Here is a 144,179-nt window from a genome sequence, read left to right on the forward strand (position 1 = left end):
CTGGACACTCTGATCCTCAGTCAGATGTCAGAATCACAAAAGCAAAGGGAGCTGTTCAGAAGTGATTCTAGGCTATGGATCAGTAGTCAGGAGGCAGGAAGGTGGGAGGTCCCTGCAAAGTTGAGGTCTGAGTCAGGCCATGAATTGAACAAAGTACATGAAAACAGAGGCCATGGTCTATATAGAAGCTGAAGGACCAGGAGAGCAGCAGAGAGAGCCCTGGCCTTAGAATCCGGCTGTTACATATATGACCTTGGGGATATCACTAGATTTCTTTGGAGTATGCTTGAATTCCTCATAGGCAAAATAAATAGCATAGTCTCTTCTTAAAATAGTTGATGTGCAGATCAACCAAACAAGCTTGTATGAACTATCTGTCAATGTCTCATAAATAGCTTTAATGAATGTTTACTGAATCTGACTCTGAGCCATTAGGAAGTCAGGCAGAAGACCAAAGATGTTTTCTCTTTAAGAACACACAAGAGACACACACACAAGCGCACCTAAAACTATTGAAAACTGAATAAAATAAAGTTCAATCACTCAGTTCTGTCCAACTCTTTCTTTGCAACCCCATGGCTTCCTTGTCCATCACCAACTCCCAGAGCTTGCACAAACTCATGTCCAAGGAGTCGTGATGCTATCCAACCATCTCATCCTCTGTCATCACCTTCTCCTCCTGCCTTCAATCTTTCCCAGCATCAGGGTCTTTTCCAATGAGCCAGTTCTTCACATCAGGTGGCCAAAGTATTGGAGTTTCAGATTCAGCATCAGTCTTTCCAATGAATATTCAGGACTGATTTCCTTTAGGATTGACTCATTTGTTCTCCTTATAGACAAAGGGACTCTCAAGAGTCTTCTCCAACACCACAGTTCAACAGCATCAATTCTTTGGCACTCAGCTTTCTTTATAGTCTAACTCTCACATCCATACATGACTACTGGAAAAACCATAGCTTTGACTAGATGGACCTTTGTCAGCAAAAGTAATGTCCCTGCTTTTTAATAAGCTGTCTAGATTGGTCATAACTTTTCTTCCAAGCAGAAAGTGACTTTTAATTTCATGGCTGCAGTCACCATCTGCAGTGATTTTGGAGCCTAAGAAAATAAATCTATCACTGTTTCCATTGTTTCCCCATCTATTTGCCATTAAGTAATGGGACCAAATGCTATGATCTTCGTTTTTTGAATGTTGAGTTTTAAGCCAGCTTTTTCACTCTCCTCTTTCAATTTCATCAAGAGGCTTTTTAGTTTTTCTTCACTTTCTGCCATAAGGGTGGTGTCATCTGCATATCTGAGGTTATTGATATTTCTCCCAGCAATCTTGATTCCAGTTTGTGTTTCATCCCGCCTGGCATTTTGCATGGTGTACTCTGCATATAAGTTAAATAAGCACGGTGACGATATACAGCCTTGATGTACTCCTTTCCCAATTTGAAACCAGTTTGTTGTTCCATGTCAAGTTCTAACCGTTGCTTCTCGACCTGCACACAGATTTCTCAGGAGGCAGGTAACGTGGTCGGGTATTCCCACCTCTTGAAGAATTTTCCACAGTTTTTTGTGTACGACACAGTCAAAGGCTTTGGTGTAATCAATAAAGCAGAAATAGATGTTTTTCTGGAACTCTCTTGCTTTTTCTATAATCCAACAAATATTGGCAATTTGATCTCTGGTTGCTCTGCCTTTTCTAAACCCAGGTAGAATATCTGGAACTTAACATCAGTCACCTAGAGTCAGACATCCTTGAATGTGAAGTCAAGCAGGCCTTAGGAAGCATCACTACAAGCAAAGCTAGTGGAGGTCATGGAATTCCAGTTGAGCTATTTCAAATCCTAAAGGATGATGCTGTGAAAGTGCTGCACTCAATATGCCAGCAAATTTGGAAAACTCAGCAGTGGCCACAGGACTGGAAAATGTGAGTTTTCATTCCAATCCCAAAGAAAAGCAATGCCAAAAAATGTTCAAACTACTGCACAATTGCACTCATCTCACATGCTAGTAAAGTAATGCTCAAAATTCTCCAAGCCAGGCTTTAAGAGTATGTGAACCATGAAACCTGAATACACTCTGTGGATTGTACAATGTCAATTTTCTGGTTTTAATGTTGTAAGTAATATAGTTATGGGAGATGTAACCATTAGGGAAAAGTAATTAAGAGGTGTACATGGGATCTCTGCGCATTTTGTTTGTTTGTTGTTACCTCCTATGAATCTGTAATTGTTCCAAAGTAAAAAGTTTTTTACAAAGCCAGGAGAAACAGTAGAATAGAAACCAAAGAGACAGCAAGAGAGAAATTAGTAAGACACTCATCACAGAAGTCAAGGCATAGACCAGGAAGGTGGGGAAGGTGGGAGCGGTGGCAAGAAACCTCCAGGTATTGAAAAAGGCTGAATGAAGCCTGGTAGGAAACAAACACCTGTGAAATGCTGATGCTAACGCCTCGAATCTCAGGCCATTTTCTCTCACAGCCTAGAAATTTCGTGCCCAGTTATTATTCTATTCAGAAGACTGTCTCAAGACCCAGCCAGATCAATGGCTGCACATGAAATAGGTAAATAGGAACACAGGGTCAGAACCAGAAGGTGCACTGTGGAATGGAGAAGAAGCAGAGGAAAAAATAGTGGCCACCAGAAAACAGCCCCAAAGTGAATTATTCATCATGCTGCATGCGGTTTTACATGTGTCCCAGAGCTTGCTCTGAGGCAAATCTTGATGCATTTGGCTTTCAGGCAGATTGGTGATCGTTTTCTTGTTTATTCAATCCACAGAAAGGTTAATTATGCTAGTGACTGTGGCTGGGAAACAATTCTTAGAAAATGCTTTGGTAACAACAGGTTGGCAGTGTATGAAAACCATCTGCTTCCCACAAATGTTAAGGTAAACTTTCAAACTTGTGGGGTTAGCAATTACAGATTGTATAGTAGTTTAGCACAGGGAAAATACATGCTGTGTTGATGTAGACTTTCTGGATCTTCTTGACACCCAGCCGAAAAGGAACACCCTGTTATAAGAAGGATGGTCTTTGAGCATATAAAAACTTTGAGTAAGCCATCTTTGTTTGCACGTATTAAGGCTAACAGAACAAGAACATCACACAGGGGAATATAGTATTTATACTGAATGTCTCCTAAGTAAATTAAGCCTCTCTGGTTTGCTCTCGCCTTGACCCACTAATGGGAACAGGATCATAGATGGAAGATTTGCTTCTTATAAAAATATTCAGTTTATTCTACAAAGGAGCATAAAATGCTGCTCCTCTGACCCCATGGCAGGAGCTGCTCTCAAGGGCGGCAGTTGTGGTTGTTTCAGCTGCTTTGTCATGAAGAGGTCCACTCTCCAACTCTTCCAATGGAAGGGTGGAGGAAGCTTCCACCTCCACTCTGAAGGAGAGAAACGGAAAGGGCTAATGGGCTCCCAACTTAGCAAATGTTGTCAAGGCTTCTAATCCATCATTCTAAGGGTACTTCTCAAAGAGACATATTCTTGCAAAAATCATTCAGCTGAAGCTGAGAGGGAATATTTTAAGTAGAGTGGAGTTCAGAATTATGAATGGCAGTAGAGACTGGACACAAATCATATTTGCTAATGGAAGTGGAAAATCCAATTGGTCCCTTGTGGTTTCATCTTGAATAGCAACACCTTATAATGCTTTAGGCCCTAGGTGGTTTGTGTCCATTACTTATTGAGGAATGGCCACATAAATATATGAATTAAAGCTTTAGGCACGAGTCAGACATGACTGAGCAACTTCCCTTTCACTTTTCACTTTCATGCATCGGAGAAGAAAATGGAAACCCACTCCAGTGTTCTTGCCTGGAGAATCCCAGGGACAGGGGAGCCTAGTGGGCTTCCGTCTATGTGGTCGCACAGAGTCGGACATGACTGAAGCAACTTAGCAGCAGCAGCAGCAGCAGACCTATAGGTGATTAACACTCTGCCCACAGCACTCTTGTCCTAATTGTACATTTGTGATGTTTCTGCTAAGATCTGAAAAGGCAGGGTGAAGAAAATGATGATATCTCCCTCAATCTGTATATGTGAACATCTTATAAGGGTGGTTATAAAAAAAAGAAACTTCAATCTTTGTCAGAAGACTGGAGGGCATTAAATAGAGCAAAGATTTAATGCTCTTTCCAGATTGCTCTTACCTGGAATGAGAAGGTATTTATTTTAATAGACTCTACCACTAAATAATTGACCTGGTGCTAGGTAGTTGAACTCTGTAAATCACATAATTTTCATAATTAAAACTAGATCAATATCAAAAATATGCTTCTCATGTATGCATACTAAGTCACATTAGTCGTGTCCGACTCTGCGACGCTATGGGCTGTAGCCCACCAGCCTCCTCTGTCCATGGGACTCTCCAGGCAAGAATGCTAGAGTGGGTTGCCATGCCCTCCTCCATGGGATCTTCCCAAACCAAGGATCAAATCTGTGTCTCTTAAGTCTCCTGCATTGGCAGGCAGGTTCTTTACCACTAGCGCCACCTGGGAATCCCACGCTTCCCATAGAACTGCTATATGAGACACAGCTGTCGCTCCAAGTGATCTATTATTTCCTTCTTCTTTGTTAATCAGGTCACAGTTTTGCTTAGGTGTTCACTCTCCCTGTCTCTAGGCTCAGAGAAAGGACCCCTCCCCAGGCCTAAGTGGGGCTTGACTAATCTTAAATCAAACATGGTCATCCTGTTGCCCCTAACAAAATCTGGTTTAGGCATAGGCAGGTGACAAAGTTCTTGCCAAAGAGACATGAAGGCAAGGCTTTGGGAGAAGGAGGCCTCTCCCAAATAATAGAAATGGATTATTTACCTTTACACAGAGCCCTATAAAGACAACTTCACTTTCCTATCTCAAGATAGTGTCAGCTACATATGATACTCATAACCACTTCTGCTGCTAAGGTGTTTCAGTCATGTCCAACTCTGTGTGACCCCATAAACAGCAGCCCACCAGGCTCCCCCGTCTCTGGGATTCTCCAGGCAAGAACACTGGAGTGGGTTGCCATTTCCTTCTCCAATGCATGAAAAGTGAAAGTGAAGTCACTCAGTCGTGTCCGACTCTATGCGACCCCATAAACAGCAGCCTAGCAGGCTCCTCTGTCCGTGGGATTTTCCAGGCAAGAGTAGCCATATAAATCATGAGAATAAAGCTAAGAGAATTTTAAACATCTAAGCTAGATCCAGGATACATTTATGAGTTAGCAAAGAGCCATCCTATCTCTGAACTTCTCATTATGTAAAATGCTAAATTTATTCTGTTTAACCTACTTTTTGTTTTATTTGCAGCATCCCAGGGAATCCTATCTGATAGAATTTAAGAATCAAATAAATAATGTCTATGGAGGGCTATAGGCTTCCCAGGTGGAGCTAGTGGTAAAGAACCCACCTGTCAATGCAGGAGATGCAGGTTTGATCCCTGGGTCCAGAAGACCCCTGGAGGAGGGCAAGGCAACCCACTCCAGTATTCTTGCCTTGAGAATCCCATGGACAGAGGAGCCTGGCGGGCAACAGCCCATAGGGTCACAAAGAGTCCAACAGGACTGAGCACACATGCATGGAGGGCTACCCTCCAGATATGGGATGCATCATGCGTGCTTACTTGCTCAGTCATGTCGAGCTCTTTGTGAGCCACTGAACTGTAACCACCAGGCTCCTCTGTCCATGGGAGTCTCCAAGTAAGAATACTGAAGTGGGTAGCCATTCCCTTCCCCAGAGGATCTTCCCAATCCATGGATCGAAACTACGTCTCCTGCATGGCAGGTGGATTCTTTATGGCCTGAGCCATCAGGGAAGCCCAGATATACACAAACCCAGCTTCAATGCAACCCAGTCTCAGACTGTATTCATGTGATCTGTCCTCTATTGACCACATGGAGAAATCACTCCAGAGGGAAACGACATCACCAAGAGCTTCCATAAACTCCCATAAGCAATGTCTTACATTCAAATTAAACATTCTGAACGTATCAACAAGCAACACTAAGAGGTAAAACACAGACAGTAGAAAAAGACCTGGTTTGGGAACCCATCAAATATGAACTTTAAAATAACTGTCAGTAAAATATTTTTTAAATAGATTAACTGGCACTTACAAAATAAATAAATTTTAGAACTAAAAAATATAATCATCTAAATTAAGAATTCAATATGGACATAACAGTGACCCAGGAGTTAAGTTGATAGAAACTATTCAAGCTAACACAAGGAGAGCAAGAAAAGACAAAAATTTTAGAAAGTATCATGAAAGATACATAAGACAGGATACAAAGGTCTACCCTGTATACAGTGGAATTGTGAAGAGAAAGGGTCAAAGGAAATACTTGAAAGTCAATAGCTGAAAATTATCAAAAATTGACAGTAGACATTAAGTCACAGATTAAAGCAGGACATATAAAAAGAAAACCATACCTAGATATATCATCGTAAGACTGCTGCTGCTGCTGCTAAGTCGCTTCAGTTGTGTCCAACTCTGTGCAACCCCATAGACAGCAGCCCACCAAGAACCAAAAACAAAATCATTTTAAAAGTAGCCAGAGGGAAAAACACATTTACCTTCAAAGGAGCAATAGTAAGATTTAATTCCCGACTTTTCAATAGAAACTTTAGAGGCTATAAAACTATAAAAATGCTTTTTAAAGTGCATAAAGGAAATAACCATTAACTCCTCAGACTGAAACCAATTAAAAATGGTATTACACCCTATAAAAATAAGTGCTTATGTCCTACAAAGAGAAAACCTGTACAATAGTGTTCATCATAGCCTTATTACTAATAGCCCAAAATGAAAAGCAACCCAACTGCTCATGGATAATAGAACACATAAATGAATTGTGATATAGTCAATGAGATACTACATGACAATTAAAAAACAAAACTACTGTTACACATAAAAGATGATTCCACAGACCTAACACTGAGTGAAAGAAGCCAGAAACAAAAGTACATATTGTATGATCCCAAAACTAACTCATGGTTAGAGAACATAGAATTGTAATCACTTCTATAGGAAAGGTGATGTCTGTGAGGGAGAGGGCTCTGTATGTTCAAAACCTTAATTCGGTGGCACATTTAAAAATTCATCAAGCTGAACACAGAAGTTTTGTGCTTTTGTATGTATGTAAGTTATTCTTCAATAAAAAATGTTACTTATATAAGGAAAAAAGCAAAGAGGAAATACAAATATTTCTATATAAGCAAACAAAAAAACCCTGAGAAAAAAATTTGTCAACAAAATCACACTAAAAAAAAAACACTAAAAAGAGTTATTTAGACAGTAGGAAAATGATTCTAAAGCATAAAATCAAAATTCAAGAAAGAATTAAGGGCAATTGGTATAGGTACATTAAGTACATAAACCTAAATGAATATTGTCTATGCAAACAATGATAATAATGTGAACTTTAAAATGTATATGTAACTTTGCTTAATATTAATAACAAAAAAATCAGGAAAAGAATAAATAGAGCATAGATGTTCTAAATCAGCAATATCTAAGAAGTAGTAAAAGATCTGCTTTATATTAGACCTAATTAGTTAAGGGTATTTGTAATTTCTAGGATCCTCACTAAAAGTACAGTAAAAGAATATATAATTAACAGGTAAACAGAGGAGAAATAATAAAAATAGACATGAGAGAAAACAGAACACACAAATACCAGCATACACATTAAATATAAATGAACTAAATATTTCAATTAAAAACAAAAATTAGCAGACCGAATAAAACAAAACACAACAACATGCTCCTTGTAGAAAGCATATTTAAATGTATAAACAAATTGTAAGTAAAGATAGCTTCCTAGGCTGGCTTTCCTTCGAAGAATTTGAGTGTAAACAGTTTACTACTATTATGTGATGGCAAGATCATATGTAAAGAAATGATAAAATAACACAGGCAAAGGAAGGATACTGGATGCATTAATGAACAGTTTAATTCTTGTGGCAACTATAACTGAATTCTATTATGGACTGCTGTAAGATGGTACAAAACATATATCACGGTTGTCTCAAGTGAGGTGTGAGAAAACTGAAGTGTTCATCTTTAAACTCCCACACTTTATTGCTAAAGGACTGTGCCTGGAAAACTATTAACTCCCCCCTGCTTCCTGCCTGTCACAGGAGTCATTAAGATAAGAATGTCAGGCAGAGAGTTGAAGGTGCTTTCAGAAGAACTCAGCAGAATGCTTTGGCATTTCCGGGAAGAGTAAGTGCTGAAAGAGATACAAGCAAATCCACTTGCTCCAGAGAGACTCAAAGGCTTCAGGACATTTGATATAGAAGAGAAAAACAGGAGTAACATTTGTTCCTATGTAGATTTGATGTTGGTACATAGTAGAAAACCTCAACAGACGATTGATATTTGGTCTGGGTTGCAGAGTGCTCATTTAAAATGTGGAATTATGTGCAAACTATATTTTACATAGAAATGTGTCTCAAATAGTTCCCATTTGTGTTCTCTTCCATTAAAGGTCATTTCTTTGTAAAACCATCAAAATCGCCTTTATAGGTCATGTCCATTTGACGGCCTCTAAACCCTTCAGTTCAGATGGTAAAGCGTCTGCCTGCAATGCGGGAGACCTGGGTTCAATCCCTGGGTCAGGAAGATCCCCTGGAGAAGGAAATGGCAACCACTCCAGTATTCTTGCCTGGAGAATCCCATTGACAGAGGAGCCTGGGGGGCTACAGTCCACGGGGTCTCAAAGAGTTGGACACGACTGAGTGACTTCACTCACTCTTCACTCAGCCATAAATGAAATGGGTTTCATAGCATGAAAACACTAATTTTTTGAAAGTTAGTACAGCTATATCTGACAATGTAGGCAAGACATTTTTAGAAATTAAAAAATTTTTCATAGGATAAAAAGATGATTTAGCGCTTATTAATTAATATGAACTCAATTGCATAACTTCACAATATATGTGAAATATAAACTGGCATAAGAAAAAAGAAAAAAAAATCTATAAACATAGCCAGAAATATTAGTATGTCTCTCTCAATAATCAATATACTCACTGACAAAAATATCAGTAAAAACAAACAAAAAAAGATCTGAATAGCACCAATAATACTCTGGAACTAATTGACAGCTATGTGTACGAGTTGCTAAGTCATGTCTGACTCTTGGGACTCCATGGACTGTAGCCCTAGATCACTGCAGCTGAAAGCATTAATAATAGTATACACATTATCTTCAACTGTATATAAATATATGTCAAAACTGACTACATGCTAGACTATAAAGCAAGTCTAAATGACTTGAAAATAATATAATTTATACATAATATGTTCTCTGAACACAGCGGTTTATAGCTAGAAAACAATAACAAAAATCTAAGTAGAAAATTTCTGAAACTGATGATTATGCAAAATAATTCCAAATGAATCTTGGGTTTAAGAATAAATCACAATGAAAATTAAAAAATATTTTATACTAGATTATTAAAAAACATATCAAGACTTGCAGAATGCTGCTGAAATATAGGCTTAAAGGAAAATGTATAGCCTTAAAGGCATATATTTCAGAAAAAAAATTTTTAAAAGCCCAAACCCAATGTTTTAAGTAGTTAATTGAAAGAGTAGAAAGAGGGAAATAAAGAGAAGAAATAATAAAATGGAAAAAATACAATAGAGGAAATAAGCAAAGTGACAATTAAAATAACAAAAGGAATAAATCCTTGACAAAACTGATCAAGAAGAGAGAGACAGAGACAGGAGGAGAGGGGAGGGGAGTGTAGAGAGAGATTTGATAACTGGGTATGAAAAAGAACATATCACAACATACCTTGCAAAAAAATTTTTTAAAAAGAATGAGGATATTATAAATAACTTCATGCTAGGAAATTTTAAAAGTTAAGTGAAATTGCCAAATTCCTAAAAGAAGAAAACTTGCCTAAGCTGACACAAGAATAGAAAACTTGAATGATCTATAGCTATTTAAAAAGTTATATTTCCAGTTAAAACATTCCACCCAGTGGAGAAGTCCCTAGACTCAGACAGCCTCATTAGTTAATTCTTCCATATATTTAAGGAGAAAATATCAATCTTGCACAAATTTTCCCTCATAAGAGAAAAGAGTAGCTAAGTTTATGAGATCAGCATAACTTTTAGTCAACAACCTGGCAAGGCTATTGGAAAAAAGGAAAATGTCAGAGAAATCTCTCTCAAGAACATGTAAAAAATTCTAAATAAAATATCAACAAGTCCAGTTCAACACTATATAAAAACGATAGCACCCAGAGCAACTAAGGTTTACTCCAGAAACAAAAATTCCTGGTTGGTTTAGCAAAGTTCAATCTATGTAATTTCGCACATTAAAAGAAAAAGAATAAAAAATATGATAACTTAAATACATGAAGGCATTTGGTAAAATCCAATACATTTCCTTCTAAAAATCCCTAGCAAACTTGGAATGGACTGAACTTTCTTAATTGGATAAATGCTATCATTATCATTCAAAACCTCACATCAAATATTCTTTGCAGCCCCATAAACTGTGGCCCACCAGGCTTCTCTGCCCATGGAATTTTCAAAGCAAGAACACTAGAGGGGGGGCCATGCCCTCCTCCAGGAGATCTTCCAGATCCACAGACAGAACCCACATCTCTTGCATCTCCTACCACCAGCACCACCTGGGAAGCCATATCAAATATCATACTTAGTGAAATATTGAAAACTTTTCCCCTAAAATTGAGAATGTGAAAAGAATGCTTGACTCTACCATTTCTATTCAACATTGTACTGAGCACTGGGCTAGAACAATAAGAGAAAACAATTAAAACCATAAGAACTGGTATGGAAGAAATTAAAAATTCCTTATTTATAGATGACATGATTATATGCAATAGACAATCAGAAAGAATATACAGTTAGAATAAGTGAAAGTAGCAACATTAATATTAAAGTGTTTACATATAGCCATAACCAATAGAAAATGTTTTTTTTAATTTAAATTTTTTTATTTTAATTAGAGGCTAATTACTTTACAATATTGTATTGGTTTTATACTAGCAAAGACATGAAATACTTCAAAAATTAAAAAAAAAAGATGTGTAAGACTTCAGATCTCACAACTATGAGACATTACTGAGAAAAAGGAGACCAAATTAAATGAAGTGATATACCATGCTTATTTATTGGAAAACTCATACTATTGGTTCAATAATACCCCATTCAACATCTGCAGCAGGACTAGTTATTATTGTAAACAAAAATGACCAATCAATTCTAAACTTTATAAAGAATTACAAAAGGCTAAGAATATTCAAGAAAATCTTGAAAAAGACAATGCTGTAAGATTTACCTACCAAATATCAAAACTTGTTTAAATGTATATTGATTAAGACATTGTAGCATTGGTGTACAGAGAGACAAATATACCAATAGAAAAAAGGGAGTATTAAAACCTAAGCTTATATGTATATGGTCACTTGGTTTGGATAGTCTCAGCACTCAGGAAATAATGGACTTTGCAATAAATGCTTCCGGGTCAACTGGAAATTATTATGGAAAAAGTGAACCCTGATTCGTTCTTAGCAACCAACAAAAACTAATTCCCAATGAAATGTAGATCTAAATGTGAGAAATAAAACAGATTCACTGAACTAATTTATACAAAAATCTGTGCAACTGCAGCAGTCACTTAACTGCTAAGTACCAAACCCTGTGTTATTCTTCAATCACACCAAGTAGGTATTTTATACCCATTTTATGGGTGAGTATAATGAGTCTTCAAGAGATTAGATACCTATGAAAAGTTACAAAACTAGGAAAGACAGAAGCAAGGATATGAATCCCTATCGATGTGATTTTCAGACTATATTCTCAACTGACACCCTCTCCTGCTAACCCAGCGGTCAATAGTTATCTATTGTGGAATGGGGGAAAGGGAGAGAAGCCCAAGAGGGAGGGGATATATATAATAATAACCGATTTACACTGTTGTATGGCAGAAAGCAACCCAACATTGGAAAGCAATTTTCCTCCAATTAAATAATTTTTAATAGTTATCTAGAGACAGATTTTGAAAGGCTAATAGCAAGGTCTAAAGATCTCCCACATCCCAAACTGTGTTCCTAAGTATTTATCTTCCTTTATCTTTGATGAACAGAAAAGATGTTGCTCAGGAAAGGAAAAATGATGACGCAGCAACCACTGACGTCCTCCAAAGCTCTTTGGAGATGGATCTCTGGATGTGTTTGTGGTTTGCACACGCAGGTGAAGGCAACAGGACTCTCAAACAATGTGACTCAAGTACACTGACTTCATCACTCACTAAAGAAAAGCAGTCCTGTGCTCTGGAAACAAATATGTTCCTTCCATCACTCAGAAAGGCCTCCTTGCTTGCAAGCTAACGTTGGTCTCAGGCTGATGTGGCACCTGCAATGTCAAGACCACACTGAAAACCCTCAGAATGATGTCATCATTCCCCTGTGCACTTCTTCCATCCTGACAGCACTTTCCCTTGACTTGTTTTAATACCTTGGCATTCAGTGTCCTACTCTTCTGGAAATCTAATTAAAACATGTTTGTGGCTCACCTAAGTGGTGATCTGATGGCCTCATCACAATTAATCCTTATTACACATCTTTGGGGTAGCTTATTAGATTCCCATTTCAAATTGGAGGAGAGTGAAGGTCAGAAGATGTAAAGGGGTGTGTTCAAGACCACTCAAATATTAAGGGACATAGCTAGGATCTATCATATACTAGAGACAAGACTTTTTTTTCTACATGTGCCTATGCAATGCCTGCAGTTGGAGACCCGTATGAATAGCAAAATGTCTTGAAAAAGAGGGAGGAGTATGAGAAACAAAAAATCAGACAAACACAAAAACCTTAGTGACCTAGGGCTAAATGAAGGGCCAATCTTGCCTATTTCAGTAGCCTCTAAAACATTCATAATTGAATTGCACTAGAATTAGTCAGCTTCAATTTACAGTGAATCAGGTCCACTTATACATGCATTCATTAGTCAGGCCTTTAGTTAACAGTAGATACCAGGTACTAGGCTAAGAAATGGAATGATGATGATGGTGACAATGAGAGAAAACTACCTACCCTCGATGACCTTACCATCTAACTAGAAAGTTAAACAATTACATTAGCAACATGATAAAGTGTGTTGTCTGTTATGACGGTGGAAATTATGATCCAGGTCAAGTAAAAAGTGCAATCATGATTAGAGTTTTGTTGTCAAGAAGGCACAAAGGTGTAAATGAATATAAAACAAAATATTATTAAAATAAGTCTGGAGCATTTATATGTACTTGCCTTAATAACTAGAAAAATGTTAACTTTGGGGAGATAATCAGAATAAATAAGTGATTTTTCTAATAAGATGGATAATTGGCCCTTGTTTTACAGTAAAATCCAAGCTCATTAACATGTCCAGTTCTACCTTCTGTGTCTAGAGAAGGTCTTTGGAGGCACAAACACTGAGCATAAATATCAAGCGTGTCATTAATTTTTTCTGGTCCTTTTTATTCCTATTTAAAAAGTCATTTCATTGATAAGAATATTGGGCCCAGAGTTATAAGAATCAAGGAAAATAATGTATATAAACAAAATGTGTTACTCAAAAATTTTTCAGTTGAAAATGCCAAAAGTCTAATTCTACTAGCTTTAAAATTACATTTGTTAAAAACTTTGATCTACACACAAAGCTGCACACATATGCTTATAGGAACTTTAGTCATAAATGTCAAGACCTTGTAGCAACCAAGGTGCCCTTCAGTAGGTGAATGGTTAAATAAACTGTGGTACATCCAGACAGTGGAGTGTTATTATTCAGCTTTAAAAAGAAATGAGGTATCAAAGCTATGAATAAACATGGAGGAAACTTAAAAATGTATTACCACATGTAAGAAGCCAACCTGAAAGGGCTACATACTATATGATTCCAACTATATGACATCTGAAAAAGGCAAACCTATGGAGACAGTGAAAGAATCAGTTGTTGCCAGGGAGGAGGAGAGAGGATGTGGGTAAATGGAGCGCAGAGGACTTTTAGGGCAATGAAACTACTCTGCATGATACTATTGGATTGGCCAAAAATCTGTTCCACTTTTTCCATTACAGCTTATGGGGAAAACCTTACTGGCCAACCCATTACAATGGTGGAAGCATATTATAAATTTGTCCAAATCCACAGAATGTACACCACCAAGAGTGAACCATAGTGCGAATTATGGACTTTGGGTGATTATAATGGGTCAGCGTAGGTTCATCAGTTGTCACAAATGTTCAGCCCTGGTGGGGATGATGGGGTGAGGCTAACCACGTGTCAGGGCAGGAGGATATGGGTAATCTCTGTACCTTCCTCTCAACCTTGTGATGAACCTAAACCTGTTCTAAAAAAACAGCCTTTTTTTTAGTGGTACTTACTGACTCTGAGGACTGGAAAGCGGATCTACTGTGGTGGATCTCCCCTCCAGCAGTGCTGGGTCTAGGGGCTTAACGGATGCAACCAGAATGCTCTCCATCTCTTGCCTTTGTTATTCCATTAACTTCATTCTTTCCTATTGTAAGCAGTCTTCTTATGTCTGTTTACCATCCTGGTTGGCAATCCTGCAGGAGAGACAATCTCTCCTTCCACTCTTACATAAATCTTAGGGATCCTGGCTGGCCAAACTTTTCTCTTGTAGCCATCCCTTAAGTTAGTAAATACAGGGATCCCCAACCTCCAGGACCTAACGCCTGATGATCTGAGGTGGAGCTGATGTAATAATCATTATAGAAATAAAGTACACAATAAATGTAATGTGCTTGAATCATCCCCAAACCACACCTCATCCCACTTCCATCCATGGTAAAATTGTCTTCCAGGAATCTGGGCCCTAGTGCCCAAAACACTGGGGATTGCTGAGTTAATAGGACTGCTACTGCTAAGTCACTTCGACTTAGTCATGTCCGACTCTGTGCGACCCCATAGACGGCAGCCCACCAGGCTCCCCCATCCCTGGGATTCTCCAGGCAAGAACATAGGAGTGGGTTGCCATTTCCTTCTCCAATTCATGAAAGGGAAAAGTGAAAGTGAAGTCGTTCAGTCGTGTCCGACTCTTTGGGACCCCATGGACTGCAGCCTACCAGGCTCCTCTGTCCATGGGATTTTCCAGGCAAGAGTACTGGAGTGGGGTGCCATTGTTAATAGGACTAGAGTGAGAGTATTATTGTGACTGGGTAGGCCTGGTCACACTCTTACCCTGTGGTGACACAGAAGGGCACATGGGATTAGCAGTTCTATCAGAATACTGTGTACTTTGTTCTGAAGGAGGGGTGACTCCCCAAGGAAGAAGAGGGGATACAGAAAAGCATGTTGGAGAGTCAGATCTGCACAATCCAGTATACATAATGTACTTAAGATCTGTGGATTTCTACATATACTTCACGATACCTTAGCTATGTGATCTAGGCCTACATATTTCTCTGCTCTGTGCTTCATTTTCCTCATCTAAAAAATAAGGCATTTCCTTTGTAAGCATTAAATGGAATAATAAACCCCAGATGCTTGGGACCTTGCACATAGAATTGCTCTATAGAAGGCAGCCATTACTAACAAGATTAATTCCCATCTCAAAGACCTGGGAACAAAGGCTCAGAGAGGTTCTAATTTGCCCTTGGCCATGTCCATTGAACACCCCCATGGAGAAACAGAAAAATAAGCACAAGAGCCTGGAGCCTTGCAGACATCCTCTGCACTCTGGGAATTATACAAATGATTTCTCAATGATGACATCTGGTCCTGAGGGAGATAAGGCTCACTTTTAGCTGTGCTTAAGGACAATCGTATGATCCTCGTAATGTCTTGCGCTGCATGGTGCTTTTATTTTTCAAAGTGTTTCCCATCAATTACATCATTTTACTCTTAAATATCCCTATGAGTCAAGGAAGACATTATCACCATTAGTTGTTGTTCTTATTATTGATTTTTTTTAATGCTCTGCTTGTTATAGAGCAAATATAGTCTTACCCATTTTTAAACTGTTTCTAATATATTGTTTCATGAATTCTGGTGCTTGGCTTTCTCTGGCTTGAATTGTTGTCTCCAAATTGAAAATGGCAAATTTCCTTGACAAATGCACTGCAAGATAGTTTAGGATGAGACTAAGGAGTAGGAGAGCTAGAAAATGAATTTTTACATATAAACAAATGACAAAAACTGTGTTTTCCAATCCTGAATTTCTGTAGAAGCTGGAGTCAGGAGGACCAAGGAATCTGTGAACTAGCTACCACCACAAGTTAGCAGCTGTTCACATGGGGCCCTGACAATTGCCAAATGAATGCATTTCTCAATGTAAACAGAGCCGATGGAAAGTCTGGGTCTTGTGAAATCTTGAAATCTGTCAGATTACTCCAGCTGCATGAAAATGAGTTCTTACCTTCTTTTCTTTTTTTTTTTATTTCTTTTTATTTTTAAACTTTACAAAATTGTATTAGTTTTGCCAAATATCAAAATGAATCGTAGAAAGTCTGGTGCAGAAAAGAGGTTTATCCAGGAAAAGGTCGGGAGTCCCAGATCCTAACACTCAACTCTGCCACTGACTGCCTTTTAGGAAAGGGACACAAGCCCCATTTGCTTCTGAAGAGTGAAAATATCATGAACTTCTGAGGAAGGTAGGTCTGAATGTAAATCTAGCTTTCCTACATTCTGAGTGCATAACATGCTATATCATTATCTGAGCTCTAATTTCATCACATGAACTGCTTCTATTTGAAGATTAAACGCCATCAATATGTACAAAGACCTAATACAGTGTTTGCTGCATAGTAGGGATAAATAATTATTAGTTTCTTTTTCCCTAGAGCAAAACAAACAATTAAGTCTATGCATATATATGATAAATAGCTATATATGCATAGGTAGATAGATACTCTAATTGCATTCATATATAATTATTGTGATAAAATTAAAACTTTCAGTTATTTTAAATCATTACCAATACAATTGATATGCAATATATACTAAACATTTTATACTCTGTATTATTTCAAATTCTCAAATATTCCATCTTCAAAAAGAATATAATTGTGTACAAGCCAGGATTAGGATCACTATTTTCTCTCATATAGTAATTATTTAAGGACCCCTTATGCTCCATGCATCATTGGAGAAGGAAATGGCAACCCACTCCAGTGTTCTTGCCTGGAGAATCCCAGAGACGGGGGAGCCTGGTGGGCAGCAGTCTATGGGGTAGCACCGAGTCGGACACGACTGAAGCGACTTAGCAGCAGCAGCAGCATGCTCCACGCATATGCACGTATGCGTGATAAGTCGGTTTCCACTCTTTGTGACCTTATGGACTATAAGTAGCCTGCCAGACTACTCTGTCCATGAAATTCTCCAGACAAGAATACTGGAGTGGGTTGCCATGCCCTCCTGCAGGAGATCTTCATGACCCAGGGATCGAACCCACGTCTCTTGTGTCTCGTGCATTTTCAGGCGGGTTCTTTACCACTAGCGCCACCTGGGAAGCTCTCCATGCATATAATGACTAGCAAAACAGATGAGTTCTCCACCCTGCACCTAAAAGTTTAGGCAATGAGGACAAAGAATTGTTCCTCCCTGGAGAAAGTACTTAGGAAGGATATCTGGCGAACACATTAAAGGGCCATCAAATTCATCCTCAACAGCATTTAACCAGGTGAAAGCATAAGCAGAGGATTCTAGATAGAGCAAAGGGCACGTTCGCCTTAGCTCTGTGGAGGAAGCCAAGAGATGTTCCCTAAGGCAGAATCCATGGTAAATGGATTGGCCAGAGACAAGATCCTTATCTGAGAATATAAAATAAGCAGTCAACATATGATGAAGGTCTACCTTCTCAAGAAATTTTATCTTTTTCTCTAAAATTATCTGTGCACACATCTGCAAAGACAGAAAGAAGCTGAGCTGCTCAGCTTGCTTTTTGGTTTCCAAAAATTCTTGAACAGGTCTCAGCCCATCCAATGCCTTATGGGAAATCTAGTTTCACAGCCTGATTAAATCACTCACCGGTCACATGTCTTTGGGCAAGTCATTTAACACTGAGGCCTCAGTTTCCCCATTATCCAAAGTTGACAGTCCTCAATCAATTCATTCTTCTTTCAAACACTCACAAGAAACCAGCACTTTAATGAGAAAGTGTATTTTGATGTCACCCCTGCCCTATGATTTTATGCATTTATCATAAAGCCTGATTTTATCATCAGCTGGTTACTGCTTATTAAAAAAAATGGAAACATCCCTATATAATAAGACTCTTGTGGGAATGGAATGGAATTGGAACTCACTTATAAAAATCACGTAGCAAAATGTTTTAGCTGTTGGTTCATTCCAGCCTAGTCTGTGCTTTGCATGAAAAATGAGCTCATCTTCGAATGTAGCAAATTCTGCTTGTTTGGGTAGTGCTTCTGATCGAGACATATATATTTTCTCTCAATCACAGGAAAACAAATTGTCAGTGGCATATTGCTTTGATATTTCAACCATTTGCTGGATTTCCAACCTCCAAAATATCTTAAACAGAAGCATGAAGCATGAACAGGCCAAACTAGAGAACCCAGTATTTGTGAGCCTATTCGAACCTTGTAAAGATCTTATCAGCAAATATGCCAATTGATACACCATAATGTTTTACAACTGCAGTTGTCTTGGTCTATAAAACTTGTAATTCTGAAGGGATTTCTGCTTTCTTTGCAGACATTTCTGTTTTACTGCCACCTCGTGATGTGTATTAGATCCAGCAGTATTCCTGCTAGAATTTCAGAAGGCAGGCCATTGAAAAAAAAAGACACAAATGATCCTAACAGGCATCTTTCTTTCCTGTCTCACTCATCCCACCTTCTCCATCCAATAACCCCTCCACTTACATACGTAACCACAATATTCCAGGCAATATCTGTTAGGCTTTAGTATGGATTATGACCTAGGAGGTAGAAAAAGCCCCAAATCTGTCTGAACCCTGACCAAAGAGCCCTGACCTTTCTGATCTTTAATGTCTACCAAACCATAAACAAAGCTGATATTTTTACTCCCACTTGGCTCCTCTTTCAAATATGCCTGCCGACTTCTGACAACAGGCACGGAGAAGGTGGTGGTGTGGAAGGGCCAGAATTGGTTTCTCAGGTGGATACCAGGCTGGCCATGGCAGACTCATTGCTCAGGACCAGAACATCCCGATGAGGATGTCAAGCAGAGTTCTTTCCTAAGAGATTCCTAGGGCAGCCAAAGGAAGCAAAAGAACCCCAATCACATGTACACTAAGCATACAGAGAAAAGGCAGGTCCTACATTACAGAAGCTATAAGGCTTCCCACAGAAATATTGGATCTATGCCTGCATAGCAATGTTGAGCCCCATCAGACCAATGATTTTCAGCCTGAGGAAGTAGAACCCCCACAATAAGCATTTGAAGTAGGGTTGGCCTATATTTTGATTGCCACAATGAATGGAGTGTGTCCCTGGGAACTAGTGCTCATGAGTTGCGCAAATGCAGGCTGTTTCTTCAGTCATATCTGACTCTTTGTGACCCCATGGCCTGTAGCCCACCAGTCTTCTCTGTCCATGGGATTCTCCAGGCAAGAATACCGGAGTGGGTTGCCATGTCCTCCTCCAGGGGGTCTTCTCAATCCAGGGATGGAACCTTTGTCTCCTGCCTCATTATCAGGCAGATTCTTTACCACTGAGCCACTTGGGGGGACGGCGGGGGTGGTTCTAAATATCCTTCAATGGTCTAGACAGTCCTGCACAAAGAAGAATGTTCTGTCCAGAACGCCAATACTATCTCCCACAGAGAAACAGCATTCACTCAAGGATGGGGTTGATTCTTCACTTGTTTTATTCTTTAATAAAGACTTTTCTGAGCTCCTTCATGTCAGGCCTTGGGTTAGAATCTGTGGATCTGATACTAAAGACACAACCTCCCATAAATTTCAAAGGACCCCAGTGAGTATTCCATTCATTCTCACCCACACTGTACTTCTGTTGAGTTTCATTTTCTCCCTTGGGGATATGGTAACTAGCCAGGAAGCCACATGAAGACAGTGCAGACTTGTCACACTCACAGATGAGGAGGCTTACCAGGAAGATGTTGATTATGTTTCAAGCATGCTATGGTCCAGCCTCAAGCACACTCTAAATATCACAACCCTTAAGAGACTCTAGCAGTGCTGCATTCTGATTCTCATTGAGTTCATACTAAAGTGGAAGGGAATACTCTTCTTTTCTCTCCTGTATTACTATTTGTCACTTGCTTACCAAACAAGTGCTGCTTCTGTCTCTGTGTCTCAGAGTCTCCCCATGTCGTCTCCTTTACCATCTACTTCTAGCTATGTATAGACTTGAGTACGTGGATGGGGCACCTAATTTTCAAACAGCATAATGTCCATCCTCTTTCAGGCTAATTCCTAGACATCCACATGTAAGCACTTTATTATTTTCCTTCAGCAACCTCTGGAAAAAATCCCTCGCACAAACCCACCTGAGGCCATATTCACCAGGTCAGTTAATCAGATACATTAAATCCCAGTTTAGACTCAATCTGGAACACCCACTCGCATTGCATAAGAGCTGAATCAATGTCCTTATGTTGATGAGAAAGAGAGAAAGGGAAAGACGGATAGAGGATAGATACGATGTGATAAAATACCACATGTAAAACGCTTGAGACAGACTAGGCTCTTAATTAAATGTAGCTGTTATCCTTAAACCATTTTTGCACAATTTTGCTATTATCAATGCCATTTTAAAGATGAGAAACTGAGGCTCAAAGAGCAATTAGTTCATAAAGTCAGGATTCTGGCGTATTGCTCTCTGACTCAGGCACTTTTGACAAAACCATATTAGCTCTACATTCCGTTCTACATAAGAGAAAGATATTTTAAGAGCATGTAACATGTTAATATCACATTCAGGCAACTGCATATATACACATTATGTTAGTGTTCTTCTTCCCTTAAATGTGGCTTTCTTTCTCATCACATTCTGATGAGGAGACGTCCTGTGGAAGCTGTGGTCTATACTGGTTACATTGAAACTTGCAGCTGAAGCCAACCGATGTCCCACACAATGTACACCAATTTGTGCTGCTCTAGAGATAATAAAAGTTATGGAAATAAGTATATATCTTTCTTTCATTATGTGTGGTGGGTGGATAAACCATAAACAACATTTCCTTCATTTAAAAGTGATAAATGCAACAGATGGGGAAATTTCTGTTAATAGTACATTAGAAACCTTACATCTCTCTATTTTGTTTGTAAATACAATCTTGCTCTGAATCACAGTGATTTTCTGCAAGTGTGGGTGTGGTAGACATTACTTGGGCTCCTCAGTATCCATGTCCTCCTCATTTCCAGACACACAGAGACCATACTTCCCAGGCCCTGTTTGCATTAGGAAGAGCCATGGTACTCATCTGGCCAATGGGTTGTAAGCAGAAGCAGTGTACATGTGGTTTCCAGAACAGAGTGCCTTAGCTCCAGGTGGGTAACCTTTCAGAACTTTCTTCTTGCAACAGCCATCACGGAAACATGTGTTGAAATGGAGGTGCCATAGGGTTCACAGAGACCAGATTACTGAGCCAACAAACACACAGGATAATTTTCCTGGAGAGTTGCCCAAGTCCACAGCAGAATTTAAATAAATAAAAATAAACTTTTGACTTTTGTTTTCTTAAGCCTCTGAGACTTAAGCGTTGTCCCTTAACAACATAAGAGACATGACTTAGACTTGCTTGACTAACCCTGTGGGTGAGGTCAATTTCATACCATAAAATAGCATACACATCCTTCTGGCCTAAACCAGAAAAATAGATGTATTTAATCTCATACTCAAGGTCTTCTACAAACTGGCCCAAACCTACCTTCCAAAATTATCTTCTACCACCTCCAAATGAAACTAGACACCATTTTTTTTTTTTTTTTTTTTACCATATCTCACAATTTCTTACAGCTTCCCAGGTGATGCTAGTGATAAAGAACATTCCTGCCAATGCAGGAGACATAAGAGATGCAGGTTCAGTTCCTGGGTTGGTAAGATCCCCTTAAGGAGAGCATGGCAACCCACTCCAGTATTCTTGCCTGGACAATCCTATGGACAGAGGAGCCTGGCGGGCTATAGTCCATAGGTTCACACAGAGTCAGACACCACTGAAGCGACTTGGCACACAAACACACAATTTATTGCTCTTTTAAAAAATCTGTTATTCCCTTGCATAGCATATTCTTTTTCTTTCACACATACCAAATTAATACCTATCTTTAAAAAGGCCCAACTCATATGCCAACTCTTTCAATGAAATCTCCCCTAATCCTACTATTCTGAAGTAATATCTCTTTCCTTTTCTAACTGTGTATATTGTAGTATGATTACTTTGCATATAACTATGTGAGTTTCAGGTGTACAACATGAAGATTTGAAATATGGATGTATAGTGAAATGATTACCCCAGTTTACTCAATATCCATCACCACACACAGTGAAATTTTTTTCTTGTGATGAGAACTTTTAAGATCTACTCTCTTAGCAACTTTCAAATATACAACACAGTATTATTAACTACAGTCACCATTCTGTATATCGTATCCCCATGACTTAATTTATAACTGGAAGTTTGTACCCTTTGACCCTCTACCAATTTTACCACCCCCTACCCCCTAACCTCTGGCAACCACCAACCTGTTTTCCATATCTATGAGTTCAGGGTTTGGGTTTTTAAAATTTTTATTTGTATTTTTAGATTCCACAAATAAGTGAGATCAGACAGTACTTGTCATTCTTTGCACTTAACATCCTCAAGGTCCCACCATGCTATAGTGAATGATAAGATTTTCTTCCTTTTTATGGCTGAGTAATATTCATATATATGTCAAAACCTTTGCCTATTTTTTAACTGAATTAATTATATTTTTATTGTTGAGTTATATACCATAAAGTTTTAATTTGTCTTGCCATAACTTTTTTCTATTACTAGAGTATGTTATTTTTACTGTATGTTTTTAAGTGAGATCTATGACATCCAATTTTAACTTGCTTTTTAAATTTAATATATTGTGATTATCTTTTCATGTGTATATCTAACTACACCACTTCTAATGGCATAGAAGTGGTTTGTGGTTCGTTAGATGAATCTTCTATAATCTGAAATCTAACACTTTAAATACAGGATTTATTTAAAATTAAAAAATCGCCATACTACATCTTTGAACACTTGTACAGTCATTTTTTAATCAGGGTATAACTGACACATAACATTAGTTTCAAGTATACAATATAATGATTTGATGTTTGTATGCATTGATAAATGATCATCGCAAGTCTAGTTAACATCTATCACCACACATCGTACAATTTTTTTTCCCTTGGTATGAGAACTTTCAAAATACTTTCTGAGTAACTTTCAAATATGCAATATGGTGTTAGAAACTATAGTCACCATACCATATGTATCCATGACTTGTTTATAACTGTAAGTTTGTAACTTTTGACCCCCTTATTTTACCCGCTACACACCCCCTACTTCTGGCAGCCACTAATCTGTTTTCTCTACTTATGAGTTTAGTTTTCTTTTGCTTTTTGTTTGTTTGCTTATTTCTTGTTTAGATTTCACATATGATATAATACACTATTTTTCTCTATCTAACTTTTTCCACTTAGCATAATGCCTCATCCATTTTGCCACAAACGACCAGATATCCTTTTATATGATTGAATAATATTCCTATATCTATAGAGAGATACATTAATTACATTTTCTTTAACCATCCATCAATGGACACTTCGTTTGTTTCCATGTCTTGGCTATTGCAATAATGCTGCAATGAACACGGGGTTCAGATATCTTTTCAAGTTAGAGTTTTCACTTTTTTCAGATAAATATCCAGAAGTGGAATTGCTGGAAACATACATGAGTTCTGTTTTTAAGTTTTTGAAGAATCTCCATAATATTTTCCCTAGCGACTGCACCAACCCCTTACCAATATATAATTTTCAAATATTTCCTCTCACTTAATAGGTGTCCTTTTCATTTTTTTGGTTTTCTTTGCTCTTCAGAGCTTTTTAGTTAAATGTAGTTCCAATTATTTATCTTTGCTTTTGTTGCCTTTACTTTCAGCGTCAAGTTCAAAAAAATTATCACAACACCATTTACTGAAGAATCTATTTTTCCTCATTGTATATTTTGGCTCCTCTGTTATAAATTAATTGACCACCTATGCATGATTTTGTATCTGGGTTCTGTATACTATTCCATTGATCTAGACATCAATGTGTCTGTTCAAAACAGCTGAGACCATACTGGTTTTATTACTACAGCTTTATAACACAGTTTAAAATCAGGAAACACGAAGCTTTCAGCTTTGTTCTTAGGATTGCTTTGGTTACTCAGATTTTTGCGATGGTTGTTCCATACAAATTTTAGAATCATTTGTTCTATTTTTGTGGAAGATACCATTGGGTTTTGATAGGGATTTCATTGGATCTGTATATTGCTTTATGCTGTAGGGACCTCTTAACAACATTAATCTTTCTAGTCTTGTATTATCATTATTTATGCCCAATATTTAAAAGATACAGATATCAGTGATACTAATACAGTAAGTTTTATCATAAATTCAACTTGCTCTATCAAGAAGGGTTCTTTCTCTCAATCACTTTCTTACTTCCCACCAAAAAGAGGGAGTCTTATCCCAATCAAGTCACTTTAGTAGTGTGGGGGGTGCGGGTGGGATGTTGGGCACTAAAAAGTCCTGCGTGTGTACAGGGTCCCTCTTCTAGACCATGAAGCAGGATTAGGAAGTGGAGCAGGCTTCCCTCTTTTCTCCCAGCATTCATAAATTGAGGAGTTTATGGCTCTTGAGCTTCATGGCTACTAGTAAGAAGACTGGAAGTGGGAGGAGAGTCATGGCAGCAGCACTAATATTTACTAAGAATTAGGGTGTGCCAGGACCTGTGATAACTGCTTTATGTATACTTTATCATTTGCTCTTCCCAAGGCAGCTGGTAAAGAATCTGCCTGCAATGTGGGAGACCTGGGTTCGATCCCTGGGTTGGGAAGATCCCCTGGAGAAGGGAAAGACTACCCACTCTAGTATTCTGGCCTGGAGAATTCCATGGACAGTCCATAGGATCGCAAAGAGTTGGACATGACTGAGCGACTTTCACACACACACAAGAGCAGCAAGGAGGTGTAGAACATGGTGGATGGTGTATAAACTCTAAAGTCAGACTGTAAGAGTTTGAATCCCAGCCCTATCACTATGTAATTATATAATCTAGGACAAGGTACTGAATTTTCCTCTGCCTCAGTTTCCTTAATTGAAAACAATACTCCCTACCTCACAGAATTATTAATAGACTAAATGTGTTGGTAAATAGAAAAAAATTTAGAAGAGGGCCTGCACATAAATGCAAAACAAATATTGTTTTGAAAAAAAATAACATTATTACGATCCTTTTACAGATTAGAACAATGCATAAATGCTAAGCCCATTGCCTAAGAATAAGCAACAGTAGTGTTGGAGTTGATATTTAACTCAATCTTCCGGTCTCAGAGACAGTGTTCTCAATTCTACCATATAGCCTCTTTGAGGCCTTCAGAATAATTGGGCAAGAATGTTTCAAAGAATATCAATGCATGGGTGGAGGGATAATTACATGAGACAACGTCTGAGACCGCCTTTCAACCTTGAGATTCTGCTATTTACAGTTGTGAAAACTTGAAAATCAGGTAAGGCTCCTAACAATCCAGGGCGGAGGTGACCAGAATGGTCTTTCTGTGATTTAGAATTCATAGTCAGAAGTCATTCTACAGATAGATGTGAATATGAATCATTGTACTTCCACTAATTTGTTGCAAGACCTTGGGGAAATTATTCAACCTCCTATGAGACTAATGTCTACCAGGTTCCTGAACTTTGTAACTTTCTGGATACTGTTTCTTCCTCACAGCTAAGGACTCCTCCAACAATTTCGTTCATGTTTCTGCTTTTATTTTTCCCCAGTGAAATAATTCATTGGTTCAGATGAATTGACATAATCCAAACTAGTAAATAGAAGTAGGAAATTCTAGGTATACCTATCTCTTAAATGGAAATAATATAAACTCATGAATTTTGTGGTGAGTGACTTTTTTCCAGAAGGCATGACTTTTCCCAGAAGGCAAGGGTTTGGGATATTTATGGGATACGAATCATGAAATGGCAGGTCTGAGGCATGGGGAGCAAGGAGAGGTTATTGGAATAAGGTGCAGTACTGGTCATTCTGCACAGGGGTTAGGTCATTTTGCCAGTTCAAAAGGTCACTAAGTGGACGCTCACGTATGCCCAATTGAAAGGCCAGTGGTCCTACCCAGTCTTGACTGGCTAGGCTCAAACTAGACACAGCTGACTCCAAGTTTCTAGAAAATAACTCAGGCAAACATCTTATTTATCTACCTGAAGGACAAGCAAGTCTTAAAACGACCTTGATTAGTGAAATCAAGTGAACGAGATTTAACCCCCATGGGTTCATTAATACTATTAGCTTACTGAAGATAGCAGACCTACCTGCCTAAAGACATTGGGAATAGATAGCTTCACAGAATTGGTAACAATTGTTCTTACCTTGAAAGTTAGAAACAGGGTCATGAGGAAAACATCTCAAGCAAAAACAACAACTTCTGCAAAGGCATGAGGGATAAAACTCCATGGGAGGTTTTTAAGGAACTGCGGACAATTTGGTGCAGCTTCAGTTAGGTGGGATGGAGAAGAAGAGGGAGATGAGATTGGAGAAGTGAGTAACAGCCAAATCTGAGAATGCATAATAAAGTACGTGTATATCATCCTGAGAAGGAAGGCTAATGACAAAACCTCACCGTACACCAAACACTGTCCTAAGCATTTGTTAATTCCTTTCAGCCTTACATGATTGTAGGCATTGGTACTATCCACAAGGAAATTAAGTTTAAAAAAAAAAAAAAAAAAGCACAAAGCAGCTTGTCTAAAGTAACACTATACTGAATACAGAGTCAAAGTTTGGATCCAAGCAGTTAGGACTTCTTATGGATTGAATTATGGCTAAGTTAGGTGAAGTTACAATAACAAAAATACCATAGATTTTAAACAATAACCATTTATTTCTCAAAGTTTTAAAGACAGAGAAATCCAAAATCAAGGTGCCAGCCAACTCAGTTTCCAGAAAGAACCCTCATCCTGGTTTGCAGAGGTACACTCTCTTGCTGTATCCTCACAGGATGGAGAGAAAGAGCTCTGGTCCTTTCCTTATAAGAGTGCCAATCCCATGACCTCATCTAAACCTAATTACTTCCCAAAGTATCAACTCAAATATCATCATATGAGGGTTAAGGATTCAACAGAAGAATGGGAGAGGAACACAGACATTCAGCCAACAGCAAATTTTAAGTCCCACAAATTCACACGCTGAAATCCTAACCCCCAGTATCTCAGAATATGACCTTATATGGAAATAGAATGACTGCAGAGGTAATTAGTTAAGATGAGGTTATACCGGAGTAGACTGGGCACAAATGTGCACACGGTCAAATATCATGTGAACGTGAAGTCAGACATTACAAGCCAAGGGAACACCAAATATTGTCCATAAACCAGTAGAAGTAAGGACGCAGGCATGGAAGAGATTTTGCCTCGTCACCCTCAGAAGCCACCAACCCTGCTGACACACCCTCTTGGACTTCTGGCCTCTAAAATTGTGCAACAATCAATTTCTGTTTTTAATTCACCCACTGTGTAGTACTTGTTATGGCAACCTAAGTAAACTAATATGGGGCCCAAAGTCAACCCATCTAAGCAGTATGATACATGACCTTATTTTTCCAGAGCATGAGAGCATTTTAAAGAGAAAAGAAACTTGGCCATATTTGCGTTGTGTTCTAAAATCAGCCTGCCCTCACTCATCTTTTTACCTGACATCCCCCATTAGTCATAAAAGATCATTGGCTTGGGTCCTCTATGTTTCTTTGGCCAAAAAAAATGTATTATATAATGCCCATATTCTTTGCAACGCAGGTCGGTTTACATCAGTATTCGTCCCTTCTCTTTTTGGACAGGGACTTTGATGCAAAATGCCTAGTTTTATAAATCTTTGATTAAACTGTTCAAAAGAACAGTGCTTTTTTGCTTCCTATTTATAAATTCATTCTATTCTGACTTCTACGGGCAAAAACAAAACATTGGAGACAATTTTTTCCTCAAATTACTCCACCACCAACTCCCATCCTTACTCATCCTTACAGAGTAAGGTAAAAATCATGAAGTTTTAGGAGGGGGCATTTTTTGGTCCACTTATTACAGCTATTCATCTTTTTTGGTTGGAGTGGGGAGCTGACTCTCTTGGATGGAGATGTTTCTCTGGAATCTTTCTCTGGTGACTCATAATCTAAAGCTGTTGAATTCAAGGAAGGCAGTTTCAACTGAACTATTTAATCTTATGGAGACATTTATTGCACAGTTTTTTGTTTTGTCTTGTTTAATATAAACCACTGGAGAGATGTTTCCTGGTTATGTCATTTCATAAAGCAGGGTGTAAAGTAAAAAATTCCCAGATAAGAAAAGGCCACTGCTTCTTAAGTATTCTGTCATAGAATCTGCTTCTCTAAGGGACTTAGAGCCTTAAAGCAATGCCAATAAGAATATTAGCACTAATGGTAACAATAACATGGCTAACTAACATCCACAGAGGAGATATAGACTTGTGGTTATAAGGCTACTTCTAGAGTCAGACACACCTAGATTTTCACTGAAGCTCTGACTCTTCCTAGTTATGTTCCCTAAGTTTTTAAATCTTTTTTCTTCTTCAGGTTCCTCATCTCTAAAATGGGGATAATAATGTCCTTATTTCACAAAGTTTGCGGGAAGACTGAATGGATATTGAATGAAAAGCTCTTACCACAATGACTACCATATAATAAATATTCATTAAACATTAGCCACTATTGTTATAAACAAGAATACCATTTATTGGAAGCCTATTGCATATTAAAGGATAGGTATGCCTGGCAAGCTGTAGTCCATGGGGTTGCAAAGAGCTGTACATGACTGAGCAACCAAACAACAGCAACAAATTGCATATTAAGTCTCTTAGGATGTTATCTCTAATCCTGATAGCAATCTTCAGATTAAACATTGTTTGTCTCTACTTTAAAGATAAAAGAGTTACATTGCTTGTTCCAGGTCACTTGGCTAGGAAATGGCAAATCAAAGGCTTCCTGGGATCTGAAAAAAAAATATCAAATTTCATCTTAATACCTCCAAAATGATAAAAGAGCTGCATTATCGAAAGCCTCTTTCCAGTGTTATATGTTTCTAGTTAGCATATATAAAACCTCTAAGCCAAGATAAGGTCAAAGGATGCTCTTTGGTAGAATATTGGATTTGATCAGGATCAATTTATTCCATCAAGCTTTATCACAGAATTCATAGTGAAACTTTAAATACCATTCAATTTTTTTAACTGCACCCCACATATAAATCTTAGCAACATAAAGTTTAAGCCTTTACATTAGTCAGAACTCTCTGGATAAAGATTAATGAGGTCCATCTCAAAAAGTCCTAAGTAAAAGGGAAATTTATCACTCCTCTGTTTGGGAAGTCTAGACTCTAGCTTCAGGTATAGCTGGATCGAGGCTCTTTGTCTTGTCACCTTTCAGACACTGACTCCATTGTAAGTTCTGATCCAGTTTCCTCCTCTTCTACTGAAAAAACAGTATTTATTGATATAGATCTCTGCCAGCAGCCTCAACACCCTATCCTCAGTTAAGTTCAGTTCAGTCGCTCAGGCATGTCCAACTCCTTGTGACTCCATAGACTACAGCACGCTAGGCCTCCTTGTCCACCACCAACTCCCAGACTTTACTCAAACTCACGTCCATTGGGTTGGTGATGCCATCCAGACATCTCATCCTCTGTCGTCCCCTTCTCCTACTGCCCTTAATCTTTCCCAGCATCAGGGTCTTTTCAAATGAGTCAGATCTTGGCATCAGGTGGCCAAAGTATTGGAGTTTCAGCTTCAACATCAGTCCTTTCAATGAACACCCAGGACCGATCTCCTTTAGGAAGGGCTGATTGGATCTCCTTGCAGTCCAAGGGACTCTCAAGAGTCTTCTCCAACACCACAGTTCAAAAGCATCAATTCTTCGGTGCTCAGCTTTCTTCACAGTTCAACTCTCACATCCATACATAACCACTGGAAAAACCATAGCCTTGACTAGACGGACCTTTGTTGGCAAAGTAATGTCTCTGCTTTTTAATATGCTAGCTAGGTTGGTCATAACTTTCCTTCCAAGGAGCAAGCGTCTTTTAATTTCATGGCTGCAATCATGATCTGCAGTGATTTTGGAGCCCCAAAAAATAAAGTCTGACACTGTTTCCACTGTTTCCCCATCTATTTCCCACGAAGCTCTGGGACCAGATGCCATGATCTTAGTTTTCTGAATGTTGAGTTTTAAGCCAAGTTTTTCACTCTCCTCTTTCACTTTCAACAAGAGGCTCTTTAGTTCTTCTTCACTTTCTGCCAGAAGGGTGGTGTCATCTGCATATCTGAGGTTATTGATATTTCTCCCAGCAATCTTGATTCCAGCTTTGCTTCATCCAGCCCAGCATTTTTCATGATGCATTCTGCATATAAGTTAAATAAGCATGGTGACAATATACAGCCTTGATGTACTCCTCCACCTATTTGGAACCAGTCTGTTGTTCCATGTCCAGTTACTGTTGCTTCCTGACCTGCATACAGATTTCTCAAGAGGCAGGTCAGGTGGTTTGGTATTCCCATCTCTTTCAGAATTTTCCACAGTTTATTATGATCCACACAGTCTAAGGCTTTGGCATAGTCAATAAAGTAGAAATAGATGTTTTTCTGGAACTCTTGCTTTTTTGATGATCCAGCAGACGTTGGCAATTTGATCTCTGGTTCCTCTGCCTTTTCTAAAACCAGCTTGAACATCTGGAAGTTCACAGTTCACGTATTGTTGAAGCCTGGCTTGAAGAATATTGAACATTACTTTGCTAGTGTGTGAGATGAGTACAATTGTGTGGTAGTTTGAACATTCTTTGGCATTGCCTTTCTTTGGGATTGCAATGAAAACTGACTTTTTCCAGTCCTGTGGCCACTGCTGAGTTTTCCAAATTTGCTGGCATATTGAGTGCAGCACTTTCACAGCATCATCTTTTAGGATTTCAAATAGTTCAACTGAAATTCCATCACCTCCACTAGCTTTGTTTGTAGTGATACTTCCTAAGGCCCTCAGATCATGAATTCAGTTCAGTCAGTTCAGTCGCTCAGTCGTGTCCGACTCTTTGCGACCCCATGAATCACAGCACGCCAGGCCTCCCTGTCCATCACCAAATCCCGGAGTTCACCCAGACTCACGTCCATCAAGTCAGTGACGCCATCCAGCCATCTCATCCTCTATCGTCCCCTTCTCCTCCTGCCCCCAATCCCTCCCAGCATCAGAGTCTTTTCCAATGAGTCAACTCTTCACATGAGGTGGCCAAAGTACTGGAGTTTCAGCTTTAGCATCATTCCTTCCAAAGAAATCCCAGGGCTGATCTCCTTCAGAATGGACTGGTTGGATCTCCTTGCAGTCCAAGGGACTCTCAAGAGTCTTCTCCAACACCACAGTTCAAAAGCATCAATTCTTCGGTGCTCAGCTTTCTTCACAGTCCAACTCTCACATCCATACATGACCACAGGAAAAACCATAGCCTTGACTAGATGAATCTTTGTTGGCAAAGTAATGTCTCTGCTTTTGAATATGCTATCTAGGTTGGTCATAACTTTCCTTCCAAGGAGTAAGCATCTTAATTCCTTATTGCCAAATTCAGACTTAAACTGAAGAAAGTAGGGAAAATCACTAGACCATTCAGGTATGACCTAAATCAAATTCTTAACGATTATGAAGTGGAAATGACAAATGGATTTGAGGGACTAGATCTGATAGATAAAGTGCCTGATGAACTACAGACAGGGGTTCGCAACACTGTACAGGAGACAGGGATCAAGACCCTCCCCAAGAATAAGAAATGCAAAGAAGCAAAATGGCTGTCTGAGGAGGACTTACAAATAGCTGTGAAAAGAAGAGAAGCCAAAATTAAAGGAGAAAAGAAAAGATATACCCATTTGAATGCAGAGTTCCAAAGAATAGCAAGGAGAGATAAGAAAGCCTTCCTCAGTGATCAGTGCAAAGAAATAGAGGAAAACAATAGAATGGGAAAGACTAGAGTTCTCTTCAAGAAAATTAGAGATACCAAGGGAACATTTAATGCACAGATGGGCTCAATAAGGGACAGAAATGGTATGGACCTAACAGAAGCAGAAGATATTAAGAAGAGATGGCAAGAATACACAGAAGAACTATACAAAAAAGATCATAACCCAGATAATCACGATGGTATGATCACTCACCTAGAGCCAGACATCCTGGAATGTGAAGTCAAGTGGGCCTTAGGAAGCATCACTACAAACCTTATCCTCACAGGTTACTAAACTGTGAGCAGTTAGAAAACTTGTTTATCTTCTGATATCTGTGTACTGGTCATTGATAAGAACTGTTCGGCCTACTGAAGCCACAGAGTGTGATCAGATCTATAAAGGCACAGAGTTGTGCCTTGGAGGACTGATCGGGCATTGCATTAATTTCTTATGGCTGATATAATACATTATCACAAACTTGATGGTTTATAGCAGCACAAATTGGAGCCCAGATACCCAAAAGCATTTTTACTGGTCTAAAGTCAAAGGATCAGCAGGGTATGGTTCCTTCTGGAGTCCCTAAGTGAGTGAAGTCACTCAGTCATGTCCGACTCTTTGAGACCCCATGGACTGTAGCCTACCAGGCTCCTCCATCCATGGGATTTTCCAGGCAAGAGTACTGGAATGGGTTGCCATTTTCTTCAAGGGATCTTCCTGACCCAGGGAGATTGAACCTGGGTCTCCCGCATTGTAGGCAGACGCTTTACTGACTGAGACACCAAGGAAGTCCTCTTTGAGGAGTCCCTAAAGCAGAATCCAATTCCTTGCCTATCCTAGTTTCTGGAGGCCACCTGGATTCTTTGGCTCAAGACATCTTCTTAAAATGATTCTAATCTCTTGCTTTCATGGTCATATCTCATACTTCCTCTTCTACAGTAAAAATCTCCTACTGCCTCCCTCTTTAAAGGACATTTGTGATTATATTTGAACCCACTTGGCTAATCCAGGATAATCTCTCCATCTCAAGATCCTTAACTTAATCACATCTGCAAAGTCCCTTTTGCCTGAGAAGGCAACACTAATAGGTTCCAGAGATTAGAATGTGAACATCTGGGGGCCATTATTCAGCCACCAGCATAGACCAGGAAGGTATGATAACTACCCAAACAGGCAAAGAAAGACACATTTTATAAGAGAGAAATCAAATTATTCAGAGAATGGAGAAATCCTTTTCAGCTTCTGGGATTTGGTTTGGCTTCTTGACAGATAATTATAATAATGATGCAAGCCAACATTTATATTGCTCCTTATGTGTCAGGCATTGTTCTAAATGCCTTATTTATACTACTCAATTAATCTTTATAAAACACTGTACTCATTTTATAGAAGATGAAACCAAAGTACAAAGACATTAAATGACTCACCCCAAATCACACTGAAGTATCAGAGCCAGAATTTGAACCCAAGGTATCTGATTCCAGGTACATACTTTTGACAATTTGAGATGGAAGGAGAGCAGGCTGACACAATGGGAAACATGAGTACTGTAGACAGCTCAGATCATGAACTCATTATTGCAAAATTCAGACTTAAATCGAAAAAAATAGGGAAAACCACTAGACCATTCAGGTATGGCCTATCAAATCCCTTACACAGTAGAAGTAACAAACAGATTCAAGGGATTAGATGTGATAGACAAGTGCCTGAAGAACTATGGTCGGAGGTTCATGACATTGTACAAGAGGCAGTACAAAGCCAGACCCAAGGGAAAAAAAAAATTCAAAAGGCAAAATGGTTGTCTCAGGAGGCCTTACAAATAGCTGAGAAAAGAAGAGAAGCTAAAGCACAGGAGAAAAGGAAAGATATACCCATTTGAATGCAGAGTTCCCAAGAATAGCAAGGAGAGCTAAGAAAGCTTTCCTCAGTGACCAATGCAAAGAAAAGAGGAAAACAATAGAATGGGAAAGGCCAGAGATCTCTTCAAGAAAATTAGAGATACCAAGAGAACATTTCATGCAAAGATGGGCTCGATAAAGGACCAAAATGGTATGGACCTGACAGAAGCAGAAGATATTAAGAAGAGGTGGCAAGAATACACAGAAGAACTATACAAAAAAGATCTTCATGACCCAGATAACCATGATGGTGTGATCACTCACCTAGAACCTGACACCCTGGAATGCAAAGTCAAATGGGCCTTAGGAAGTATCACTATGAACAAAGCTAGTGGAGGTGCTGGAATTCCAGTTGAGCTATTTCAAATCCTCAAAGATGATGCTGTGAAAGTATTGCACTCAATATGCCAGCACATTTGGAAAACTCAGCAGTGGCCACAGGACTGGAAAATGTCAGTTTTCTTTCCAGTCCCAAAGAAAGGCAATGCCAAAGAAAGCTCAAACTACCGCACAATTGCACTCATCTCACACGTTAGCAAAGTAACGCTCAAAACTCTTCAAGCCAGGCTTCCACAGTATGTGGAATGAGAACTTCCAGATGTTCAAGATGGATTTAGAAAAAGCAGAGGAACCACATATCAAATGTCCAACATCTGCTGGATCATAGAAAAAGCAAAAGAGTTCCAGAAAAACATCTATTTCTGCTTTACTGATTACGTCAAAGCCTTTGACTATGTGGGTCACAAAAAACTGTGGAAAATTCTTAAAGAGACAGGAATACCAGACCACCTGACCTGCCTCTTGGTAAATCTGTATGCAGGTCAAGTAGTAACAGTTAGAACTGGACATGGAAAAATGGACTGGTTCCAAATTGGGAAAGGAGTACATGAAGGTTGTATATTGTCACCCTGCTTATTTAACTTATATGCAGAGTACATCATGCAAAATGCCGGGTTGGCTGAAGCACAATCTGGACTCAAGATTGCCGGGAGAAATATCAATAACCTCAGAAATGCAGATGATACCACCCTTACGGCAGAAATGGAAGAGGAACTAAGGAGCCTCTTGACAAAAGTGAAAGAGGAGAGTAAAAAAGGTGGCTTAAAATTCAACATTCAAAAAAATGAAGATCATAGCATCTGTTCCCATTACTTCACGGCAAATAGATGGGGAAACAATGGAAACAGGGACAGACATTATTTTCTTGGGGTCCAAAATCACTTCAGATGGTGACTGAAGCCAAGAAATTAAAATATGCTCTTTGGAAGAAAATCTATGACCAACCTAGACAGCATATTGAAAATCAGAGACATTACTTTGCTGACAAAGGTCTGTCTAGTCAAAGCTATGGTTTTTCCATTAATCATGTATGGATGTGAGAGTTAGACCATAGAGAAAGCTAAGTGCCAAACAATTGATGCCTTTTAACTGTGATGTTGGAGAAGACTCTTGAGAGTCCCTTGGACTGCAAGGAGACCCAACCAGTCAATCCTAAAGGAAATCAGTCCTGAATATTCATTGGAAGGACTGTGCTGAAGCTGAAGCTCCAACACTTTGGTCCTGGTGCAAAGAACTGACTCGTTGAAAAAGACCCTGATGCTGGGAAAGATTGAAGGCAGGAGGAGCAGGGGATGACAGAGGATGAGATGGTTGGATGGCATCACCAACTTGATGGACATGAGTTTGAGCAAGCTCTGGGAGTTGGTGATGGACAGGGAGGCCTGGTGTGCTGCAGTCCATGGGGTTGCAAAGAGTTGGACACAACTGAGCAACTGAACTGAGCTGAACTGAACTGACCTGAGACAGAGGGAAGAGAATGAACAAAGTCCCAGAGGCAGAGAAATGAAAGGCAGATTCAGGCCAGTGAGTACACAAGGTCTGATGGAGGTTAGAGAATCTGAGAGAAGTCGTGGGACAGCAAGCTACAACTAGAAGACTTCCAGGGCTTAGAAGACTCTGAAACCATGGGCCGTCTCCATGGCTGATGGGAGCCCTTTGAGACACTGGACTAGAGTTGTGCCTTGGGAAGACTGATCTGGTGACCATGTGAAGGCTGGATTGGACAAGTGGGAAGGGAGCTTCCCCTTCTCCTCTACTCGCCTGGCACTTTGTACATAATAGAACATGCCTATATGTCTTGCCCACTAGAGAGTGAGCCCTAAAAGGGAGACCAGTGTATCATCCATCTCTGGCAGCATGTGCCAATAGCTGATACAGTCAAGCACAAAACACAATATAGCCAGAGGGGAGGGGGCAGGGGGTGTGCATGCTGGGGCTGCTGCTGCTTCTGATGAAAATAACATCATTCTGTAGTCAATTTGAAGAGCCTTTATCCACATTTGTTGAAGGCTTTTAACATAATTAAAAATGCCTAGAAATCTTGGAATATGTAGGTTTATATTCAAATCTTGCCTCCATCAATTGCCTCTGTGGGGTCTTGGGTAATTTCTAGATATCTCAAGCCTTGTAGTCTTAATCTTTAAGACAGAAAAAAAAAAAAACTTTATTGGTAATTGCTAAATTATAATGTTACTAAAAGGAACTAAAGCACCTCTTGATGAGGGTGAAGGAGAGTGAAAAAGCTGGCTTGAAACTAATATATATATATATATATATATATATATATATATATAAAACTAATATCATGGCATCTGATCCCATCACTTCATGGCATGTAGAAGGGGAAAAGGTGGAAGCAGTGATAGATTTCCTCTTCTTGTGCTTTAAAATCACTTCGGATGATAACTGCAACCATGAAATTAGAAGACGATTGTTTCTTGGCAGGAAAGCTATGACAAACCAAGACAGTGTGTTAAAAAAACAAAGACATCACTTTGCCAACAAAGATCCATATAGTCAAGGCTATTGGACTTCTCAGGTGGCTCAGACAGTAAAGAATCTGCCTGCAACACAGGAGACCTGGGTTCTATCCTTGGGTTGAGAAGATCCCCTGGAGGAGGGCATGGCAACCCACTCCAGTATTCCTGCCTGGAGATCCCCATGGACAGAGGAACCTGGTGGGCTGCAGTTGGAGTCGCAAAGAGTCGGACACGACTGAGCAACTAACCACAGCACTTGGTCTTTCCAGTGGTCATGTACTGTTGTGAGAGCTGGACCATAAAGAAGGCAGAGCACCAGAAGAATTGACACTTTTAAATTGTGGTGCTGGAGAAGATTCTTGAGAAGAGTCCCTTGGACAGCAAGGAGATCAAACCAGTCAGTCTTAAAGGAAATCAACCCTGACTACTCATTAAAAGTATTGATGCTGAAGCTGAATCCAAGAATTTCATCACTTGATGTGAACAGCTTACTCACTGGAAAAGAGCTTGATTCAAGGCAGATTCAAGGCAGAAGAAGAGGGCGATCAAGGATGAGACAGTGGGACAGCATCACCGATGCAATGAACATGAACTTGGGCAAACTCTGGGAGATGGTGAGGGACAGAGGCCTGGTGTACTGCAGTCCATCGGGTCTCGAAGAGTTGGACACGATGAGGCAGCTGAACAAAAACCGTATAAGGTAATAGTCATCTGTCTCAAATGAGGAATGTGGCAAATTATGACTACAAATTAGTTTTTAAAAATATTCTTATTTAATTGAATCACCAACTTACATTTATGTCCCTTTTAGTACTTTCCCCCCATTTTGCAGTTATTTGACACTGAACCTCAGGAAAAAGAAGGGATTTAGCCAGACAATGAAGGAGCTTGGACTTAAAGAGACAAGAGGAAGATTTTTGGCTGTATGCACACCTCATAAAGGGAAATGAAGCTTAAGGGAAAGAGCAGGATAGACGCGACCGCACAGGTGAAAGAGATGGACTTCAAGAAGGAAGCTCAGATTTGAAAAGAATATCCAAACTGTTCGCCAGTCAACAGCCACACCCTGGGAACACACAGCCTCAGGCAGGTAGAAGCTCTGGTCCCCGCCCAGCAACAGCCCTCTGCGTCCTTAACTACCTGGGGCGGGAGCTGCCTCCGCCCGGCAGCGGGGCCTGTGATTGGCCAGACTCCTGAGGGGGCGCCCCCGCCCCACCTTGGTCCCCACAGGCCTCCGCAGGTCTTAATCCTGGGGACAAGCACTGAAGGCGCACCCCTGAGCCTCCGGAGCGGTAAGGCAGCCGGGTCTCAGCGCCCCGGGGAAAGGACTCATGAGTGACACGCAGCTCCTGGGTGGAGGGGACTCCACAATCACTTCTGGTCCTTGAAGCTTCCAGACAGATTCAAAGAATCTATCTGGGGGGCTAACCTCGCAAAGCAGATCCAATTGCTGACCACACACTAAGTGAAACTGGGGTCTTGGGAAGAACCCTGCTTTAGCTATCAGACCGAAGTACTGGAGCCAGGCCTGCCGTCAATCACCGTGTGACCTTGGTCAATTAACACCCTCTCTGGGCCTTGGTTTCCCAATCTGTAAAGAGAGCCTTTGGAGGCTATTCTCTGTTGCGTGGCAGCCTGGATGGGAGGGGAATTGTGGGGAGAATGGATACATGTGTATGTATGGTTGAGTCCCTCAGCTGTTCACCCGAAACTATCACACTGTTAATTATCTATACCCCAAATTAAATACAAAATTTAATGTTTAAAAACCTTCATTTAAAAAAAAGAAATTATTTCTAAAGATCTTTCCATTTCTAAGAGGCTCTAACAGGGAATGGTTAGTCTGGGACCAGGTTTATAGAACTTCTGTTTGCCCTGGCAGCAGACCTGATTAAACTCCCAGTGAATATTAGTGGAGGGTCTCAATTTTAGATTCACTGCATTGTAGAAAAATCAGATCAGCAAAAAATCCCTCTTTTCTATGCACATTGCTCCTTCAGATGCATGATGTCATTGGATTGTTACTAAATCCAGAGAGCAGCACTGGAATTCTTCTGGTTTCATAAATGGAGATACTGAGCATCAGAACTGAATTTGAGTTCCTCACATGTCCTTGTAAAGCCCTACTTTCCTCTCTGACCTCATTAGAACCCATCTGGTGACTTGTAGAATAGGAAGACAATCACCGAATGGCTCAGTCAACCAGTTTTGCAAACCTCTTAGATGGGATTTCCAATTCTGCTAATTACTGTTATGTGATATTGGAAAAGTTACTTAGCTACATTATGCCTGTTCCCTCAACTGTGAGACAAGAATGATAATAGTAATTAAGAATATCTTTCTCATGCTTTTTTTGGAACGATTAAGTGAGATTATAATATAGGTAATAGACTTGGCCTCGCTATTATTATTGTTGTTATTATTGACAAGGATGTTACAGTTGCCTAGTGGAAAACCCAGAGGAATAGTTTTATTTATTTTCCACCCCCAAGGACTTGAAGAGGTTTGGAGAATTATGTCTTCAGTTTGGAAGACTCCCCGTGGATCAAATGCGATGCCTGAGATGATGGTAAAAATCATTGGAAGTAAACACTTTCGATACCTTGTGGAGAAGCCAAAAATGTAAGTTTACTCTTTGAAAAATATGTTTTGCTTGGGTGATAATGAAGTTTAGGCTTTTCTTAATCTAGAAATTTACATTTTAAAAATGCTCTCTGTGGAAAATTAAGTCATTAAGATGCAACCGTAAAAGTAAAATAGTGTTGATAACTTCTATGCACAGTGTTTACCTGAATTTTTCATCTTACAAAGATGCTCTTTCCCCATGCTCTTTAATTACTTGAGCTGATTTTCCAGATAGATGGGAAATATAAGCATTGAGCCATTTATACATATTAATGGGCCATTGCTGCTTCTCCTTATCAAGTTTGTAATCTACCACATGTAGTAATTTTTTGGGGGTGGGGAGAGGGAGGGAGGAAGGTTGTTAGTCAATTTGTTATGAATTAAAGGAGTGGGATTAGTAATTAATCATAAATTTAAGAGTTTCACTTACTTTTGCTTGAATTCCATACTCCTGTAAGCAGGGGCTTCTAAGAACATAACTAAGAGGGCTTTCTTCCTCCAAACTCATCACAGTCACATTTGAAGGGGGACACTCACATATCTCTAAAATTCACTCATTTTTTGACCAATTCTTCCTTGTGGAGTTTTGATAGTTCACATAAGAAAAAGACGATACTAGACCTGCCTTTCTTCTAGTAGACATTCCATAAATAGTAGTCAATAAGTGCCTTTCCCTCCTAAAATCATTTCCTTAGCTCTTTCTTCTCTTTCAGAAACCCACAGACCAAACAAATAGACAAACTGTAAGATCTAGCCTCAATGAACATAGGTTCAGAAAGCAGTGGACACCAAACCTGGCTATCATCAGGTGGAGAATCCTTATCATCACCTGGAGAATCCTTAAAAATAAAGATGTGGGGTTCAAGACCTATTAAGTCAGAATCCCTGAAGATGAGACTATTAGGACTACCGTTATGGAGTATGGGCTTTAGAGAGGAAATGGGCTTTACCTCCCTACCATCAGTACTAAGAGATTGTAAAGTGAGGGCCCCAAGAGATTCCAAAGTGACTACTGTGCTGCTGCTGCTGCTGCTAAGTTGCTTCAGTCGTGTCAAAGTCAGTACTGTAGTCAACTAGTAATGTCTGCCATGGCACAGGAAGTGAGCTTTGCAGCAGGAGTCATGTATTTGGAATCCTTACAGACTTAAGAGATGTGAGTTTGAATCCTGCCTCAGTGCCTTTCTAGCCTTTTGACATTGAAAAAGTGAGTTAACATCTCAAGCCTCAGATTCTACAGCTATCAACTGAAGATAAAGCTCATCTACCTAGTAGGGTTGTTATGAGAAAAAAAAATGAGAAAAGTATGCAAAACATCTTTCCAGTGCCTAGAAGTATATATAGTGTGTGTGTCAGTTGCTCAGTTGTGTCCAACTATTTGTGACCCCATGGACTGTAGCCCATCAGGCTCCTCTGTCCATGGAATTCTCCAGGCAAGAATACTGGAGTGGATTGCCATTCCCTTCTCCAGAGGAATTTCCCAACCCAGGGATAGAACCCAGGTCTCCTGTATCACAGGCAGATTCTTTACTGTTTGAGCTACAGGGAAATCATATTCCACATGCTTAATAAATGGATCTGCTATTATTATTGAAGCAAATGTTTCCATAGATATGACATTAATTAAAAAATCAAATATCTTTCTATGAAACACTTGCCATCCCTTTTATATTCTATGCCAGTTTATCTCCATTTTGTAGATGAAGAAACTGAGACACTGATGAGTAAGTAATTACTTCAAGATCTTGACAAATTCGTCATTATCCAGAAAAGTAAATAAGATCACTAGGAATGCTTTGCTCAATTCTCCTTCTACCTGGAAGACATTGTTAATCTACTAATTCCATTCCTCTTTGAGGTTGTTTGTTTAACCCCAACATGCCCAACTCCTTCCTTTTTCCAATGGTATCAGAGTCTAATGTGTTCCTAATCGGGTGGTGAGGAGAGGAAGGGTCCTTTTCCTTTTAAATTAGAGAAAAATTCCATCTTTCTTATAAGAAGGTGCCCTTATTTCTCTTTATTCTTTAAATTTTAGATTCTGGAAATAAGAGTACAGTACATCAGTTACATTAATTGGGAAATAAAAAACACAGTTCTGTTTCTTCTGTGACAGACAATAAGATAATTGTTATTTTTTAATATTAAGATAAGTTTTGTTGTTTGTTTCTATGGATTTGATGTTACTGTTGCTGGAATGACATAGGCCAGTTAACAAGCTTTCCTAAAATATTCTTGTATGGTTCAAAAGTAAATAACTCTCAAGAGGCTTCTCGTTGCCGAGGTAAGGACAGACCCACCACAAGCATGCTTTGCACATTCCAGAGTCTGTCTCTAAAAAACATTTAAATCATGCTACATCTACACCCTTCAGCCCGGGTCTCAAGATGGTATTTTCTTTGAGTTGAATCAACTGACCCTATTAGTAAAAAAAATCTACATAGAAAAATAAATAAAAGCCAAAAGAGAAAGAAATCTCTAAAAGAAAAGTCTGGATTAAAAAGAAAAATTACAAATTAATATTGGATGGAAAAACAGAAATCTTCTTGTGTAATGACATTTATTAATTTATTTGAATTAATTTTATTGGAGTATAGTTGCTTTACAAATGTGTAACCACATTTAGTTCAGATGTCTTACAGGTTGTGTGGAAAGATGGATAGCATGTCAGACATAAATGTGATCTTCAAAGTACAAACCAAAATCAGTCTGTTAGTTTTCTAGGACCGCTGTATGACCACACCAAAAACGGGTGGCTTAGACTAACAGAAATGTATTGCCTCTCACTTCTGGGGACTAGACAGCTGAAGCCAAGGTGTCTGCAGAGCCTTGCTCATTCTGACACTCCCAGGAAGAATCCTGCTGTTCCAAGTCTCTCTCCTTATTGGAGAAATAATATGTGTCTGTGTACAGGTTTCCTCCTTTCATAAGGACACCAGTCAGTTGGCTGACAGCTCTACTATTCTAGCATGGCCTCATCTAAACTAATTACTTCTGCAGTTACCCTATTTCCAAATAAGATCACATTCTGAGATGCTGGAAATTAGGACTTAAAAATATGAACTGGGGTAAGGGGATAGAACTTAAACCATAACAACCAATGTCCCATTTTACAGATGAGGTGAGACAACTGAGGTCTCAGTGAACTTAAAGTGAGGCCACTTATTAAGAACTAAGCCTGGAATTTACTCCTCTCATTTTTTAGTTTAGCCTGTACAGTGATTAACAGGAGATAAACAGAAAATGATCAGTGCCTACTTAGAACACATATTTTTCATCAAGGAGATCAATATATAGGTTTAAGTGTCCCTCAGTTTGTGGCATCATTATTTTCCTCATAGACCCCTACACCAGCCTTCCAATCCTGATCCCCACCTTTCATCTCATTCTCTGATTCATTCTCTGGATCCATGCTCTTCAAAGTGTAGTCTATGGACCATCAGCATCAACCTCACCTGAGAGCTTGCTAGAAATGCAGACTCTCAGGCCCCTTTCCAGACATATTGAGTCAGAATCTGCTTTGTTGTCAATTCCCAGGTGAGGCCTTTGCATCATTACAGATTGAATTACAGATCGAGAAGACTAGTTCTTAAGTATGGCTAGCAACCACATAGAGTCCCTTGGATTGAAAGGAGATCAAACCAAGGAAATCAAGCCTGAATATTCATCAGAAGGACTGATGCTGAAGCTGAAGCACCAAAACTTTAGCCACGTGATGCGAAGAGCCAACTCATTGAAAAGATCCTGATGCTGCAAAAGACTGAGGGCAGGAGGAAAAGGGGGTGACAGAGGATGAGATGGTTGGATGGCATCACCGACTCAATGGACATGAGTTTGAGTAAATTCCGGGAGATAGTGAAGGACAGGGAAATCTGGCATGCTGTAGTCCATGGAGTTCCAAAGAGTTGGACACGATTTAGCAACTGAACAACAATCTTTTTTAAAATGCAAATCTAATCAGGTGTCACCACCACCAGCCCTGGATTTGCCTGCTTCCCTCTCCCGTGACCCCCATAGCATCCTTAGGGATCGCCGTGCTCAATGACAATTTTCTATGCATTTATGTGTCCCCCATTTAACTGTAAATTCTGTGTGCACAACCTTACCCTCAGTACTGAGTGTAAAGTCTTGTACATATTGAAAGCTTAATGAGTTAGAATACAATGGTGGTTTAGTCGCTAAGTCATGTCCAACTCTTGCGACCCCATGTACTGTAGCCTGCCAGGCTCCTCTGTCCGTGGGATTCTCCAGGCAAGAATACTGGAGTGGGTTGCCATTTCCTACTACAGGATATCTTCCCAACCCAGGGACCTAACCCGAGTCTCTTGTAGCTCCTGCAATGCAGGAGGATTCTTTACCACTAGCACCAACTGGGGAGCCCAGAAAGACAATACTGAGTGCTTTAAATCTATATCTAAAGGCACATGTTGCTAAAATAGCATGAAGTTGTTACTATGGAACCCTGATGATTAATGGGACAGCTGATCCAGGAGAAAATACGCCAGATGATAGGAGACAAATATTCTCATTTTCTTAAAAGAGATAAACATTGGTAGTGAAATCATGGAACTTGAAGCTTATAGACAATCCCTGGCAAAATCACAGGCCAAAGAATTAAATATATTAGATGTGACTACAAAACACAAAGGCCTTCACCACTGAGAGTTAGTCCATTTTGACCAAGAACAGAACATGCCAAACTGGCCCCATTCTCTTTATTGATGAAGTTACTGTGGTGCAAATGAAGGGAGTCATAAAGCATAGTCTTTGTTGATTTCAGTGAGTTACTAGGAACACGTTTCTCACAAAGTTTTGAAATAGGTAGAGAGTTCTAGACTGGATAGTATTAAGATAGATGACAAACCAACCTGGTAGTGATTGAACAATGGATTTAAACACAATGTTCTGGAGGTGGAGAGGTTGGCAGGATTTGTGTGTGACTCAGTTATTAGTCAACATTTTTTAATCCTCAACTAAAGGAAGACAGATAAATCACTTCAGTAAGCAGGTAAATAGTAGAATGCTTGGAAAATATAGCAGGAAAATGAGCTCAAACCAACAAGATGACATCTACAGAAATATACACAAAGTCTCTAGATGAGGGCACACATACATAATTATATACAATAAATGCTTGGGATTTACTTGCTACAAAGTAATAGAATATATGCTGGGCTCTGGGAATTCCCTGGTTGTCCAGTGGTCAGGACTCCATTCTTTCAATGCCAGCGGCCTGGGTTCAATCTGTGGTTGGGGAACTAAGATGCCGCAAGCCTTGTGGCATGACCAAAAATAATGATAATTTTCTTAAAGAAAGAATACATACTGGTCTCTGATCCCACCCAGTTCCTGGCATGGAAGCTCCTAAAACTCTCTCAATTTTCTATGAGATAAGAACACTAGAAGTATCATTTGTTTTACTATTTGGTCTTTGATTCTGTTTCCTGACACAAAACTTGTAAAGTCCTTAGAATTTCCTGAGTGATCAGGTGTCTTTTGTTCTAATGAGGATACACTTGGTGGGCTCCTGGATGGCTTCAGGATGGAGGTTGTGACCAGAAAGACCACACATTGACTAAAAGCTTAGAAACTTTCAGCCCAAACTTGCTCCCTATCCTCCCAAAGGGAAGAGAAGCTGGGTGCTGAGTGAAAGATTTATCCCAACTACATGTTGAAACTTCCTAAAAATCCCAAAAGTATGGGGTTCAGAGAGCTTCTGGGCTGCTAAACACACCTATGTGCTGGGAGGTGTTATGTCTGCAGAAGCCATGGGAGTTCCATTCTCTTTCCCACATACTTTGCTCTCTGCATCTCTTCCATCTGGCTGTCACTTAGTTGTATTCTTTAACAGTAAACTAGTGACTCCAGCCACATAATTAAAAGATGCTTACTCCTTGGAAGAAAAGCTGTAACAAATCTAGACAGTGTATTAAAAAGCAGAGACATCACTTTGCCAACAGAGGTCCATATAGTCAAACCTATGGTTTATCCAGTAGTCATACGTGAATGTGAGAATCGGACCATAAAGAAGACTGAGAGCTGAAGAACTGATAGTTTCAAATTGCGGTACTGGAGAAGACTCTTGAGAATCCCCTGGATAGCAAGGAGATCAAAACAATCCATCCTAAAGGAAATCAACCCTAAATATTCATTGGAGGAACTTATGCTGAAGCTGAAGCTCCAATACTTTGGCCACCTGATGCAAAGAGCAAACTCACTGAAAAAAAAAAACAAAAAAACAATGCTGGGAAAGATCGAGAACAGGAGGAGAAGAGGACAACAGAGGATGGCATCACTGACTCAATGGACATGAGTTTGAGCAAACTATCCGGGAAATAGTCAAAGACAGGGAAGCCTGGGTGTTGCAGTCCATGAAATTGCAAAGAGTTGGACACAACTTAGCAGCTGAACAACAACATCATCTAATGAGTAAATGGTTTGCCTAAGTTCGGTGAGACACTCTTGTAAATTAATCAAGCCTGAGAAGGAAATTGTGGGAACTCTGATTTATAGCTAGCCTGTCAGAGATACAGGTAACAGCCTGGACTTGTGCCTGACACCTGAAGGAAGTAGGGCAGTCTTGTGTGACTGAGACCTTAACCTGTGGGGTCTTTGCCAATTTCAGGTAGATAGTGTCAGAATGGAATTGTAGGACACTCAAGTAATGTCAAAGAATTGCTTGGTTTGGGGAAAACCCACATATATTTGATGACCAGAAGTAGAGTGGAAGATAAAATGGAAGGCTCCCCCAGTACACTTGTGTTTAATAAGCTCAGCATGAACCAAAGGTGTCCAGATAGAGGAATGTGGGGGTGAGGGGGTGGGCATCATACTCAGAACTAGATCTGTCACCAGGGGATACTGTGCTTCATCCTGGCACACTGAAGGTGCAGGCACTAAAAGGGTAGCATTATGGAATCTCCAGGGTGTGAGGTTTGGCCTAGGGGAACATTTATAGAACCTGGGAATTGAGTTGTTAAATAAAACAGGAATTGAGTTCCTTTCAAGAAACTCCTGTGAGTAGAGATGCTTCCAATGAATACAGTTGGCCTCTATAGTTCCTTCCAGTGCCAAGAATCAGTGACCCAGAGCATTTTATTCCATAGTTACACTGCTGTTGGTATAGAATTGTTAAGCACAGGGGAAGCTGACTCCTTTATGGGTGGTTTAGTCACTAAGTCATATTTGACTCTTGAGACCCCATGGACTGTAGCCTGCCAGGCTCCTCTGTCCATGGGATTCTCCAGGCAAGAATACGAGAGCGGGTTGCCATTTCCTTCTCCATGGGATCTTCCTGACCCAGGAATTGAACTTGGATCTCCTGCATTGCAGGCAGATTCTTTACTGACTGAGCTCTGAGGGAAGCAATAAATACTTGCAACTGTGTATCACATATATTGATATTTAGAGTCAATAAATACAAAATTCTGATGTTTTTCCACATGACTCTCCTGGAGCCCATATTCTGTCATTTTTTAATCCCTCAAAGTCCTTCATATTAATACAATATTTTGAGTTTCTTTTTTTTAATGAGTTATTTATTTTGGCTGCTCTTTGCTGCTGTGCATGGGCTTCCTAGTTGAGGTGAGCAGGAGCTATTCCCTATGATGCATGGCTTTCTCATTGAGGTGACTTCTTTTGTTGAAGAGCACATGCTCTAGGGTGTGCGGGCTTCAGTAGTTGTAGCAAATGGGTTCAGTTGCCCCAGGACATAAGGAATCTTCCAGGACGAGGGATCTAACCTGTGATCCCTATATTGGCAGATAGACTCCTAACCACTGGATCACCGGGGAAGGCCAGTATTTCTGAGTTTCTTGAAATCTTTTAAAGTATTAATAGTTTTAGAAAGTAATGTATGTATGGAATCAGCATCTTTTCAATTAACAAATATTAATTGAGTATCTGCTGAGTGCCTAGCCTTGGGGACCCAGCAGAGTACCCAAAATTCTAGTGACAGAAGACACACAACAAACATATAACAGTAAGCATTCAAATGAAGATAGCGCAATGAGGGAAAATACAGTAGGCCCAGAGGGTATATGAAGTCACAGGGGTGCTCTCAGAAGGCCTCTCTAAGCAAGTGACACTTAACTATGTAAAGATGAGTGGGAATTATCCAATGAGATTTATCCATGGTTAGCTAGCAGTGAGCTGGCTAAGACTGGCATAGCTTTGTCCCAGTGCATGAGGCTTTCCATATTTCAATCTTCCATAAAACTCATAGTTTCTTCTTCCTTCTCCTGCCCTAGAAGAAGAGGCTGCAGCTTCCCATGGGCCCCAGGTTCTCCAGATATTTCTCTTTCCCAACAACTGCTACAAATAGCACCTAAGATGAGCAGCACCTGGAGCCCACGTAGATCTTTTTTGGTACACGGCCACCTTTTGCCTGCCTCAAAAAAAAGTACCACATCACTTTCCAGGAACACAGCTCTCAGAGATCAGGGCAATCATATAGCTGCTGATTTTTCACCCATGAGATCCAGTCTGTACCCAGCAACACCACAGGTGTTCATCATTATCTGCTAGCCTCCACAGTTCTACACAGTTCTACTTCAGCAAATAGCTGAAGACATCATTCTGGGCAGCAGGGACAGGCAATGAAAAGCCTTTTGGCATGCTTAAAGAGGAGCAAGGAAGTCAGTGCGGGTGGAGGTAGTGAAGAAGGGGAGGAAATGAGGTCAGGGAGGCCTGCAGGACTCAGATCATGGGCCACGTGGTCCACGTTAGAAACTGGATTTGTTCTGTGTACAATGGGAAGACATGGAAAATTGAGAGCAGTGGAGGACACAATCAAATTTACACTTTCTAAATAATGGTTCTGGCTGCTATTTGGAGGATAAACTAGAAGAGACAGGAATATTAAAATGAGAGAGACCACTTAGGGAGTCATTATGGTAATCCAGGCAGGAAATGGTAGTGTCAGGCGAGTGTATTCTCATCATAACAAAGATTTGAAGTGATGGACATTAAAGCCCTCGGCACACCACAGCTCTTGGGTCTTGGACAGACCGTGTTATAGCTCTCAGGTATCAAACAGACTGTGTTATAGCTTTTAGACAGATCAGTGTTACAGCTCCATGTTACAGCTCTATTTTATTTAGAAAATAGAAGGAAAATCCATCCTCGAGGTGTGCGGGCATGCCAACCCAAAGATGCGAAGAGAAGAAAGTGGGGGAGCATGTGAGCACGCAGAAGAGAGAGAGAAACCTGGCCCTTTGGCTCCTCGTTTTATATGTCTTTTCCTCCCCCCGGCCCTGCCCTATGTAAATTGGGCTAGCCAGGAGTGCTGTTTGTTCTACCTGAGGTCCTCACTCCGGTCCTCGGGCCTTCCTTTGTTCTATTTTCACTGGCTTTTCCCTTCCTCGTCTTTTAGCCACTGCCATTTTGGACTCCTGTTTCCTATTCTAACTACCTAACAGTAGCAATAATCAATTATATTCCCTATATAAAACCTGGATAAACTTTGTGATTTAAAAATTCACATACCTACTCATCCTATTTTTAAAAAGTAATAACTACTTGTAATATCTTATCTTTGTTTATTGCATTTCATTCTATATAATCTACATATTACCTTACTCTCCATGAACTCAGTCTCTCCCTAAAACAGAACAATATCAGAGAACAAACTATTGCTTTTATTTTCACAAGTTCAAAGAAATAAAATAATATGCTAAAATCATACTTCTCCTATGACCTTTCCGCTGTGTTTTTTTTTTTTTTTAATTAATCTCCTACAATAGGTTTTAAGTTATTATCATTATTCTAGCACTATGAGAAGTATAAAGAAGCATGAGATATTGTTTTGGACATATGCCTCCAGCCCAAAACATAGGCATAGATCTTTAAATAAGAGTATATGGCTTTGTGTGAGTGAATGTCATATCAATGTTATAAAAAATAGGTGGCCATTGATCTTAAATCTTGAGACTGTGCAGTAAAGGTTGGTACTTTACCATTTAAAATTCTACATTTCCAAAAATATGATAAGTAGTAAAAGGCAAAAACAAAATGCTATTTAAAATATATATGACAGGAAAAAATTATTCCTCTTATGTATAAAGAGCTCTTACAAATCAATAGGAAAAATATGAGCTGCCCAGTTTAAAAAATTGGCAAGTCATAAAAGAAGAAAAGAAAGAACATTAGATATATGTATGGTTGAGGGACTGGGGTGGGGAATTAACCTGAGTGGTAATAAAAGAAATTTAAACAACAATGAAATATTATTTTCTACCAATCAAACTGATCTTTTTATAATGGAAATATCCAGGGTTGACAAGGGTTTAGGAAAAAGAGTACTCATATGCTGCTCCGTTTTTAAGTATACTTATCAAAAGCTTTAAAAGTGTATTTCTGTGGCATAAAGTCTTCTTCTAAGAATCAATTCTGTGGAAACAATTATTGGTGGATGTAATGGTTTGATATCAAACATCAAGATATATACTAGTCTGTGTCCAGTAGGAAACAGATTATATAAATTAAGATAATTCAAGGAGGATTTGGTTACAAGAGTAAGAGAGTTGCAAGACAGGGCACAGGAATCATGGGCTAGCAGCTGCAAGGTTATCACAACCATGGGTCTGCAGAGATGGGAAGCAAGTGCTCTCAGTTATGTCAGACTTTTGCAGCCCCATAGCCTACTACGCTCCTCTGTCCATGGAATTTTCTAGGCAAGAATACTGGGGTAGACTGCCATTTCCTCCTCAGGGAATCTTCCTGACCCAAGGATGGAACCCACATCTCCTGCATTGGCAGGCAGATTCTTTGCCACTGAGCCACCAGGAAGCCAAGATGGAAAGAGGGGAATGTTAATGAGGAGGGAACAACATTCTTGAGCTAGAGAAAAATAGTGACCTTCTAGCAAGAGACACAAGTAGTTTGAAGCACTCTTACAGGGAGAGCCATCTCTCCCAGGAGAGCCAGGGCCAAACCAGTCAGAATCAGAGGACATGAGAGCTGACCGGCTAATCAGTCCATAGCAGTCAGCTTCTCGGAGTGGAAGAGGAGGCAAGGAAGTAGGAGCAGAGGAAAACGTCCAGCAGATAAGCAATATTTAAACTAGTAAAAACCTGGAAACAGTAAACATTCTCAAATAATATAGGATGAGTTAAATAAACTCATGTATATCCATACAATGAAAAACTATCTAGATACTTCAAATGTTCTTGTGGAGATATAAACATTGATGGATAAGGTATCCATGTGATATTGTCAACTGGAGCAGATTTTAAAAGATCACAAAATTGTATAACCACAGTTTGGTTTGAGAGTAAAACAAAACTTAAGCTCGTGTGTGTACGTGTACATATATATCTTACTGCGTATAGTGTAACTACTTATAATTTTGAGAAAGCACAGATTTGTGTTAATGTAATACTTCTTTTTGAACTTTATTTTCCAGAGCAGTTTAAAGTTCATGACAAAATTGAAAGGAAGATGCAGAGATATCCCATATATCTCCTGCCCTCACACACATGTAGCTTTCCCCATTATCAACATCCCTTACCAGAGTGGCGCATTTGTTACAATTCATGAACCTACACTACCACATCTTAATCACAAAAATTCCGTGGCTTACCTTAAATTTCACTTTTGGTGTTGTATATTCTATGGGTTTGCACAAATGTATAATGACGTGTTCATCGTTATAGTATCATACAGAGTACTATTGCCCTAAAAATCTGGTGCTCTGCCTATTCACCTTCCCCTCCTTTCCTAAAGTGCAGTTTTCAAATACATGGTCTTTTTACATACCCCTGTTTAGTTCAACATAATTAAACAAAATCACATATTAATCATTATTGCTCCTTGTTCCCATAGACCCTGTGGATGTCTCCAGAAGGTATTTGCAGAAAGGAGAATGGTTTGCACTTCATCCTCTGAGGGTGGATAGAAGCCCTGCCTCAGAACTGTGCCTTAAAGCACAGAGATAATTGATATAGAGGCCGGGCAGTTTCACAGTCATCTTGTTTAGAAATGTAAGAATACAAGTGCAAAGGACTTTAAATTTCAAGCCTATAGACAGCATGTTAAAGAGCAAAGACATCCCTTTGCCAGCAAAGATCTGTATAATCAAAGCTATGGTTTTTCCAGTAGTCATGTATGGATATAAGAACAGGACCATAGAGAAGGCTGAGCACTGAAGAACTGATGCCTTCAAATTGTGGTGAAGACACTTGAAAGTCCCTTGGATAGCAAGGAGATCAAACCAGTCAATCCTAAAGGAAATCAACCCTGAATGTTCATTGGAAGGACTAATACTGAAGCTCCAACACTTTAGCCACCTGATGCAAAGAACCAACTCATTGGAAAAGACCCTGATTCTGGAGAAGAGGGTGGCAGAAGATGAGATGGTTAGATAGCATCTCCAACTCAGTGGACATGAATCTGAGAAACTCTGGGAGATAGTGAAGGACAGGGAAGCCTGACATGCTGCAGTCCATGGCGTCACAAAGAGTCAGGCATGACTTAGCGACTGAACAACAACAAACAGTTGAAACTGTCAACACAAAGATTTTAAAACAACATAGTTTGCACAGCTCCTAGGAATAAGTCACCTGAGGACATTTTGATAGAACAATGTTGTAGGTGTTGGGGTTTTTTTTGTTTTTGTAAAATTAAGGAAAATGATTCCAAAGAATTGTGCGTTATCAGAGATTTTAAATACAAATTAATCTGTTTTTAAAGGTAGGTGACTTCTATAACTTGTATTTACAATTATTAGTAAATAAACAAGGCAGCTGGAGAGATTACATTAACTCTCTCTTTTTATCCATTTAAGTAGTATTCCTCGGTTCCTGTGAACTATGAAATGTTGATCCTATGAACTTTAGTTTTACCTATCAACAAAAAAAGTTTGGGGATCCAAAGGAAAGTTCATCCCTTCTGTACCCGGAATTAGAAAGGTGTTGATAAAGGAGATAGCACTTTGATTTAGGACTAAAACTTACCATTTGTCTTGGGCTAACTGGGAACTAGGTTCAGTGCTAAATATTCAATACATCGTATCTTAATAAGTATTATTTTCCTAATCTCACAGATGAGAAACTGAAAATCAGAGATGTGAAATAACTTACCAGAAGTCACACAAGTTATGTTTGGGGCTAGGACTCAAAACCAGGTCTCTTGGACATATAGCTCGCATCCTTAAACATTGCCTGAAATTATGTGTATATTTTTCACAACTATGGAAAAGACTTTCCTTTTTCATTTTCTATGCCATTGTTTATCAAACTTTAGTGTACATAAGAATCATCAGTGATGTTTCTATCTCATATACAGGGTTATTGTTACCATCTTTCTAAATTTCATATATATGCGTTAGTATACTGTATTGGTGTTTTTCTTTCTGGCTTACTTCACTCTGTATAATAGGCTCCAGTTTCATCCACCTCATTAGAACTGATTCAAATATATGGCAAAACGAATACAATATTGTAAAGGTAAAAAATAAAATATAATAAAAATAAGAATCATCAGTGATGTTTGATAAGAATTTTCTTGTCCAGCTTTCAGAAATTATGATTTAATAAGCTCAGAGTGACCCAAGTTTCTGTCTTATTATCCAGCACCCTACAGGTGGTCTGAAGTTCAATCACTGTCTTTTTCTCTAAGAACAAGCCCTTCTTTCAGCTTCTCTCATAAAAATAACTTCCTTCATGGATTCATTTCTATTCCTCTTAAGCAGATTCAGTTTGACAGCCCTCTGTGATTATCTCTTTTACATACTCTATATTTTTAATTATCATTTTATATCATAACTTTGTTTAAATGTCTGCTTTCTCCACCTAACTATGAGATCTGTGAAGACAACACAGTCTAAAGACAGTGAGTGGGTTAGATTCTCACTGCAACCCAAAGAATGTAGTAATGTAGAGCTAAAAAACAAAACAGAAGAAAACCTTCATGGCATAAATATGTCTAATGCTGTAGAATTGGATTAAGTGTAAAAAGAAGGTTTCAGAAGAGTAGGTATATTGGGATATCATCTCTATGAGTTAATTTATCCAAAGAAAATGAAAACACTATTTGAAAATATATGTGTATTCCAATGTTTATAGTAGCATTGTTTACATTAACTGAGAAATGAAAGCAACTTAAGTGTCCATCAACAGATGAATGGATAAAGAAGATGTGGTATATAGGCAATGGAATATTACTTAGCTGCAGAAAAGAATGAAATTTTACCATTTGTGACAGCATGGATAGAACTGGAGGATATTATGCTTAGTGAAATAAGTCAGAGAAAAACAAATACTGTATGTTTTCACTTATATGTGGAAGCTAAAGAGTGAAACAAATGAACAAATATAGCAAGACATAAAGGACTCACAGGTACAAAGAACACACTAGTGGTTGCCGAAGGGCAGAAGGGTTGCAGGAGGAGCAAATAGGTAAAGGGCACTAAGAGGTACAAACTGATAGGTATGAAGTATGTATAAAATGTACAGCACAGGACATATAGCCAACATTTTATAATAGTTTTATATGGAGTAAGTTTTATAATGATAATAAATTACTACAGTGGTAAAGAGTCTGTCTGCCAATGCAGGAGATGCAAGAGACATTGGCTTGATCCCTGGGTCAGGAAGATGCCCTGGAGGAGGAAATGGCAACCACTCCAGTATTCTTGCTGGGAAAATTCCATGGACAGAGGAGCCTGGTGGCTACCGTCCATGGGGTCACAAAGAGTCAGACACAACTGGTCAACTGAGCATTCACAATGTCAGAAACTAATATCACATTGTAAGTCAATTATACTTCAATTTAAAAAAGAAAAGAAAAAGAGGTTAAAAAAAAAAAGTAAATCATACCAAAGAATAATTGGTGATTGAACTGGCTACTAATTTTGCAGCCAAAATGACCCCAATTTGAGACACTATTTTTATTCCATAAATCAGTATAGAGTAAATGCCATGAAAAATACAGTTCAGTTATTTTCATTGATGTCAGAATGTGGCTCAGTGCTATGAATGGGATACTTTATAAATAACTTTGGGAGTGATGAACCTCTCGTTCCTGGAAAGGTACAAATCAAAGCTGAAGGATGGCTACTTAGGTGTTCTGAAAGGGACTCGATGCTTAGGTTGGAAGATGGACTAGGTACTTTTATATGTGCTGTTTTTTATTAACATTTTAAAAGAGAATCAACATTCTGTTGTTTAGCAGTAGCCAGTTTATTTATTATGGGTGTGAAATTGAGGAGAGATGTGAAGGAAGGAGTATACACTTTGGAGGCATGCAGACCCAGGTCTGATTTCTAGATCTCTACCTATTATCAGTTTATCAATGAGCAATTTACTTAACTTCTCTGGTGATTTGTTTTCACATCTGTGCAATGACGATCATAACACCTGCCTTTCAAGATTATTAGTAAAACATGAAAAATGTATATGAATTTATACACAGTGGTTGACACATGAAATAAGAATTTAGGGCATGTTAGCTAGCATAATTAAATGATGAAGAAAGGATTTGGGCATAGGTTGGGAATTAATGTACTTTAAAAATCTTTCTGAAGACTAAACATCAATGATGATAATATATGGATGGCTCCATGGTGTTAAAGAGTCAAAAAACCCTCATACTCCATTACAACAACATCTTCTAAGTTAGCACTAGCTTTACATTTCAGCTTCCCCATGGAGTTTAGTGAGATTTTCAGCTGCACTCCCCTCCCGTCGCATTTTATTTTTTATTTTGTTGTTGTCTTTTTAAAAGAGAAAAGTCTGGTTGTGACGATTATCTGTTATTACTTCCAAATAAGAACATGCTTTCATTTACTGAAATTAGATCCCCATTCACTATGTTGGCATACTCTGGGCTGTCTCCTCCAGAGGGCTGGAGGCCTGTTAGATGGTACTCAGTTGGAAACTGGCAGCACTGAGTCTCTGCCAAGGCTGGCAGACCTTTAACGTGGCATCTGGTGACCTTTTTGCTGAGCCCCCTGGGTCCTCCATTTGCGATTTGATGTTCTCAGCAGGGGTGTAATCCAAATCAAATGTGAGATCTGGTGAGATGGGGTTGCAGGGAGGTGGGGCCAGTGTGGGATCTGTACATTGCTTTGGGCAGAGGATGCTGCTAGATACCCTTGCCATGTTTCTTTCTAATCCTGAGAGTCTGAACTCTAATAGAGGGTAGCACTAAAGTCTAATCCTGAGACTCTGAGCTCTAATAAAAGACTGGTTTGTAGGAAGAGCCCAACGTGAAAGGGAACAATTGGACAATTTTCTCCTCATTTATTTATCATCCAGCCATACTGTCATTCTCCCTAATTGCTGTAGTTCCCAGATGACACTAAACTCTTCACAGCACCCCTGAGAGCAGCAGCTGAGGTTAGAAGTACATATGAGGAAGCTAGCTGTGTCTTGTTTCCAAGATAGTATTGATGGCATTGTTTTTCCCTTTTTCTGAAATGGCAAATTTCTATTTTCAACAGTGCAGGTAGATAGCACACAAGCCTAGAATAAAGAACTGTGGGTTTGTGAACAACATATCAACCAACGCGTGTTGACAAATTGTGCTAACAGCAGACACATGCCATTTCTCAGCTGGGGAGTCTTTTTCATGATAAATTGAAAGTGTTATGCATGTTGTTGTTTTTTTAAAGCAGCTTTTACTTTAAACAGATTTAACAGATTATTTTTACTTTTACATACACTATGGCTGTTTTAACAGACAGGCAGTTATATTTCATAGTTCTCAGGCAATTTTATCCTAAGACTGCCCACAAAAGGATTTTAAAGGTCATGAAAGCAAAAATGATTTAACTGTCCTTGCCTTCATCCAGAAGAGTTAACTGTTTGCCCCATTACCATTTTTGCTTTTAAATCCTGCACTTCCTGCTTGGTGCCTTCTCTAATTTCTGTTTCTCATATATTCCCTAATTTCCACAGACTTTTTTTCCTGACTCTACTGGCACCTGGAACAATCAAGATGCAACCAGGAAGATTTAGATTTAAATCCTGGCTGTACCATTGCAAAGCCAGGTAGAATTAGACAATGATATAAACCCTCTGAACCTAAATTTTTCATCCTAAAATGAGAATAATATGAGCACCTACCTATAGGGCTGATCTAAAGATTAAATAAATGAATGTTTGTAAATGGCTATAATGTGGCTGTCATATACTTACTCAGTAATACTATTATTTTTGAAACCCCTGCAAAGTATAATTACTTATTTTTCTTAAGAACTTCAAATAGCACTGATTCTTTGTAGCATTCTATTGACATTTATTTATATACCAATTAGGTATACTTCTTGTGGTCTTCCCCTGTGGCTCAGCTGGTTAAGAATCCGCCTGCAATGAGGGAGACCTGGGTTCGATCCCTGGGTTGGGAAGATCCCCTGGAGAAGGGAAAGGCTTCCCACTCCAGGATTCTAGCCTAGAGAATTCCATGGACTGTATAGTCCATGGCGTCGCAAAGAGTTGGGCACAACTGAGTGACTTTTACTTCACTTCACTTAGGTATATTTCATATTATTTATGTAAATCTTATGCCAATTTCTTTTAACACTTTGTAGAAATATACCTATATAATACATAAAGTACACATCATAAGTATACCACTCACTCACTGAATTTTCACAAACATGAAATATGCTTGCAACAGACATCCAGATCAAGAAATGAATTGGTACCACATTCCTAGAAACACCCCTGAGGTTCCCTTCTGGACTTTATACCTCCCTGCAAAGGTAACCACTATCCTGACTTCTAGAAACATGTTTATATCAGTTGTTAACTTTATTACTCCTATATTTTTGGATAGCCAAATGAAATTAAATTTCTTAAGATCAGGGACTGTATATTATATGTCTTCTCTCATTGAAGAACTATATATTAAATATACACTCCCCCAACATTCCCAGTTTACTCTATTGTCATCCAGCTACATCCTATCTGACAAGTCTCCAGCCCTGGATGAAACTGTCTGCCTGCCTTGTATCTCCACGAGGACTGCAGAGCATGCATCCTCTCCAACTGGTGCCACAAAATCCGTGGTCTCCAGCCTTCGAGTGACCACTCGGTTGTGTCCAGCCAACCTTCCTTCTTTGTCTGATCGGCTATCTTTATAGCAGCTATTTCAAGCCATATTCCCTTAAATTCAGACCTGCTACCCCAACATTTCCTTTTTTGAGACCCAACAGGTAGTCAGGAAACCTTGTATGTCAAAGAGAAAATTTAAGCTGTCAGCAATTTGGCCAGTCTCCTGTCACCAAATGTTAAAATTTGCCTACATCCTCACCCATTTTCCTGCTACCTGACCCTGAGGTTTCATTTCTGTCTCTGTCTTCTCAGTGACATTCCATCTCATTTTGTCAGGATTCATCTTATGTCATCAATGATATCCTCTCCTTTTCCTTGGTCAGTTGGCTCTTCATTTAAATGTGTTAAAGTCCCTACTGTCTTTAGTTTCTTTTATTTAATTTTTTTTTATTGGAGTATAGTTGATTTATAATGTTGCTCCAATCTTTGCTGTCTAGAGAATGACTCAGCTATATAATATAGACATGTTTTTAATTTCTTTTCCATTCTTTTCTGTTCTTTTCCATAATGGTTTATCACAGGATGTTAAATACAGTTCTCTGTGCTATATTGTAGGCTCTTGTTGCTTATTCTTTCTATATATAATAGTTTATATCTGCTAATCCCACACTCCCAGTCCTTCCCTCCTTTACCCCCTCCCCTCTAGTAGCCATAAGTCTGACCTCTATGTTTATTTCTGTTTTGTAGATAAGCTCATTTGTGCCATATTTTAGATTCCACATATAAGTGATATAATATGGTATTTGTTTTTCTCTGCCTGACTTACTTCACTTATGATAATTTCTACTTATATCCATGTGTTGCAAATGGCATTATTTTACTCTTTCTTAAGTCTGAGTAGTATTCCATAGTATATGTATATTACCACATCTTTATCCATTCCTCTGTCAATGGACATCTAGTTTGTTTCCATGTTTTGGCTATTACGAATACTGCTGCTATAAACATAGGTGTGCATGTATATTCTTAAATTACAGTTCTCTCCAGGTACATGCCTGGGAGTAGAATTGCTCGGTCATACGGTAACTCTATTTTTAGTTTTTTAGGAAGCCTCTACAATGTTTTCCATAGTGACTGTACCAGTTTGCATCCCCACAAGCAGCATAAGAGGTTTCCTTTTTCTACACACCCTCTCCAGCATTTGTTATTTGAGATTTATTTAATGATGACCATTCTCATGGGTGTGAGGTGGTATCTCCTTGTAGTTTTGATTTGCATTTCTCTAATAAAGAGCAATGTTGAGCACCTTTTCATGTGCCTATTGACTATCATATGTCTTCTTTGGAGGAATGTCTATTAAGGTCTTCTACCCATTTTTTGATTGGCTTATTTATTTTTTTTGTCGAGTTGTATGAGCTATTTGTATATTTTGAAGATAAATATGACGATAACAAAGCCCTATCTGAAACCAACATTGTACTCCAGTCACCCCATTTCTCTCCTCTCCTGAAGCCAAAATTCTTCACAGAGGTCTTTATACTTCCTACCTTTGGTTTCTGATCCCTCCTCTTTTGTCAACCCCCTTCAGTCTAGCGTCTACCTCTATTACCTCAGGGAAATTCCTCATGTCAGGTTTCCTGATGACGTCCTTTTGGCTTAACTCAATGGACACTTTTCAGAACTCACTTTTCTCAACAGCATGTGAGGTGTTGATTATGCCATCTCTCTGGCAACATTCTCTTCACTTTATTGCTAAGACCACACTCTTCTGGTTTTTCTTCTACCTTACTTAGAATTTCTTCCAAGTCTCCTTTTAGGGCTCTTCGCTCTGTAAATGTAGGTGTTCCTCTCAGCTCTTTCCTAAGCCTTCTTTGCTTCTCATGCTGCCATGACTTAAGAGAATTAATGTAAAAAATATACATATGTCAATCTTGGCCTTATTCAAATCAACAAGTGTTGTAGCCATTGTTTTATGCTCAGATTACATGACACACTTTAACATGGGTCCTTTCCACTGCATCAATAATAACAGCTAAAATTTATACAACCTTCTAGGCATAATGCATAGCTATTTTTTTAAATTATTTTTATTGATAATAAAATAATATTTCTTCATGTTAGAAATTTAGAATAATAGTTTTATTATATAGTATAATATGGTATATAGTATAGTATATAATATAGTATAATGTGGGCTTCCCAAGTAGCTCAGTGGTAAAGAATCCACCTTCCAATGCAGGAGATGCTGGTTCAACCCCTGGGTCAAGAAAATCCCCTGGAGAAGGGAATGACTACCTATTCCAGTGTTCTTGCCTGGAGAACTCCATGGACCGAGGAGCCTGGTGGGCTATAGTCTGGGTCACAAAGAGTTGAACATGACTGAATGACTAACAACAGTACACTGCCTGTAGTATAATGTAATATCCTGGCTTCTGTTAGGAGGTTCTTACTGTTTACTTCTGACATATTTCCTTCTACATATATTATGCACTCTCACACAAAGACACATGTATTTATATATGAGTTTATATAGTTGAGATAATTATCTTTTTCATTTATTTGTATAACAAGATATTTTTTCATTAAAATTATTTGTAACTATTTTAATAGCACCATACATTATCTCAAACGAACATAGAATGAAACACTCAACACATCCACCTATTAATAAATAGTTTAAAATTTTTCTTTTTCCACATTTTTTACTTAATATGAATTCTTAAAAATTGATTTACTAGGTCAAAAATTTTAGCTTCCTGACTCTTTAATATATTTAGTCCAGTCACCCACTGTAAGAATTCTATTTATTTATGTGACCATGAGCATTTGTATTCTTTATTTCCGAAGAAGTTTTCTATATTTAAAACAATACCATGTAATTGTGACTTATGTCTTTTAGTTACTAAACAAAGTTGCATAATTTGTAGATTTTTGTTTTTATATAAATTTCTTTGAGCCATTCCTACAATTTTTCCCCCTCTATTTAATATTAAAATTAAATGGAGGACTACTGAGAGAAAAAGAAGCCTTCTGGTGAGACAATTAAGGGGAGACACAGAGCAGAACTGGAGCTGGCAAAATGCCTTGACTTTCTTCTTTTTCTAGTTGTAAACACTGAAAATACCTGTTAGACTTTTAAGGAAGAAAGATAAGTAATAACCTTTAGGGTTCATCTTTGAAACTGCCATTTCTTACAGTAAGGATTTTAGAGCAGATGGATAGATTATAAGGAAGGTAAAGCCTGAGAAAATAACATGGTTTCTCTATGGTAAATGATCCCTAGACAAATAATAATGTTTACTTCTTCATTCCGTCATGCTAAATTACCAATATTCCCACCACCAGACTAACACCTGCCTTTTCTTATGCCAGCTTAGTGCAGGTGGAGTGTGCCCTGAGTAACAAAGCACAAAACTTGTTTCTTTGCAGCAAGGAGAACCAGAACTTGAAGGCAGAAACTCAAACAGTGCTCCAGAAATCAGTGACTGGTGATGCAAAGCCCATCGGTGGAGACCCACCAGCTCTGACTGATCCCACAGATCATCAAATCAATCACGACCCAGATGATGTGAAAGAGAGCAAGCACCAAGAGAACAACCAGAAACCAGAGGACAACGGGAAGCTCCTAACAGGAGCACTCAGTTGTAGATTTCTGGATGGCAAAGTGAGTAACAAATTCTTAAACTTTCCTTGGTAATTGGCTAGGAAATTCAGTTGGGTTGGAAACATACACTCACATCAACACATGCTTGTTCTAATGGTAATTAATACATTTTGCATCAAATAGAATCAAAATCATTTTTTAAATCTGAAAATGAATTTTGAGATCATTCTGTATATTGCATCTTCACTGACCGCTAACTGAATTGGTCAACCTACTCTGTGACTAAATGATCGTTATACAGTGATGCATCATCACTTGTGCAAATTTGGGGTGTGTTGGAGGAGGAGGGTTTGTCTGCTTTAATGTTATAGGAAAAGATAATTTATTTTCAAAACCCAATGAAATCATGTCTAGATATCAAAGAATTATCAGCCCTAAACTATCTTCATAGAAATATTAATACATTATCACTGCCCTCTGCTAAGAATCAACCAAACAATCCACAACAGATTAACTTGATAATGCTGAATCTAAATGATTATTAATTTGTAATTAAAAAGCAAGAGTAGCAGCAATAGAAAATTGGACCCAATTAAGACCAACTAATGATTCATTGGTAACAAAGTACCATTTCAAAAAATTGCTGAAATTGCAATTAAACAAATATATAGAGGAGGAGTTTTGTAGCACCGCCAAGAATGAAGTGACAGTCGGATATTTTAGTAGAATACTGAATTAGAGTCTGCAGTAAACTCTAACATAACTATCTTTAGTTTATAATTTTAATAGCCCTTTCTAAATCACTCAGATGCTCACTAGTTTTCAGTCATGAGAATATAAAAGCCTGTGGATTTGTGATCTTTTATTCATTAGAACTCTGCAAAAATTACAATATGGAGTGGCTACCAGTTCACCAATGGACCTCAGACCTCAGACCATGTTCTGCAAGGTCTCAAACACTGGGGACTTCTCATTTTTCTCCTAAAATTTTTATTGATCCTTCTAACTGTACCATATTATATACTCATGTAGAAATTTTGGAAAATGGAAGAATATAAATAAGAAAAAATAAAATGCAAAGAAAAATAATAGTTTATTTCTTTCTCATCTTTTTTTCATGCATAGATACCAAATACGAATCATCACATATATGTTCTTTGTCATCCTGGTCTATTCACTTCATATCCAGAATTCTCCCACAGCTTCAAAAAATTCATCCTAAGCATTATGTTTAATGTCCCTGTGAGAGTCATACTCAGAACTAACACTTAGAATTTGCTACATGCCAGGCACTATTCTAGCTTCCCTGGCGGCTCAGACAGTAAGGAGTCTGCCCTCGGTACAGAAGATCCCAGTTCAATTCCTGGGTCGGGAAGATCCCCTGGAGAAGGGAATGGCAACCCACTCCAGTATTCTTGCTTGGAGAATTCCATGGACAGAGGAGTGGGCTCCGGTCCATGGGGTCACAAAGAGTCGGACACGGCTGAGTGACTCACACCCAGAGGCACTATTCTAAGCTGTTTATATATATTAACTAACCTACTACTCCCAAGCACTCAGTGAGGTAGGAACTTCTATTATCTTCAGATCATAGAAGAAGGAACTGAAAAACAAAGACATCAAGTGCTTTGCCCAGGTCATAAGGCTGAGAAGTGGCAGAGCCACAGTTGAGGTCCAGATTCTAGGGCCTTAATCCCCAAACTATATTCATTCGTTTATATGGATATAACATGTCTCATTTAATCCCTATTGATGGGCGTTTAAGTCATTTCTAGTTTTTCTTTTATAAATGAAAGTTTGTTTGACCCTCTCTCTACCCATCTGGGATACAGGGTCTGCATTAGCCACTGTGACAGGCAGAGTGTTCACTAGGTAAGTTGTTCTTGGACCTCCACGGTCTGGATTCTTTACTAGCTCTGCAGTGCCAGAGGGAGACAATTTGTCCCTCCCCTCCCAGGATTCAAGGGGTTTCTTATGGGAGGCTCAGCAGGGCTAACACCCACCCATCAAACACAGCAAGACCTCGTGGGAAGTGTGGGGCCTGACTAATTGGTTCTGTCTGCCGAGTGTAGGATCCTGGCTGGCCAGATGGCAGCCATGGCTGCCTGGTACAGAGACACTCATTACCACCTTGACTAAGTGGTAAGTGGAATCCTGCCACAGTGAAAGAAGTAAACCAATCAGAGCTCCTTCTAGATTCCTGTTCTTCACATATAGATGAAAATAAGCTTTCCTGTCTGGGATGTAGCAGGCAGTCTGGACCGGCTGAATTTGCTCTAAAAGAAAAGTAAACGTGGGTTAAGGACTGGCAAGTGTGAAACTCTGTTCTAAATTACAGGTAAACTCAAAGATAACCCTAGGAAGAGGTAAGTAAAGCTGAAAATGTTAAGAGAAGCAATAGTAAGATATCTTATAAATCAGCAAATACAAACTCTCATTTCACAAATGAATAATAAGAGACCCAGAGAGCTTAAATGATGTTTCAAGATCTCACAGACAGAGCCTGGCTCTTCTCACTGCCAGCCCTAGGATCTTTTGTCTCTTAAATTCTCTCCTTATACATTTTTAAAAATACATATATGCTGTTTACACTGTTTCTCAGAAGTATCAGCTCTGCTTTCTCTCAGAAAATAAAAAAGAATCTGTGACTAGCGGCAAACTCAGTAGCACAGTTTCAAAAATAAAATTAAAGTGTGCTTTTTGCATCTGGCAGCATGAGAATGAAAGTGTTAGTGCTTTAATTTTAATAATTATCACAGTTGATTGGTAGTACGTTCCTTTCAAAGCCATTTTGCTTGTTTTGTCTTGCTTTTCCTCCACAACTGCCTGTTCTAGAACTCTGCCACTCCTGCTCACTCAGCTCACTCTAGAGAGACTTTGATTTTTCTTTAAAATGTTTAATGACTATAAACCCTTCAGGTTGCTATTTATACTGATAGGTTATTCAGTATAAACTATCAAATGAGTATGGACATTCAGTTTTTAGTGAATCCCTCTCATAATGCCTCCTTTCAATGACCTGATATTAAATATGGCCATGTGGTTAAATTTGTACCCAGGATTTCCTTTGAATCAGGTATGGTGAGGTGACAGATAAAGAGACAACTGCCTTTGAAAGAACTTGTGACTTAGATTTCCCAGGGGAAGCGGGTATGCCACACTGTGCAGGGCCGCATGTGGAAGCACCAAGATCAGGAGGCAGAAGAATAAGGGAAAAGCACAGGCCACGGCCTTTATTGGGGTTTCCATGGGAAAGGTAATGCGGGCAGGGTTAGCAGATTAGAACTGGCTGGCTTGAACAACTCCAGTGAGTGGGCTTTGGGTAGAGGGGCTATCCCCAGTCTGATATGTGGACCTAGGTTCATTTGGGACAGGGGAAATACTGAGTTGGTATGTGAGTTAGATAAGGGAGGTGGTTAGAGACATAGATTTAGGTTGATTGGTTTGCATATGAAAGATGTGTTTACAGGCTTACTTTTTCTTTGTCACAAACACCTTTTATCAGGCACAAAAGAAAACATGTCTAATTGCCCATTTATTTATCAAACTTGTGTTAACTGCATAATGCTGAAATTAATGTTGAGATAAGCTCTCTTCTTGGGGGATTAAATGACTCAATGACCTCGGGGCTTGAAGTCTTTTGGAATGGGACCATGTTTTAAGAATTAGTTGGCTCACTCATATTTTCCATTTTTTTCCCTCTTTCTCTTCCCCATCCCTTCTGATCCATTTATCTTTGCTTCTTTAAGGTTTCCAACCAGGCAAATGTCTACTGCATCTCTCAACCAACTGGAGACCAGTCCCTGTCCTATATCCATGGCCTCCCCAGGAGAAACTTTAGAGACTGGTCCTTAGAACAGATGGCAAGGAGCAGCTCTGACCAACCCAAGGTGGGAGCTGTTGAGCTGTTTTCTATTGTAGATGAAGGGATATTATTTGTCAACTGTGTATTTTGATGTGGAACAGATAATAAGATGGTCTAAGATAGACTGGTGGATACCACACCCGATATGTCTCATCAGCTTTCCAGGAAACTTCCCTGGGAGCCCACAGGCAAACCTCAAATGTTCCGCATGACCATCACATCTTCCTTCCCTCTTCCTCCTCCCAGATCCCGGTCTTTAAGATTTATCATTCTAAAATCTCATATAATAAAAAATATATATTTTGTAAAAGACAAATGATATACCTTAAAGAACCTTCTATCAGAGCATGTACTCTGAAATGATTTGCTTCTTTTCTTCACCTGAAGGAAAAGATCTTGAGACGTTACAAACTAATGAATACATCCATATTGAATACTTACTTTCAAGTGTAAGTATTCTTCCTATTCGGGACAAGGCCTGAATGTGGAGGCTCTAATACCAACTCAAGTACTCTTCTGCTTCCTTGTGTTGGTCTTCAGTCACTTTGGTTTAGAGCCCTGTTAATTTGTTGTTGTTGTTGTTTCAGGATATTGGCCAGAGACCAAGTGGAACAAAAAAAGAAGACACTTTTCTTCTTGCCCTGGTCAGAAGAGAACTCAAGTCTCTTCCTTTGAGTTCTGGCTTATTAGACAAACTTCAGAAAGAGCTGAAGGTATTGGATCCTGTCTCTTCAGGATTTCTTCTCCAATCTCAGCTGAGCCACCTCTTCTTAAGGCTTGAAGTCCCTCTGCAGTTGCCAACAGTCAAGATCCTTTGCCAGAGATTTTCTAGGGGGAGCTCTCCTGAAATGGTAGGACCATCTTGCTACTTTATTGAGTTCCCTTTGTTTATTTGACTTGTACCCACCAGAGTAATAGAATCAAAAGGTAAGTTTCTTTCTTGAAAATAACCTTTGCCATTGACCCCTAAGCTACAAAGCCTATTTATAGTCATATGTAGAAATCTCTAGTCAGATAAGACCCAAATAGAAAATAGATTTAGGTCCTTTGTTGTTGGTGGTGCTCAGTTGCCCAGTCATGTCCGACTCTTTGTGACCCCATGGACTGCAGCACACTAGGCCTCCCTGTCCCCCACCATCTCCCGGAGTTGGCCCAAGTTCATTTCATTGCATCAGTAATGCAGTCCAGCCATCTCATCCTCTAACGCCCTCTTCTCCTTCTGCCCTCAATCTTGCCCAGCATCAGGGACTTTTCCAATGAGTCATCTGTTCACATCAGATGACCATGATACTGGAGCTTCAGCTTCAACATCAGTCCTTCCAGTGAAAATTCAGGGTTGAACTCCCTTAAGATCGACTGGTGTGATCTCCTTGCTGCCTTGACTTTCAGGAATTCAACACCACAGTTCAAAGGCATCAATTCTTTGGCATTCTGCCTTCTTTATGGTCCAACTCTCACAACTGCACATGACCACTGGGAAGACCATAGCCTTGACTATAAGGACCTTTGTCGGCAGAGCAGTGTCTCTGCTTTTCAACACACTGTCTAGGTGTGTCATTGCTTTCCTGTCAGAAAGCAATCATCTTCTGATTTCATGGCTTCAGTCACTCTCTGCAGTGATTTTGGAGCCCAAGAAGAGAAAATCTGTCACAACTTCCACTTTTTCCCCTTCTATTTGCCATGCAGTAATGGGGCTGGATGCCATGATCTTAGTTTGTTTGTTTGTTTTTTCCCCTAATATTTAGTCTTAAGCTAGCTCTTTCACTCTTCTCCTTCACCCTCATCAAGAGGCTCTTTAGTTCCTCTTCACTTTCTGCCATAAGAGTGGTATCATCTGCATATCTGAGATTGTTGATGTTTCTCCTGCCTATCTTGATTCCATCTTGTAATTTATCCAGTCTGGCATTTCTCATGATGTGCTCAGCATATAGGTTAAACAAACAGGGTAACAACAGACAGCCCTGTCATACTCCTTTCTTGATCTTGAACCAGTTGTTCCATACAGGGTTCTAACTTCTTGACCCTCATACAGGTTTCTCAGGAGACAGGTAAGATGGTCTGGTATTCCCATCTCTCTAAGAGCTTTCCACAGTTTGTCATGATCCACAGAGTTAAAGGCTTTAGCATAGTTGATGAAACAGAGATAGATGTTTTTTCTGAAATTCCCTTGCTTTCTGTATAATCCAGTGAATTTTAGCAATTTGATCTCTAGTTCCTCTTCCTTTTCTAAACCCAGCTTGGACATCTGGAAGTTCTTGGTTCACATAATGCTGAAGCCTAGCATCCAAGACAGTACCACCATGTACCACCAGCGGGGTTAGCCCTGTTTAATTTCTCTTTAAAAGGTTCCCTGTCCCAGATTTCATTGTCTGCTCTTAACACCATTGGAATAGTTAGAGATTCAAGATAACAGGTCTGTTTACAAGCTGATTGGTCTATAAGCTCTGAGGTTAGAATGGAGAACTTGATAAAGATGTATCATGACAGTTCCTAGAGATTTAGAGATAGGAGGCATCTTTGAAATATGGCTCATCACCATCATTTTACTAATTAGGAAACTGAAACCCAGAGGATCAAGGAATTTCCTCAGGACACTCAGAGAATTAATGGCAGACCCAGGGCAGATATAAAGGTTCCCCAAAGATAAGGCCAGGGTTCTTTTTCTGAGCATTGCACTTCCTAAGTTCACACTGTAAGTGAATACACAGCATAGTCCAAGTGTAACAGAATTCTGGGAGTGAGAAGACAATATCCTAAAATAGGAAGAAATAATAGCAATGGAAAAATCATAAATGAGCATGTGTTGATGGAAAATCAGGCCAAAACCAATTTCATAAGGCTAACGTGAAGATTTAGTAATATAATAAATGCAAATGACCTGGCCTCATGTTTAACATTTAGTAGGTTCTATCTCTTGCCCACTCCTAACCTGCAAAAATAGAATTAATTTTATATTTATGAAAAGTATTTAGCAATACAATGTCAATCTATTAGTGCAACCTTTATGAATCTTTAATTCAAGTCGATTCTCCCGCCTGAGTCCTAGTTTCTGTCAGGACCTTATCTGGCTTCCCTTCCCCACTGCTACCCACCTCCACTATGCTGGAGTTGTCTGCCCATCAGAGTCCCTAGAATAATCATCCAGTCAAGCAATGGAAATGGATGACATTCTTTTAGTCTTTTCCTATGTAAAAGAAAAAGAAAGTCTTAAGTTTTTCACTTAGGTAAATAAAGCCTTGCCCCCAAGTAATCTGACTTTATCTTTTGAATATATCTCAATATAAGTATATAATATATATAATAAATATATGAGACTTGTGAGAGAGAGAGAAGGTAGAGGCTAGGTCATGCTGTTGTAACAAAGAGCCCCAAAGTCTCAGTGGCTTAAAAGAATGAAAGCTTATTTTTCATAATGAGTCCTGCCTAGGCTCTTCTCAGTACCATCATCATCTTAGCTCCAAATCCAGGCTGGTGAAGCATCCACTCTGGAGTATTAGTGGATATGATAGCAGAGGGGATAAAGAGATATTTGGGTGGGGGGTGGGGTTCATGTCAGCAGTTTAATCCTCAGCCCAGAAGTAGTGCAGGTCACTTATGCTCTCACTCATTGGCCAGAACTGATCATGACCCTACTCAACCATGAAACAACCAGCAAGTATCATTTTACCACATGTCCAGAAGGGAAAATAAAAGGAATTGTTGGACAAAAAAAAAAAAAAAAGCACTAGTAATTACTATAATATATTTTAAAATGTTTTTAAATTTTTCAATGCTAAAAATTTTTCCAAATACATTTTATCTCAACAAAGGTCCATCTAGTCAAGGCTATGGTTTTTCCAGTGGTCATGTATGGATGTGAGAGTTGGACTGTGAAGAAAGCTGAGCACCGAAGAATTGATGCTTTTGAACTGTGGTGTTGGAGAAGACTCTTGAGAGTCCCTTGGACTGCAAGGAGATCCAATCAGTCCATCCTAAAGGAGATCAGTCCTGGGTGTTCATTGGAAGGACTGATGCTAAAGCTGAAACTCCAATACTTTGGCCACCTAATGCCAAGAGTTGACTCATTGGAAAAGACCCTGATGCTGGGAGGGATTGAGGGTAGGAGGAGAAGGAGATAACAGAGGATGAGATGGCTGGAAGGCATAACCGACTTGATGCACATGAGTTTGGGTGAACTCCAGGAGTTGGTGATGGACAGGGAGGCCTGGCGTACTGTGATTCATGGGGTCACAAAGAGTCGGACACAACTGAGCAACTGAACTGAACTGACATTTTATCTCAGCAGGTATCTTCTTTCCCCTAAGTGTAAATTAAATGAGGATATTCTCTTTGATATTTAATTTTCAGGTGAATTATGAAAAGCTACTCTGGTTTTTAAAAGTTGCAGCTTCAGAAGATACAGAGCAAAACAAAGGAGTTGAGGACAGCAACGTAAAAGAAACTCAGAGTAGTAGCCATCAAAGGTACTTTTTTCCCTATTTATGGGCATAGTGTGTATAGACTTCAAGAGCTGACAGGGATCTTGGAAGTAATACATTTGAAAACTTCACCCAGTGCAAAATCACTTTACTCTTTACCAATGCTTTGCCTTTTGCTTATAGTTTTCTTTTCTCCCTCCTGTGCAGGCATGCATACAAAGTTATTTGCAACAATGCGTCTTTTTTTATGAGATTGCCATGTGAAAATGAAAAACCTCGTTTTGAAATAATAAATGAATGTGTACCAGGCAGAGTTCCTGTCCACATGGTGTTATTCCAGAAATATGTTCAGACAGTGAACTCCTGGGTTACGGGCACTAGCAGAAAAAGGTTTGAGGTACAGAAATCAGTAATTCCTTCATATAATCTCAAAGGAAAGAAAGAACCCAACATAAATATAGGACGTGAGGAACAGCATTAGAGATGAGACACAGTAAAGCATGATAGTCTGTATTCTCCACAAAAAATGACAAAATGCAGTGGTTAGGAGCTTAACTTCTATTGACAGAAACCTAGACTCAATTCCTGTTTCTGCCCATTAGTGACTCTGTAAACTTGGGCTGTTCACTTACCCTCTCTGTGCTTCCATTCTCCAGCTGTTAAATGCAAACAATGATAGATTTCCCTTCACTTTATAGATTTGTAAGAGGAACTGAGTTAGTCATTGCATAGTTCTTAAAAATGGTACATGATAGGGCTTGTTACTATTTTGAAACTGTCCCTGGAGGTTCAGATGGTAAAGAACCTACCTACACTGCTAGAGACCTAGGTTAGATCCCTGGGTCAGAAAGATCCCCTGGAGAAGGGAATGGCTACCCACTCCAGTATTCTTGCCGGGAGAATTCCATGGACAGAGGAGCCTGGCAGGCTACAGCCCATGGGGTTGCAAAGAGTCAAATACAACTGAGCAACTAATACTACTATTACTACTTCCAGAAAACATCCTTTCCAGTTCCAAATAATGTGACATAGTGAGCCATGGCACTGAAGTATGTCACTTCACTCTAGGAAAAAGGCAGGGTTTCCTATAAAATTGTCCTTGGACCAAGTGACAGACTTAATTCCTTTCTACAATGTGCAATGTGGCCTTTTTGATTGCATTACTTCATTCTACATGCATCCATCGAATGCCAGCTGTTTGCCAGGCACACTTTGCTGAGCACAGTGAATTCAGAGATTGGCAAGGCTCAATCTCTCCCTCAAGGGCTAACAGTCCAAAGAAAGTGATGCTGCCATATGGGTACACCAGTCAACTATCACTTGGAGCAACTTCCCTGCTGAGAACCATAAATCCCTAGCAATATTTAATAATCAGCAGCCATACTTCATATAGTAGAGATAGTGAGATTTGCAACCTGAGAAGTAGGAGATGATGCATCAGAACAAATGGCCACTTACTGGCAGATATGGGTCTCATGAATCCTAGACAGGAAGTCTTTCCTGAGCCCTAGACTAGGTTATATCTCTTTGCTGTATAACCTCATAGCCCTTTCTTTTTATAGTAGTCGTTGTGCTTGTAATTACTTCTTTGACATTTGAGGTGAGGAATAGTGTCTTTCCTGGCCAACTCAGTGTCCAGCATAGTTCTAGCATAGTTCCTGGCACACGGGAGATGCTCAATAAATATCTGTGGAATGTCATCGGCACCTCCAATTATCCAAAGAGCTTGCATTATTTCACTTGCAGGAACATTTGGATATCTACTATATAAAAAAGGTCCATAAAGATATCATTTTGAATTCATCAGAGAAGGTGCTGCTCTATATAAACCAGACAGTGTGTTTGCGGAAGTGCAGGACTGATGGCCTGCAATGAATCCAGGCTCTTTACTAATTAATGTACAGCTCAGAAAAAGTCCCTCCCATGTTCTGTCAGGTAGAGCTTTATGTGGGACAGCTCTATGATGTTTAAAATGCCTCCAGCATCACCAGTGGCAACAGCTTTCATCACCTAAGTGGGACCAGATGAAGTAAACTCCTGCAGAAGGTTTTTCTATGAAATCCACCAGCTGCAGTAAATGGGCTCCATATAAAACCTCCCATTCAGTACTCCGTGTACTGAGCCGAGGGCCAAAGTCTTTCTTATGAATTCCTTCCTGCAGAAACTGGTGTTACAAGAAAAGGAAAGAGGAAGGAAACCTGATTCAAATCTGGAACAGATTTGCCAATCTGTACAAGATCCACAGATATATGTGCAAAACAGACTCGGCCCACATCTTACGGTACAGTTTACAAGGGAGGTCAGACAGAAAACAACAGCTAAAAGAATCAGGAAGCAATTGCAACTTGAGGGAAACTTATTACAGGAAAAGAACAAATAAATTTGAAAGAGTTTCTCAAGCAGGGGGTTCAGGAGCACTAGGGGGGCTGACTGTGAACCTCAGTTCCCAGTGCCTCACTCAGGGACATCATATTGGCAACTGGAAACTGACCACGGTGGGAGTTTTTGCACCATAAAATTTAGTAAGGCTGCAGATTACAGCTTTATCTTAGAGAGCTGGTCATTAATGATTTACCAGCATACCACTGAAAGGAAACTGATTTACATGAATGGAGTTTGGGGGATATCATAGAATGTCTGTCTAGAGAAGTGGAACTTAAGTTGAAACAGAGGAAACAGGAAAAGCTTCACTCTGAAGGAGATAGCACAGCTTGGATCTGGAAGAACATATACACTGGAATGTTAAATGAATAAACACCCCAAAGTAGTTTCATAAAATAAATGACTATAACACTTTATCACCTTGTTTTCACCAATCATTTAAAGAAACAACAAACAGATACACCATCTTAGTAACTACATACATTTGGATGCCAGACAGTAAATAAATAATTGTTCCCAAAACTTTTCTGGGTTTTCCAGACTCAAAGAGCAGAGTCAAGGATAATGAAGGAAGTTTACCTGGTTCAAGATTTCCTTCTAGATAGCTTCCCTGACTACAGGGATCTGGTAGGATCTGCTTTGCTTGTGGCAATGGACAGTTTGGGAATTTGCTATCAAATTGCTATTGATATTTGCTATCAATAGTTATCTGGACTTAAGAAAAGTGTTAATAAGATTGAATAGGTAAGTAAACTGCTATGGTCAATTCTAAGTTTCCCTCATCTGGAAAAAAATTAGTGGATTACAAGTTGTAGTCTATGATCTAGTTGAATGGATTCGTACCTCTGAGAGAAGAGACTGTGGGACTCACTAGAATAGAACAAACTTTAGTTGACCTGTGCAGTCTCCTTATGCAGTCCCGTGATGAGGTTACCCAGATTTAGAAGGCCTTGCTGGGTGGGTTCTCTGGTTCCACAGTGTATGGCAGGGGTAAAAGATCAGGTATGAAAACACACAGCAGCTTTGAGTAAATTGTCTTTTCACAGCCTTTCTCCTGCTTCTCCAAGCAGTATCGCCCCTCAAGACTACAACTCACAGTCAGAAGTGAACGAGAGCCTGTTGGAAGTCCTGAAGATGGCACTGAGGGCAACCAAGGCCAAACTCAACATAGAGAAACTCAACCTGAGTTTTCGAAAAGAAGATCGCTCATTCTCTGGCTGCCTGCCCCCACCCAAGGTAACCTAAATTAGATTTCAGATTCATTCATCTCCAGAAGGCTATCTTGGGGCACTGGGTCTATAGTAAGAAGGCGCAGTTCACTAAGAATAAACATACTGAGATCCATAACTGGCTAGCTTTGAAAGTAGGAGTGCATATATACTAATTATGTAGGTCCTAGGAAAATTTAAACTATGTAAGTTCAGTATTTATTATGTAAGCCTAATAATCACTTCCCAAATTTTAATCAACTAAGAGGAAAATAATAAGCTAAAGAAAACAGAATGTTTACGGTAAAGATTTCCATTTCCTGTTTTTACTTCTAATTTCTTATGTAATAAATTGGCCATCTCTTTCGAGAAGGAAATGGCAACCCACTCCAGTACTCTTGCCTTGAAAATGCCATGGACAGAGGAGCTTGGTGCAGGCTACTGTCCATGGGGTTGCAAACAGTCGGGCATGACTGAGCGACTTCACTTTCTTTCTTTCTTTGGAAATCAAGCCATTTCTTGTTTAATAGAAACTTTAAAATGAGGGCTTCCCTGGGGGCTCAGTGGTAAAGAATCTACCTTCAGCCAATGCAGAAGACCTGAGCTTGATCCCTGGTCCAGGAGGATCCCACATCCCCAAGCCCATGTACCACAACGACTGAGCCTGTGCTTTAGAGCCCAAGAGCCGCCACTACTGAGCCAACGTCCAGCAACTACTGAAGCCCCATGCCCTAGAGCCTGTGCCCTGCAACAAGAGAAGCCACCGTGATGAGGAGCCTGCACAGCACAGTGAAGAGTGGCCCGCCCTCACCACAGCTAAGAAAGCCCACGCAAAAGCAATGAAGACCAAGCACAGCCAAAAATAAATCAATACAGTTATATTTAAAATAAAGTTTAAAGTGATTAAAAGACACTGAAATAAAAATTCAAATTAAAAAAAAAGCCCAGTTTTGATCTGTGTTCTGCCTGTGGATTACATTTCACAATTAACTTATTTTCTGCGCTCAAGAGAAAAAAAAACAAGAGTAAAGAATTGTGAAATATGCTGAATTGGTCCAGGAATTACTTACACTGGGCTATGTTTTATGCTAACAATAGACAGTATGACAATATCTAAATAACATTTCACAGTGGAAAACAAATATTTTTTCCAAAGCTAAGTGTTCATGTATCACATCCTCTACCAGCTTCCGGTGAGGTCACCAGGCAGTACTCTGTTCTTTAGGGACACCAAATTGTAGGAACTGATGTGGTTTATTGCTGATAGAGATTAGCAATGCTGTTTTGGAGCATTAATTAACTGGATAGATATGTTTCATAAAAAAGGATCCAGAACCATATTAACTCATGTGTTGTATTCACCCAAACAAACTCCAGTCATGAGATTACCTTGCATACAGGCAAAATAATAGTGACCACATTGACTGCAATTCCATTCACAACAACTTGCACTACCAGGCTTTGCTGAGTTCTTCCTAAACTGCCAAACACTGCATTAAATGCTTTACTTATATTTACTCATTGAACATTTACAGGTAAATGGAAGACCTAGGTAGATGTTATAATACCCATTTAATAAATGAAATAAACAACAACTGATTCTCAGAGAAGACAACTGAATCTCTCAAGAACCACAGCTAGCAAGAGGCAGAGCCAGGATTCAAATACAGAAGAATACTGGACACTGAGAGACAGAATTGGAACTCCAATAGGCAGATGATAGCTGGAAGATTTTACTGAGTCTAGGATACAGGAATTAAAAATCCAGAGGAACAAAAAGGATTGTAATTTATAGGGGAAAAAAGGTTCTGAAACAAAGATTGGAAAAAGCCTTTCATCCAGGTAAACAGGAGTTAAGAATTGAGAGAGGATTCAAAAAAGCAAGTGATATTTACTAAGAAACCAAGGACACAATATATTGAAAGTGGATTCTTATTCTATGACAGAAGTAGCTTTCTTTCTTTTTCATTTATATAGTCAACTAACCATGCAAAGGCAAAGTCACATGATAGTGTGCATGTGTGCTGTATACATGAATATTAAACATTCAAACATGTTTCACTGGAGGAGAGAACATTACAGGAGATTCCACACATCATAAATGGCCTTTATTGTGTTTTTGAGAAGATCAGCAGAAATTGACTAAGCAGGAACCACTCTTTGTCAGATTAGAAAATACATACCAGTATCAGTGAAGCTTGAATGTTCTCAGATGACACTCATAGAATGGAATATGAATGACTTGAAAATCAAAATAAATTTGCTTAAGCTCTTTGAGTCTCTGATTTTCCATCTGGAAAAAAGTGGGCTCCAAATATCTACCTCCTGTGTCTATTGTGAGGATTAAGTAAGATAAGTATGTGAAAGCACTCAGTATACTGTTTGATATGTGAGGCACTCAGGAAATAGGTTTCCCTTCCATATATATATATATTTTTTTTTTTTTTTTAATCAGTGTTTGGTGAAATTGTCACTGCAAAATAGTCTAAGGAAGGAGGCTCTTTCCCAGGGTCAAGTGATGGCCACATGGAGTGCTGGCTGTCAGAGCAGGCTCTGAATGTCTTCCTCCAACAGCTGGCCCTGAAAGCTTAAATTTGTGGTTCATATTGAAGAAAATGGGGCACATTTTCCTTGAAGCTGGTCTGCCTCTCATGAGCCATCTGGCATCTCTTAAGACATCTGGAACTCACTCAAAGTATATTACAGTTCCGGGAGGCATGGCAAATAGAACTGTGATTCCCCAGAATGTGAGATAAATTGAGGCCCAATGGACACTGGATATGACACGCAGCAGCAGCTGCACCCCAACATCCTTGTTGCTGGACACAGGACTTCAGAGGCAACTGGGAAAGGCCATATGAATTGTTTCTCTTTTTGATCAATAGTTGTAAAGGGCACAAGGGAGAGGATCTCAGACCTCCTTGAGTTTCTCATGAAACCTATGCACGCTGTATTCAGAGGGGGAGAGGAGCACATCCCCACAGCCAGTATTTCAGAGGGTTCACGGATCACCTGTACCTCCTCAGATAACTTAAAGTTGTTCTGAAGGATGATCTATGGGTCCTATCACTCCAATCAATGGCACTGTCACCAACCTCAAAGAACAGTATAAAAACATATCTGATATCTGTCATCCTCGTTCTGTGGACTCGCTCATTCTGTCCCTGTCACATCCTTCATTCAATGATGGCTCAGGAAGGACTCCTGAGGGCAATGTGGACCCACATACATTTATTTGTTAACTTCCCTGACCATTATTCATATCAGGTATGATGGTAAAGAATCTGCCTGCAATGCAGGAGACCTGGGTTTGATCCTTGGGTCAGGAAGATTCCCTGGAGCAGGGAATGGCTACCCTCTCCAGTATTCTTACCTGGAGAATTCCATGGACAGAGGAGCCTGGCGCATACAGTCCACGGGGTCACAAAAGAGTTGGATGATCAACACTTGCACTTTCTTGTCCATGGATTGAATAGGCTGTGGAACCTAAGAAGTTTCCAAGCATAGAGGTTCAGTTTAACACTTTTATACATAATCCATATTCTTTACCTTCTGAACTCCTTTCTGCTCTATAATGCACAGCCCTTCCAAACTACTCCCAGACCTTCCTGCCAGGAGGAACTCCTAGAACACAGGTTACTCTACCTCTAACTACTCTTTGCCTGATGTTCATGCAACCTCCTCAGTATCATCAGGAGGGAATCCCATTACTGAGTGAACAGGGGCTTACGAATGTGAAATTTGTTCCCTTGGCAAGACTACAGCTATGACACTAGTTTACCAAGTGACCAAAACTGTAATACATTCTTCTGCAGTTGGCCAGACTCCTTTTTTGTGTTTAGTTGTTTCTCCATCAGTACACTCTGCCCTAAAATATAAATGATTTATACTAGCCTCAAATCGTTCCCTACTTCCAAACCAGTCACCATCTTTCCGATCAATATGGCATGTTTATTCTTGCATTCAACATACTAATCACACAGTGTGCTCTGGGCAGTGTGATAAGGCATTGAGGACAACACACGATTATGATTTCAGTTTCAGAGTTCTCCAGGAGTTCAGGGAAAAGGTAGTATTTTAAACATGTTACAATTTTGTATGACAAACACATTGGTGGCAGTAACTTTGAACACAGAGAAGGAATAACAACCTAGCCTCACCCAAAAACTCCAGAGGAAATAAAGCAAATACTGCATCTTAGAGGACATGTGAATTTGACAAAGAATTTTGGTAGGGCAGAAGAAAGGACAGGAAAGGTTTTCTAGGTAAAAGGTGCAATGTGAAATGTTACTGAGATGGAAGAGAGCATGGCTAGTTCAGGGAATGCTAAACTACTCATATAGGCAGAACACAGTGAGTGCATGGTGACTGGGGTCAGTGGGAGATGCTGCTCAAGTTGATGTTAGAATGGTTGGAGGAACAAGTTTTTGAAGGGTCTTTCTAAGGAATGTGACTTTATCCTGAACTCGAGTGGAATCATTGAAGAATAATAAATAAGTGAATGATATGATCAAATTTGAAATTTGAAAAGAGCACTCTAATAGATATGGAGAATTAGAGACATTGAGAAACTTTAAAAGGCTATTCCAGTAATTCAAGCAAGAAATTATGAGAATTTAAACCAGGAAAGTAGCAGGAGGGATGGAGATATCAAGGAGGTAGAAAAGTAGGTCTTGGTGACCTAATTAGACATAGATCCTGAATTAGGAGGAATGAAAAATGACTCCCAAGGTTCTGACTTTGACTAGATGGTGGTACCATTCTCTAAGACAGGAAACAGAAAAGGAGTTTGGGGAGGCAAAGGAAAGAATGCTGAGTTCACTTTTGAGCGTGTTGATGTAGCTTGAGAGAGTAAAGCTAAATAATGACATAAGGGTCTTCAATATGGAGTTGAAGCTTTGTGAATAATTAGAATTATTAAAGGACATAAAAGAAGGTAAGAAGCGAAGGTTGAGGAGGACACCTGTTGTTAAGGAGCAGGTAGATGAAGACAAGCCAAGAAAGGAGACCAAAAATAATCAAAAGAGACATGGGAGTGATCAAGAAAGCCAAGAGAAGAGATCTAGGAAAGGATGGCACGATCAGCCATGCCACAGGCTGCAAAGAGATCATCTGTAATTGGGAGTGAAAAATATTCATTAAATGGAAAACTTCAGAGGTTACTAGTGACTTGGTAAATACAATTTAAGTAGAGTGACGGGGTAAAATGCAAATGAAGCCACAAATGGGAAGGAAGTAGAGAGAGCATCTGTGCATCAGTCTCTCCAGGAGCATTTTGAGGAAATGTATTTATTTTACTTGTCACTTTCTAAATAACATAGGTATTTTATTTACATTTGATTTTTTAAATGCCCTTATTGAACTGAAGAAACCATATACAACCAAACATTTTCTTATTGAATAAAGACATCATAATGAATATTCATGGATTTTAAAAATAATCCTAGATAACACTAAATTGCCAGGATTTTCTGGTAGATGTTTCTATTGCTCTTCCACAACTGTCAGTTCATAGCAGCTATCAATCAATCTACTTCTAGGAACCCTGATGTACTATTTCTAATCTGCTGTTCATTTAGCCTAGAGCAAAACTCAATGTTGCCAGAAGTAAATAAACTGTTTTTAGAATACCCTGTTAATACTGATGTTTAAAAATACATTAATATGCTCTAATCATGAGGATAAGTTGATTTTTATTTATTTTGTAAAATGGCATAACATAACTAATTTCTATCACTCTATTTTTGCAAACCTATGCCTTTACCTTTAGTACTTTTCACTAATTCATTCATTCCTAATTCATCTATATATTCATTTATTCAATAAGTAATTTTCAACACTGTGCTTGGCAATGGTGATAGGAAAATGAAGGAAACACAGTCCAACCCTCAATAAACCAGTCTTTTAGAGATGCTATAATGAACAGATATTTACTGCCCAGTGAAAAGGATTATAAAACTATAGTAGAGTGAATTATGCCAAAATACGTTTAGTTTCTAAAAAGCACAATGCTCTTTCTCACCCGTTATTTACACATGCATTTCTTCTGCCTGGAATTATCCTCAACTCCTTATTTTTCTGGCACATTATTATTCCTTTTTTTCATGTTTTATATCTGTCTTTTCCCTTCCCTAAAATACTCCTCTACAGCTAGTAAGTAACATGTTTCTAACCCAGATTGGTTGTTTCCTTCCAAAAAGACAAATGAAGATTAGGCTTTTGTCACTGTATCAAAATATAGGTTATATTATTCAAGTATGGTCAGACCAACAGATCAGGAGGCGATTGCCGTTGGAAAGATAGTCTTTTACTCACAGTTCCCAAGAGGAGGGGCACAGACACCACACGGGCCACATGATGAAACACCAGAGTTGGTCAGGAGGCAGAGGGGATGGGGGCAAAGTGTGGCAAGAGCATTTATTGTGGGTGGATGAAGCAGGATAAGAAGGCTTAGGATTGGCTAGTTTGAATAATTTCAGTGGGCTCTGGGGCACAGGGGCCATAATCAGGACCTGGAAATAGTGGCCCAAGTATGAAAACCTCAATAAAAGAGGTAGTTGGTTTGCAGATGAAAGACATACTTTCAGGTAAGTCCTTTACTATCTCTAGTAGTTGGCTAGCCCTGGAAGAGGCAGTTTGTCCAGGGTCAGCAGGGCCCCATGATGGCCAAGCATCAGATTTAAAAGACATGCGTAATACAGTCTCTATGTGGAACTTCCTCTCAAAATAACAACAGTAGCTACAGTTAGTCTAAACACTACATAAAACATTTCTTTTTCTCTTTCTTTGCCCCTTCCTTCCTTCTCCCATTTCTCTCTCTCTCCCACTCTCTTTTTGTACTTTTGTGCCCCCTTCTCCTCTTTTCTTCCCTCTCCCCTCTTCTCTCTCTCCTCTGTCTCCCTTTTTCTTCCTCTTCCCTCCTTTCCGTCTTTTCTTCAACACATGTTAGTCAAATGCCTCCTAAAATCCAGGCATTATTCTAACTGCTTACTGTCTTCTGAGAAGTAGAAAATACTAATCTTATTTAGTGGGTGAAGTAATTGGGCATAAAAAGATTTAGGAACGTCCTGAGGTCACACAAATCACAGACAGCATTTCCAGTGTTCAAAATAAATCATGCCTTATTCTTAAGACTCTGTGTTTAAACAGTATGCTGAACACACAAGAAAGAGTATCACGACCTAAAAGTTTGGTGTGTTTGAATCTAAGTATCGCACACCTACCAACTTGAGAACTGAACTGGATTGTTGGCTAGACTCAGAAAATATTAAGTCCTCAGGAAGTTGCAGTGACTCTTCATTCATTCATCCAACAAATATTAATTGAATATCTGGTTTCTAGACTAAGTTCCATCATTTATTAACCATGTGACATAGAGAAAGTCAATCTAACTCTTGGTTTCCTCATATACAAAATAAAACAAGATTCTTTTGTAAATCAAAGTCAATATTAAAAAACACTTTGTAACTCACCTATATAATAAGTGTATATAATTTCTGGGCCTTGGCCACTCATTCCATAGCTGTCAAAAATGTAAGATCAGCATTTCAAAGTACAGTGGCTTCTGAGTAATGAACTATGCCTCTGTGTCAAGCATAAAAAAATTTGCTGTTGATGAGCAGTCCATTGAACATTCTTGTCCTAAATATTATTCTAGTGGTATAGTCCACTCCTGGTTATTCATTTTTTGTCCAAATTATGTAAGTTCTAATAATGGGAAGGAAATTCAAATCAACTTAATTATACTGAAATTTCAAATCTTTTTCTTATTTTCAGGTCAGAGCTATATGTGGGAAACATGGATTATATCTGACTTTGAGTCTTTTGGAAACATTGCTTAACCATCAAGATTTGGGTTACCAAAATGAAATAAAGTAAGTTGATTTTTTTATTTACACAGTCCTTTATTAGAATACCAAATACATAAGTTTGTCTCTAGGCTAAAATTTTATATGTGAAATGATCAGTTTATTACCTAAAGACAGAGTTAATAGATGTTTGTTTATATTAAGATCACAGAATCTTTTTGGCCATAGAAAAATGAAAGCCATAAACTTCCACTTCCAGTTTGCTGGTAAATGGCAAGTCAGATTTACCATGTCATTCTAAACAACTAAAATATAGGACAAAATATATGAAGTGATACTTTCTGGACTACTTTGGACATCAGGAAGCACACAACAGTGATTCCTGAGAGAAGGAAATGAGGTAAGCTCAGTTTACTGAACAAGAAAGAGGACTCCAAACTTAGCCCCACCATTCTCCTTGAGCCAAAGGAATAGAGTATGAAGTTCAGGAAGGCCAAGAAGTCTAGAAAGTTGGTACAACATAGCAATGAGGCGAGATACCCTTAGAGGCCTTTCTAGAGACTTCCAAAGAGTTACCCTGAAGTCTTCACGTGCAAACTTAGCTAATGTATGCATTTGAGGAAACTACCCAAGGCCAGCAAAAGAAACATCAAGAGAAAAAAGAGGAGAAAATTTTAGATCTCACACAGAGTTGCTGCTGCTGCTGCTGCTAAGTCACTTCAGTCATGTCTGACTCTGTGCGACCCCATAGACGGCAGCCCACCAGGCTCCCCCGCCCCTGGGATTCTCCAGGCAAGAACACTGGAGTGGGTCACACAGAGTTGGGAATAGTTCAAATTTATACCAGAGAGGAACACATGTGGGATGGATTAGAGTCCTCAAAATGGTATTATGCTATAGTGAAACCTAATGCATTAGACGGAGAAGGCAATGGCACCCCACTCCAGTACTCTTGCCTGGAAAATCCCATGGACGGAGGAGCCTGGTGGGTCGCAGTCCATGGGGTCGCTAGGAGTCGGACAAGACTCAGCGACTTCACTTTCACTTTTCACTTTCATGCATTGGAGAAGGAAATGGCAACCCACTCCAGTGTTCTTGCCTGGAGAATCCCAGGGACGGGGGAGCCTCGTGGGCTGCCGTCTATGGGGTCACACAGAGTTGGACACGACTGAAGCGACTTAGCAGCAGCAGCAGCAATGCATTAGAAACTGGAGTCTCAGAAGGAGATAAGACAAATATAGGGAAAGAAAAAAATGTTGAAAAAAATAATGGCTGTAATTTTCCAAAATTGAAAAAAACTATAAAGACATGGACCTAAGAAGTTTAATGAACTTCAAATATAAGTAATTTGAAGTAAACCATACCAAGGCTCCTTATAATCAGATTGCTTAAACTAGTAGTAAATTAAAAATCTTAAATGCACAAGAGAAAATGACAAATTACATAAAGAGCAACAAAGATAAGAATTATGACAGATTTATCAAAGATAAGAATTATGACAGATTTATCATTAGACACATAAACAATAAGACTGTAGAATAACATCCTTAAAGTATTGAAGGAAAAATGATCATCCTGAAATCCTACATCCAGCAAAACTGTTTCAAAAACTAATAGAAATTAAGATGTTTTTTACACATACAAGGACTTCCTAGGTTGTGCTAATGGTAAAGAGTCTACCTCCAATGCAGGAGACTACACACAAAAGATGAGAGAATTCATAACCATCAGAGCAGTACTGCAAGAAATAGTAAAAGAAGGCCTTGGGCAGAAGGAAAATAATCATTTTTAATCTGCACAAAGAAATGAAAAGTATTGGACATAATATGTCAATGAATAAAAATACAATTTCCTTATTTAAAAAAAATCTCTCTAAATGATAATCAATTGTTTAAGATAACAATAATAACAATGTACTGTGGAGTTTGTAACATAATAGAGGGCAGCATTTGACAATAGCATAAAATACTGCGAGGGGAAATAAAAAAAAGTATACACCTGTATACTCTCAGCTAAGTAGTATAATTTTGGTTGAAGGAAGAGTATTCAGTTAAAAATATGAATTGTTGTTGTTTAGTCACTAAGTCATGTTCAACTCTTTTGTGACCCTGTGGATTATAGCCCACCAGGCTCCTCTGTCCAAGGGATTTTCCAGGCAAGAATACTGAAGGGGGTTGCCATTTCCTTCTGCAGGGGCTCTTCCTGACCCAGGGATTAAACCCAGGTCTCCTGCATTGCAGGCAGTCTCCTGCATTGGGAAGTGGATTCTTTACCCCCTTAGCCACCTGGCAGGCCCAAAAATACTAATAGAGAAGTTTAAATTGAATAATCACATATAAATACTAAGAATAAACCAAAAAAAGGAGGAAAAGCAAACAAGAAACAAATAGGACAAGTAGAAAATAAATGCAAACAATGATGCTAGATTTAAATCCAATCATATCAATAATTACAGTAAGTATTAATGGTTCAAATGCACCAATTAACAGGCAGCAATTTTCAGATTTCATTTAAAAAGCAAAACCCAACTAAATGCTGTCTGAAATGAACCCTTTTATAATATAAAGGCAGACCCAGTAAAAGTAAAAGGATGGAAAGTGATATACCATACTAATTGGTATGAATGAAAAATAAGCTGGGATGGTTACACTAAAGTCAGACAAAGTAGATTCTACATCAAGGGGTATTGCCAGAAATTCAGTTCATCAAAAGGATATACAGACCTAAATGTTCATGCCCTCAATAACATAGTTTCAAGTTAATAAATTAAAAACATAAATCGGAAGGTGGAATAGACAAATTCACAATTTTATTTAGAGAATTGAACATATTTCTGTCAGTAACTGACAAAAACAAGTAGACAGAAAATCAGTAAGACTATAGAAAATTTGGTTTTTCCAGTGTTCATGTATGGATGTGAGAGTTGGACTATAAAGAGGGCTGAGCGCAGAAGAATTGATGCTTTTGAAGTGTGGTGTTGGAGAAGACTCTTGAGAGTTCCTTGGACTGCAGGGAGATCCAACCAGTCCATCCTAAGGGAAATTGGTCCTGGGTGTTCATTGGAAGGACTGATGTTAAAACTGAAACTCCAGTATTTTGGCCAGCTGATGTGAAGAGCGGACTCATTTGAAAAGACCCTGATGCTGGGAAAGATTGAGGGCAGGAGGAGAAGGGGATAACAGGGGATGAGATGGTTAGATGGCATCACCAACTCAATGGACATGAGTTTGGGTAAACTCTGGGAGTTGGTGATGGACAGAGAGGCCTGGCATGCTACAGTTCATGGGGTCACAAAGAGTCAGACACAACTGAGTGACTGAACTGAACTGATAGAAAACTTGGACTATATTATCAACTAACTTGATGTAAGTGGCAATTATACCCCACACAACAGCAGAATACAGATTCTTTTTAAGTGTTCATGAAATATTTAAAAGATAAACCCTATCCTGAGCCACAAAACAACTCTTAGTAAATTTAAAAGGAATAAATCATATAAAATATGTTTCCTGACGACAAAAGAAATAAATTAGAAATCAAAAAGCAAAAATTAAACAAAACCAAAAATAAAGCAAAATAAAATCCCATAATTCTCCCAACATTATAAAACTAAACAATATACTTTATAAATAACCAAAGGTCAAAGAAGAAATCACAAGGGAAATTAACAATATTTTAAACTGAATTCAAATGAAAACACAACATGCCAGTAACCTGTCTTTTTTTCTTTTCCTTGCATTTTATATCTAATCCATCAGTAATTCATGAATAAATCAACCCTATCTTGAGAGTATGTCAAGATCCTGCTCCTTTCTCACCACCTCTATTATTACTTAACTACACCCCATCCAAGCTACCATTATGTTTCTCTTGGATTACTATAATGGCCTCGTAACTGAATTCTGCTTTTCCCTTGTTCCTAGTTTATCCTCAATACAGAAGCTACAGTGGTCTATTGAAACCTAAAACAGTTAATGTCACTGCTCTGCTTATTACACTGCAAGAGGATGTTATTTCACTCAAAGGAAAAAGAAAATTGAAGTCCTCATAAAGGGCTCTACATAATCTCCCTCTCCAACTTCTCTGGCTCCACCTATAATTTCATTTGCTCATTCTGTTCCAGTCACACTGTTCTCCTCTTCTTCCTCAAACACACCAGGCACACATCCACCTTAGTACCTATCTTCTGGATGATTCCTCAACCTAGAATATTCTTTCCCCAAATATCTTCATGCTAACTCCTTCACCTCCCATAAGTTTTTGCCCAGTGTTACCTTGTTTATAGGCTTATACTAAACATTATTTAAAGTTGTAGTCCCCCCATCCTTTCTTCCCCTTAACCTATATTCCTTTTGCTTCCTTCTATACACTTACAAACAATTAATGTATTAGGTAACTTATTGATGTATGATGTTTATTGTTGTTATAAATTAATCTCTGATAGACTACAGACTGTAGTGCCACAGGGCAGGCAGAAACTTTATTTATTGATATATCCCAAGTATATAGAGCAGTGCCTGGCACCTAGTAAGTATTTGACAAATATGTATGGAATTGAACTGAACTAGGGGAAGAATAAAGTTTCAAAATGCTGAGGAATGCAGATACATAAATTTTCCCTAGTCCTTAGCTCATGGTCAAATTGAAGCAGGCTTTCCCTAACCATCTCATCAAAATAATGTTCTTTGTGCTATACTCTCTCTTAGCATTCAGTAATATTCTTTCCTATCACTTATTACTATTTGTAATTATGTATTTATTTGTATGACTTGTTAATTTAATGACTCGATAGTGATCTCCTTGCTGGCAAGGATCATGACACATTATATTCCATCTTCTTGTAGGCCAGTATTTGGTACATGATAGACACAGGGTAAATATTTGATTAATCCATTTATTCATTCATCTAACAAATATTATGGAGTGCCTACTGTGTACCAATTACTATTCTAATCATTGGGAATATAGATATGAATAAAACAAAGTCCCTTCCCTTATGAAGCTTCTATTCTAAAGGGGAAGAGAAACTATAAATAGCTATGTGACATATCACATGGTGATAAAGGTCATGAGAACACCAAGTGGTAAATGGCACGTTGAGCCTAGCCAGTGAATTTCCACTAGACCAGTTTTGGACATGGGAGTTTTCCTTCTGTAAAATGTTGGAGGTAGTTGGGTGAAGGTGAGGGAGGCAGTTAAGCAGGAAAAGCAAACAAGTGGACTAAGAGCTGAGTAGAAAATCAATAAGCTAAAACTGAGACCCCCACAGGCACTGGTATAAAAGGCAAAAATGCAAGTGTCAAAGTTCATGTTATACTTGGTACACTTGATAGAAGTTCGGGTCCAGAACCAAGATTCCAGGAAATAGAAGTATGAGGATAAGAGTGAAAGAGAACAAATGAGGTTAGGCTACTTATAATTATATGAAAATTCTCAGCTTCCTACCATTTTATGTGTATTATCAGAGAAGCACATTGATTTTTTATTCACCTATCTTTGACCTCTGAATGTTCAAGGACATCAAAACCATGAGGCCAATGAAGAATTGCGTTTATAAGTGATAAACCTGTTTCATTAAACAGTCATTGGCTAAAGCTCTTCTGTTGAATTAAATCCATTCCGTTAAGGGCTTTGTATGCAAACCTATATCCTTAAGAGATTAAAGATGCAATTTAGACATACATTTTAGAAGCTGAATGCATGAATCATTATTTTAGTACATATTGTCCATTAATCTGCTGTTCTATTGGGAACCCATTTGGAATGTGGCTGCTTACTAATTAGCAGGATTCTAGTGCTGAGCTGCTTCCTGATTAAATGTCCTTTAAAATCAATAAAACATCAGGAGGGATTATGGTGATGTGGGATTAGCCCCATCTAACCAAATAAAATGAGTTGTGTTCTTTTCTTAAACTGTCACATTGCAAGAGCTGATGAGAGGAACAATTTCGAGCATGCTGCAGCAAAGTTGTTGTTTTGTATGTCTGAGTGTGTGTGTGTGTGTGTGTGTGTGTGTGTTTTAACATTGAGATTTTGTTTTTTGCCATTTGCCTACCAATTAGCAAAGACATTAGTGAATGACTGCCAGAGTAAGGCGATTTTGAGAAAGACTTGATTACGATTTCAAATCTCTATTCTGAATCACCCTTATGTAAAATGAATTCAGGTTGTGTTGGATGAAAATTATTATCCCAGTTCTTGGCCAGGAACGTGTAAGTCAGAATTAGCATTTAATGTTTCTGTGTGACTTTGCAATAAATGGTAATTAAGGAGAGCAGAGAGAGAACAGGAGGCAAACTAATACTCTAAAATTGTATTGGCAAAATTAAATGCTTCAAACCCAGTTTAAAACATAGGCACTCAAGCCAAATTGTGTTGGGGGAGGGGATAAATAATGAAGCTGCTATGGGTGGCTTCATAAATAGAGCGGCACAATTGACACAGCCCCAAGTAGACCTTATCGTACACATCTGGCCCATTATTGGGAGTGCAATTAGGTTGAGAAGGACTGGTCTGATAATCCCAGGAACAACCAGAGGATTTTAAGAGATAAAGGAAACATGAGGTGTCCAATTCAGCAATTATTTTTTAATGGGAATAGGAAGATTGTAAGGGAATAGGAAAATTGTGAGCTATTAGAGGTATGGTATGAAACCGCCCATTGGTTGGGTCTTGGAAACCAGATCTGGCTTTTAAGAGTTCATTAATTACAATCTTCTCTTCCAGAGCCTGTAATTCCTATGGGGTAAGAATTCTAATAGTAATATTGCTAATAAAGTTAGTAGTAGTAGTAGCCAACATTTATATAGTGCTTACTATATTCTCAGGCAATGTTCTAAGTGCTTTATAAATATTAACTCTTTTAATCCTTGCACATACTTCATGAAATAGGTACTATTACTTTTCAAATGAGGAAGCTGGAGCACTGAGAAGCTAAAACTAGTATGTAACTGATAAATGAATTCATCAGTAAGACTAAGTCAATACAGGCTCTCTAGCTTCAGGTTCTTGGCTTTTAATACACCAAAACAACTCTCCTACAACTCCTATGAAATTTAAAGGCCTATACGATGGTGCCCAGGCACAGGGGCTTTAGGCAATCTGCCTGCATTTCACGGTCAGCTCTAACCTTGGGCTTGGTGCTGAACACGGGTTTGGATTTTGAGGAACTCAGTATCTTCCTGCCCTAGGACGTGTAGGAGGTGTAGGTTATGAATACAAAAGTGAAGAGGCTTTAGTTCCGGGATCAGGTATGATCCAAGGAACCCCAGGGCTTGCACGTAGCATCTCCTCACTGGTAGAGCACCTCCACTGCCCCTTCAGCCCCCATCTATGCAGAAAGGCAACATGAGCTCTGTAATCACACAGGCCTAGATGGAAATCCCAACAGTCATATGCACTGGCTTTGAGAACATGGACAAGTCACTGATTTCTCTGAACATTACATTTTCACCTGTTAAATGAAAAAAGACAAATCGTTTTGTCTAGATTTGAGAGTTTATTGCCTGTCTACCAAGTAAAGACTGAGCTTCTCACGGGTAAATGGAAGGTGAGAAGAATACAATTTAGGTTACATGATTAGGAAGATGAAAGCAGAGAAAGATGCTGCAGTTGGATGAGATTTTCCAGCAGCTGAGTTAAATAAGAACCAAGATAACCCCCTGACTCAGAAGGATTGATGTATCTCCACCTACTATGTTCACAAATAGGGCTACATGCTCTACATGGCTTATCTCATTTTATATTTCCAACAGTCCTACAAATTAATGTTTTTATACCCACCTCACAGATGAATAAAATGAGGCTCAGAGTCTAGGGAAAGACTACCCACTCCAGTATTCTGGCCTGGAGAATTCCATGGACTGTATAGTCCATGGGGTCGCAAAGAGTCAGACATGATTGAGCAACTTTCACTTTTGGAGTCCTTAAGTAAATTGTCCCCAAAGTTGGGACTCTTTAAACCTTTCTTCCTATTGTGGGTTGAATTGTATCCCCCTAAATTCATATGTTGAATCCCTAACTCCCAGCCTGTAGACCATGTATTTGAAGATAAGATCTTTAAAGAGATGACTAAGATAAGGTCATTAGAGTAAGCCTCCATCCAATCTGACTGGTGTCTTTATAAGGAGGAAATGTAGACACATAGACAGACTCCAAGGATGGGCTCTTACAGAGAAAAGACCCTGTGTTCAGTTCAGTTCAGCTGCTCAGTCGTGTCTGACTCTGTGACTCCATGGACTGCAACCCACCAAGCTCCTCTGTCCATGGGGATTCTCTAGGCAAGAATACTGGAGTGGGTTGCCATGCCCTCCTCCAGGGGATCTTCCCAACCCAGGGATCAAACCTAGGTCTCCCACATTGCAGGCGGATTCTTTACCAAATGAGCCACCAGGGAAGCCCCCCCTCCCACCTTTTTTTTTTCTTTTTTAAATAGCAACCCTAGCAGACTATACAGCCCCCTGCAGGCTAACAGTCTCTTCCACGGTCTTCTTTCTACCCACCTCCTTTTCCTAGAATATGTTGTGCCCCTCAGTTGGAATAGTAGATTGCAGGATTCTCAAGGGAATGGCTTCAGTGATTTAACTTTTCAAATCATGGGACTTAACCTATAATTCTACCAGTCTGAACAGAGGTGGCTCTTCGGTACTACTAAACACTCAGCGGAACTTGGTGGGACTTGTAGGAGCCAATCAGATGAGAGATGGAAAGGAGTATCTCAGAGACAGAAGGAGCAGTATGTGCCAAGATAAAAAAGCAGGCAAGAACATAACAAGTTTGGAGAACCACAGACTGTCCATTTTGTCCAGAGTATACATTTCACAAGGTAAAGAAAGGTGATGAGTTTCAGAAGGAAGTACCACACATGCTTGAGTGAATCCTGTATGAAACATCATCAAGATTATAAGGGTGTTTCTATAAAATAGCCCCCATTTTGAGTTGTTACTATGGTTAGACTTTTGGGTTTTGTGTTAATATATAGGAGTTTTGTGTAAAATGTCATCTCCTTCAGAGATGACATTTTAATTTTATTAAAATTCCAACGAACAAATGAAGTGGCAAGAAAAAAAAATACCAGAAGCAAAAACTAATAGCCACTCTAATGTCAGAATCTAGAAAGAATCTCCACTGGCTAAGAACAATGGAATCTGGGAAAATCTTGGTGCCCCAAGCTTTGTCCTGCCTACTTATGGAAAGTGCCAAGAACAGAAGATATTTTTGTCCCTTCACCACAGTCTTCTCCTTGACTTGGAGGCCCCAAGTCTTAAGCAACCAGAAAAGTACATAGGTACTACTTTCTGTATCTGTTTGAGTACAGTTCTTCCTCTCCTTCTCTCATCCAAGTTTATATACCAGTACACTTTGGAAGGAATGATGCTGAAGCTGAAACTCCAGTACTTTGGCCACCTCATGCAAAGAGTTGAATCATTGGAAAAGAATCTGATGCTGGGAAGGATTGGGGGCAGGAGGAGAAGGGGACGACAGAGGATGAGATGGCTGGATGGCATCACTGACTCAATGGACGTGAGTCTGAGTGAACTCCGGAAGTTGGTGATGGACAGGGAGGCCTGGCATGCTGCGATTCATGGGGTTGCAAAGAGTTGGACACGACTGAGCGACTGAACTGAACTGAACTGAACTGAACACTTACCCTCATACTACTTCTCTGTATCTGTGCAGAGATCACAACTCCTAGGAATAACAGAGCATAAAGCTGGTGTGAGGAAGGCAGAAATGGCTAAGCTCGGCTGTGGTATTTGTATCTGGTGAAATGTCATCCTAGAAATGTAACATCATGTAGGTGGGAGCAGAAAGAGGTGCTCCCTGGTAGTTGTGTATGTTGGGAAGTGTGTGAAAAATGAATATACAGAAATGTCAGAGTTGAGAGTCCAGAAGAGGGGCGCTCTCATGCCCCACGATACTAGAACTCAACAGTAAGGAAGATTCCTCTTTCTTGGTAAGAAGCCCTCCCAACCCCTCTTTCCTTTCTCTAAAAAATGTGTTCTCTTTCCCTTGCTGTCTGGGGCACTTGAGCAGGGCTCACCATGATTGGAGACCACAAATTACAAATTTCTGCTGCTGCTGCTAAGTTGCTCCAGTCGTGTTTGACTCCGTGTGACCCCATAGACACCAGCCCACCAGGCTCCCCCGTCCCTGGGATTCTCCAGGCAAGAACACTGGAGTGGGTTGCCATTTCCTTCTCCAGTGCATGAAAGTGAAAAGTGAAAGTGAAATTGCTCAGTTGTGTCTGATCCTCAGCAACCCCACAGACCGCAGCTTTCCAGGCTCCTCCGTCCATGGGATTTTCCAGGCAAGAGTACTTTACTGATCCTGAATAAACCTGCCTATGCTGGAGAAATATCTGGCAGTCTGTTTCAGGTCAACAAGTGTACCCATTATGACGGACTATACCGACACAGTGTCTCATATCCAACAGTTGTGATGGGAAGATCCCACCTCTGAAGTGGTCCCAACGGAGAGGCACCAGGAAAATGTCTAAGGAGCACCAAATGGTAGGAGTTGTCACCGCCCCTTGACTGAGGGGCTGGATGAGCAGTGAGTAGGGCCAAAGGAAACCTATTAAATTCTCCTACTGTGCTGTACTGAATGTGAACAGTTTCTCATTTGACACCAAATAAAGAGAAAACCCCAACGTATGAGGCCTAATTTTTAAAAATACTGTAGAACAAGGAAAGTAACCATGATCCTGCAGACTCCAAATAACAGCAAACTTCTGAAAATGATTTACTCTAGAAACTAGAAAACATTTAGAAAGACATTGGTATTCTGTATAGGATATAAAGAGCCATGTCTCTGTTGAAATGAATTGGAAAGTAATAAGCATAATGAGATTAGAAGACTATTAAAATGAAATGCAAAAAGCACTAAAGTGAAAAGAAGAAATTAAACTGAACTTGGTGAAATGTGGCTAGGTTCAAGGAAACTGAAACTTCTGCAGCATAATGAAGAGGTAGCTGGGATTATAACTATGTTTGGTGATGGATGTTACCTAGACTTATTGTGACCATTTTGCAATCCACACATATTGAATCATTATGTTGTACACTCGAAGCTAATATTTTATATGTCAATTATATCTCAATTTAAAAAGTATAATACAATCAAGGAAAGCTGAATATTGCTAGATATTCTATGATATTAAGACACTTATTTAAATGTTTAGGTCAACAAACCTTTTTTATAAAGGGTCACATAGTAAAGTGTATAGGCTTTGTGGGTGTATAGTCTGTTGTAACTATTCAACTATGTCATTGTAGCCTGAAAGCAGCCAAAAACAATACATAACAAATAGCCAGGACTGTATTTTAATCAAATATTACTTACAAAAGAAAATGTGATAACCAGAAATTAATGATTAGCAAAATTAACACTAAAATAAATCTAATTCAGAACATCAGAATTGATAAGTTTACACAGTATCTAGAGGAAAAAATGAAAAAGAATAGTAGAGATAAAAGAATAAGAATAGAGACTGAACTAAGATGCTTGATATTGTGGAATAAGAAACTAGAAGAACTGACAAGACATTAAAGACAAGACATTAAACAAAAGGTCACAGCTAAAAAAACTTTGCATAAGTAAGAAAAAAGAAAAACCCTGTGTACAGACAATGAATTCATTAAGATATAAACTAAATTAAGAAAAAAAAAAAGCATCCATGTTTCTGCTGACAAAACTTTTGTGCTACTGAGACAACGTGAATTATTTAAGGATGTAGCCAAAACAAAATTAAACTAAATCAAAGCAAATAAATTTAAAAATAATTATAAATATATCTAAATAAGACTGACCTCATACTTCTGCAAAGTGTACCAGTGGAAAGGAGGAACCTCTAATATGGAGGACCAACTATAAATTATACCTGAATTTTTAACTGGGCAGAGAGTTAGCACCCCTAACACACCCCACCCCTCATCACACTGTTCAAGGGTCAACTGTAGTTTGCTTCTTTCAATCTGGCATTTAAACACCATAATAAAGTTTAAAGTTAAAAAATAAAAGCTACAGTAATAAACATCAGAAGACCCTGGAACCATGTTCATGGAATTCTAAAGGGGGGGAAATATAACTGAAACCAAGTTATATTACATTTCATGTGTAAGGCCATAGAGTTAAGGGTGCAGGATTTTGGAGTCAGAGTTTAAATCCTGGCTGCCCCATTAATCAGCATGTCCACAGCCAAGTCATTTACATGTCTCATGAGATGGTTGTCTCAATTAAATGAGAGAATGCACACAAGAGACTCAGAATGCTCATGAAAGGCCATTTTTAAAGTTTGAATGACATTAGAATTTGAACTCGGATCTGCCTGAATCTAGAATCAGGTTCACAGACCTTGTGCTTCAATCCTGACCTCTCTGACTCAACATGGGGCATCTGGCACCTGCTACTGTGATTAGAATTATATTGCCTTTTGTGGCAGCAAAAACCCATTGCTATGTTTAAGATGTCAAGGGCTCTTTGGAGGTCCTAGAGTAATGTAAAGAATATGGGATAAAGAATATATTTTATTAGAGGACCTTAAGGATTTCATTGGTCATATATCACTTAAATCAGGCAGTGTCCAAGTTCAGTACTTAGAAAATATGTCCTGTGATTTCCTTCCCCTTCTATCAGCAAATATTAAAGAAGGGGCATGAGAGTGTCTGGTGCCATTTTGTCCAGAAACCTTGCCAAATATTTGCTAACTTCTAACAGCTCTAAAAAATAAATGTTATGCAATGTGGAAATATCAATAGATCTGGGTTTTTGTTGTTGTGTTGTTGTTCAGCAGGTCAGAAGATGTAGCCTTAAGCCTGGCCCTCCTAAGAGAAAGGAATTTCAAGAAGTGTAGCAGACAGGAGACGCTTCTCCTTAAGTTTATTTCCAGATCTGTGCTAATATCAGATCTTTGTATGTTAATTAAAATTCCTAGAGAGTGCTACTTTTCCAACCTTCTTTTCCATGCCTAGCCCTTGTAGCCGCTGATGTAATCATCAGCTTATCTGGCTGGTGGTTCTGCTTACCTATGCCTTGTCTGTTCTTGTACCCAAAGTGACATGAAGCTCTGGAGGTTATATTTTCTACACTGACAAAGAACTTTTCTGATTTGTGATGCCAGGTATAGAAAAGTTTTATTAAGTATAAGCAAAATGAACTAGTTACATATCTAATGAATTCATGGAGGTTCCTTAAAATATTAAAAAGCTACCATAAAGCTTAAGTATTAAAAAGCTACCATAAAGCATAAATATTAAAAAGCTAGCATAAACCCAGCAGTCCTACTCCTGGGCATGTATCTAGAGAAAGTCAGAGTTTGAAAAGATCCATGCACCCCATTGTTCATTGCAGCACTATTTACAGTAGCCACGAAACAGAAGCAACCTAAATGTCCATCAATAGATGAATGGATAAAGAAGATGTTACAAAGTAATATTACTCAGCTATAAAAAGAATGAAGTAATGCCATTTGCAACAACGTGGATGAACCCAGAGATCATCATACTAAGTGAACCATGCCAAAAAGAGAAAAAGAAACAGTATATGATATTGCTTATGTGTGGAATCTGAGGCGGGGGGAAGATACAAGTGAACTTATACAAAACAGAAGTAGATCCATAGACACAGAAAACAAATTTATGATTACCAAAGGGGAAAGGAATGGAGGAATAAATCAGGAATTTGGGATTAATATATGCACACTGTTATATATAAAGCAAAGAAGAACTAAAGAGCCTCTTGATGAAGGTGAAAAAGAAGAGTGAAAAAGCTGGCTTACAACTCTCAACATTCAAAAAACTAAGATTATGGTATCTGGTCCCATCACTTCATGGCAAATAGATGGGGAAACAATGAAAACAGTAACAGACTAAATTCTTGGGCTCCAAAATCACTGCGATGGTGACTGCAGCCAAGAAATTAAAAGTCACTTGCTCCTTGGAAGAAAAGCTATGACCAACCTAGACAGCATGTTGAAAAGCAGAGACATTACTTTGCCAACCAAGGTCCATATAGTCAAAGTTATGGTTTTTCCAGTAGTCATGTGTGGATGTGAGAGTTGGACCATAATGAAAGCTGAGCACTGAATAATGGATGCTTTTGAACGTGATGTTGGAGAAGACTCTTGAGATTCCCTTGGACTGCAAGGAGATCAAACCAGTCATTCCTAAAGGAAATCAGTCCTGAATATTCATTGGAAGGATTGATGCTGAAGCACCAATACTTTGGCCACTTGATGTGAAGAGCTGACTCATTAGAAGAGACCCTGATGCTGGGAAAGATTGAAAGCAGGAGGAGAAGGGGACAACAGAGGATGAGATGGTTGAATGGTATCACTGACTAGATGAACATGAGCTTGAGCAAGTTCTGGGAGATGGTGAAGGACAGGGAAACCGGAAGTGCTGACGTCCACGGGGTGGCAAAGAGTCAGACATGACTGAGCAACTGAACAACAACAGTATATGACATAGATAACCAACAAGACTACTATATAGCACAGGGAACTATACTATACTAGACAGGAATTATATAGTAATAACCTGTAAGGGAAAAAAATCAGAAAAAGTGTTTGTACATGTACATCCATGCATGCATGCTAAGTTGCTTCAGTTGTGTCCAGCTCTATGTGACGCTGTGGACCATAGCCCACCAGGCTCCTCTGCCCATCAGGATTCCCCAAACAAGAATACTAGAGCGGGTTGCCATGTCCTCCTCCAGGGGATCTCCTCGACTGAGGGATCAAACCCACGTCTCTTCCGTCTCCTGCACTGGTATATAAGTTCCTTACCATACCACCACCTGGGAAGCCTAAATATATATACATATATGTGTGTATGTGTGTGTGTGTGTGTATTTATAAATCAACTATACTTCAATTAAAAATAAAGAGAATAAAATCACATGACATTAAAACTCTTCTAGACAACCTAGGACATATTCTCACAACTGGCTGTTTATATTTGCTTGGCTTCTGATGGGCAAAGAGGTGCTAAAAATTCTTTTCACTTAAAGTTCAGTTGCTACCAACAGAACTGTCTTGCTAGCATAAACAAACAAAAAAAATACTTCAAAAAGATACAAAGTCACACACAAAATTAGGGAATAATGAAACTCTGGGAAGCGTTGAAACCAAAAAATAAGGAGAAACACAGAGACAGAGAGTGGGAGAGAGGAAAGAAGGGAGGGAAGGATGGGAAAAGTGATAGATAGAGATTAATTAGACAGTTTGGATCACAACATTGGCTAGAGAAGGGTATAGGACATTGATTGTAGCCCAATATCCTAGAGAAGCATATTTTTATATAAATTGAGAATGGACGCTGGGCAAGCAAATGTAAGTTATTTTTCCTACCAAAGTGTTCCTAAATTACTTGTAAGTTTTAAATGACTCCCTGATTATCACATGCCCACACATTGCTCAATGCAATTTCTGCTTGGGGATTTCACTAAATATTGTCTATTTGCACTTAGCACCCATTTCTATCCCCTTCTATGTTCTTTCCCATGTTGTAATACTTCCCATACTTGAGAAGCCTATAAAGAACATTTCCAAAGCTCCCTTGACATTGAGGTTCTGGAATTGATTTAAGTTCCATCACTGGGATGCCACTGCATGAGATTTGAAAGGCAGAAAGAGTGGCGAGAGGGGCAGGGACGTTATAGTATATATTACTTTCCTGCAGTAGTAGCAACTCCAGACCCTCAGTTTTTGCAGTGGCCAGAATGCCATCTATACTGTCTAGTCACCAAACTCATGGTCAAGGGCAACTGAGACATCAGCTAGAATTTCCTGCAGTTCCCTGGACTCTGGACTACATCTACTGAGACCTAACCCTTAGCCCATGGGCAGAAACCAACCTCCATTCTACTAGCCCCTGAAATCATTTTATGGGCATTTAATTTCCATTTCTAGAAGAAACATCTAAGAAGAAAAGAAAGAAAGAAAATGAAGTCTCTCAGTTGTCCGGCTCATTTTCACCACATGGATTGTAGCCCGCCAGGCTCCTCTGTCCATAGAATTTTCCAGGCAAGAATACTAGAGTGGGTTGCCATTTCTTTCTCCAGGAGATCTTCCCGACTCAGGGATCAAACTCAGGTCTCCTGCATTGCAGGCAGACTCTTTACCGTCTGAGCCACCAGGGAATCCCTGAGACACATAAAGTAGCTTCCATTTCCTTCACTGCACCCCTAATGATAGAGGCATCTAAAAATTCCTATGATATCACAGTCTATATAACTTTTAAGCTTTTCTGTACATTCTTTCAGAGCTTCCTACTTTGCTCACAGATACTATGTTTCCTTTTCTTGCATAGATGGGAGAATTTTGTTGAGTGGTTGGGCAGAGCTTCCTCTGATTTGTCATCTGATTTTCCTCCAGGTGAGTCTGGTTATTTTGTTCCTTAAGAGACCTCCCATTCCCAGAGGTCTTGTTGATGCTGTGACTTAGCTCCAATGGTCTGTTCATTGGATTTCACCTCATTGCTCCGAGAAATGTAAATGGCTTACCAGTGATGAAAATTAAGAGTGAAGTTTGCATTAATGGCTATTTTTTAAGGTCAGTTAGATCATAAAAGGCATAATTCCCAGGTTTGTTTTTTTTTTTAATTAAAGAGTTTATTTATTTATTTATTTTTAATTGAAGGTTAATTGCTTTTCAATATTGTGTTGGTATCTACCAAACATCAATATGAACCAGCCATAAGTTTACCCATGTCCCCTCCCACTTGAACATCCCTCCCACATCCCTCCCCATCCCAGCCTCTCTAGGTTGTTACTGGGCCCTGGTTTGGTTCCTTGAGTCATACAGCAAATTCCTATTGGCTATCTATTTTACACATGGTAAAACAGCTGTTTTTATGTTTCCATGTTACTCTCTCCATACATCCCACTCTCCCTTCCTCCCCCACCCCAGCAGTGTCCATATGTCTGTTCTCAGTATCTGTGTCTCCACTGCTGCTCTGCAAATAGGTTTACCAGTACCATCTTTCTAAATTCCATATCTATGCATCAGTATACGATATTTGTTTTTCTCTCTCTGACTTACTTCACTCTGTATAATAGGCTCTAGGTTCATCCACCTCATTAGGACTGACTCAAATGTGTTCCTTTTTATGGCTGAGTAATATTCTATAACATACATGTACCACAGCTTCTTTATCCATTCATTCATGTAGTATATCATGAAGCATTATCTAGAAATAGTCCTTTAATATGGATGTAGTTCATTTATAAAAGAAGTTGATATAACTTATTAGAATTTCAGTTGTATAGTCCCTTAGATCTGGGAATCCTATAGCTAGATACTTTCCCTACTAATATCTCACCAGAAAGCTCTCCAAGATTTATATACAGTGGTGTAATTTTTGTGTGTGCTGTGTACTTAGTCACTTAGTCATGTCTGACTCTTTGCAACCCCATGGACTATAACCTGCCAGGATCCTCTGTCCATGAGGATTCTCCAGGCAAGAATACTGGAGCAGAGAGCCATTTCCTTCTCCAGGAAATCTTCCCAATCCAGAGATCAAACCCAGGTCTCCACATTGAAGGAGGATTCTTTACCATCTGAGCCACCAGGGCAGCCAAGATCCTTCAAGGACCATTTTATTAAATTACAGTATATCCAATTAATATAACTATGCAGCTGTAAAATCACATGGCTGATCTAATACAGGAAGATTTCCAAGATATATTATTAAGTGAAATGACGAAGATGAATTGAGCAAAATATTTAGCAATTAACAAGTGTTAAATATGACAGGTGAAAAAATATGCATTGATACTAATCTGTTGTTGCAATTCTCTATTTAGTACATCCATCAACCATTTACTGGTTACCCTTTGGATCAAAATACAAGGTACTGAGAGTTTGGTGGGAAGTGTAGTGTATCAGTTTGCATTCCAGTGAAAAACAGAAACCTCACTAGGTATTTCAAACAAAGGGAATGTATAGCCCGTGGTTGAGGGATTGGTCATTACCCATAATTAGAAGACTGAAAGCACAAAATGAGAATAATGAGTGTATTCATTTCCCTAGGGCATTTGTCATAACAAAGTCAGAAACTGAGTGGCCTAAAACAACAGAACTTCTTCTCTCATGGTTCTGGGCACTAGAGTGAGAAATCAGGGTGTCAGGAGGGCCATGCTCCCTCTCAAGGCTCTAGGACAGAGTGTTTCCTTGCCTCTTCCAGCTTCTGGTGGCCCCAGGCTGTTCTTGGCTTATGGTTACAACTACAATCTCTGCCTCTGTCTTCCTATGGCCTTCTTCCCTCTCTGCCTCTCTTTTGTACCCGTGTCTAAATCCTCCCTCTCTTTCCTTGTACAAAGACACTACTGTTCATTCAAGTTCGGGCCCACCCAAATCCATAATGATGTCATCTTAACTTGATTACATCTTAAGTTGTTTTCAAACAGGGCCTTATTAACAGGTTTCAGTGGTACCTGTTTAAAGGATATATTTCAACCCATGACCATGAGATAACCCAGATATTAGTAACTATAGAAAGCAGCTATCATCCTTAGGGCTGAAGGAACATAAAGAAAGGTGTACTATTAGCAGAACCAAGAATCTCATAGGGTGATTGTAAGTCTAACAAACAAAAAATGCTGGTCAGTGTTACACTCTAGAGCAACAGGAGTGCAGTGGTGCTGTTGCTGCATTGTTGTGACAGCCTGTGGCTTACTGAGAAACAAAAGTCTTGGTTTCTTCCCATTCCTATACTGCTGGAGCTATGATTATTAAATGCTGTTAGGCACCGGGTGGGCCATTTTGTTTGCTGGTTCTTTAGCTCAACAGGTAAGTGTCATAAAAGGAAAGAAGGGATATTATAAGAAACTAAAGACAGCTATGCATTTGGAGTGTGTAGAACTGTGAATTTTCTCATTCCCATTTTCATTAGAAGATTCTATGATAACCTGATTAAAATGATTCATTTTCATATATACTGCCTCATATTATAAACTTGATCACATCTAGAATCACAAAAATTCTATGAACTTGCTTTTAATGTGCATATGATATTTGCATATCACATAAATACTTAATGTCTGTAACTTAGACTAAGGACTAGAATCTTGGCAAGGTCAACCAGAAGACAAGATAAAATACAAAATAATATTTCTTTGAAGGCTATTATTTGGAATTCAAATTGAACAACCAGATAGAAAAGAGGAAAATCCCCTCTGTATAAGAAGTTAACATCTCATAAAATCTCTAAAATTATCCATACAAAATGTTTCCAGCATTCAATTAGAAACCATCAGCAATGGTATAAGAGAGGATATGGATTTTCAAATAACTGTAATTAATACATTTGAGAAAATTAATAAGATGGAGAATTTTCAGCAAATAATTTGAATCTATAAAAAATATATAGGACAAAAAAATTTAAAAATAACTAAATTTAAAAACTCAATAGATGGGTTTAACAAAAGACTGGGCATATCTGAAGAGAGAATTATTGAACTAGAATATGATTCAGTAATTCAGAAATTCAATAATTCAGAAATATTCACATTGAAGTATGAATGAGAAAAAGAGTATATAAAAGATATATAGGAAATGGTGACAATATCCAACATACATGTAATGAGGAGGACGAGAGTAGAGCTGAAGCAATATTGAAGAAAATTATGACTGAAAATTGCCAACAGTGATAAAATATCTCAAGCCATAGATCCAAGAGATGCTGAAAACTCCCATAAAGACAAATACAAAAGAGCTTAGACCCTCCAGATACATATGTTATAATATCTAAAGTAGTATTTTACAAAAATGAAGTACGACTCAACTTTGAATCTCTTCACAATGGAGCTGGTGAAGTGAGGGAGAAGAAGAGGGGAAGCAGGAAGCAAGGAACAGGGCTATCGCATGACTGCAGATGGGAAATTAGAAGGGAATGATGGTCGCCTTGGAGACTCATTGATCCCCCAAAACATTTATTGAGGGCCCATTACTCAAGATAACATAGAAAAATGGCTGAGTTTAACCTCCCTCTTATTAAGGGTAAAAAAAAAAATCCATAGTAATTTCTACTTAGAACTACTTATACTGAAGGAACAGAAAAGCCAGACTTTTGGTTTATGTAACTGAAAACTCTGGCAGCAGCAAGAGCTAAAATGGTTTTATCTAGCCATTGGGCTTCCCTTGTGGCTCAGCTGGTAAAGAATCTGCCTTCAATGTGAGAGACCTGGGTTCGATCCCTGGGCTGGGAAGATCCCCTAGAAAAGGGAAAAGCTGCCCATTCCAGTATTTTAGCCTGGAGAATTCCTAAGCCCATGGTGTTGAAAAGAGTCTGATATGACTGAGCGACTTTCACTTCAAGTGTCAGATCAAGAATCTGCTCTCTGGCTCTCTGCCTTCTTAATCTGGTGTTAGCATCATCTTCAGGCTCTAACTGTTGGTGTCCAACTGCACTGGGCACCCCTGTAATAGCAGAATAGCTCTGGGAGCTAGGCTTATCATCCCTCCACAGCACTTTCTTTTGGGAGGTCCTGCCAAGAAGGAGAGAACTTTACTAAGAAACTATAGCAGATTGTTGTTCAGTTGCTTAGCTGTGTCTGACTCTTTGCGACCCCCATGGACTGCAGAACACAAGGCTTCTCTGTCCTTCACTATCTCCCTGAGTTTGTTCAAATTCATGTCCATTGAGTTGGTGATGCTATCCAACCATCTCATCTTCTGTTGCCCTCTTCTCCTTTTACCTTCAGTCTTTCCCAGCATTCAGTGAGCCAGCTCTTCACATCAGATGGCCAAAGTATTGGAGCTTCAGCATCAGTCCTTCTAATGAATATTCAGGGTTGATTTCCTTCAGGATTGACAAGTTTGATTTTCTTGCAGTCCAAGGGACTCTCAAGAGTCTTCTCCAGCATCACAATTTGAAAGCATCAGTTCTTCAACACTCAACCTTCTTTATGGCCAACTCTCATATCCATACACGACTACTGGAAAAACCATAGCTTTGACTAGACAGACCTTTGTCAGCAAAGTGATGCCTTTGCTTTTGAATACACTGCCTAGGTTTGCCATAGCTTTCCTTACAAGGAGCAAGCATCTTTTAATTTCATACACGCACGCGCGCACACGCACACACACACACACACAGGGCTTCCATAGTAGCTCAGTGGTAAAGAATCCACCTGCAATGCAGGAGACATGGGTTTGACCCCTGGGTTGGGAAGATCCCCTCGAGAAAGAAATGGCAACCCACTCCAGTATTCTTGCCTGGGAAATCCCATGGAGAGAGGAGCCTGGAAGGCTACAGTCCATGGAGTCACAGAGAGTCAGACACATCTTAGCAACTAAACCACCACTATGGCTTTTCAGATGCCTTTACACTCTAAGTTGTTACAGGGTATTCAATATAGTTCCCTGTGCTATACAGCAGGTCCTTACTGTTTATCTACCAATCTCAAATAACCAATTTATTCCTCCCCACCCTTTCCCCTTTGATAACCTTAGATTTATTTTCTATGTCTGTGAGTTTTTATAAGTTTTATAAGTTCTATTTTATAAAAGTTCATTTGTATCACTTTCTGTTTTATAAATTCATTTGTATCACATTTTTAGATTCCACATGTATTTTGTCTTTCTCTTTTTTACTTACTTCACTTAGTATGATAGTCTCTGGGTCCATTCACGTTGCTGAAAATGATATTATTTAATTTTTTAATCTGTTTTTATCTATGACTTTATTTTAGGTTTACCTGGGAATTTTCTAGAAGTCCCAAACTGGGTTCTCACCCCATAGAAATTCTGATATAATTGGTCTGGTGTGACACCTAGGCACTGGTAATTTTTAAAGCTCTCCAAGTGGGAGCATTTTAGCACTAGTGCTGAAGACCACTGATTTCAAGTTATTAGTGGGTGGTGTGGGGAGAGATGGTAGGGCTGGCTGTGTAACTCTCAGAATCCACTGGAAGCCCTGTAAAACCTGGCCCTTGCAACACCTGGAGATCTCTAGAAGCCAGCTTGGCCTATTTCCTCCAATGCAAATCTTCAAGGCAGACTAGACAGATGGTTATTATTTGTCCTTCCTGCTGTGTTAGAAAGAAAAAAAAATCATCCCTATCTTGGATTTCTCAATTTCCACATGTGAAAACCATTACCTTTTAAAATATGCTTATAGGCATTAGGAAGGGGAAAGGAAAGCTTAAAAGAAACCAAGGAAACAAGCCTGCATTTTCTCCTTATGGGACTTTTAGAAATGCCAACAATAGAGAAACTGGACTGGGACAAACTCTATGTTCTAGATCTTATATTAAAAAGAATAATGCATGTGAAAAATTCCTGACACATAATGTAAAGTTCTCTTTTCTGGAAAAACTAGATTGCTTAAGATCACATAATAGTAACACAATGACAAACAATACTACATTGCATTGGGCATCTTCCCTGTGTTAAGCATTTTTATGTAGGTAATTTTTAATTACCTACACAGATCATAATTTCAAAATGCAATTATCATTCCCTTTTCACAACTGACAAGACTAGGATCTGAAAGCTTGCAGCTGGTAAAGGGAAACATCTGGATTATATTAATAGCATTCGTACCTGACACCAAAGTTCACCTATAGCATCTGGGTTAGATATGGAAGAACAGAGAAAAATCCTTCCTCCTATAGGGCCTGCAAAGGAATGGGAGACACAGAAATACACAATCAGTGGTTTTATTTTCCAAACTTCAAATTAAGGTCACATGATCATCCATTTTACATGCATTGAGTACTTATTCTCATGCTGGGTTCTGGGCCTTCAGAGATTATGAAATCACATTGCCCTCTCCATCAAGAGACTATGGGAGAAGATTCATAATGATTTGTAAGTGCAATGTTAAGAGTCTAACAAAAGGCTTTTTAATCCAATTTGTTTATTTTATAAGCATGCTTACATAGATAGCTCCTAGTTAATGTTTACTGAGTACTTGCTATGCTCCAAGTATTTGCTTTACATTTTCTAGTCCATTTAATCTTCACGGTAACCTATAGATGGCATTATCCCCATTTTACAGAAGTGGAAACAGACACCAAGAGGACAAGTTCCTTGCCCCAGATCATGCAGCTAATAGAGAAAAGAGTCAAGCCAGGACTCAAACCCAAGGGATCTGGCTTCAAATCCTCTATTCCCCCACCATTATGTTATACTATCAACTTCTACCTTTTTAAAAAATTCATTGATTGAATCGTTTTATTGAAAATAGCAACAGCCAACTCAGAAACAATATGTATTTGCTAATGGCATATTTGGGGCTTCCCTGGTGTCTCAGCAGTAAAGAATCCACCTGCAATGCAGGAGCCACAGGAGACGTGGGTTTGATCCCTTGGGATTGGGAAGATAGAGGCAACCACCTCCAGTATTTGTGCCTGGAGAACCCCATGGAGAGAGAAGCCTGGTGAACTATAGTCCATAGAGTTGCAAAGAGTCAGGTACAACTGAAGTGACTAAGCACACACACAATGGCATATTTGAATTATGCAGTAAATATTGAAGCTGAAGCTCCCAGAAATCTGTGCTGTGTAGCTGTCATATGAATTTGTACAGTAAAGAAGTTGCCAAGTCTGATGACAGATGTTGAGTGATGAATGAATGATGCCCACAATAAGCCTTAGTGGACTTAAACTGAAGGTCTTTATGTCTTTTTCCTACTTCCTAAGGAAATTTCTTCTATTCATGAAGGCAGCAGCCAGAGCAAGTAGTATGTGGGTCATAAAATCCCCTGGGGTAGGGATGCCATACTCTTCCCATATAGGACCTCTGACCATAGAAAGGAACAAGAAAGGGGAAGACAAAAGTTTTACCTGATCCCTCAAGTGCAAACTCGAATGGAAAGGAAGGTGGAAGTGCTTCATTCTCTAAGAGGCAAGACCACAGGAAAAGGCCCCTTGCCACTCCCCAAACTGGAAAAGCCCTTTTCATTCAGGGAAGTTCAACAGGCTGTTATCTCTGTTTATCTGGAACTCTCTGCTCTATGCACATGCCCACCATGTTTTGTTTTGTTTTGTTTTTTTAATTTTTTAAAATTAATATATTTTAATTGGAGGCTGATTTACAATATACAATATTATGGAGGGTTTTGCCATACATTGACATGAATCAGCCACGGGTGTACATGTGTCCCCCATCCCAAATCCCCCTCCCTCCTCCCTCCCCACCTCATCCCATCCCTCTGGGTTGTCCCAGTGCACCAGCTTTGAGTTCCCTGTTTCATGCATTGAACTTGGACTGAACTTCCATTCTTCTTTCCCATCTATTACACATATGGTAATATACATGTTTCAATGCTATTCTCTCAAATCATCCCACCCTCGCCTTTTCCCACAGAGTCCAAAAGTCTGTTCTTTATATCTGTGTCTCTTTTGCTGTCTTGCACATAGGGTCATTGTTACCATCTTTCTAAATTCCATATAAATGTGTTAATATACTGTATTGGTGTTTTTCTTTCTGACTTACTTCACTCTGTATAATAGGCTCCAGTTTCATCTACCTCATTAGATCTGACTCAAATGTGTTCTTTTTAATATTCCATTGTGTATATGTACCACAGCTTTCTTATCCATTTGTCTGCCGATGGACATCTAGGTTGCTTCCATGTCCTAGCTATTGTAAACAGTGCTGCAATGAACACTGGGGTACACATGTCTCTTTCAATTCTGGTTTCCTCAGTGTGTATGCCCAGCAGTGGGTTTGCTGGGTCGTATGGCAGTTCTATTTCCAGCTTTTTAAGGAATCTCCACACTGTTCTCCATAGTTGCTGTACTAGTTTGCATTCCCACCAACAGTGTTAGAAGGTTCCCTTTTCTCCACACCCTCTCCAGCATTTATCGTTTATAGATATTTTGATGGCAGCCATTCTGACCAGCGTGAGATGGTACCTCGTTGTGGTTTTGATTTGCATTTCTCAAATAATGCATTTGCAAATGCATTTGCATTTCTCAAATTGCATTTCTCTGATAATGAGTGATGTTGAGCATCTTTTCATGTGTTTGTTAGCCATCTGTATGTCTTCTTTGGAGAAATGTCTGTTTAGTTCTTTGGCCCGTTTTTTTATTGGGTCGCTTATTTTTCTGGTATTGAGCTGCATGAGCTGCTTGTATATTTTTGAGATTAATTCTTCATCAGTTTTTTTGTTTGCTATTATTTTCTCCCATTCTGAGGGCTGTCTTTTCACCTTGCTTATAGTTTCCTTCATTGTGCAAAAGGTTTTAAGTTTTATTAGGTTCCATTTGTTTATTTTTGCTTTTATTTCCATTACTCTGGGAGGTGGGTCATAGAGGATCTTGCTGTGATTTATATCAAAGAGTGTTCTGCCTATGTTTTCCTCTAGGAGTTTTATAGTTTCTGGTCTTACATTTAGATCTTTAATCCATTTTGAGTTTATTTTTGTGTATGGTGTTAGAAAGTGTTCTAGTTTCATTCTTTTACAGGTGGTTGACCAGTTTTCCCAGCACTACTTGTTAAAGAGATTGTCTTTTTTCCATTGTATATTTTTGCCTCCTTTGTCAAAGATAAGGTGTCCATAGGTCTGTGGATTCATCTCTGGGCTTTCCATTTTGTCCCACTGATGTGTATTTCTGTCTTTGTGCCAGTAGCATACTGTCTGGATGACTGTAGCTTTGTAGTATAGTCTGAAATCAGGCAGGTTGATTCCTCCAGTTCCATTCTTCTTTCCCAAGATTGCTTTGGCTATTTGAGGTTTTTTGTGTCTCCATAAAAATTGTGAAATTATTTGTTCTAGTATTGTGAAAAATACCATTGACAACTTAATAGGGATTGCATTGAATCTATAGATTGTTTGGGGTAGTATACTCATTTTCACTATATTGATTCTTCCAATCCATGAACATGATATATTTCTCCATCTATTTGTGTCATCTTTGCTTTCTTTCACCAGTGTTTTATAGTTTTCTATATATAGGTCTTTTGTTTCTTTAGGTAAATTTATTCCTAAGCACTTTATTCTTTTTGTTGCAATGCCACCATCACTTTTGCCTGGAAACTCCTATTCACCCTCAGGTCCCCAGTTTAAGTGTCACTTCCTCCAAGAAACCTTCTCTGATCCTCCACCACTCCTACCCCTAGCCCAAAAGAAATTTAGTTTCACATTTTCCTTTGTTGTGTTTATGGTAGTTTGTAATTAAATAATAATCTTGAGTGATTATTTAGCACTTACCTCCCCTTTGTGAGCTTCATCAGGGCAGTAATTAGATCCTTCTTATCCACCAGTATATCCCCATCACCCCATACAATGCCAACCACATAGCAGAGTCTTAATGTTTTCTTTGCCTGGCTGTATATGTGTATATGTTAAAACGAAGAGGCCAAGTTAAAACCATTTTTTTCTTTCTTGTCCAGGAAATAAAGGAAAGGAAATTTCTGCTACTCCAGGGCATCCTGAAGGTCCTGAGATATCTCAAGGAGAAACTGAACAAATGGTATGCAGCCTAGTATAGAACTTGGGGATGGGCTTCACCAATCCTTTGCCTTCTATTCTCTGATGCTGAGTTAGGCCTTCCCCTCTGAATTTTTGATTTCCACCCAGTACCTCAATATCAGACCATCTCTGACTTTGAGACTCTACTCAAGCAGAGAAGGGAAACAGAAGAACTCCAAGAGTATGGTTGATTTCTGTCTGAGCGTGTACGCTTGCAGAAACTTCTCATCACCACTCAGTGACCGACTTGCCATTGGCCCCCAAACATTGAACCTGTAGCATGTGAAAGAGTGTCCTTCCAAAGCCTGTGACCAGTCATCAACTGCCATCAAAATAAAGGGTGGTTGTGAGGCCTATTTTAACATCTTAAATCCAGCTTCCAGAAGCAGGGTGACCTTTTCCCCAGACATCACATTTTAAAATGTAATGGGCTCTTTGATTTAAAAAAAGAAAATCTGGCAAGCAGTTAAAATTCTTTTTAATATTCTCAGCACTTAGCCAGAAGATGCAGACAAAATTGAAAAACAGCCTGAGTTTCTCTGTTGTTGTTGTTTTTTTAAATGCCTGGATTAGAACATAATTCATCTTCAAATGACGGGAGGCCTCTTCATACACTTCACACTTTGAAATATTTTAGAAAATAGTATCCATTTTGGCATGCCTCTGCCATGCAAGAAACAACAGCAAATGCTTTTCTCCTTGAGTGTTAAGTCTGTTGTGTGTAATATTATCAAAAATATATAGTTTGCTCTTTTTCTTGCCTTGTTTGAAGATTTTACTGCATCTCTGCAATAATCGATTCTTCTCACATTCCTATATAAGCAGCATTCATTGTCTCACTTTTTAGAAAGGGAAACGGAAGCAAAGGTTTGGTAAAGCGGCTTTCTGATTATCCCAGAGAAAGTTTTTCATTTATGTATTCACTTATTCATTCAGTAAACATATCCTGAGAACCTACTGTGTGACAGTCACTAACCAAAACTTGTAGATACATAAATGACTATCTCACAGGCCCAGCCTCTGGATCTCTGGGGGAGGGGAGAGATACTCTAACAGACACTATCCCATAATAAGTGCTATGATGGATAAAAGGGCTACAAAAAATTGCCCCTCTCCTAGCCTGAGGCTGTCAAGGAAGGCCTCCCACAAGGAGTGAAATATGAGTTGGGCCTTGAAGGATGAGTAGGAGCCCAATGCATGGAGGCATAGAAAGGCAAGAAGGACTTTTACAGCAGAGGAAACAGCATGTAAAAGGCATAAGAGCATCAAGCAGCTTTATTTTTTTCCATTTTATGTGGCTGGAGAAAAAGATGCATACATCAAAAAAGAAGCAAGAATAAGAACTTAAATGATTTCAAGGGCCAAGAAAGGAATTTGGACTTCATCCTGGCACAGTGGGACCAAAACAGTATAGGGTGTGTTAGTCAGTTACTTACTTACCTACTAGGTTGAGCCTGTCATTTCAGGCCCATACAAATTTCCCCATTCCATGTCTTTAGTGGTCAAAGAGAGTGTGGAAATATCTGAAGAAATATATAATTATTTAAAGTCAGTTCCCCAACTCCAAGGACCTCTTTGAACTTTCTAAAATCATACAAATCCTATGCAAATGTGCATTTATCTGAGTAGATTATCTGAAGCTTTCATTGGATTTCTAAAGTAGTCCAAAGCTCTAAAAAGTATAAGAATCCCTACGGTATTTACTTTATAAAAACTTTCAGCTCCTCTCAAAATTGATTTTATAAAAGTAGAACTCTTATACATTAATCTCTTAAAATGTCCTGGTCACTGGTCATCCGTATGGATACAATTTTGTATAGCATTATATTATTTCAAACAAGATGATTCTTCATATCCCCCAGCATGGATCTACATGGATCTACTGAATTCATGTTTGTTGTTAACTTGGCCTCTTATTGAAATTACTATTCTTTAGAACAGTAGGATCTCCACAGCTTATATGTGAGAAGTTTGAGACAAGGATGGAGAAATCCAGGTATTTGAAAGTTGGGAGAAGCAAAGATGGTATACAAAGTGGGAGGCCTAACTCTGTGACAAATTAGTTAAGAACATTTGGATTGCAACTAACATAACCAACTCAACCACCTTAATTTATTAGATGGATCAGATCAGATCAGATCAGTCACTCAGTGGTGTCCAACTCTGCGACCCTATGAATCGCAGCACGCCAGGCCTCCCTGTCCATCACCAACTCCTGGAGTTCACTCAGACTCGCATCCATCAAGTCGGTGATGCCATCCAGCCATCTCATCCTCTGTCGTCCCCTTCTCCTCTTGCCCCTAATCCCTCCCAGCATCAGAGTCTTTTCCAATGAGTCAATTCTTCACATGAGGTGGCCAAAGTACTGGAGTTTCAGCTTTAGCATCATTCCTTCCAAAGAAATCCCAGGGCTGATCTCCTTCAGAATGGACTGGTTGGATCTCCTTGCAGTCCAAGGGACTCTCAAGAGTCTTCTCCAACACCACAGTTCAAAGGCATCAATTCTTCAGCGCTCAGCCTTCTTCACAGTCCAACTCTCACATCCATACATGACCACCGGAAAAACCATAGCCTTGACTAGACGAACCTTTGTTGGCAAAGTAATGTCTCTGCTTTTGAATATGCTATATAGATTGGTCATAACTTTCCTTCCAAGGAGTAAGCGTCTTCTAATTTCATGGCTGCAGTCACCATCTGCAGTGATTTTGGAGCCCAGAAAAATAAAGTCTGACACTGTTTCCACTGTTTCCCCATCTATTTCCCATGAAGTGATGGGACCAGATGTCATGATCTTCGTTTTCTGAATGTTGAGCTTTAAGCCAACTTTTTCACTTTCCACTTTCACTTTCATCAAGAGGCTTTTTAGTTCCTCTTCACTTTCTGCCATAAGGGTGGTGTCATCTGCATATCTGAGGTTATTGATATTTCTCCTGGCAATCTTGATTCCAGTTTGTGTTTCTTCCAGTCCAGCGTTTCTCATGATGTACTCTGCCTATAAGTTAAATAAACAGGGTGACAATATACAGCCTTAACATACTCCTTTTCCTATTTGGAACCAGTCTGTTGTTCCATGTCCAGTTCTAACTGTTGCTTCCTGACCTGCATACAAATTGGAGCATATTTTACATATATAATTATTTACAAAACAAATTGTGTATATAATTTATATTTAATATATAAACAATCATATATATTATAATATATATAATTATATCCAACAATAGAAACATAACATTAAAATCAGAGACTTGAATTTTGAACATCATCACAATTTCTCATATCCTCTCTCTTCTCTGATGTCAGTTTCATATCCCTTCTCTCTCTCTCTCTTCTCACTTCTCACCCAAAATAATCTCTCTTTTCCTATCTCTGCCTTTAACTCTCACAAGTGGTTCCAAAATCACTGGATATTGTATTTATTGGTCATTTTGCATTAGATGTCCAGTCCCGCACTATGTGCTTAGACACATGATGTTTCTCTCTACAACCATATGGATCAACAGGAGGGGTAATTCCTGGAAAAGTGGGGTTGGGCAGGTCAATAAATGCCCACTCTCTTTACATGGCAGGTGACAGAATGTCCTTCATGGATCTACTGAAACTCATTTGTCTATTTATTCTAAAAACATCTCTATTCTGTACTGGACATGAGTTTAGGATACAAAGATGAGACTGATATAATCTCTATACCCTTGATCTAGTTTTCTGTCTACCATTAACCGTACAATCTCAGTAAGTCTATTCCCCACGCTGGGCCTCAGCTTCCTTTGTTAAATGAACAGGACAGGCAAAACTAGAGGCACCTTGATTCATTACAGTGAGCCCACACATCCAAGGTAACATCACATTATTGCTTAGATCATTTTTGTCAAGAATCTTACACTCAAGGATTCAGAAGTTTTCCCACCAAGAAATTATAAGCATTGTCTATGCATCCCCATAGTATAAGGCAGAGTAGAACATGATGAAAAATCTTAGCTAGTTACAAAACCTCTGTGTAAACTAGAAATGCAAGCTGAATAAAAGTCACAATTTTACCTTTCCTTTAAAGAAAAAAGAAAATACTCAGCATAGTAGTCTGTGTCCAGTAAGACTTGGCAGATATGGTCCTATAGCACAGGACTTGAAATCCATCCTCCAGATTTACAAGACAGACCTACAATAAATATTGCTAGTTGTGTAGCCTTGTCATTGGCCAAGAAACTGGGGGAGCTCTGGGTGGTGAATGCATTACCAGTGAGATGTTTGTGTTGTTTTGTAGAAAACTCCAGAAAAAGATTTGAAACCAGAAAATCCACCTGCTGAGACTTCAGCCCCCAAAGATATCCTGAATGCCTTGAAGATCAGGCCAATCTCACAGCCTTCTGTCAGTCCTGTGATGAAAAACGCAGCTGAAGAATGTGAGACATGGATCGACAGGTTCAGGAAGCTAGAAAATGCCCTCTATCTGTGTGATCTGAGTAATACAGGTGAAGTGTGCAGCTTACAGCTCATACACCTTTCTTTTTTTTTTTCTTTTTCATTTTACACTGAGATCCACAAATTTTATTTTTTTTATTTTTGTTGGAGTATAGTTGCTTTACAACATTGTATTAGTTTTTGCTGTACAGCAAAGTAAATCAGTTATACATATATCCATTCTTTTTTAGATTCCTTTCCCATTTAGGTCACCACAGAACACTGAATACAGTTTCCTGTGTTATACAGCAGATTTTTATTAGTTACCTATTTTATATATACATGTATATTTATGTTAAGGGTTTCCCTGGTGGCTCAGACTGTAGAGAATCTGCCTGAAATGTAGAAAACCTGGGTTCAATCCCTGGATCAGGAAGATACCCTGGAGAAGGGAATGGCTACCCACTCCAGTATTCTTGCCTGGAGAATTCCACTGAAAGAGAGCCTACAGTTCATGGGGTCACAAAGAGTTGGATACAACTGAGCAACTAACACTTCCACACTTTCATATACGTTAATCCCAATCTCCCAATTTATCCCATCCCCTCTTCTCCCCTTGGTAGTCATAAATTTGTTTTCTGTATCTGCAACTCTACTTTTGCTTTGTAAATAAGTTCATCTGTATTATTTTTCTAGATTCCACATATAATCAATATTACGCAGTATTTGTCTTTTACTTTCTGACTTACTTCTGGCTGTATAGCAATCTCTAGGTTGATCCATATCACTGTAAATGGCATTATTTCATTTCTTTTTACGGTTGAATAATATTCCATTGTATATATGTACCACATCTTCTTTATCCATTCAAGACAACCCTCAGAATGGGAGAAAATATTTGCAAACAAAGCAACTAACAAGGGATTAATCTCCAGAATATACAAACAGCAAATGCAACTCAATATGAAATAAAATAGCCCAATCAAAAAATGAGTGGAAGATCTAAATAGACATTTCTCCAAAGAAGACATACACGTTGACAAAAAAAAACACATGGAAAGATTCTCAACATCACTAATTATTAGAGATATGTAAGCCAAAACCACAATGGTTGGCCATCATTGTCAAAAAATCTACAAATAATAAATGCTGGAGAGGGTATGGATAAAAGGGACCTTCCAACACAGCTGATAGGAATGAAGAACAGTATGGAGTTTCCTTAAAAAACTAAAAACAGAGCTACCGTATGTTCCTACAATCCCACTTCTAGTCATATACCAAAGAAAACCATAATTTGAAAGGATGCATACACCCCAGTATTCACTGTAGCACTATTTACAATAGCCAGGACATAGAAGCAATCATATACCTTTCTATTTGTGTTGCAATCTGTAAGTGGACACCTCCCTTTCTTTCACTTCTTAATAAATATAATTTGTACATAAACCATGTGCCTGGCACTGTGCTGAGCACAATCAGGAAAAAAAGATAAATCAGACATGAATCCCCTACCAGGTTGCTGACAGTTTCTGAGTCTAACCCACAATCCAATCATTAACTCCCCTGATTGAAATCTTCAGGATACCTGCTAACAGGCTGACCTCTAAACTCTTTAACAGGAGTTTGTATTCCCCATTATAATGATTAATTTGCCTTCCTCAAACGTGCCTTGCTTTCTCCTGTGGCTATGCCTTTTCTAAACCTACACCCTCCACCTGAGCTATCTGCCTCTCTAACTACCCCACCCCCTGCCAGCTCTTCACCTTGTCTACCTGGCTAATTAGTGTCTAAACATCTTTTAGGTTGGAACTCAAGCTCTACTCCTCTGAGACTTTCACGATTTCCCCAGACAGATCTAGGCCAACCTTTATCGGCCTCTCAGAGTTCTTTAACACCCATTATCATATTTCTATATTGTATCTTTCTATTTGGGACTTCCTACTATCCACCCAGTAGACTACATTCCTTTTTTATCCTGGCACATTGCACAGTTCTGTTTGACCTTTTTTTGAGTGAACAAACAAATGAGTGAATGTTCATAAATAACTAAACCCAAAATAGAAGGTAATAAATGCCATTAGAGGGTGGTGCTACGCGGGCATTCGGAGAAAGGAGAATTCCTTCATAGTGAGGTGATCAGGAAAGGTTATATTAGTTTGAAATTGCTCATTAAAGATAAAGTACTGTTATATACAAAGGAATGAAATAGAGGGCCCTTTCTGGTAAAGGTGCAAGTTAGCCAAGCAAAGCATTATGTATGAAGCTCAATACAAGGAATTTGGTTTGAATAGAATATAAGTGCCATTAAGAAGACTATTAATTGAAAAAGGTGAAACTATAGGATGGGATCAGATCTAGGAAGATGTCAGATAACAGACCAAGGAATTTGGATTTAATTCAAAGACAGTGAGTAGCATGTTGAGTTTCTAAGCAGGGATTGATATGGTGAAGTTGTATTTCATAAAGGTCCTTGATGGCTATGTGGAGAATGAAGGAGAAATTTAAAGCATAAAAAGAGTAAAGGATGTTATTGCAATATCTAAGTGAGAGAGAATGAAATTCAGAACTAGGTCAGAGACCCATGGAATGGAAAAGAGGGAGCAGATACAAAAACATATGCACTGAAATTGTTGTGCTTAATTACATACTGTGTTCATGAAGAATTAGCATTATACATGGAGTCTAAAAATCGGGAACATTCTAGTTCCATACCACCAATGGTGGTTGCCAGGAAAAACAGAGAAATGTTGGTCAAAGGGTACAGACTTTCAGCTAGAAGATAAATTACAAGGATTTAACATACATCATGGTGACTCTCATTAACAATATTGTGTTGTGTACTTGAAAGCTACTATTAGAGTAGAGCTTTAATAGACTCACCATAACAACAACAACAGAATGGTCATTATGGGAGGTAGAGGATTTGTTAACCAACCTTATTTTAATAAACATTTTCTAATATACATGTGTATCAATCATCACATTGTACACCTTAAACATATACAATGTGATATATTAATATCAATTACATCTCAAAAAAGAGTTAATGTGCACATTAGTACTTTCTAGAAGTGATCATATAACAATACTAATACTTTTTCATTCTCTGTAATGTTTTTGTTTCATCTTGCTTTGAATTCTAGATCACATAAAATATAAATATCATACAATACCCAAGGACTTCTAATAACTATACCAAAGAGAGGGGGAAATGAAAATTTTAGATGAAAAATTCATCTAGCTGAATTAGAAACTCATTTATTAAACTTCTGTTATAAGCCTGGCACTGTGCTAGAGGCTAGACCAAGAGGAAAACCAGAAAGGATGAGACATGAACTTTTAGGTAAAGGCTTACCTAAAGGCTGGCAATAGTTCAATGCCAGTAAAACAAAAATTTTAAAGACAGATTATAGTAAAGCATTATAATTGAAGACACAAACTAGAGCTAAAGAATTCAAAGAAAAGACAGAAGATTTTTTTTTTTAAAGCACACTATGTAATGTGGGCAGGTACTCAGAGAGGGCTCATTGGAAGAACTTGAGCTGAACTTGGAAGGAGAGGTACGGAAGACTTTGAAACCATCTTCTGCAAAGGTTAGAAGGTGAGAATGAGTATGGTGGGGAAGAGAGTAAGAAAGATAGGACTGAAGGTCATGTTGAACCAGATGGTGAAGCTGATACCGTGTTGTGAATCCTGTGGGCTGGGATGAGCTTAATTCTCTACTCAGTGTTCACCAAGTTTCAACTAGAGGAGAACACTGTGAAAGCTGAAATGGATCATTTAGGGAAGATACTGGAGAAAAGGAGATCAAAAGGTTACTGAAATAGTCATCAGTCTAGGTATACATAGCAAAACTGCAAGAGTGGTAATGGGGTTACAAACAAAACCAAAACTCAAGCAGAGAGAAAAGATGTTTCTAAATAAACAAACGCTGAGTTTTGATGATGGATGACAGATCATAAACTTAGTTGCTAAGAGACTCCCCAAAGACTGGGACCTTTCTCATACTTCTGAACTGTTCTGGGGGAAAAACGCAGTTTTGTTGACTTTGGGGCAGATTCTGGCAGATTTAAAATGACTTTCTCATGGCCTTTTCACTATTTATGCCTGTTTTCTCTGTTTCTATGAAATTCATTAGTTCTTCAATAGCCAAGGAATGTGTCAGCCAGATCTGGAAACATCTATAACTATCTTTAATGAGGAAAGAGGATTAACTGAGGTCATCTTCTTGGTTTATTAGCCACAGTATTTAGCAGACCACCACAGCCTTCCTCTAGACACTGAGTAGATGATCCCTACTCTGCCCAATGATGAATCAGTGATCTTTATTATGTGCAAGGAAATATGTAGGGCAGGGTGTTCTTTATCCAGGCTGAAGGCAGAACATCCATCATTAAATTAGCATTTCTGGGAACCTACTCTGTGCTTATTCTTTAATGGGGGTTGTCAAGAAAATATCCTCGAGGAGAAAGAATAAGGAAGGACTATGAATAGCTGGTCATGCTTTCTAAAGAAAGATGGGTGGTTGGGATAAATGTCTGAGTGACTGGTGGATTTGGAATTTTCCCAGTGAACTAAAGGCTAAATAGAAAATATTTTAGAGTTCAAAGAGGCAGAGTGCAAAGAGAGCCCTCAAGGATATTCTCTGCATGGGTCTGGACTTTGTATACATGGCATCACTAATTCCTCACATCAACCACTTGCTGAAAGGATTAATGTTCTTATTTAGAGAGAAGGAAGCCAAACTCAAAGTGATAAAATATCAGCCAGTGAGCAGTTGAGGCAAAATTCTAACCCCAGTTCTACTGAACTTCCCTCTATACCAGACTCCCATGACATACTGGAAAGAGCATGAGATTCGGCTTGTTGCTCTGTTGGTTTGTTTCTTTGTGTGTTTTTAACCAGATTCAAGTTCAGACTTCACCAACTGCTGTCACTTTTATTCACCAAGTCTGTTTCCTCATCTGTAAAATAGTAAAACTGATAAAAATAAAACATACCTCCCAGATTTGAGAAAGGATCCAGGGAGATTTTAAAGTTCTTTACAAACTGTAAAATGAAATGCATAGTAAAGAGGTTCTTGCTGATTTCTTTTTGGTTCTGGTGGGATAGGGACAGGCTTTGACAACACTAAGATGGATTGTAAAGGTTATTTTATGCAGTTGTTTTGGGCATTCCCTAATGACAGCAAATCAGACAGATAAATTTCAGCCAATGGACTTTTGTCTAATACTACAAAATCCTCTACTAATGGTAAAGCTTAGAAGATAAAAGAAAAGGCCCCCAACACCACCACTGGTGATTCTTATATGTATTTCTTAGCATTAATTCTAATTTTTAATTAAAATATAAATTATACACAAATAATCTATTCTAGTTAAAATATATTCCCATGTGTTTTAAATAATGTTGGTGATATAACTATTATAACCATCCTATCATAGTATCTACACTAATGAGTGCTTTATAGTCCTAACACTGTGGTAAGCACTTATAATTTTATTCATTTTCATCCAATTTAATTATTAGTATTTTAGAGTCAAGGAAACTGAGGCTCAAAAAGTTAAAATGTCTTTCTCAGTCAGGCGTACTCCAAAGCTCAGGACTTATATTTCCAGAGGTAGTGTATGAGGAAATGTCTTGAGGGGTCCAGCCTAGACCAGGTCAAGAGCAGCCGCCCCATCCAGAAAATTGCAAAGATGCAACTGACCAACTCAAAGAAAGATATTTCTGCAGAAGAAAGGATGAACATTATCATAGGAGAAAGAGACCACAAATAAACCTGAAAAGAAACAGCTAACTGGACAGAATGGGATGGGGTGAGATGGGATAGGATGATATGGAATAGGATAGAATGGGATGGGAAGGGACAAGACAGAACTGAATAAAACTGGATGGAATAAGTCATACTAGGACCCCAGCTGTCTAGACCCAGTCTGCAGTCCACTGTTAGAAACACTCATTAGAGAGTAGTTCAGAGGAGAACATGACACTCAACTATCGTTGCACGTTTGAACAAAAACAGAGCTTAAACAGAGATGACAGGTGTCACTAGAGCCCAACACTAATTGACTGGCCATGGTTTTCTACAAAATGACCAGGGGACCACTCCCTATGGATTCTTTGAGGAAAAAATGTCACAATCATTATGACAACTTATGCAAATACAGGAGACTAGAAGAACAACATGCAAAGGATATATCCTTTACCCCTATAACATGATATGATACCTGTAGTGTAGATGTTCACAATTCATGGAAAATATTTAGAAAAGTATCTGAGCCCTGCTTGAAACAATCTCTTTCCCTTCATTCTATAATACAATGTGATGATTAAATGCAAGGACTAAGCACAACCTTGGGCAAGAGAATTCTCATCTCCATGTCTCAGTTTCCCTCTCTTTGCAAAATGAGTTGTTGTGAGGATTAAGTGAGTCAATATTGGTTAAGTTGTTTGGAGGGATGCCTGCAACATGGTGAATGCTGTATATGAGTATCAATCAATATTGTTGTTGTTGCACTCTAGTTAATTTTCTGCTTCTGTTATCATCCTGACTGGTTGGAGATCTTTCTAAGGTAACAAACCCCTTCTCAATATCCTGTCTATTCCCAGGCACAGTATGTGACATTTATAAACTCACAAATCAAGGCTTATCAATGAGTTATTGATTTTTGCTGTTATCGTGTTCTACACTTGCACTCCTCTCTGCAACTATCAAAATCTGCTTACCCTTAGCATGAAAAGCACATCAGCATTGCTACACATAACATGTGGGTACTAGAGTGTATCTTGTGATGATAAGTACCACCATCTCTATTCCACAGATTTAGACTCTAAGCCACAAGAAGTTAGATGATTTACCTGTAATCACACAGCAAGCTCGAGGGAGTCACAGTAAATACATTTCCAGAAATGCATAAAAGTGAGCTATTTAAATCCTGCATGTTTAGGAATGTGTTTGGATATTTCAATAAGATAAACATAAAACCAGAGCAATTATGAAGTGTTTTTAGCAGGCACCCCACCATTTTCAAAAATTGGTCTTTTAAAGTTTTATGGCTACAAAGAACAAGCTAAAATTGTTTTAGAGTCTACCTATGGATTTTATTGGACCCCATCCCCTCTCCCCCAGATCACTGTCAAATTCTTCTCAGCATCTATGACACATGGTCAGGACTGTATCTTTTTAGGATATCATATGTTTTTTTTTTTAAAGCTTAAAGTTTCAAAATATTAGCATTTAATTTTTGCTCAGAAGTCATTCAAACTAATGCATTTTCCTCTTTTGTGTTTTCTCCATTCTTTTTTAAAAACCTCTCACTCACCCGACCTAATGACAGGAGTCCTAGAGAAGGAACGAGCCAGACGCCTCATTCACAACTACAATCTCATTTACAACCTGTCCCTGAGCCCTCGGAAAATTGACCAAGCCTTGCGGAGTTTCTGTGCTGGAGAAAATATGCTCTTGGAGCCAGCGCTTCGGTACTTAAAGGAGCTATGATAACAAGCCCATATTGTGAGAACAGATGTTCGCTTTATCTCCCTTTTTACCCAGACACGTGTTTCTCCCCAGCCCGAGTGCAGTGGTGGAGGCACTGTCAGAATTGAGGCCGGCGCAGCTATTGTAGACACTTTGAACTTGGACTTGGTTTCTGGCTAGGATGCTTGCTCATAAGCAGCTCCAAGTGATCTGAGAAAACCAGGTTTTTCTCTTCTGAGGTGGCAAAAGCCCAATTTCTTAAAATCCTCTTCTAATCTTATAAAGCTGATGATGAATATTCAAAGATTTTTTTTCTATATTGCTGATCAAACAGTATTTTTTGCAAACTCTGCAGTTCCATATAGTAAAAAAATATGCTGCTGCTGCTAAGTCACTTCAGTCGTGTCCGACTCTTTGAACCCCATAGACGGCAGCCCACCAGGCTCCCCTGTCCCTGGGATTCTCCAAGCAAGAACACTGGAGTGGGTTGCCATTTCCTTCTCCAATGCATGAAAGTGAAAGTGAAGTCGCTCAGTCATGTCCGACTCCTAGAGACCCCATGGACTGCAGCCCACTAGGCTCCTCCATCCATGGGAATTTCCAGGCAAGAGTACTGGAGTGGGTTGCCATTGCCTTCTCCGGAAAAAAAAAAAAAAATGCTAAATGTTGTCAACTTCCAAAAATGGTATACCTGTGGCAGATTCATTTTGATATTTGGCAAAACTAATACAATTATGTAAAGTTTAAAAATAAAATAAAATTAATTTAAAAAAAATAATAATAAGTCAATCTTTCCTCTAGTCACTATCACTAGGATTTCCACACTATAAGAAAAATAAAAGTATTAACAATGAATTGTCTTAATACTAAGCAGCAGAAGCAGAATTTCAAGTGAGGTTTTCCAAACAAGTCTAATATTTTCTCTAGTACAAAACTAGACAGCATTACACTGTCCCCAGGGATGTTTCCACAGAGTAGAGGATACAAGTTTTTAGGAGGGACTTCTGGGACAAAGGATTCTGTAAATAGGTAACTTCTTCTTTGTTTCCTCTGGTAGCAAAATCTAGCACAACTTTCCAGTCGTACCCATAGTTCTCCCCCTCCCCCAATTTGCACTCCCTGCATAATACACATTTACATTCACATCACACACACTGGTGGCATGAGTTCATTGAAGGAAATCTAGGACTTCGGAGAAAGAAGTATTCCTAGTACTATTATTAATGCTGAGGGACCTGGATCCTGATTTTCAAATCTCTGTGTGGGAGACAGGATGAAGGAGTTAGGTCAAGGGAAAAAATAAATCCAAGACCTCTGTTTTTGTTTCGTCTCTAACTCCTGTCTGACTCTGTGACCCCATGGACTGTAGCCCATCAGGCCCCTCTGTCCATGGGATTTCCCAGGAAAGACTGGAGTGGGTTGCCACTTCCTTCTCCAAGGGATCTTCCCAACCAAGGGATCAAACCCACGTCTCATGCATTTGCAGGCAGATTCTTTACCACCTAGCCACCAGGGAAGCCCCTGAAAGTCTCTGAGTATCCCCTTTAATACACTGTATATTATGGGGTATCTCATAAAGTCTTATGAATTAAACCTTAAGAACCAAATAGTTTGGATTCATTAACATAAATGATCTCTGAGGGCCTTCTATTCTGACATGCTCTAGTTTTTATAATCCTTCAGTTGCCCAGAGAAATGCCTCTTGACGCAGACCAACTACTCCTCTAACATTCGAGAACCCTCAGGCTTGCAGGCTGCCTTTTAGGGCAAGTTCAGTTCAGTTCAGTCGTTCAGTCACATCCAACTCTTTGTGGCTCCATGGACTGCAGCACGCCAGGCTTCCCCGTCCATCACAAACTCCTGGAGCCTACCCAAACTAATGTCCATTGCATCGGTGATGCCATCCAACCATTTTATTCTCTCTCGTCCCATTCTCCTCCCGCCTTCAATCTTTCCCAGCATCAGGGTCTTTACCAATGAGTCGGTTCTTCACATCAGTTGCCCAAAGTATTGTAGTTTCAACTTCAGCATCAGTCCTTCCAATGAATATTCAGGACTGATTTCCTGTAGGATGGATTGGTTGGATCTCCTTGCAGTCCAAGGGAGGGATGGTATGAGGAGGGAGGTGGGAGGGAGGTTCAGGATTGGGAACACGTGTGTACACCCGTGGCGGATTCATGTTTATATATGGCAAAACCAATACAATATTGTAAAATAATTGGCCTCTAATTAAAATAAATTAAAAAAAAAAAGTCTTCTCCAGCACTGCAGTTCAAAAGCATCGATTCTTCAGTGCTCAGCTTTCTTTATAACCCAACTCTCATATCCATACATGACTATAGGATAAACCATAGCTTTGACTAGACAGACCTTTGTTGGTAAAGTAATGTCTCTGGTTTTTAACATGCTATCTAGGCTGGTCATAGCTTTTCTTCCAAGGAGCAAGTGTCTTTTAGTTTCACAGCTGCAGTCACCATCTGCAGTGATTTTGGAGCCCCCCAAAATAAAGTCTCTCACTGTTTCCATTGTTTCCCCATCTATTTGCCATGAAGTGATGGGACCAGATGCCATAGTCTTAGTTTTCTGAATGTTGAGCTTTAAGCCAGCTTTTTCACTCTCCTCTTTCATTTTGATCACTCGTTAGTTCTTCTTCACTTGCTGCCATAAGGGTAATGTCATCTGCGTATCTAAGGTTATTGATATGTCTCCCGGCAATCTTGATTCCAGCTTGTGCTTCATCCAGTCCGGCATTTCACATGATGTACCCTGCATATAAGTTCAATAAGTAGGGTGACAATATACAGCTTTTACATAACCCTTTCCTGATTTGGAACCAGTCTGTTGTTCCAAGTCCAATTCTCACTGTTGCTTCCTGACCTGCACACAGATTTCTCAGGAGGCAGGTCAGGTGACCTGGCATTCCCATTTCTTTAAGAATTTTCCACAATTTGTTGTGATCCACACAGTCAAAGGCTTTGGCATAGTCAATAAAGCAGAAGTAGATGTTTTTTGGGGGGAACTCTCTTGTTTCTTTTTTCGATATCCAACAGATGCTGGCAATTTGATCTCTGGTTCCTCTACCTTTTCTAAATCCAGCTTGAACATCTGGAAGTTCACAGTTCACGTACTGTTGAAGCCTGGCTTGGAGGATTTTGAACATTAGTTTGCTAGCATGTGAGATGAGTGCAATTGTACAGTAGTTTAAACATTCTTTGACATTGCCTTTCTTAAGGATTGGAATGAAAACTGACCTTTTCCAGCCCTGTGGCCACTGCTGAGTTTTCCAGATTCCCTGGCATATTGAGTTCAGCACTTTCACAGCATCATCTTTCAGGATTTGAAATAGCGCAACTGGAATTCCATCACCTCCACTAGTTTTGTTCATAGTGATGCTTCCTAAGGCCCACTTGATTTCACATTCCAAGATGTCTGGCTCTAAGTCAGTGATCACACCATCATGGTTATCTGGGTCATGAAGATCTTTTTTATATAGTTCTTCTGTGTATTCTTGCAACCTCTTCTTAATATCTTCTGCTTCTGTTAGGTGCATAGCATTTCTGTCCTTTATTGTGCCCATCTTTGCATGAAATGTTCCCTTGGTATCTCTAATTTTCTTGAAGAGATCTCTAGTGTTTCCCATTCTATTGTTTTCCTCTGTTTCTTTGCACTGATCACTAAGGAAGCCTTTCTTATCTCTCCTTGCTATTCTTTGGAACTCTGCATTCAAATGGGTATATCTTTCCTTTTCTCCTTTGAGGGCAAAGAAGAAGGCAAACAAGCCTGGCTTTCACATGTTACCAAAGTGCCAAATGAGGAAAATTAGAATATTTGACCAGACATTCACTATGCATTGGGCAACTACTGTTTGCCAAGAACTTGATATATTTTGTTTCATCCAACTGTGACAGCTAGATGTGGAACATTTCATGGCTCCGTTTTACAGATTAGGAAACAGAGGCTCAGAGAAGTGAAGCAGAAGAAAGCTACTGAGTTGTACCCATGGATAACTGGTTGGAGGGATAGGATCTTCTGGAAAGCACTGGGCACATGATACTTTAGAATGCCCTGGTAATGCTTATAAATAAAATATATATAAAGATAAAAGGAAGGTGGGAGGGAAGTTCATGAGGGAGGGGGACGTATGTATACCTATGGCTGATTCATGTTGATGTATGGCAGAAACCAACACAATATTGTAAATCAATTATTCTCCAATTAAAAATAAATAATTTTTAAAAGTAAAGATAAAAGGAATTTCTGCCTATACCAGATATACCATTAGGCCTTGCCACTTGCTTTAATGTAGACTCTCAAAAGTCCAGAATGAACTGAACTGAACACATTTTTGATGAAAACTGCTGTGCTTATAAGAAAGCCCTGGTATATCCTACATCTCTGTGGAAAAGGGGCCTGGAGAGGTCCTTAGGGTGAAGGGAGGCCCTATACATGAAGCTGGAGTTGCTAGACTTAGTCATAATGTCCTGAAGGGCAAAGATTTCACCTTGCCCAGTTCTCTGCATCTAACATCTTGTCCAACACGTGACAAACAGCCTCAGCACCCAGCTTACACAGCCGGAGGGGACTGCACTGACACAGAATGAAGCATGAGAGTGCTTCCACAGCCACGTGACACGGGTCATGCACACCCTGCAGCAGTGGTGGGTGGGTGCTTCTAGAAGCGGGCTGGCCACGGCCAGATCTGGATCCACAGTCACCTAACCACTACCCACCCTCCAAGAGAGCAAAAAAAAAGAAGAAACTTTAAAGCCAGTCTAGAGGATTTCCCTAATGGTCCAGTGGCTAAGACTCCACACTCTTAACGCAGGGGGGCCAGGTTCAATCCCTGGTCAGGGAACTAGATCTCACACGCTGTGACTAAGAATTCTCATGTCACAACTAAAGAGCCTGCATGCCACAGCAAAGATGGAAGATGCTACGTGCTACAACTAAGACCCGGTGCAGCCAAATAAACAAAGTAAAAGGCTATCCTTAAAAAAAAAAAAAAATAGAAGAAGAACAGCCAAATCCCGCTCTGGCACTTAGTAGGTGGAGGTCTTGGCAAATGCTAACATCTCCCTGAGCTTCAGTTCCTTCATGTGCAAAATGGCAATAATTGTACTTTGGGGGGAAGTTTTTTAAACGCTGAAAGCCATTCCATTTGGACATGTAGTAGAGATGGAACTTTCTTAAGTCTCTCCCCTTAGCTGCTGACCCTCAGGAAGTTTGAACAACAGTCTGTGTGAAATGACACAGAGCAGTAAGGCTACTGCTACATCACAAACAAATTTTAAGATACATCTGCCCTCTAGAGCCCAGTGCCAGGTGCTCTTGGGTCATTTCCTGACTGGAATTCTCCACTGCTCTACTCCCGGGTATGTGTGATATGTGTGTGTCAGGGGGTGATATTTACAAGACTGGCACTTGCAAAAGTGAATACTCATTAGATTTTCTCTGAGTAAGCATTAGAAAACAGAAATTCAACCTAAGTCACAGAAACAGCTTAGATATAAAGTGACGGCAGAGGTTAAATGAGGCCAGGCTGTGGAGCAAACCACACTGGACACAAACAGCAAAATGCCATGAGGTCATTATGCTTTGGAATATTTTTAATGACCTCTATGCTAGGACTGGAGTTTCAGCTTTAGCATCATTCCTTCCAAAGAAATCCCAGGGCTGATCTCCTTCAGAATGGACCGGTTGGATCTCCTCGCAGTCCAAGGGACTCTCAAGAGTCTTCTCCAACACCACAGTTTAAAAGCATCAATTCTTCGGCGCTCAGCCTTTTTCACAGTCCAACTCTCACATCCATACATGACCACAGGAAAAACCATAGCTTTGACTAGATGGACCTTTGTTGGCAAAGTAATGTCTTTGCTTTTGAATATGCTGTCTAGGTTGGACATAACTTTCCTTCCAAGGAGTAAGCGTCTTTTAATTTCATGGCTTCAGTCACCATCTGCAGTGATTTTAGAGCCCCCAAAAATAAAGTCTGACACTGTTGCAAAGAGTTGACTCATTGGAAAAGACCCTGATGCTGGGAAAGATTGGGGGCAGGAGGAGAAGGGGATGACAGAGGATGAGATGGCTGGATGGCATCACAGACTCGATGGACGTGAGTCTGAGTGAACTCCGGGAGTTGGTGATGGACAGGGAGGCCTGGCGTGCTGGGATTCATGGGGTCGCAAAGAGTCAGACACGACTGAGCGACTGAACTGAACTGAACTGATGCTAGGATTTCTCCATGATTTGCTTACAGAATATCTGTTACCCTTCTCTCTTCTTTTCTTTTTCAGACCAGAGGTATTTCATATACACCCTGTGACTGTGTCATTGTGAACTTCTAGTAAACATTGAGAGGGAATCTGGGCTTCCCAAGTGGCACTAGTGGTAAAGAACCCACCTGCCAATACAGGAGAAATAAGAGACACCAGCTTGATCCCTGGATGAGGGCATTGCAACCCACTCCAGTATTCTTGCCTGGGAAGTCCCATGGACAGAGGAGCCTGGCAGACTACAGTCCGTGGGGTAGCAAAGAGTTGGACACGAATGAAGAAACAGCACATGTGCAGAGGGAGTCTGGTGTCTGTGATCCTGACCACTTTCTCTAGCAGGATCTTTCTGGGTGTCTGTGTGCGGTGGATAGGTTCACCTCCAGGATACCCCAGAGAGACTTGGTGTCAACTGCACCTGCCCTGACTGTCCAAAAACCGCAGCCTCTACACATGGAAGGAGCACTGAAGACATAGCAGAGGCTGGATCTCATGGTCTGGGCAGACTCTTTCCCAGACGTGTGACCTCCAGCAATCCACTAGGTCCCCATTCATACTGAATCGGATAGTGTGCGCACATTGCCTGACAATACACTTGGCACACAGATGTGCTTGATAAGGGGGGACCAGCTTTCTGTTTTATTCTTAAACAGTGTTCCCTTTTACCCTGTTCAATGGGCCATGCCATGATGTGCCCTTTCCAAATACCGACACCTGGTAAGTCAACATTTGGCTCACTTATTGTGTGGTCCCAGAGAAGACAGACCATATCATCCAACTTTCTATTCCTCATTCTGTCGCCTGTCCTTACTCCTCACTGTAACCCAACCAGGTTGCCATCCCTATGCCTACTGCACAGATGAGACACTGAGGAGCTACCTAAAAACTAAAAGCTAGTGAGTGACTCAGTCAGGACCAGAACGCAAAACGTAACTTCAAGGCCAACAGTGCCCTACAGCTCACAGAGCAAATAACCCACAGAATTCCCTTTAGTGTGAGTGGCCTGGCTCCCCAGAAAGTCTAGCAGACATGCCAAGCCAGAGCCAAGGTTTTCCTGGTCTGTGTCTCCAGCACAGAGCAGGCACCTGGAACACATCTGTAGAATGGCATGCGTGCATGCTCAGTCACTCATTCATGTTCAACTTTTTTACAACCTCATGGACTGTAGCCCACCAGGCTCCTCTCTCCATGAGATTCTCCAGGCAAGAATACTGGAGTGAGTGAGTTGCCATATACTCTCCAGGTGATCTTCCTGACCCAGGGATCAAACCCACATCTCCTGCATTGGCAGGCAGGTTCTTTACCACTGAGCCACTCGGGATGGAATGGCACGTCCACATGAGCGTTTGGAAAACCCAGCAGCCTTTTGCCGTCTTCTAGTTCCCCCAGCTCATCACCACCTTCTGGGGACAGAATAAAGGGTGTTTTCAGGACTCTGGGCATGACAGGTTCACACAAGCAGAAGCACAACTGGGCAGATCATGCCATCCAAAGAGTTTGCTAAGTGCCCACTGACTCTTCAGAGGAATTTTCCAAGATCATTAAGAGAAACAATAACAGGGTTTGATATTCTAATTGAGACCAGAAACTGGACAGCTTTGGAGCTGACTGGAGAACTGTGTGACTCGAAGAAAAAACCCTTGCCTTTCTGCTCCCCATTTCCTCCCCACCCCCCTCTCCTAAGTGCCTTTCAACTCCATTTCCAAGGCTCCTTAGTGACAAAGGCTGGGGGGGAGGGTTCCGGAGACAGTGCCTCTGGAATGCCAGCCGTTCCCCTCATTAGCATTCGGGGCCCCTCATCTGCCTGCACAGTTGGACAGGGGTCTGTGTAAAAGGCAGAGCGGCTTGGGGGAGGCCCAGCATTTAGCATGGCTCATTGGGACATGGGAAGCCTCTACAAAGAGTTTCCAAACAAAAGGCATCAATATTATTTGTGGAGCCATCAGCCTGCCTGGGGCACAATATGGCTCTGGCTCAGCCACACGCTCTCCCCCAAGTTCTGTGTGCAGACGTGGTGGGCGCTCCCCAGACACATTCTGGCCCTGAGCACCAGTGCGTTGGAAGGTCTCCCTCCTCCTCCCGCTCTGTGCTGACAGGTCTCTCCTCAGACTCAGTCTATCCAGGTCGAACAATGGGTGGGCTCTAACTGGTGGTGGGAGTGCCCAGGGAAGGGGGCTTGACAGAGGGTAAATGGTCAGATGGTAGGACAATCATGAACAGATGGTGCTGCTGGGAATGGATTCCAGACAAATTCACAAGCAGATTGAGCTCCGACTAAGACTTATCTGGTGGAGAGCAATTGGCGCCTTATACCAATCCCGCTCTCCCATACAATCTTTGACAGTTCCGTGAGGTTCTGTCTCACAAGAATTCCAAAATATTGATCAATAGATGAGTCCCTGAGAGATTCCAAGCGGCAGAGCTATTTCTCAGCATGCTCATAAAGCCAAACGAATTTCCTTCAGCCTCCCTGTGTTTGAATACCTTCAGAGATGTGGATCTCACTACTTGTCATCTTTTTCTCTCCAGACAACTCCAATTTGTTCTTCTAAAGTTGGTTACCCTTGCAATCCCCTTTCTACCCTCCCTTGGGGCCAAAGGAAGAGGAGGAGGAAGAGGAGGGGAAAGAGGAAGGAAAAGAAGAAGAGGAAAAAGAGGGAGTGGAGCGGGAAGGTAAAGGAAAGCAGGGAGGAGAAGAGGGGAAGAAGAGAGGAAGAGGAAAAGGAATTAACCCACTACAAATTTGGGATTGTCTGTTATTAAGGCAAAACTTGGGTAAGCTTGCTGATACGCCTTTATTTGAGCAAACTCTGGGAGATGGTGAAGGACAGAGAAACCTGGCATGCTGCAGTCCATGGGCTTGCAAAGAGTCGGACACAACTGAGCGACTGAACAACAACAACAATGCCTTTGACAGTCAAAGAACAGGGGACATGATCCCATCAGTAGTTCTTGGAACTCTGCATGTAAAGCTGCACATTCAGACTCAGGTTTCTTTAAATCAGTCATGGAGTCTTTCTCAGACTCTGTGGCAGAGATAGCTAACTGTCCACCCAAAATTTTACTCCCTCTTCTGTAATGGGCATTTGAAGGTATATATATATATATATATATATATAAAAGTAGCTGTCCAACAGAGATTACATTTCCCAGCATGCCTGGCATTGAGGCATGACCTCATGGAACGTGAACTGATGTCATATGTGATCCTTCTCAACCAAGTATTTTAAGAAACAGCTGGCCTTCTCCAGTTTCTCCTTCCACCCATATGCTCTTAATGATTAAAACCATTCTACTTCTTAATCAAAATCACAATGAGGTATCACTTCACACTGGTCAGAATGGTCATCATCAAAATATCTACAAATAATAAATGCTGGAGAGGGTATGGAGAAAAGGGTTCCCTCCTACACTGTTGGTAGGGATGTAAATTGATTCAGCCACTACAGAAAAATAATATGGCGGGGAGGTGTCTGTCCTTAAAAAAATAAAAATAGAGTTACTACATGATCCAGCAACCCCACTCCTGGGCTCATATCCCCCAAAAGGTGAAAATTCTAATTCAAAAAGATACATGCCCTCCAATGTTCATAGCAGCACTATCTACAATAGTCAAGATATGGAAACTACCCAAGCATCCATCAACAGGCTATTGATTTAAGATGACCTCCCCACCTCTGGATTTTTACTTGTAAATTTTAAATGATATTCCAGGCCTCAGGTGTGACAGGTAAAGAACCAATGAACAGGTAAAGAACCAATGGAAAAGTATCTAAGAACCCCTGTAGTAGCTAACAGGCTTCTGAACATATCACTGTGGTTCACAGAGGAGGCTAGGCAAGGCAGTAAGGGGACACTATATCAGCTCCTGCAGCCTAAAATAAAGTTGGTCTCTTTATGACTTTAAAATAGTTCCTATGCAGCTTATTTTCTTTTTTGCTTAATCAAATAAATAAGAGGGCTTTTTCGTGGGGAAAAAAAGATGGAATACTACTCAGTCATAAAAAAGAATGAAATATTTCCATTTGCAGCAACAAGAGTGGGCCTAAAGATATCATACTAAATGAAGTAAGGCAGACAGAAAAAAGACAACGTTATACGATATCATTTATATATGAAACCTAAAAAATAATACAAATGAATCTATGTCCAAAACAGAAATGGACTTACATAGAAAATAAACTTATGGTTACCAAAAGGGAAAGGACTGGGGGGAGGGATACATTAGGAGTCCGGGATTAAACAGATACAAACTACTATCCATATAATAGATAAGCAACAAGGATTTACTATGTTTCACAGGGAACTATATTCAATATTTCATAAAAACCTATAATGGAAAATAATCTGAAATATGTGTGTGTGTGTATATGTGTGTGTGTGTGTATGTGTGTGTGTGTATGTGAATCACTTTGCTGTACACCTGAAACTAACAAGATAATGTAATCTACTACACTTCAATAAAAAAAAAAAAATTAACATTCTTCTTCTGTACTTGCTTTCTGATACCTATCGGTCTGTGTTTAGTTTCTCAGACTATGCTTCCTGGAACACTAAGACCAAGCAGTACCCCTCCAAACAGGAATTCTGTGTTCAAGTTCAGGAAGTACCCTAGACTATCTCTCTTCCCCCTTGGTGAATCTAAATGCCTACTGCACAGGCAATTGAAGCAAAACAAAACAAGACAAATTATCTCACCCTTATTTAATCTAAACTCATTTGACCAAAGAACTTTTTATTTTTAATTAATATTTTAAGATTCCTTAAAACTAGTGTTCTATGCAAGATACCAAGAAATTCTGTTCAAAGTAAAGTTCTAGCTGCTACATTTATTCAGAAAATACATATAAACCACATATTATATCCAAGACGTTGCACTGCCAATGTTTCAGGGCCCTGAATAGGGTCTGGCCATAAAGGCTATCAAATAAATATTAATAAACAAAAAATGGTCACAAAACCACATATTAACCATACAGTTGTTGATTACCTACCAAATAAGACCAACTATAGCTTGGCTAAAATATTGCTAGAAATAAACATTTCACTGCATTCCTGTCTCACCACTGCCTATCTCTCCTGTCTCATTTACCACTCATTCCCCATTTTTATTTCAGCAACATGAACCATTCACTGCTAAACCATTCATTCCTAAAACCATTCCTAAATTCGTTCCTAAAACTAGCAAGCATGTTAGTGATTTCTTGCCTCTGCATATACAATTTTCTACTCCTGCAATATCCTTTTCAAACTTTCTTTTAATTCTTTTTTAGGTCTTCATTGAATTTGTTACAAAATTGTCTCTGTTTTATGTTTTGGTTTTCTTTGGCTGCCAGACATGCGGGATCTTAGTTCCCTGTCCAGGGATTGAACCCTCACCACCTGCATTGGAAGGCAGTCTTAACTACTAGACCACCAGGGAAGTCCCTACTTTAAATTGCTGAATGCCTTTTTATCCTGTAAGATCAAAATCGTATGTCCCTCACTGTGTAAAACTTTCCAAAACTCAAATCCTGACTTACATCCTCCACTTTTAACTTCCATATGTGTACACCTCTGAGTATACAGCCCATCCCAAATAAGCCGTCTCAAGCTGAGAATACTTCTACCAGGGCTGACCTTGGTTAAGGATACTTCCTACTCCCTGCTCAACCATGGCACCACCTACCCGCACAGTCAGCTTGTGGGAGAGAGAGCAAAGAAACAGAAAGACAGGTAGAAGTATTGTTTCCTTTCAGTTCTAAGAGTGGGATGAGAAATTAAGAAAGTTATTAAGGAGATTTTGGTTCAACTTGAGAGAAGAGACACACTAACAATCAGAACTGGTGGGAAGCGAAGCAGACTGCTCTATAAGGCAGGTATTTTTCTGTCCTCCAGAAGCTTTCAAGAAGGATAGAAACCTGTCAGTAAAGGGAAAGATGAATGGGTCCTCCCTATTCTAGAATGACAGAACAGTTGGGTGATGAAGCGTCTGAGAGATGCCCAGATACCACTGACTAACTTGGGTTTCCTTCCTTCCAATACTCACTCTAGTCTGAAATTGGTCTGTTGGGAGCTTCTCTTCCTGGCGCTTAGCAGGTCAGGAAATGCATGTCCTCCCTCATCTACCTGTCCCCGAGCTCACTCCTTCCCATTCAGAGAATAGCACTTAGGTGATACTATGATTTTCTTCAGCCCCCTCTGAAGGAAAATGAGGCACTGGTGACTTACTCCTTTACGGATAACTTAGTTATTTGTTGATCCAAGGCCATTATGAATACCACAGACATACTATATGGATGAATTAGCAGGGATATTTCTTTCTCCCTCATATCTCAGTTGGTAAAGAATCCGCCTGCAATGCAGGAGACCCCGGTTCAATTCCTGGGTTGGGAAGATCCGCTGGAGAAGGGATAGGTTACCCATTCCACTATTCTTGGGCCTCCCTGTGGCTCAGCTGGTAAAGAATCTGCCTGCAATGCGGGAGACCTGGGTTTGATCCCTGGTTTGGAAAGATCCCCTGGAGAAGGGAAAGGCTACCCACTCCAGGCCAGAATTCTTTGAATTGTATAGTCCATGGGGTTACAAAGAGTAGGACACACTGAGCAACTTTCACTTTCAGTTTTCTCATTCTTATCCATCCCTCCATTCATTTATTTACTCATCAGTTCAACAAATACCCCACTATACTTGAGCTGTGTTGGGTACCAGACATACAGTGATGAGTAAGGCAGGATTCATCATCTGTCAGTGCAGACGTTAGAACTGTAAGTACAGTGGAGTTAAGTGCTGGGTGAAAGGAAAGCCAGGAGTCCCTCCCCACAAAAGTGGGTCGTTCAGCTCAGCCCAGTGATAGGAGTGTCACTGTCATCAGGAAAGGCCTCTGAGAACATTTGTAAGTGAGCCAAGTCCTGGCAGAGGAGAAGCAACTGCCAAAATATGGACAGAAGTGAGGCCCTTGGGTGGCAAGGATGAGTTTTCCCAGGTAGGCCAAACAAAATGAGCAAAGCCCCTGAAATGGCCATCCACTCCAGTATTGTTGCCGAGATAGTCCTATGGACAGAGGAGCTTGGGAAGCTATAGTCCATAATGTTGCAAAAGAGTCAGACACGACTGAGTGACTGAGCACATGTGCAAGCGCACACGCATACGCACACACACACACACACACATATACACACTTGAGATATGAACCCTCTGTTCTTGGAACTGGAAACTGTGGTTACATACACTTGAAGCATCATGCCCCAGTGAAAGTGAAGGAGGCAAAGCTGGAGAAGGTAGGATCAGATCCTGAAGACCCTTGGTGCCCAGCTAAGACTCCAGACAGAGGGTACGGGGTATGATGAGACCAGGTGAGTGTTTTGCTTCCTCAGGGGGTCATTTGGAGGAAAGCTCTGACACATTAGAATAGAAGCAGGCAAAACCTCTTCCATATTATTGAGTGACTTGGGTCATGCCATGTCACTTAACATCATTAAATTTCAGTTTTTTCATCTGTAAAGTAGGTTTTTAAGTACCTACCTTGCAGGACCATCAAAAGGGCTAGATATCTGGTATGAAAAGCACGTGACATACAGTGCCTAACACTACACAGGTCTCATCAAATGGCAGCTATGTATTTATAACTTTCATGTTCTGTAATGACCTGATTGCAAAAACAAAGGACCTTGCACTGAGAACAGCCTTTCTTGGGAAGGGCATGAGGGATAATGCTATCAGCGGAACAGCTTCAGGGAGTCATTGACACTGATGCACACACAAGTAAATAATTTATGTGTGTGGACCATTTTTTAAAAGGCCCATTATTATTCCTACTCCCTGCCTCACAGTGATGCTGTGAGTCGCAGTGCATTAGTTAATTTCATGGCCCTGTTTTGAATCTTACAATATTTCATCATCCTGATTCAAAATATTCATTCCAAGTGGTTCCAACTTCACAAATAAATAATTCCTGTTGGAAAATGGAGTTTTCCCATCTGCACAGCCCATTTTCCATCTGTTCTACAAGCTCGTAGTAGGATGGATCTGGGTCTTCAGGCCCCGTTGATTAGTCCTGATTTAAGAAGAAATGTCTTTCTCCCAGATGGATTGTGCATTAGTGCTAAAGATTAGTTTCCACTGTTATTAGTTACTATGTTAAAAGACAGCTTTAGAGATCTGGAAGTGGATCAAAAAGTATATGCTAGACAGGAGGAAGGAGAGAAAAGTCACATTGACTTAGCTCCCATCATATACTTGACATTCTTCTAGGTACTACACACACCATCTATAGGTAATTTGACCATTATAACAACCCAGTGGGTAGATGTGATTATGTCCGTCTGATAGAAGAGGGAATGGAGGATCAAAGGGCCTTAAAAGCTTGCCTAAAATCACATAATTTGTAATTAAGGGAGCTAGAACTGATTCCAAAACTCAGGCTTTCTCTAAAATACCAGAGGTTCAAAAGAGCACTGTGCTTTTTGAACGGACCAAAAAATGTATATGTTGATCAAAGAATTGTGCTGCTGTTTCTTTCAATAAGCAGGTCATGTTCTAATAGAAGAGCATCCTATGAAGTAAAGGTAATTCATTTTCAAGTCCTTAAAACGGCATGCAACTGTACAGAAGGAGAGAGCCACTTTTTGATATGATCAGAATCTAGTACTGTCTTAGAAAGAACAGTAGGCTGTAAGTTAGAAACCTTGGACTTATTTTGGATCCCCAACCTATTTTCTTAAGAACAAATCACTTAATTGCCTGAGCCTGATCTCTTCAACTGGAAAGTGACAATCTATCTTATGCTGCCTCTTCAGTAACCTCACAGCATCTGGAAGGCATATCTATAAGGAGCATGTAAGAATGTAGATGGGAGCACAATTTGTCAATGGGAAAGTGAAAGAAAAGTGAAAGTGTTAGTCACTCAATCGTGTCTGACTCTTCGCAACCCCATGGACTGTAGCTCACCAGGCTCCTCTGTCCTTGGAATTCTCCAGGCAAGAATCCTGAAAAGTTCTGAGCAAATATTAGATGCCATTTCCATTTCTATGTCTGCTTGCAACAAAATGCTTGCCTGCAACAAGATGAGGAGTTTGTGCCAGTGTACAAATCTATGCAATGCTTTCTTCATTGAAAAACTCTGTCTACAAAAAAAAAATATTAGGTGAACAAAATGGTGTGCTTAGTGACACAGTTGATTTCCTTCATCACAGACTATGGACAGACATCAGACCATGGCCTGCACATTGAGTCTTGCTATCTAGACTACCCTGAGGGAAGCAGATGGTATAAACATTGAAGTATACAGTCTCAGCTCCCTGCTTACAAGCTTACCTTGGCCAGTTTATTTAATCTTTCTGTACTTCAGTTTACTCTTCTGTAAAGTGGGGTTACTACCAAACTCAGCATAGCTGTGAAGATGGGATGAGAATACACATGACTGGGTAGAACAGGACCTCGGACATAGTAAAAAAAAAAAAAAAAATGTTATTTATCATCATCATCATCATCAACCCAAAGCATCTGTCCTCCTGGTCTACCACAATGTGACTGTTCCCAACATTAGATGGGTTGTAGCTTGGTTGTTACAACTCAGCCAGTTTGTGATGCCACCAGCATCCAGTGAGCAGAGGCCAGGGATTCTGCTAAACATCCTACAGTGCACAGGGCAGCCCCCCACAACAAGAACTCATTCAACACACAAAGTCAGTAGTGCTGAAGCTGAGATTCTTGCAGTAGAGACATTCCTCGGGGTTGAGCTCTCCTGTTATCCAATAAAGATCTAATAACAGAGCTGAAGCTTTATCTAAGCATGTGCTTTCATGGAATGTCAGCCTTAAAAGAGATCTTTGACCCTAAAATGCACCACTGTGTGGTCCAACTACCTGTTTTATTGAAAGCAAACCTCAGAGGGGCAAGGACTTGCCATCTTCCTCTCTCATCTAGTGGTGAAAATGATACTTTTGTTTATCCTGTCCTTCAGTCTTGCCTCCTAAAAGCGTACTTCCTCAGACTGATGAGAGAGACCCAAGGTCAGTGTTGTCAGGCTACCAAGCAAGAGAGCTAAAATTGCACCCCATGTTTCCAGATCCAGTGATTGAGAAGCTCAAGTAGGGGAGAGGTTAGTGCAGCCCAGGGCACCTGTAGCTCAGAGACTGCTGCTGCTGCTGCTAAGTCGCTTCAGTAGTATCCGACTCTGTGCGACCCCATAGACAGCAGCGCACCAGGCTCCCCCATCCCTGGGATTCTCCAGGCAAGAACACTGGAGTAGGTTGCCATTTCCTTCTCCAGATCAGAGACTAGATTCCTGTCTCCCCAAGAGACCCTGGTCCAGAAGGTAGAGATGGGCAGGAAATAGAATAGTAGTACAAGGCACTGGACTTGGACTTGAGACTGAGTTCTGCTCCAACATTTTCTCTGTTATTGGTCAACCATATAAAGCCTAGACTATTAGCACTTAAAGTATCTTTTGAACACTTTAGGTCCAAGTTTTCAAAATTCATCTTCCCTCATTCATTCTCTCTCTCTTCTCCCTCTTTCTTTCTCTCTCCCCCATTCTCCACTAGTAAGATGATGTATTATAATAAAATGTACTTACCACATAGAGTTGTTGTAAGATTCAGTGGCATGAACAGTGCAAATGCAAGATGTTATTAATGGTTAAGAGGACAGATCAACTGTGTGACTTTAGAAAAGTCACTTAACCTCACACTGCCTCAGCTTCCTCATCTCCAAAATGCACATATTAATATTGTTACCTACCCCATACTGCTGTTGCGAGGACTTACTGAGTTTATACACATCAAGTACTTAGAACAGTGTTTGGCTTATAACAAGTTTCATGCAGAGTGTTAGCTAATATTGTAAATGACCATCCTTTGCCCATCTGGTTGCTCCTAGTGAAGTCTAAGAGCTATCCACATGCAATAGTCCTAAGTAACTCAGGGAACTCTACAATGGCCACCGAGAAGAGGCCAAACTTTCCCCAAACTCCCAACCCAGGGATGGAACTGAGGTTCCTGTGTTGCAGGCAGATCATTGATCGTCTGAGCTACCAGAGAAGCCCATCAAGGGGGTTCAAATCCTGCCAAATCTTTCAGGACTAGGAGACAAGAGCTCCCTCTGCTGCCCAGAACTGAAACGGCACTATCCTCTCTAACAGCTTCGTTAATATTCTGTCCTCTCTGCCCTGCCAATCTTGAAAACGCGCTTCCCAGACTGATGAAATTGCTTCTATATACTAATATCATCAGTGAGGCATTTTCCTAAACAGCTGACTCATGATTTTTTTTTCCATCGAAAAGAACCATCTTTCTAGGCTCTAGTTAGAATGTGAATAGCTGCCTGTTCTCCAGTTTCCATTAGGAAGCGATGCTCAGGAGCCTTGGTAACTGAAGAGGGCACTCTCCCCACTGGGAAAGAAGCAGCAGAATTGGAGCATTATAACAAATTGTTCCCATCCAGCAATCACTTTGTAATGTGACTGTTTTCAACATAAACTCATTTGTCTTGTTGAACAGATGGCAAAAAAAAAAAAAAAAGTGCTCTGTCTTTGCATTTCTGACTCCCTTCAGAAAGACTGTATCCCAGATTCAGAGGTGAGCAAACAGGCTTTATACCCAGATGGGTGCCACGGCCTGAGTGAAATAGGACAGAGTATTCCTATTTCCCAGGAAGAAGGCTAGTGCCCACAGAAGCCTACTATGCCAGACAGGTTTAGTATTATCTCCTTCAATCTTCATAACAGTCTTGGGAGCTAAATTTTACCTTGCCTAATTATAGATGCAGGCCCACAGCTCTGAGAGGTTCGGGAATGTGGTTGCAAGACTGCATGACCAGTCAGTACTAGAGCCAAAGATCTGAGCTTTATCTACTGCTATTCATACTGTCTCCCAAAGGCTCCAAGTAATTTTGGGAAAACTGGCCTGCAAGTTGGTAAGATAACACCAGAAGTGACCAGGGAAAGGAACCGTCCATGTGCAATTTGGAGAAAGGGATTCCCCTACTCCTCTCACGGGCCTGAGTTGAGATACCCTTCTAAACCTTCTTCAGGGAGGACCCTTAGTTATCCTGGAGCTGCCTAGAATATGAAAATCCTTTCAAATGATGGATTCTACTGGAAAATTCTACCAAACACTTAAGAAAGAAATAATATCAATTCTACACAAACTCTTCCAAAATACAGAAGAGGAGGGAACATCATCCAGTTCATTTGGGATACTCGGATACCAAAACCAAAGACGACGCAAGCAAAGAAATCTGTGGATCCATCTCTCTCTTGAGCATGGACTCAAAAATACTTAACAAAATACTGGCCAGTCAAATCCAACAATACATGAAAAGTTAAGTACCCAGTGAAAGTGTGTTAAGTGGTAATCACTCAGTTGTGTCTGACTCTTTGCAACCCCATGGACTGTAGCTCACCAGGTTCCTTTTTCTGTGAAATTCTCCAGGCGAGAATACTGGAGTGGGTAGCATTTTGTTCTCCCGGGGATCTTCCTGACCCAGGGATCAAATCCAGGTCTCCTGCACTGCAGGCAGATTCTTTACCATCTGAGCCACCAGGATGCTCCTTAAAAATGCAAGGTTGAATAATCAAAAACCAATCAATGTAGTTCACCTTATCAACAGATCAAAGAAGAAAAACCATATGATCACCTGAATAGACACAGAAAATGATGGCATCTAATCCTGGTGTTTTCCAGGTGAGAAGCTTGAGTCCCAGAATGGAGGAAATGCATTCTCAGTGTCACAAATTACTGACAAATCCAGATTTAGAATCTAGCTCTCCAGACCTGAGAACTGTGTGGATTTGTCATCCGATGCTGGGGGCCAAAGAAGTCTTTGAAGCATAGAGAGGCAATAAGCCAGAGACTCAGCTCTCACACGCAGCTGAAGCAAGAGAGTGAGAACACGCTAACTCCAGCCCACTCCATGCTAGAAAATACCTGAGTTCTAGTTCATAAGCATTAGAATCAAGGGAGCACTGGATTGGTGGGGAAAGATTATGCACTTCCTGTAACTTTCCCAGTGAAGTGGAATTTGCAACTGTTGAAAACATGATATATACATAAAAAAATCCACTTCACAATTTGAGAGAGATGAGCCACAGCTATAGCTCTTTTGAAATAAGGTCTTAAAAAAAATCACAGAATGTTCATGAAGATGGGGGGAATAGGCTATGAACTCATTGGTGTAACTGAAATGACAGAGACGCCTCAATGCTACCACGCAGCTGGAGCTCAGCTCAGTGACCTTCCCTAATGTTCACTTTCGCCAAAAGTCTACATCAAACCATTTTGGTAAAAGCTTTCTTTTTCTTCTTTATAAATTTAAGATCTTGGTCAAAATCACCTCATGTTTCTTTACTCTTAGTTGTGATGATTGGAAAATAAAATGAAACCAAAGTATCACTTTCTTCCCCAGGCAATTTCTCTGAGGTTCTGTCTCTGGAAAACCCTCTCTCCATCCTTCATGTCCCTCCCCAACACACACACACACACACACACACACATCACTCTCTGCCTTACCAACACACACATGTACACACACACACAGGAAAATCCTCTGTCCTCCATTTCCCTCCCCAACACACACATACACACACACATGCGTGCACACACACATACACCACTCTCTTCCCTGCACACACACACAAGCACTCTCTTCTCTGCCTCTTCCTTTGCCTGGTTCAGAACTTGTGGGCGAGATGAAGAGAAACCATGTGTGTCACCAGAGCCATAACTGACTGCAAACCAGCCCCAGCCTCAGTGTCTTCAAGTGAAGCAGAAATTAGATGTGCCTTTGCTCCCTGCATTTTCTCACATCCTGGCCCTTCTAAGTTGACCTAGGATTTTTGGAGCGTACAGTTTAAAAGCAACTCAGATATGTAATGCTCTTGATTGTCTTGTAACCACAATTTACAGACCCAGAAAGTGGAGCTCAGCAGGGTGGGCAAGTGTACCTCCACTCACCCACCCTTCACTAATGTTCACTTTTGCCAACAGTCTACATAAAACCATTTTAGATGGCAGGTGTCATGGCACCTGACCATAATAAGAGCCAGTCTCCTTGGGGGCATCAGCCATATATGTAAACAGTAGCTTAATAAAAGCAACCATTCAATGACCTCTTACTGTTTTCATGCCCTGAGCTACACATTTCCTCTTCAGTATTCCATTCAATCCTCATGGCTCCCCAGTGGAGTGGGTATGATTATACCCATTCCAATAAAGGGGGTGGCATGCCACTGGGAGGTCACTTCATATGTCCAAAGTTATACATAACAAGAAAATGACAGACTCAGGACATGAACTTGGGCCTGAGACCAAAGTCTGGGCTCTCCACTGCAGTTGAGTCTATTTTGGAAAGTCAAGGGTACCAAAAGAAACACAAACAGAACGCGTTGAGGTTAAGAATGCAGTGGAAGTAGGGTGATGCGGAAGGCGGTCTATGGTTGAGAAGTGATCATATTTTCTTAGGAAAGTGGTAAATCAGAGAAGATTACATGGCAGTTGAAAGCTGTCTTGATTGAGGGGCAAGATGACTAAGTAAAAAATCAGATTCCTAGATGGAAACAACACTGCAAACAGGTTTAGAGGCAGGAAAGTATATCTCATATGCAGATAATACAAATAATCCTGCTTAGGAAAAGGACATGGGCACTTGCTGTCATGACCAATTGTGAGCTGGTCTTGCAAGAAATGGGATACTAATGGTAAAAGAAATTTTATTTCATGAGATTTTTATATATAGTCAAAATTATTCCAGTCAACATCACGGTGCCTGCAGTCAAAAACCTTGCCTTCTATTGAGGATAAACAATTAAACAAGTAATTACAGCACAGCAGTAAGTCCTAGGAAAGGGTAGGCACAGGGTGACCCTGCCAACTCAGCCTTCAGAAGGGCGTGCTGGAGAGTGATGGCCAAGCCTAGCGCTGAGGCAGGGGTGGGTGTTGCCCACACGATGACTTGAGAGTCTATATGGAGGCAACAGCTGCTGAGACCCGGGCAGGAGACAGACCCAAGCCTGTTTGGGAGGCTACAGGTGTTGAGCAGAAGCGAGGAGAGCAGGTGGGAATTGATAACACGTGAGGCCAGAGGGGCCCACGAGAGGTCAGCTCAGGATGAGGCCGCGTGCTGTGTAAGAGAGGAGGTGGGAAGTCACCCGGGCCCAGCGCGAGCACGGGCTGGATTCCCATCGCAGTCAGCAAATCAATTACGCCCTCCACCGACTTTCGCCTCGTGTATTTAGAATGCAAGGAGCTAGCCTGCCAAACATCTGCTCTCGCTATTAAGCATGCCATGGTAACCATTGCACTCCCGCGCGTCAGCGCCACCAGGATTGGTAATAATCACAAGTGTCAAAAACGAGAAAGAATGGAGAAGGAAAGCTGTGCAAAACCCAGCGGTGGGATGGTTGGGCTGGCGGCTCTGCTCTGAGGCTCCGCCAGCTGCACCTTCTGCTGCCCCTGTTGGAGGCAGGGGAATTGATGCGGCTCTGGCCTGCTCTCGCCCCTTCTGTTGATCCCTCTCCCTGTATTATTCATCCACTGCTTCAACCGACACTGGAAAATGTGCTTTGCCTTTGCCAGAACAACATATGTGCCCCTGCATCATTGTGTGTGATAGATAAACCCGCCAAGAGCTCCCAGACCCAGGGGCCCTCCGGGTGAAGACCCCACATTGACACAGGCCGGCAGCGGTGTCCTGGCAGGAGCGCAGTGCTGCAGACAGACCCAGCTTAGGATTTCAACACGCAAGTTCACAGGCTTGAGACCTTGGGCAAATCTCTTACCCTCTCTGAACCCACCTGCCTCTTTTGTAAAATCCAAGTAGGACCATTTACAGCATAGGGTTGTTTGAGGGCTATAAGACAATGCTTGGGAGATGGTACAGAGACTTTCACAGAATAAGAATTCAATCTTAGCTACTATGATCTTTTTTTTCAATTGTGCTGTGTGCTCAGAAGCTTTAGTCGTGTCCTACTCTTTGCAACCCCAGGGACTGTAGCCTGCCAAGCTCCTCTGTCCATGGGATTCTCCAGTAAGAACACTGGAGTGAGTTGCATGCCCTCCTCCAGGGGTTCCCAACCCAGGGGTCGAACCAGTGTCTCCGGCATCTCCTGCATTGCAGGCAGAGTCTTTACCACCAAGCCTCTACCCCCGCCCCAACCCCCCAAAAAAGCCTCTCTTCACCAGGGAAACCTCGCTTAAAAAAAAAAAAATGCTAGGCACTATGCTGTGCAATTTATTCAAATTATTGACTCACCACAACCAGCCTGTAAGGTAGACAACATGATACCCAATTTACAGACAAGAGGACTGAGGCTAAGGGAGGTTAGGTGACAAGTCAGAACTGGTCATGGCAGGTCAGAAGGTGAACTCAGACTTCCTCTACAGCCACTCTCTCCCTGCTTAAACCATGCTGCCTTCCACATGAACAAAACTCTTCAGATGTTGAGCTGAAATCTGTTTCTTGATAAAGATTATACATAGGTCCCAGTTCTGTGGCTAGAGCCACAGAAAATAAGCCTGGTCTCGCTTCCAAACATAAGCTTTTTAGGAATGCAGAGCCAGCTCCCACTCCCCACCCCCACCCCCAATCTTCCTTTCTCTGAACTAAAAGGTCCTAAGCCTGATTTACATACAGTCACTTTCTGCAGGATACCCTCCAAGACAGCCAAAGCCTCTCTCAGAGGAGTGCCCAGAACCCTTGCTCTTGGATGCCTGGATGAGGTTTCCACCCTCCCTCCCAGTGCTGCGAGTCACTGCATCTCGGGGTACATGCACAGTACCTGAACCTCCAGCTGGCAGTGCTTAGTGTTATCGCCTGGAACACTCTCAGACGGCTTTTCTGCCTTTCCCTGGATCTTCTCCAACCTAGAGTACGGAACCGTGGGCTCCAGCGCCCTCTTGTGTTAAGGAAGAGAAATTTTCAGGACACGAACACAGGAGCGGAGTGGAAGATCCACCTGAGGAGAAAGGAAATGAAGCCCATCCAGCCCTCACCTGAAGCTGCTGTAAGTCTGCATCTCTGGCTTGAGTATCCCACGACGTGTTGTGAGATGGGGGATAACCCTGTGTATTCCCTGATGGTTCAGGAGGTAAAGAATCTGCATACTACACAGCAGATGCAGGAGATCAATCCCTGCGTGGGGAAGATCCCCTGGAGGAGGAAACAGCAACTCTTTCCATGGATAGAGGAAAACATCCCATGGAAAAACCCCATGGATAGAGGAGCCTGGCATGCCACAGTTCATAGGGTCACAGCCAGACATGACTGAGCATGCACACTGGCTTGGTTGGGGGGTGACCCTGCAGGCAAGCCTGACTCCTCTGATGATTTCAGTCTATCAGGAAAGAGGCAAGGGTGTCCCCACACCTTCACCTTTAGTAATATCTCATTCGAGCGCCCACCCCCAGCGTTCTTTCAGCTTTGCTAAAGACAAGGAGAAGGACATGAAGCCACAGCTGGGCACAAGCATCTGCAGTGGAGAGACCCTCCCACCTTTGCCCTAGAGGGCCAGGAAGGTGACAGAGTAAGGGATCTGGGAAAAAAAGGATAGATCCAAGGCAGTAACTGGAGGATAATTAGGACATATCTTGATGTAGGATATAGGTGAGCTCCAGGTTAGACATTTACAACTAGCCTCTTGATTACATTTCATGCAACACGAAGAAGTGGGCTTCCGGCTGGATACTTAAAACTGTTAGCATTTCTTGAGGCAAGAGATAGATGGGCTCTAGTTCAGGCATTTACAATCAGCCTCCTGTTTGCCCTCTGAAATGGAAGTAACAATAGAAACAGGGTAAATATCTAGTGTCTATCTCTTGAAACTCATCAAGGTAATAGTCGTGACAATAGTCAAGATAAGAGTCAGGGCAAGGACGAAGAGGGGCAAAACCATATTTGAGTAAAGGATTAAGAGATCTCCACTCCCTCCTCTTTGGGGACAAGGGAGACACTATAGATGTGCAGAAAGGCTCCTGTGGGTCAAAAGTCAAGGGATAATGCCAGGCCATAATGAGTTTGTTCCTCCCAGAAGCCTTCATTTTGATATCCATATTGGCTAAAGGGTGTGTACATACCCAGGGGAGTGTCCCAGGATAGGTCAGGTGTGGAAAAAGAAACCAGATCATTGGCTAAAGGTAGACAAAGACCCAGAAGAGCTGAGCTATATAAAAGACTTAACCACTTCTTTACTGCACTCCTCCTCACCAGGAAGCTGCCCACAACCCTCTCTCCCTCTCTCTCCAGGTGTGCACCTCTGCCTTGCTTCCATCTCGTCTAAACAAACTGTTTCTCTGTGTGTTCTCCCATTCGTTGTGCTACATCTCTAATAATAAACTTTGTACCTGCATTTGCAGTTTCTGCCTCTGTGATAAATGCATATTTCTCTGGGGGCAAAGATCCAGGGAAAAGTAGCTGCTAGCCCCTAACCCTTGCTGATCTAGTGACTCGGATTCCTGGTTTTCATCCAGGCTACCCAGGTTCAATTCCTGGGCAGGGAATTAAGATCTCACTTCACGCCACCTCTCTCGCTGCTGCCGCGCCGAGATCAACCTGAGGTCAGAGGGCTCCTTGAGTTGGCTCTCAGGGCTGCTGAAATATTCACTGCTGGTCCCACTTTCCAGCTGGGAAAATATTATCTGGGAGGGTTTGTCCAGTAAAGCAAGCAACCATTCTTTTCTCTACCAAAAATTCACTTGGGGGTCGTTGGGCAAGTCGCCTCTCATCCTCTGGGCAGGGTGGTGTCAGAGCTTCCTTCTGTCAGGCGAGTGTATGCTTCTCGGTTCTTTGTCTCATCACAACAATGATTTGGAGCGATGGACATTAAAGCCCTCTGCGCGTCAC

At 39.9% G+C, this 144,179-nt stretch overlaps 1 protein-coding gene across 4 annotated transcripts; it reads left to right on the plus strand.

The window, feature by feature from the left end:
* The first annotated feature begins 38,071 nt into the window (after positions 1 to 38,071).
* On the plus strand, positions 38,072 to 121,294 carry C3H1orf87 (chromosome 3 C1orf87 homolog). 4 transcript variants are annotated; one of them, XM_070786447.1, is made up of 12 exons: positions 38,072 to 38,185; positions 39,386 to 39,515; positions 60,938 to 61,172; positions 64,862 to 65,002; positions 65,565 to 65,690; positions 69,325 to 69,440; positions 72,824 to 73,013; positions 80,762 to 80,859; positions 97,104 to 97,168; positions 107,138 to 107,217; positions 111,478 to 111,685; positions 118,955 to 121,294. In XM_070786447.1, the coding sequence occupies exons 2-12, from the start codon at positions 39,409 to 39,411 to the stop codon at positions 119,113 to 119,115; spliced, it is 1,527 nt and encodes a 508-aa protein (XP_070642548.1). In that variant the 5' UTR covers positions 38,072 to 38,185; positions 39,386 to 39,408; the 3' UTR covers positions 119,116 to 121,294. The 4 variants fall into 4 exon arrangements, with proteins under 4 accessions (XP_070642548.1, XP_019812916.2, XP_019812917.2 ...); XM_019957357.2 differs by having other exon boundaries at positions 65,565 to 65,828; positions 118,955 to 121,291; XM_019957358.2 differs by having other exon boundaries at positions 65,565 to 65,828; positions 72,845 to 73,013; positions 118,955 to 121,291.
* Positions 121,295 to 144,179: the final 22,885 nt, after the last annotated feature.

Source organism: Bos indicus, chromosome 3 (assembly GCF_029378745.1).
Source record: "Bos indicus isolate NIAB-ARS_2022 breed Sahiwal x Tharparkar chromosome 3, NIAB-ARS_B.indTharparkar_mat_pri_1.0, whole genome shotgun sequence".
In the NCBI taxonomy this organism is placed as follows: Eukaryota; Metazoa; Chordata; class Mammalia; order Artiodactyla; family Bovidae; genus Bos; species Bos indicus.

Bases quoted from the DNA above. Each gene is read 5' to 3' on its own strand.
- C3H1orf87 (XM_019957357.2), top strand. From the start codon at position 39,409: ATGTCTTCAGTTTGGAAGACTCCCCGTGGATCAAATGCGATGCCTGAG. The intron at 61,173-64,861 runs GTGAGTAACAAA...TGCTTCTTTAAG, and splicing joins GTAGATTTCTGGATGGCAAA to GTTTCCAACCAGGCAAATGT. The intron at 97,169-107,137 runs GTGAGTCTGGTT...TTTCTTGTCCAG, and splicing joins GTCATCTGATTTTCCTCCAG to GAAATAAAGGAAAGGAAATT.